The 144,179-nt window shown below is 43.4% G+C and overlaps 2 protein-coding genes across 4 annotated transcripts; both read left to right on the forward strand.

Moving 5' to 3' along the window:
* Positions 1 to 209: 209 nt before the first annotated feature.
* PTGFRN (prostaglandin F2 receptor inhibitor) lies at positions 210 to 86,786 on the forward strand. Of its 2 annotated transcripts, XM_081002827.1 has the most exons (9): positions 210 to 522; positions 30,278 to 30,655; positions 31,268 to 31,687; positions 32,997 to 33,380; positions 41,440 to 41,865; positions 65,248 to 65,667; positions 76,557 to 76,664; positions 82,668 to 82,973; positions 83,742 to 86,786. In XM_081002827.1, exons 1-9 carry the CDS (start codon positions 468 to 470, stop codon positions 83,906 to 83,908), a joined length of 2,664 nt encoding a protein of 887 aa, XP_080858953.1. In that variant the 5' UTR covers positions 210 to 467; the 3' UTR covers positions 83,909 to 86,786. The 2 variants fall into 2 exon arrangements, with proteins under 2 accessions (XP_080858953.1, XP_080858954.1); XM_081002828.1 differs by lacking the exon at positions 65,248 to 65,667 and having other exon boundaries at positions 211 to 522.
* Positions 86,787 to 109,516: 22,730 nt separating this feature from the next.
* Positions 109,517 to 129,169, forward strand: LOC308475528 (immunoglobulin superfamily member 2-like). 2 transcript variants are annotated; one of them, XM_081002552.1, is made up of 9 exons: positions 109,517 to 109,642; positions 111,207 to 111,584; positions 112,364 to 112,780; positions 116,259 to 116,648; positions 118,898 to 119,278; positions 120,043 to 120,459; positions 123,638 to 124,051; positions 126,019 to 126,414; positions 127,936 to 129,169. In XM_081002552.1, exons 1-9 carry the CDS (start codon positions 109,582 to 109,584, stop codon positions 128,211 to 128,213), a joined length of 3,132 nt encoding a protein of 1,043 aa, XP_080858678.1. In that variant the 5' UTR covers positions 109,517 to 109,581; the 3' UTR covers positions 128,214 to 129,169. The 2 variants fall into 2 exon arrangements, with proteins under 2 accessions (XP_080858678.1, XP_080858679.1); XM_081002553.1 differs by lacking the exon at positions 109,517 to 109,642 and adding an exon at positions 110,257 to 110,329.
* Positions 129,170 to 144,179: the final 15,010 nt, after the last annotated feature.

Genomic DNA, 144,179 nt, shown 5'->3' on the forward strand with positions numbered 1-144,179 from the left:
CCTCGGCAGCGCCGTCGGAGGACAAGCAGCCGCTGCCGGCGGGCGGGGAGCGCAGCCGCTTCACCTCCTCCTCCTCCTCCTCCTCCCCTTTAAGGGGGTGGGGGCCGGGCCGGCCTTCCCTCGGCACCTGTGGGAGGGGGAGCGGGGCGGGGGCAGGGAAAGTTTGTCCCTGTGGTTGGCTGCGCGGCCGGGCTGAGGAGGGGGACGGCGGCGGCGGCGGCGACTGAGGCGGGCGGCTCCCTCGCTCCTGCCGGCTCCCAGGGCAAGCCAGCCAGCCAGCGGGGAACAGGCGGGCGAGGGCTGCTCGCTGCTCTGCCTCGCGCTCGGGTTATTGCTTTGTGGCCCCACCCCCTGTTGGAGGCTCCACTTTAGCTGAGGGGCTGCTGGCTCGCTGACCGACTTGGGGGGCTCCGGCTGGCTGGCTCTCGGCGCGCTTCTTGCCCGCCCCCAATTCTGGACGCAGAGGCATGGGGCACCGAGGGGATGACGCGCCCCTTCTGCTGCTGCTCCTGTCGCTATTTGGTGAGTCCTTGAAACCTGGGGAGAGAGAGGGGTGGGTGGGAAAAAGAGGGGTGGAATGTGCGAGTGGGGGTGGGGGGCGAGAGCAAGAGAGGGAGATACTAGACGAAGTGAGGGCGATGTTAGCGCGACTCGGGTGGTGGGGATCCTGACCTGACCTGGCTTTTGGATACGCGGCGTTCCTTATTGGCATGTAGCTGTGTTGCGGGATATGAGCAGTGCCCGGGGTTTTTTGTTTTGGTCTTTGTCTTTTTAAAAATCAAATCATCAAGGGTTGAACTGTAGGGCTGTTGGCTCGAGAGCCATGTTGTGACCCTTTGAAGCCTGGAAAAATATACCCGCGCAAGTTGTTAGTGGAGGAAGGCCCTCTGCCCATGCTTGGAGGTCTCTCCCCACCCCCACCCCCCCGACTGTGCAGGACCCAGCTCTCCAGTGAATAGACCCGGCACACTTTTGGAGTCCCAAGTGATTTCTCTGATTGGCGGAGGCAGCCCTACTCCGTGACCGAAAATGAGACACCCCCGCCCCAGTGCCATATTCCTCTTATGTCCTCAGAAAACATTAATGCAGCTTTAATCTCCACTTTATAAGCGGGTGTTAAAAGACTGGAAACAGATCCACTCTTGTATTCGTCTTCATCTCTCTGTCATAGCAGAGGTAACTAAACTCTGTGTCTAATTCCTTCCTTAATGTAGCGGGAGGTCTAGCTTTCTGTCTAGTCTTCTCATGAATAGGGAATGGTCACCTTTGGGGGGATAGGATGGCTGGCTTTAGCGGCTGCCCTTTAAGGTAGGAGTTCATTAAATCATTGTGAACTTCTCTGTCTAAAGCTTTGGTACTTTTAATGATTTGGGGGAAAGGCGTCTTCTTACATTGTTCATATACGGTGCTTAGATTATACCTTTCGCAGTTTCCGTCAGTATATTTTATTCACTTCATTGATTTTGGAAGCTGCCATGCCAGTGCGTCCAGCAGTTGATTTCACTTCCTAGTTCTTGCTAGGACACCTAGTTTAATGGAAACATGCTTCTGCTGAAATTTGCCCACATAGCTTTGCAGCATAAAAGAACTAGCATTAAAGAGTTTTGCATGCATTGGGTGTGTGTGAGAGAGTGTGTGTGTGTTCTGGTATTCAGAGGTGTTCTGGTGTTCAGAAGTGCTCTGGCGCTAATTTTAGTGTTGTTAATTTGAGTTCTGAATATACCATACTAATTAATGCATGGCACATCTATAATTGCTAAAAGTTTGTAGACTCTCTGGAACAGCTGCCCTGGTGTGTTTTCCGGTGCTAGACTAGGAGTGTTCCATACTTGGCTTTTGGGCTCTAGTGTTTGGAGCACTTCAGAACAACACATTTTAAAATAAGAACCATGTGTGAGAGTGTGAAAAAACCTAGAAAATATAGAATGTAGAGGGATTTTTAAATGAGACTGCTAGTGCATCACAGCTTAAAGAAAAGATATTTCAGAGCTTCTGTAATTAACCTATAAGATATCGGTTATACAACGCAGTAAAGTTTTATAGAAAAGCTTCAGTGTTTAACATGTCAAGATTTACAATAATTTTATTGGCTTAAGCAGAGGGTAATGGGAATTCAGGCCTTGGGGTGCATAATTGAAGAACCATTTCTCTTAAGGATTATTTGTTATCTAAAATCATTTCTTCAGTACTTAGATCTTCATCAAATCAGAAGTTCTTGGTATTTTCATATGCAAAATATTGGATTTATTATAATTTGGACACACCATTTTTCATGTCTCCAGCCCCCTCCTCTGAGATGAAATGAATGGTTTAAATAATTCCTTAACTTAAAATATTTAGTGGACCTGGTGTTCCTGTCCGTTTAGTTCAAAGAAGACAGATCTGCCCTTCATGGCCTAGGGCTGTGTACATGTACTAGTTTTGTGGCAGACCTGCTTGTTGACCCAAGTTTGTCCAAATAAAATAAAAAGTAATGGTGTTGGACCCAATGGTTTGTTGCCTTTTTAGAGAAAAGGGGCCACGTGGATGCATATCTGAGTGCTAAACTTACTTCCTAGCAGTTTATTTCCCTCTCCCCATTTCACTCCCCCAGCTGGCCTCCAATAGTGGAAGTGAGAGGGGCTATGTGAGAATCACAAGGCGGAGGTGGTAGAGGGAAGAGACTACAGGCAGGTAAATTGCAGGTATAGGAAGGTTCATTCTTCCTTAATCTGTGTGTCCCTCTTGATCTGAAGATAAGACTAGTCCTGATGTGAACAGACCTGGGTGTCATCACATATAGTGTGATAATAAAAATGCTACTTCCAACATTCAGTTGTGCATGTGGTACTGCCCAGTAGAGACGTAGGTGGCACTGTGGTCTAAACCTCTGAGCCTCTTGGGCTTGCTGATCAGAAGGCCAGCAGTTCAAATCCACACGACGGGGTGAGTTCCCAGCTTCTGCCAACCTAGCAGTTTGAAAGCACACCAGTGCAAGTAGGTAAATAGGTATCACTGTGGCAGGAAGGTAAACAGCATTTCCGTGCGCTCTGGTTTCCATCACAGTGTTCCTTTGCACCAGAAGCGGTTTAGTCATGCTGGCCACATAACCCGGAAAGCTGTCTGTGGACAAATGCCTACTCCCTCGGCCTGAAAGTGAGATGAGCGCCGCAACCCCACGGTCACCTTTGACTGGACTTAAATGTCCAGGGGTCCTTTGCTCTTTTTTTTTTTTTTTTACCTTTTCACTGCCCACAATGCTGATGGAAGATCACTTGTTTTAAAGTGCCCTTGTGTTAACGTTGGCTACAGAGAGAAGGCTGTAGACAAACATTTTAAAAATTCTTTCTCTCATTTTTGCATGATTGTACAGTGGTAATGAGAGGCAGGTTTGTTGGGAGTTTGATGCTGTCTCCTTCATATGAATGAATAGGGTACAGGCAACCTGCCATTTATGCGCATTCAATTATGTGCACGACCGTGCATGCATGCATTGCACCGAACCTGAAAGTGATGCAAAAAGTCACCAAAATGTCACAAAAAGGGGCAGGGCAGGGGTGGAACAGGGTGTTTGTAGGTTTTTCTTGTGGTGTTTCAAAAATACACAATTTCACTGATGCGTGCAGTGCCTCGGGACACGTGTAAATGGGAGGTTGCCTGTATCAGAAAATGTCAAGCATATTTAGTTAGGCCTTGTGTCTATGAATGTTGAAATTTAGGGAAATAATTTGCTGATACATATATTTGCAGAGGTTTGGTATGGCATGTATAGGGGACATGACCAAAGGTCTTTCCTGCTATCGGGCTAATTACCTACCGTAGTTATATATTTACCAAACCAAGTAAGTGTACAAGGAAATGCGTCGCTATTTCTGCCTTCAACAGAGCGTGCCTTCTAACTATGGTTTCATAGGGAAACAGTTGAGGTACATGTTTTGGGAAGGTGGCTGAACCTGCTGATGGCATGTGGCATTGCATTCTGAGCATGAGTGCTTCAGTCTTTAGTTTACCTTTTAACAGCATGAGAACTGCAGGAAAAAAATTAAATACCCACAAGTAGGTCTGTTTTTTGCCAAACCACGTGGAAAGCCACCTTGCAAGTTCTTATGCAAGTTATGTGTATTTGATCTGTAACCTGAGCAAATGTCAGCCTTTCCAGTCCTAATTAAGATAACTGTTCCATTTAATTAAAAAACTGCTTCTTTCTTTTGGTGGGAAAGGGCTTGAGGGAAAGCAGGTGACTCATGTTGTACCACAGCAAGAACATTCCCAATCAACATTCAAAATCCCCAGGTAATCAATATTTGTCTTCCATGCCTCAGAAGTTCTTGCATTGCTTTTTCTGCCTAATCTCCAGTTCCTGGCTAGCATTAGGGATCTTTCAGAGAGCTTCATTTCATGTCCATTGTTTGCAATGGCTTGCATTTCCAGCTGTTTGATTTCTTTGATGCTACAACAGTTAGTAATTTGAATCAAGGTTTAATTCAAAACCCTGCAGTTAAAGGCTTCCAGTAATTAGTTGCTTGTCTGCTTGTAATCATGAACCTCATGAAACAGTGTTCTTTGCAATGCAATTATGGTAAAAAGTCAAAGCAAGAGAGAGTGTAAAGGGCTTTGCCCATTAGATATGCTATTTCACTGATCAATACTAGAAATGAGTATGCAGAGGAAAGATATGGGAAAGTCCTGATGCTTGAAAGGATTAAAGGGTGAAATTAATATGTGCTGAGTTACCTGTTCTTTTCCAACTGCCAGCAACCTGATATTACATTTTCCTCATTCCTCTGTGGTAAAGAATAATAACAATTGTGCTCTGTCATCCAGCACTTTTAAGAGTAGGGTTTGCCCAACTTGGTATGAAAAGAGAGATCAGTGTGGCCTTGCTTCACTGAGATCAACCACTTTTTACATGCTCTTGCTCTTCTCCTCTGTTCCTAAATTTCAGAAGAATTTAAGGCTCAGCAAAGTGATTGCATCCAGGTGGATGGTGCAGATATTTTTCACACTAATTATTTCCCATTATTGACCATTGCTGTTGTTGGCATCCATCTGTCTCAAGAGGGAATGGAGTATGCCTCCAGGGGTAGAGTCAAACCACTGGGTAAGCACACCGATGTGATCTCCCTGGGGTGCAAGCTTAGGCAGGGTGTATGGAGGTCCTCGGCTACCCAGACAACAGTACCCCCTTTCTTGGCCACTCTGATGTGTGGAGAGCAGAGCAACATGTTTGGCACCAGCTTGGCTTCAGGGGTTGCCAGAAGGAGATGTACAAGGTGCTGTCCAACCACCTTAGGGACTCAGCTCGGGATTTGTGTAGCCTTTTCTTCTCCTGAAATATCTCGCAAGCCAGCAGAAGTTTAGGATAAGAGTTTTCCTTCTCCTAGATAGGCTGTCTTCCCAGGTTGATGAACCCCATCAGCCCCTTACTTCCCTCTATAGCACATGCAGAAACCGCCCTCTTGGCCATTGCACCCATTACTGCTCTTGTCTGCTCAGTCTGCCGGAGCTTGTCTTCACATGCAGGGGAAGTTTCTAACTCGCAGAGGGTTTGAAACCTATCAGCTGCCCATCAGTTAGCCAGCTGAAACCATTTCCTGGGGTGTGGCCACTGTTGCATGCTGACAGCTTCTAGGAGCCCCAGCTGAAAGCTGTGCGCAGCGTGGGGACCCAAGGTGAACAAATTACTTCAGAAGGAGCATGACATATCCCCCACCAGAAGTACTACCCCTCCCCTAACCTCCCATACGCAGGTGAAAGCCATACTTCAGATAAATTGATGTAGTCCCTTCTTGCTGCTTGTAACAACTGTCTGAGCAGAATACACATGGGATTTCTGTTTTGATATTTAAAATATATATATTGAGGCTGCAAATTATAGAATTTATTTATGCACATGAAGCAGATAAAATAGTACTATCTCATTTGAGCAACAAATACACTTTTGAATATACAGTTCACAAGATGAGCTTGAATACTAAGAGTGTAGAGAGAATTGTTGGCGGCTGACTGCTGTCTATGGTGCCACTTTTGGATACTGTTTATTATTCTGAAACATTCAAGAAAAAAATGCCTACAAATTTGTAGAGTGATTAAAGTGTTTTAGACTCCTTTTTCTGGACTGTGTTGTAGATGGTTGGACATGATGGAGGTTTACAAAATTGTGTTGGCAAGATGATGGATAGTGTTCTTTCTCTGTTCTGTAATCTTGGGGTTGCCAGTTGAAGTTGAATTGAAACACTTACCAAAAGTACTTCTATGAGTATTTAACAAAATACGTTTTTCCCATGAGATGCAGCAATGGCTACTAGCTTACATGGCTTTAGAAAATTAAACACATTTATGAAGGATTGGCCTCTTAATGGCTGTTAGCCTTGAGAGAGCCATTACTCTGAGAGGGTGTGTGCTTCTTTGAGTATTAGATGCTGGTGCAAGCAAGAGAAGACAATTATCTCCATTCCCTGTCTGTGAGTTTCTGGAGATATATAGCTCTCCAGTATTGGAGGTAGTGGAATTTTGGTCTCAAAGGAATTTTGGTCTCATCTAGTAAGACAGCTTCTCATGGAAAAGTATTTATTTATTTATTCATTCATTCATAAAATGTACACACTGATTGATTGTAAAAATCAACCACCACCACATCAAAGTGGTTTGCAAAAAGTACTTGGAACTCCCACAGAGGGAAAAAAATTCTTAATTTAGCAGTATATAATTTTCTGTATTTTCTATATCCTTGTTGATATCATCGTTTGTCTTAAACACTATCTTTGCTGAGCCCTTGTGGGTTCAGTTGATTATTGATTTAAATTAAATAAAATGCCAGTGTGACTCCATGCTAATATCTCCAAGGACACAGTGCCCTTAATAGTTTCATATTGCTATAGCGAAAGCAGCTGAGGCAGTTTGTTAAATAAGAAGTTGGGAAAATGCTAATGAATGAGAAATGATGGATATGGATGTGGAGAGCATATCTCTTCTAAAACTATGTATTGGAATAAAGACTAATGCAAAACATAGACAAGTCTAAAGCTAATACAATATTATTTAGTTTCCCAAAATTCATGAAATATGAAATCCAAAGATATTAAACAACTTTTATGTACATCTGGCAAGTGAAGAACTGTTCAAGAATGTGTTGCGAATATAGGGTGCAAAGTGCTAATAATCAAAGGAAAGCAGATACAGGGTATGTGTGTGTGTGGGGGGGGAGAGATATTTGATGGAGAATGTACTAGGTTTAATTATAATCAATGGATTTACTTACACTATTGGTTCACCCAATACTAAATTGAAACTGAATTTTGTCTTCGACCTTCTCACAGTGCCTATGCCGAAAACATCTGAAAATCTAAAGAGGATCACATTTCTCTGATAATACTTGGCTTGCTGCATGAAATTTAGCACCCTTGTGTCTGGGGGGAGAAATGCCACTCTGTGCATTGCCATCATTGTTGTGATCTGGGACTTGAACTAGTCTGACCATGTACTCTCAGTTTTACTCTTCTTGATGCATGTTTTAATATTCATTGTGGACTTGTGGTGCAAAAGGAAATTAACCTGTGCGTTGTCCACCTGATCTGTGTATCGGGTTTCTTTTCTTGTGCTTGTTCATTTGCACAATCTGCAACATTAACTGGCCCTGTACTGTTTCAGTAAAGTGGGATGTTTTAATAATGTGTTTCTCCATGGAAGAATTTTCATAATTTGGAGAAAAAATGAGGAATACAATATAGGAAGGCAAGAGTAAAACTGCTCAGGTTTCTGGGATGGCGTAAGATGGAGGCCACCAAATCTTGGGTGGGCTTTTTGGCACAAGTTATTGCATGAATATAGCTGTTCTTATGTTTTGGCAGCAGATAAAGGGTAGATTTCCCAATACAAATGAAGTTCAGGTTCTGTGAATCATTGAAGCTCAGGTTTGATTTACAGTTTACTGCACTGTTAGACACTTTTATAAAATGAAAATGGTATTGTGAGTGAGTCTAAAGAGATTGTATCGTTCTTTAGAGCTGAGAATGAGGAAATAATTGAGAGCTGCTTGTTTGAACAGGGAATGCTATCTTGGAGGTGTGAATCTGCGCTGAAATGCAGTAAATGGCCAGGATGGGCTGATGGTTCTAATTTTGGGGTTTGCACAGTCAGCTTTCTAGTAGGACTCTGTGATCACAGCACAGTGCTGAGTTTCCACGAACAGAAAATTAATATTTTTTGATGGTTTATCATATTTTAAGAATAAACGTACTGTAAAGGTAGACTTATCTGAGGCAAAGTAAATGGGCTGCAATGGAGTTTGAAAGATGACAAGCCATGTTATTCAGCCACTATTGACACACTTGACAGGCATGTGACTCTAAACATGTCTGACTACTACTTAGTTGGTGTTCAAGGAATAAGCTCTTGTTGAAGCTGAGTATTTGTGGGGATGCTCAAATGGTGTGGTAGGAGAAACTCATCCTATTGCAATCTTGATCCTGCTCTACTAGATGGCAATTTGCCAGATACTGGTTATGCTAGCACACTAACCAAAACAAAGGAGTTAAACTTGGATTGTTATTACTGGGTAGAGGAGTGCCCTTGCAAGGTGCTTGGGGTGCAATGGATGCAAGTCAGCTTTACATGGGAGGTGGGGGGAAGATGCCACCAGAGTCTTTGGCATTAGTGACTTAGCCTTCATGAACAGGAGGAACAATGCCTCTGCTATCTTTCCTGAAGCAGTTCTAGGGTAATATGTGTGTGTGCAATAGGATTCTGCTGCTTCCTCTGTCTTCTAAGCCTCCTTTAGGAGACAGGTTCAAGAGGAGGAGTAACTGATGGATATACAAATGTCTAAAATGCCACTTAACCCCTTTTACTTCCTGAAGGATTTGGGGGGAGCAAGTAGCATGGTCAGGTTTGGGAAAATAGGCTAGCCTCCTCACTTCTTTTCTCTTTGAGACAATGGGAGGTGAACAGTGTGAGGAAGAAGCAGAGAAATGGTAGAGAAGTATTATTTGCCTGCCTGTCAAACTTGAGTTTTTGACTAGATCTTAATACTGAAGTATGCTCATAACTGGGAATGACAATTCTGTGCCACGCAAAGATTTATTGCTATGTGACATTCTTTCCACCCTCTTCCACCCTCTTCTGTTATTCTCTGCTTAGGCCACCTTTAGAAACTTTGGCTGCTGCAGTGAAGCCCAGTAGTGTATGTTCTTTGAGAGCCGTGCTTCAAAGGACCATCTCAATTAAACACCCTTTTTATATATGTCAGCAGTCCCAACTTCTGACCCTCTATGTAAGCATAAACGTAGCGCGAGAGTTGACAGATCCAGGTGGAACAATTCCTGTTATCTCAGTAGTTGGAATTGCTGTTAACTGCGTATCCATAAGGACCCAGATGAACACTCTTCACATGAATACTTGCTGCGGATGGTTGAGACTGCTTGCGTAGAACAAAACTGTCATATGAACTGGTCCCAAAGGAGCGAACATTCTGTCTGAATTGCCATCATATGAGGCACTAACTTGCATATTTAAAATTGGTCTTGGTACTCTATTTATAACAGAAGTGCAAAACCTTTTGTTGTCACTGTCAAGGGCTGCAATATGTCAGGGTGTGCATACCAGCCAGACATGGGTGTGGCAAAAGCCAGTAGTGGTCAAGCCAATCTCTTCTCTTCTCTTTTTTATCTGCCCCCTTTCTGGACTGTATCATTCCTAAAATCAGAGAGATGAAAGTCCCCCCCCCCCAAAAAAAAATATTCCAGGTTTTACTTGCACTTAATATGCAGTATGAAGATATGTTAGACCATCTACAATGTTAGACAATCTACAGTTTTAGAGAATAATTCCTGTATATACTGTAGACATATACAACACTCAAATACAATATGCATTTCTGTGCTACTGTCTTAGTGAGAGGAACATACAGGGCCTTCATTGCTTGTCAGTTGTTGCTTGCTGCCTTCTTCTGACCTTCAATCTAGTTTGGGGGTACTAGGAGCAGTATCCTGTATCTGCTGTCGTTTTGATCTGACTCCTCTCTTGTAGCAGTCTGTTTCATCTCTCCCTTCCTAGATACAGTCAAAACTAACGGTACAATACTTTCCTCAGAAGTAAGTCCCACCTGGTTCAGTGAATGCATGTGGCATTGCCTCTTAAGGCAAGTATGCTTTTGAGGCTGTAATCCTATAGTTCATCTAAACAAAGGTTGTTATTCCTGAGTAAATGTGTATAGGCTTATGCTGTGCATTTAATAAATATGCCCAAATGTACAATTTTATGTGCTAATTGTATTAGAAGTAGAGCATTATTTGTTAAGGCAGTAAATGGGTTTGACTTTGATAAGAAAGTATTGCATAGATGAAAAAAAAAAATCCTGAAATTTCCGTTTCCCACCAAATGAAGGGGAAAATGAGTTTTCCATGTCCTTAAAAATTTCCAGAAACTTTATGTCTCTGCTTGAAACATCTATCAAGCAGCTTCTGTCTCTGGAGGTTGAGTTGGAGATCAGGGAGGGGCGCCAAGAGGGAGAAGTAACCTGTCTGCAGCAAAGCAAAACTTATTGATGCTTCCTACTCTTATATCTGGGGACACGGGTGGCGCTGTGGGTTAAACCACTTGCTGATCAGAAGGTTGGCGGTTCGAATCCCCGCGATGGGGTGAACTCCCGTTGCTTGGTCCCTGCTCCTGCCAACCCAGCAGTTCGAAAGCATGCCAAAAAGTGCAAGTAGATAAATAGGTACCGCTCCGGCGGGAAGGTAAACGGCATTTCCGTGTGCTGCTCTGGTTCGCCAGAAGCGGCTTAGTCATGCTGGCCACATGACCTGGAAGCTGTCTGCGGAGAAACGCTGGCTCCCTTAGCCTATAGAGTGAGATGAGTGCCTCAACCCCAGAGTCAGTCACGACTGGACCTAATGGTCAGGGGTCCCTTTACCTTTACCTTACTCTTATATCTGCTCTTGCTAGAGTCCTGGGAGACTGAGAGAGGTGGCCCTGCTTGCTGTAACTAATGTTCTGGGTGGGGAATGCAAAGCAGAAGGGGGTCTATGTGGTGAAGAGGAAGACAAGAACCCCAAAATGGTGCAAAACACAGAATTAACCACAAAACTATACCTGCAAGCTTACAGTCTAAATGGAAACAGGAAGAAGGGGGTAGGGAAAGCTAATGGAGGAAGAAAAGAACTGTTTTTTTAAACATTTAAACTATTAAGAGTGTCAACAAGTAGATAGTGCTGAGTTTCTGGAGTCTTATTTTGAATTTACAACCTCTGTTTCAAAATCTGAATTGCATTCAAATTTCAAGTCTTGAGTCTGTCTAGAGTGCCTAAAACCATTTTTTCCTCAAATGCAACTTGAAAGGCGATATTACAGTTCGTATCCATGTAACAGTTAGAGGAAAGCTGGTATTCCAGTAATCTGACTTAATGGTAGATTGCAGCAAGTGTTGACAAATGTTGTGTGCTCTCACTTCAGTTTTGCTCATGATAGCTTGCTTTGTAAACTTCTGTAATGGCAGGGACGGGATGGGGCAAGTGCAGACATATCTCACTTGGATACAGCAAAGTATTATGCACAGTGGATGCTTAAGCATTTGGCTGGCATAAGGCCCATTAAGCTCAGTGAGGTGTGAGCTGGCAGAGCTGCTTCAGATAGCACTCTAAGGGCAAAATGGGGAGAGAGCATCAGAGGGATACTGCTGTTGTGCGTGTGTCAAGGACATTGCACTTTTGGTACATGGTTCTAAAGTAGTTCAGCCAAGAAACAAAATTGATGTGTTTTTCTCCCCTTGTACAGTCGTACCTTGGTTATCGAACGGCTTAGTTGCCGAACAAATCGGCTTCCGGACGCCGCAAACCTGGAAGTAAGTGTTCCGGTTTGTGAACGTTTTTCAGAAGCTGAACTTCTGACACGGCTTCCACTTGAGTGCAGGAAGTTCTTGCAGCCAATCGGAAGCTGTGCCTTGGTTCTCGAACGGTTTTAGGAGTTGAACGGACTCCCGGAAGGGATTAAGCTCAAGAACCAAGGTACCACTGTATTATGGAAGAAGGGGTGTTTACAAAGATCTTTTCTTTACCTTATCCATTGTCTCCCCCATATTTCCTCCAACACCATTAGAATATTCAAAGAGCTAAGAGGGGCAGGATTACTACACACCTTTTTATCTCAAGCCAGGCCCAGGTGGCAGATGTAGTACTATTTGCGTGTCGAGGTCCCCAGGGCCACCCCAATAACTCACACATCACACAGAATTTTTTGTTTAAGATTTTTGGCATAATTTTGGCCACAACTTTATTGAAATACAAATTTGTGAGTGGTTGCTTAGGCATTGGTTGCAACTATCTGCCCCCACCATGGGGGACAGACTGACATTCCGCACGATGTGAAAGTCAGAATAGGGGAATACACTTGGGGGTTACGCAGAGCAGGGAACCTGCGCTCACCCCAAATGCAACCAGGAGCTCATTGCTATGGCCCGAGCCCCCTTGACAGAGTGGACAAGCAATAGTTAGCCCCCAATTCCTTTAACGGAATCCCTTGCAGCAGCAGCATTAGAGGGGCAGGCATTCAACCTACCAAGGGCAGGCACTCAACCACTTCCCCTCAACCAACCAAACCATAAACCAATGCCTAACAGCCACCGAGCACTCAAGCTCGCCGCCAACCACTCACAACTGCAGCCCCACCTTCAAACCCACACAACAGAATTTAACCATGTGTCATTTCCCAACGGGGAAAGATGCACACCATCGTCCCTGAAAAGGACGGCCGCCTTGAAGGTGATATCGGGTGCACAATCACAGAACCACCATGAGCAATGACTGCTTTCATTGCCACCTTATTAACACGCTTTCTGGCTCCATCAGTGGCGGCTGGACAGCGACTGCCACGCCAGGTGCGTCTCTGCAGCAACTGGGACCAAAAACTTTCACACCCGGCAAAAACTCTGCCAATTCAGTCAGGTCCTTTTGAACTGTAAAATGTAAATAACAACAGTCCGTGGCAAGCAGATCATTTCCCCCTAACTGCAGCACGATAGCTGTAGGGGGGCCCTCCAACCTCACATGCTTCCGAACAAGGGGAAGCAATTCGGCCGACAGCATTCCACGCCTGGACAGCCAAGACACTTGCGCGTGTTGAGGAAAGCCAAGACTGAGTCCAAGTCCAGACTCCCTTGCTCTGATACCGGCCCAGTAGACGATGCTGTGGCCCACAATGCGAACAGCAGCCACACCTAAGAGAAGACAAGCAAATATAAGTATGGGTGATCAACGATGTCTGTGCACATATCCACAAAATGCATTGGACTTCCAACGGCCCATGTTCTTAATTCTTTCTACAGTCCCCAATGAGCTGCTGTAGTGGCAGCACCATTGCAGAAAGAATGAGAGGCATAACCTGCTGCTTTCAAACTACAAGCTGCAATCGCTTTCCGCATCACCTTAGCAAATTGATGCCTAGCCAACGGGGCACCATCCTCATGAATAAGGAATGGACCCTCCCCCCATGGCATGAGATCCAAATACCTGGAGGTATCCTTAACCGGGCAAGGACCCTTATTCCCAGTGGCAGGCAGCCTAAGAGTGGCACCCCTGCCTAACTGGTCTGTCTTCGAATTCCGGATAAACAGGACCACCTCCGAAGGGGATAGAGTTACATCCTGCAAAAGCAGTCCCCTTGACTCTCTGCCGCGGGTGAACTCCAATACCACCTCACCTACCCTCGGGGCGCCAAAAAAGGATAAAGAAAAGGCGGCTGAAAAAAGCCGTGCTTCATATTTGAACCAGCAAATGCTCCTCAACTTTGAGAGCATGCTGGTCAGCAAATCAAAAGTTATAGGCTTCCTTACCACAGGGGATAGAGTGCCCAGCCCACCCCAGCCTTCCACAGCCTTGCGCACCACAAATTTGGCGCAAGGGTCTTTATTAAAAAAGGCTTTGCAGGAAAAGGAAATGGCCGCCGGTTGGATCCTGAGCGTCCTGGCCCAATTGGAAGAGGTGCACCATCCTATGAAGTTGGAGCCTATTCCAACCGTCCAAGGCCCTGTGCACGACAAACTTTTTTCAAGGGTCTCTGAAAAATTAAGCTTCACTATAACAGACATTGCAGCGGACTGAATTCTGATAGTTTTTACAGCACATCCAGTCTGTAGCAGGTGGGCCAAATCCTGCAGGATCTGCTCTGCGTATGGGGGCAAGTTCCTCTGAAAGGCCAAGAGCTGTCAACTAAACCCTAAGAAATCAGTCCAGGCCTTCTCATAAGAGCTAAAAGCAGAAGGGGAATGGAAGCTGCTACTCCCTGTAATTACTAATTGTTGTCAAAGTGCAACAGGTGGTCCAGAAAAGTCCGGCAATAGCTGAGTGTCTGGAGCCCAGGATCTGAAGCACTCCATCTGAAAATGGGATAGAGTGTCACCAATATCATTAGAGGATCCCGTAATCAGGTGAGCAGCAAGCACAATATTAAACCTTAAGCAGTGCAGCTCAAAAGCGTGAGCGGAGGGGCGGAGACTCTGCTGGAACATGTGGACTGTTCTGCCAACAACCCTAAAGCGAACACCCCTAATTCGGGGGGGGGGGGGACGGGCAATCCGATGCACGGTCGAAAAGAGGAAGCCCTAGCCTCGTGCAAGGAGTTTTAGCATTTCTGGCTGTCAATCAACAAATGGCAACATTAACTTCTTCCCAACAACAAGGGAAGCCCCAATCGCATCAGTGGCCAACGAACAATTAGCCCACCCCCAACTTTGGAGTGTCCTGGTCGCCCCCACCGCAACACGTGCTCTCCATGAAGGAGAACACGCTTTCCCAGATAACGTCAGTTGCTTACTAAGTAAATAACACTATTTGAGTGGGAGGGAATAGGAAGGGGAAGGGAAGAAAATGGGTAGCTCTCAGCTATTTTTTTTTTTCCTTTTTAGGAAGTGGAATATATCAGGAAAGGCAGGAAATTCTGCTTCTTGGTAATAACCAAATGCACAGATGGGTATATGTAACTTCTTGCTACCCCAGGTCCTGGAAAGGCAACCTTCCTCTCTCTCTGTATTTTGCCAATACATTTATTCAGCTAACCAACATCACAAAATGGGGTACAAGCTTTTGCGTTCTCCAGAACTCTGCATAAGGCCAGATGGTTAATGGTCCAAGGGGAAGAGAAAAATTGGCTGGTGTCCAAGTTATCTGAGGCTTGTAAACGTCTTAAAGCGGAGTGTGGGAGGAGGTAGCAGACATTCAAATGAGGCTCTTTAGGTGCTGTGCAGGTTTCACCAAGGGCTTCTGGGAAGGACACATAATGGCAGATTCCCCATCTCTAAATCCTGCATTGCGATGGTTAACTTTGCTTGGCATACCAGCAGTAACAACTATGGCTGGAGTCAAAACAGCTACTTCAGCTCTGGCAAGGAGTTTGGGCTAGTTTAATGGGATTTTTGGCTTGAAACAGCTGACCTCAATTCTAACTGCAAGCTGCTTTTGAATCCCCTCTCAGTTTTGAAAGCAATTTGCCATGCATCATCAGGTGGTTGCAGAGGTTGTGGTTAGGCCACGACTCCAAAGAACCATGCGGGTGATCGGAGGGAATTACAGAATGCTAACTCTGGTGTTGCGTTATATGGGATCTTTTGTTTCATTTGGCTGATGGTGCAGTTTTGCTTCAGAAAACGGTTATGTGAATTAAATATATGGTTGAGTAAATAAAGGGTGGCTTACTGTAGGCATACAGCTCCTCTGTGTCTATATATAGTACTCTTAGAAAGGACTCTCGTTTTTTAAGCTTCAGAAAGAAAGAAGTCTGTCATGGCTTTCAGTGGGAGCTCATGATAAACAATTGCATTTCCTGACTATGATTTGACTTGCAGTTTGAACTCTGTCTGCCATTATTAACTGGAGCGCTTCCCTAGATAGTCTTGGCAGAACTGTGAAACAAGTGGCTTTTATCAGTTCGTTCTGAGTTTTAAAAGGGGGAGTGGGTTCCAGGGAATCGCAACTGACAGAAGCAGCAAAGGTGTGATGCTAATTTTAAATTGTGTGCTGGCTTCCCATAACACACATTTTCTAATGCAACTGGGTTCGAGTGATTAGGAACACTTAGATGACTCCTGGTCTGTGTCATATTTTCTTCCTTCAGTTGAAGTGTAAGCAGTGTTGAGTGTGGGGATCTTGAGTAGAGAAGAGGTGGGGCAGAGGAGGTGAACACCCTCTCCATTGTTGGTCTGCTCCAAATCGATCTCTTCCATACAGCTTTAACTCCATGGAATTCAAAATCACCTTTGAAACGTGGGGTTAAAACTATGTGTGGCATTATGGGGGTGGACTTGGAGCAGATAAAGGGAAAAGGTTAAGGATCTCCATTGCCACTCAAAATCCCAATCTTCAAGGTTGCCTTTCTTTTTTTATAACGTTTGCCCTTAATGTTTACTTTAGCCCATTGGTCAGAGAAAACAGGATGCTCAATTCACCCCTTCCCCAATTTGCTTTTCTTTAAGAAAAGCACAGAAAGAAAAGCAAGTACCAGGGCTTTGCTGTGCATATTTGCTCATAACATGTTTCCCCAAATCATTTGGAAAACAGTGATTTTGCATTTTTGATTGGAAATTGTGTTACTGTTGGAGTGGGGGTTGGCAATTAATCATTGGTACTAAGGTAGCTTCTGTTGGCATGATCCTGTATAAATTCAGTGCCTTTATTTCTCACACGGATGAAGTTTGCATTCAAAATGTTGCAGCTTCTTCCAACAAAGGATGGCCCTTCCTTACGACAGCACAGCAGATCTCCTTGCAGCTGCATAATGAGAATGATACACACCTGGCAACTCTATATGGAAGCACAGGCTATATGGGGTGTAGTACAGAAGCTTTTGTTTGCAGGGTCAGGCCTATAGCTGCTTTCTTGCTCTTAGCTTAGAAGCACTGCTGTTTAGCTCAAGATGACTAGGTGTGTTCACACTGTATAACTGCCAAATGGAGGGGGGGGGAGGAATTATGCACCCCCTGTGTAAATAAATCTGCTGATTTCTATTAGCATTTTAATGTTCTTGTTTTGCTCTTCTGCTTTATTCTTTGTTCATTTTGTTCACTTTTGATGCAGTTTAACGAGCACTGTAGCACCTCCTGGAAGAGATGGGAAAATGAATTAAGCCTGCAGTTTAGTGCTAATCTCTTGATTTGAGTTCTGTTGTTCCACCTAGACATGTAAATGCACTAAGATTTTCTTAGTGGAAAGTAGCATGGTGGGCTCAACTTGAGAGATGAGCTGTAAATGGACCTGGCTGTTGAGAAGTGCAGGCCATCTGTTCTCTGTGAAATAAAACTTGCGTAAAGTTTCAGAGATCAGGCACTTGAGGACTGAGTCAGAAGAAAGTAGTCCCTGTTCACAAAGTGTTTGAAATATTGCTTTGCTTGTATTGTGATAATGGTCTTATTTATTAGTTTTGGGGACATTTATTAGCATAAATGGAAGAGTAGCGATTTTCTGAGAACTGTAATTTAGGGTTGGCATGTGTTACTATAGTTTGCTTAGTAGAGTCTCTTAAGTAAAAGAAGTTTAATTTGATCTCATCCCTCTGTTCCATTTTGTCGAAGACTTATTTGAATAGACTGCTTTATTTAAATGGATTGTAACACAATCTTACAAATGTCTACTCAGAGGTAGGCCTCGCTGAGTTGAATGGGGCTTATTCACAGGTGAATATAATGAATGGATCTCCTTGCATGTTTACACGTGTATGCCTGAACCCATCTTTTACGTGCGTGTTCACGGAAGCACTGTATTACTTTGGGGGATAATAATGTATTTATACCCTGCCCATCTGGCTGGGTTTCCCAGCCACTCTGGGCATCTCCCAAGAGAATATTAAAAACACGATAAAACATCAAACATTAAAAACTTCCCTATACAGGGTTGCCTTCAGATGTCTTCTAAAAGTCAGATAGTTGTTTATTTCCTTGACATCTGATGGGAGGGTGTTCCACAGAGTGGAACATCTGCCTGGATGTTACTTGGAGGTGATTATGTACCGCATACAGTAATAGAAAAGGACTCAATTACTTTTAAAATACTAACGTTGTTTTTCTGGCTTGGTGGGAATTAGCAAATGCCAACAAATGCCAATACAAACATATATAGAATATATATTTACCCAAAATGGTGGACGGTTAATAAAATGGCTTTGTGGCTTGAAGTGTCAGTTCAGGGGGGGGGGGGGAATAGCAAGATGGTCCATTTCTACAAATTGCACAGGCAACCCAAACCCATTTAGCCTTGCCCATAAGCTTGAATGGTTTCTATCACAGAGACTGAGAGAGGTGGGGATATTGTCTTATATGAAATGAGGTAAGCACTAGAAAGCCAAGCAAATTGCAGCGGAAGATACCTAAGTGCGCCAGGAAGAAAAATCTTGAATACAAATGACTGCAGTTTGGGCTGGCATGAGGTTTCAGAGACAGCAAGATTAGGGCAATGAGAAAGAGATAGAAAGGAGATACTAATAATTGCTTGTCCTGATGAAGGGAAGCTGGTACCTTGTCATCCTCATCAGACGATGTCATCACACTCATCACTGCAAACAGATTTATTGTAGTCTGCATGTGACATTATGTCTAGATAACTATCCCAGAAATTCTGACTATAGCCTGTTGTGAGTAGCTTATAAATTCTAGCTTAAATATTTGATAGGTCTTGTGGCAATGATGACCTTTTAAATTCTTTATTCATAAGAATTAAAAATCCTTTCTGGGTGCTTTCACAACTTGAGCATAATGCAAAGCTAAACCTGATTAGTTTTGTAATATTGGGAAGTTCCACAAGATCAGTATCTTACTGGGAAGATCACTACCACCGAACTCAGTGCTTATGTGCATTCTTTCTTAAACATATTTATGCAGTTTTTGTTCTGGAATGCATTCAGGCCTGATTGAGTGCTGATTCTGCCCCCCCCCCCCAAAGTTGGAGTTAATTATCATTGATGTGACTATGTTTTAAGGTTTATTTGTTATCTGCCTTGAGTTCCCGTTGACGAAAAATTTATAGGACATAAATTTTAAAAATGAATAATGCTATCAATAGATGTAACTTCAGAGCTTAAAATATAGACCCTTAGACCCTGAAAAAAGGTCTTTAAATTTGTGCAAGCACAAGTTCAAGACTCTGCATAAGAGAATGAAGGAAGGTTCTTGCCATAAATCAGCCTTGGAGATTAGAAAACCCATGGAGAGCTCTGACTGACAGCATCCCTGACCATTGACCATGCAGGCTGGGGCTGGTGGGAGCTGGAATCCAGTAACGTTAAGAGAGTCCTGTGATGACTGCCCCTGAACTAGAATATTGCTACCTTTAACAAGGAGATATATCAAATGCAGAATAAATGCTTGCAGAATTAGCAGCAAATATCCAGCAAGCAAAAAGATGGAAGAGATGAGGAACCTGTGGCCCTCCAGAGGTTCTTGGGCTCCAACGTTGCTCAGCCTCTGCCAACATGGTTAATGGTCAGAGATGATGGGAGTTATAGTCTAGCAACCTCTGATGGGCACCACGTTGGCTACTGTTGTTCTAGTTCATTTCTCTGCCTCCAGCTAGAGCAGGAACCTGTGCCAACATAAGCAAGGTTCTCCTTGTTAATGTGGCAGTAAAGAACAGGGAACAATAAGGATGCCATATTGGTTGGGTGAAGAGACCTGTTGCTGGCTTACAGATGTGATTGAAGAACACAAGGCACAAACTTCATAAGGCGTATATTTTGTGCTGGTCACCTGGGCACAGTAGTTGGAAGAAGCACTGAATTCTGACTTCATGGTATTTCTTTTGCTTTTATGACAGCTCTTATTGAACACTCTCTTTCCATGACATCTAAGGAAACTAGGGAGGCAAACTGCTGCTTCTTCTACTCAGTGGATTGTTTTCCCCAGAGTAACTTTTTGCTGGCTTTTTATGAAGTGCCTTGCAATGAGCCAATTCAGGGAGTCTGTTTCAGGTCCTTCAGCACCAAGTGGCACTTTTAAAGCACATTTATCTCTAGACGTTGAGAGCAAGCTTGCTGTCCTTGGCAAGGAAGAATCATACACGTGGGATGATTAGAGAAGGGCTCGTCTCTTACTATTTTGCATGTTCGGTTTTGCAAACCAAAGAAGGAGCTAAACATAGTTAACAATAGTTATTGGGAAAGCACACTTTTCTAGAAGGGAACTAGGGAGGCAAACTACTACTGATTCTACACAGTGGATTCCCCCCCACCCAAGTAACTTTTTGCTGGCCCTGCAATGAGCCAATTTGCTATTAGGTCACAGGGAGTCTGTTTCAGGTCCTTCATCACCAAGTGGCACTTTTAAAGCACATTTATCTCTAGATGTTGAGAGCAAGCTTGTTACCCTTGGCAAGGAAGAATCATACACGTGACATGATTAGAGAAGAGCTCTTCTTTCTCTTACTAGTTTTGCATGATCAGTTTTGGAAACCAAAGGAGGAGCTAAACATAGTTACAAGTTATTGGAAGAGCACACTAATTCTAGATATTCTGGTAAATGTTCGTGCATATTAGCCAGTGATATAGCATCTGCAGTCCCATCAACTCACCATAGTATATTTTAGGGGTATGTAGGGGGGCATGGGGACGTGGGTGGCGCTGTGGTCTAAACCACAGAGCCTAGGGCTTGCCGATCAGAAGGTCGGCGGTTCGAATCCCCACGACGGGATGAGCTCCCGTTGCTCGGTCCCTGCTCCTGCCAACCTAGCAGTTCGAAAGCACATCAAAGTGCAAGTAGATAAATAGATACCACTCCAGCAGGAAGGTAAACGGCGTTTCCGTGCACTGCTATGGTTTGCCAGAAGCGGCTTAGTCATGCTGGCCACATGACCCGGAAGCTCCCTCGGCCAGTAAAGTGAGATGAGTGCCCCAGAGTCGTCCGTGACTGGACCTAATGGTCAGGGTTCCCTTTACCTTTACTAGGGGGATATGAGGGGAAAGTCGCATTTGTGCAAGTGGGATGCCACAATCAAACATCACCCATTATGTATTCAAGCCATGCAACAGTCTAGTAAAGTCCCCTGGTAATTATCTCCATATTGCAAGGATGGGTGCTGAGAAAAGCACACTCTTCGCAAGGGCTTTGAACATGTTTGAATAACCAAAACTTATCCTGGTGGTGGAACATGATTAGGGATGGGTAGAGTGGGGAATCTGTTTTTTCTTAATTGAAGTTGTACTTGGATTAGCAGAATCTAGCACTATTAGCATCTGATCACATTTCTGAGGCTTTGCTTAAGATGCAATATGCTTTATTTCAGCCTGATGGAGATAATAGGTTTTAAGCAATTATACCCAGGCTAATTCCTTTGATAAGCACTTTGCATTATCCATTAAAAGAAAAGTCAGTCGACAAGGGACGAGCAATGCATGCGTATCTCAGATGGCTTCTCTTGTTCACCTTTCCCAAATACCATGGGATAGTAATTCTTTAGATCTTCTGGGACATAAAATCCTGCTTGAAGACTGCAGCAAACCTGTATTGTATGCAAGTGACGTTTGGAGCATGGCATTTAACCACTTCTAGGCTGATTATAGCTTAGCCATAAAGATTCCAGTTTGGGCCCTTCTAACGGAGCTTGTACTGCTTTTGCTGCACAGCGCCTAGTAAGATGGCAGATTTCTGTGCTGGACAAGGCAATCTGAACGCCATTGCAAGGAAAGAGTATGACCGTTTTTAAGGATAGACACTGTGCCACATGCTGTAATGGTCTGCCAAAAAGAAGGGATTAAAAATCTAAAGTGGGAGGAATCTGTGGGGTTAGGGCAAGGCATACTTCCTTAAAGTAGGTTTATGCAATTGTATTTCAAATAGCTAGTAGAATTTTGACTCTCTGAAATTCTGTTCTGACTTCCAACCATTCTACATGCTTTTGTCCGACTGCAAGCACAGTATATAGTAAAGGTTGTTATTGGATAAATTCTCTTCATAAATGGTACCGTAGGGATAACCCCACTATATTCAGCAGTTTTATAACTCTAAATAGTAGTGTTCATAAGCTTTTTCTTCTTCTTTCATTTGTGGGGAAGGTTGGTGGGAAATAATTGCTGAGGTTAGTTCTTAACAAGTTTAGAAACAGGATTGCAATGCCACAGAAGAGCTGATGCCACAGAAGAGCTGCCACAGAAGAGCTGATTTGAGTTTATCACATCGCTTTGCATGTGCTTTTGACACACTGGGGTCCACTGTTTCCTCCATGTGCACATGTTAGCATTATGCGTACAAGTGCACATCTAAATTGTGTGTTTTTGGATATTCGTGGCAGTGCAATTTTTGATCGCAACTTACTGAAGAAGGAGCCACCTGCTCTGGTGTTATTAAGAAATGCGTTGTGACAGATAACAAAACAAGTAGTCTAAATAATCATCTAGGAATATGGTACCATGCACAGAAGTACACAGAAAACTGTGCATTGTGACATATCAGAAGGACATGGAAAGCAAATCTCTGGGGAGTATCTAAATGAAGTGCTGGGAACGGTTAGTGGGGTGAAGTTGAAAATTACTGAGAAAAGTAATTTAAGACTGCTATCCTAAACTTATGTGGGAGTAGGGTCAAACGAAACTTGCATCTGAATAAACATATATAGGATCCTACTGAAGGTATTTTTCATTTGGCCCCAAAGAAGCCAGTTGTAGCCATAGCGCCTTTCATATAGAATCATAGAATCTCAGAGTTGGAAAGGATCCAAGGGTTATCTAGTCCAACTTTCAATGCAGGAATCTCAGCTAAAGCACCCACGGCAGATGGCCATCCAACCTCTGTTTAAAAACCTCCAAGGAAGGAGAGTCTACCACTTCTCGTGGAAGTCTGCTCCACTGCCGAACAGCTCTTACTGTCAGAAAGTTTTTTCCGAATTTATTTTCACCATGATGGAAGAGCATAAGACATTGGCTTTTATCATATTTGCAAATGACCTAAAGGATAGATAGCATGGCTAAAAAATTATGAGCACAAGAAAGCAATGTAATCTAGATAATTGGTACAGAGGAGGCTATTATGAAAACATGCTATAACAAAATGAAATGGAGGGTTGTAATTTAAATACTAGATGCATTGTGTTCAGATTCTTGGTTAGTAGCCATCGTTGTATCTTGGAAGCAGTGGGTGGCCAGGTCAGTGCATGCATTTTAAGGTGTATACAGATGTATATAACTTTAGCAGTGAGCCTGCTTTGGAACGATACTTGATGCATCTTGCTCATATATGCACCCTTCCCCCCAACCCCCACATTGCAGACTGTTCTTGCTTTCAGCAGGAGCAGGATTTGCAAAGCACTGATTAGCCAACCCTTGGCATCAGTCATGGAGATGCCTCAAAGCAGTTTTTAATAAGAGTTGGGCTGAGTATTTGGCCTAGACTCTTTCAGAAAGTGTGTGTGTGTGTGTCTGAATGCCACTGCTGAATACTGGCATTATTGGGAGGTAGTTAGCCCATGGGGGCAACCATCATTTCCCCCCAACAATGCCCCTTTGATATAACATTGTTCCTAATCAGACATTCTTGAGGATAGAATGCAGCTGTTGATTGCATTTCTGCCACTGCCTCTGCTTTTCATAAAAGGAGGGTGAACTTGAGGAGCTCCTGCATCACCTTGTATCATTATAGTCAACCTCGCTCCCCCCCATACAGAATTTGCCTCCCATGTCACACAAGCGGCAGAAAACATCTCTCCCCTTTGCAGGCCCTGGGTTTTAAAAAAAAGGTTAAAAGGGGGCTTAAAAAAACCCCAAAGCCCTGCTGAATGAACGCTTGAGCAGATGAACCTACGATGCATTTGGGGGGAAACCACAAAAGTGGATAGTCCACTTGGCTCAGTGACGGGGGAGGTAGATAGGATAGGTAGAAGGCAGTATATGTGTGCTTTTGAGGGAATACAATTGAGGGGAACAGAGCTCACTCAGCAACAGAAAAAATGAACACCCCATAACCTGTATGGAGATTTTTATGCAAACCTTAGAATGTGCGGCTGCTTTAAAATATCCAGAGTTGGGAAGGATAAAAATCACTAATGCAGGGGAAGGCAATATGTGTGGCCCTCAGGCTTATTAAGTGGGTCATGGCAGGGGGGGAATCACTTCGTATTTTATTTTTCATGTTATAGTATAATATGCTTTTAAAACAAACTGGATGCTTATTTATAAAATTGTGTTTGTGCCAGTGTATGTACCACTGTCACTTTAATTGAACCCTTATTCTGAAGAAGTAGCTTTTATAATTAATGTGTGTGCTTTACGTATTGGGGCATTGGTATTCAGGTTCAACAAATTTTGCAATAATGGTTCACATTTTGTTCCGGGGTGTTTTTTTTTAAAGTGGGGGGCATAGGTGACAGGAGGGAAAAGGAAGCAGGGGCGGAGATGTTGTCTTTGACTTAGTCAGACTCTGCAACATAGTATATTGGCTGTGTAATATACCTGAAGTTGTTTTGTTAGTACTGTGGATAAATCTGAGTTAAATCAGACAGAACCCTGAAGGTTTGAATCATTTATAGACAGCAGCTAATTCCTTTTCTTATGCCAGATTCAATTTTCTTAAAACCCTTCAGAAAATTCTTATAAGCAGTGTTCTTTTCCTCCTCTGTTCCTTTTGAAGGCAGAACAACCTTTTGCTTCCCCCTTCTCACCAAGTGCTTCAAGATTCAGTGCTTTAGTTGACATAGAAGAGAGCCTTACTGACCTTTGCAAGGATGGTAGGTTGAACAGAACCTGCTAATCCTAGTATAAATATGCAGGCCTTGTTAGAAATAATTCCTTTGATGTCTCCATTTTGGAATGTTGCTGTTTTGGGGATGAGCAACTACAATCTGCAGCCCAAAGAAAAATGAAACTTCCTGTTTGTTAGAAATGTGAGCATCTTCTGTGAGAACCACGGAACACTGTTTTTCTGTAATAACTTGATTGTTTTTTTTAAAAAAAAACTATTGTCAACCCCAGAATATTTGGATTGTGCCTGGTTATCTGGTTGTGGTAGGGTGTGTGTGTTTTTGTGTGTGTGAATCTTTCTCCTTAGCCTCAACATTGAACATCTCTGCACTAAATGTTGATTTGGTGGAAGCTGTCGGCAAGCAGCTAGATTCTTTACTAGTGAGAACACACTTGACTGAACAGGTTTTATGAGGACAGTGTCAGCTAAAGGATGGCTGATAGGTAAAATCTGGACTTTCCTGTCAGCTTCCCTATAGTTGTTTTAATGCTATAGTTTAATGCTATAGTTGTCTGAGATGCTTGTGTGGCTCAAATTGGAGACTAAAATTATTGATGTGTGGTACTCAGCAAATCCTCCAAAACCCTGTATCTCCTCCCCTGCCTTATTTGTACCCCTTCTACTTTTTTCAAAGTTAAAATGTTCCCCTTTTAGCAGTTTGTATCATTAGATTTCTATTTAATCACATGCAAAGTACTTGGGATTATTACATCACCAAGGTTAAAAATGTTATGGCATATGAACTGTGAAGTTATCTCTGGTTCCCACAGCATTAACCCTGCTGTATTATGCAGATGTACAGTAGAAATAAATGTCCTTGCAAAATGTATTTCTGTGTCTGGCTAGATATGCCCTGAGGAAAGTGCATTACAAGAAATGCTGTGGTGAAGATGATGTAATAATCTGTTTTATTGGTTGGCTGGGCTGTTACAGAAAACTCTCATGGGTTGCGTGCCTGCTTTTAATATTGGCTAATGTTCCTGATGGCCTGCAGAATGGGATCCTGATCATATGTGACTTGAATCGTAGTTGTCAGAGGTAACACTGGAATAATCAGTTCAGTGAAACAGAGGCCATTATCGACAGGAATGGATTGTGCAGCATATGCTTCATAGAATGGAGAGAAATAATTATTGTCACTGTCAAATAATTATTGGCAGCAAGGGGCCATAGCTCACTGGTAAAAACATATGCTTTAATAATAACACGAGATGAACTCTGCTGGACCAGACAAAAGTCCTATCTAGTTCAGCAGTATGTTCCCACATTGGCCAACCAGATGCTTAAGGGAAACCCACAAGCAGCACATGAATACAATAGACCCCTACCACTCATTTTCATAGCAACTGGCTTTCAGGAGCATGCTGCCTCTGATACTGGAGATGATATACAGCCATCATAACTACAGTCCATTGATAGTCTTGTTGCCCATGAACCTGTCTCCTCCCCTTTTAAAGCCATCCATGTTGATCACCATTGCTACATCTTGTGGAAGCAAATCCCATAATTCTAACTGTGTACTTTGTGAAGTATTTGTTTGGTCTGTCCTGAATCTCCCACTGTTCAGTTTCACTGGATGGCACCACACCATTTGTAATTTTATATAGAGACCCTTTCTATGTAGAAGCTCCCAAGTTCAGTCTCTTGCATTTCAATCTATAAGGATACCGGGTAAAAGAAAGAACCTTGGTTCAGGGCCAGGGTGCAGCAGTCTGATGTGAGCTGGGTGCTGGGAACCAGCAGTCATGGGAAGGAAACAGGAGTCTGGGCTGAAGAGCAAATCACGGCCGAAGGGAACAATGAAAATATATAGAAACATGCCAGAGCTTAGGAAGACCTTGGTGACTGAGCAGGGCTTAACTCATGGATAGGGAACCTGCTGTTCTCAGTTGTTCTTAGACTCCATGACCAGTGGCCAGGGATGTGGTCCATAGACATCTGGAGGGCCATCCCATCTCTGGCCCAGGAAGTTCTCTTAGGGCAGGCATCCCCAACCTTCAGCCCTCCAGATGTTTTGGACTACAATTCCCATCATCCCTGACCACTGGTCTTGTTAGCTAGGGATCATGGGAGTTGTAGGCCAAAACATCTGGAGGGCCGCAGGTTGGGGATGCCTTAGAGTCAGGGCCAGCCAAATACATTTTCTCACCTGAGGCAAATAAGGAAATGGCAGACTCCTGGGAATTGTAGGTTGTTTTCTTAAGAATACAGGAAGTGGGACTGAACAGGGTGGGGGTGACCTCCCGTGGGGACCTCTTTCTCTCCCCCATTCTTTCATCTCTCCCTGCCCAACCTGGCCCATCTTGGGGATAATGGGAAAGGAGTGAGGGGGAGAGAAGTGGGGCAGTAGCAGTAGTGGCAGCTCCTAAGGTCTGGCCCAAAATGGCCTGCTGCAGTTGTCTGAGAGGGAGGGGTGGGTAGGACAAGGCGAGAGAATGAAAGGGTTCTGGAAAGGGCTGCTGGTTGGTGACAAGGCTACAAGACGGCTAGAGTTGCTGACAGCTGCCGCTTGGCATGGCAGCATGTTGGGGGGAAACGAAAGACCACTGTCCGCTGCTGAGCTTGCTGTGAGACTGAGCTGGCAGGGCAGGGAGAGGTAACTGCACAGTCAGATCTACTGTTGGAGGAGCGGGCCAGAACCACGGCTGCTCAGTGGAAGTGCTGAGGAGTCAGGAGCCGGTTTAGGCTCCTGCCTCTCGCTAACTGCCACCAATAAAACAGCCAAAGGAGCCACACACTCAAAGAAAGCACAGACACGGAAACTACACACTCAAGGAGAGGAGGGGGGGGGGACGGCAAAAGGGAAAGAAAAGGAAACAGGAGGCAGTGAATAAAGGACTCATGTGCTCACCACAATATTGTGAAGTAATCAGGGAGAGTAAAGTTAATTCGGTCCACTCCAGGTGGTGACAGTAGTTGCTATCTTGTCCATTCATGTGCTGCCATGGGCCTTCCCAGACCCACCCTGCCTTCCTTGAAGGCTGCTGAAATGCTTCCTCAGCTGCCAGCTTGCTTTCCTGGGTGAAGAAAGCTGATGTAATACTGGCTTCCACACCTTTATCCTACGGCTTTCCCCAGCCCTAATTGTCTAGGGAAATTCTGTCTATGTTTAAGGCTGTTGTGGTATTGAGAATTGCTGTTGAGCTGTTGCAGCATTTTGGGGTGCTACTGTGACAGTCCTGCAAGAAACCAAGCACGCACATGACAGTGTGGGATTAGACATCCTTAAAGTGATTTTGTTTGGAGGCTGAAATTGAAGCATCTCTGCAGCTGAAATGGTTATTCCTTTTATGGAAAGTCTTGAGCTGCAAATAAAAGCAGTGCTTGCTTAGCATTCTTAGGAAATGAGAGATCCTACCAAAGCCCATTTGTAGCTCTTGGAGATTTTTGGGCTTCAAAACAAGCCCACTGCAAGGCAGAAGAGGTTTTGGCTTTCCACATGGCTGACTGAAACACTTAGGAATTGTGAGGAGCAGCTAACATATTTAACGAGGCTCAGTGTTCTTCTGTGCAGGGTGAATTGATTCAGACCAAAGTGATTTAAATCAGCAAGATATAAGGCTAATTATCATTGATTTTAAATTGAGTTTCCTGTTGATGCTACTTCATATACTTCCTAAACTGGACCTCAAAACTGGCCACTATGCAGCGTTAATTTACAACTAGAGAATTATTTACACTGTTTCATTCTTAGAACAGCGGCTTAGCATTTTTCACACTGTACACATCTTGTATGTGAAAGATCATGTCGTGGCTGACATTATTATGTCCAGTAATAGTGTTGCCTGAGTAGATATGTGGACATATCTGTGCTTGCTCCAGGGTCTGATCCCTATATTTGTGTCTATTGTAGCTGGTAAGCAGCTGTTTTAGGGTGGGGTGGGGGCTGTCTCTAAGAAAATGCTTCCCTACCACCAAAGGCCTGGGTGAAGAAGATATAATTACCCAGGATAAGCTGTTGATCATTGATACATTGGGGTGATTTAGATGGACAACAAATGGCTCTGTCACCTTCTCTTCCAGGGCTGTCCTGTAATACAGTGGTACCTCTAGTTAGGAACTTAATTTGTTCTGGAGGTCTGTTCTTAACCTGAAACTGTTCTTAACTAGAGGCGTGCTTTCGCTAATGGGGCCTCTTGCTACTGCTGCGTCGCTGGCACACGATTTCCATTCTCACCCTGGGGCAAAGTTCTCAGTTCGAGGTAACTCTTCCAGGTTAGTGGAGTTACCTGAAGCATTTGTAACCTGAGGTGTTTGTAACTCGAGGTACCACTGTAGGTTGTTCCTGAGTTATCAGTCAGGTCGTCTTGTCATGATGTAAATCCCTAACTTGTGAGTCTTTGTCAGTCAGAAACAGATGCAGTTCTGCCATGGGGCATGGCTGCAGACAATGGATTATGTAGGGTATGCTTAGTGCCCTGTATGTCGTCTTGCTTCCTGTCTCTCCAGCAGCAGCTCTAGATGCTTGACACCAGTGAGATGGGAAATAAAGGTTGCATTTCTTTTGTGCCTTCCATTTGGAATATTTGAAACCTCAAAATGTGGGTGTCATTCTTACGATGAAAGCTCAAGGGCTGTAGGGGGCAGAGATCTCTCCCACTCCATGCTGTTGTCTTTTATATATATTTACATGATCATGCATCAAAAACACAAGCATTGTGAAATGATTCAAATTGCAACACTGCTGAAATTCGATAGATGATACTTTTGTGTCTATAGGATTCCAGGATGTTTTGTTTACTATGAATAAAAGAGAAGCAGGAGAAATTCTTTGATTGCTATTTATAGAAGAAAAGCACAAGGCATACTTTGTAATTTGATTCAAAGTTGCAGTTTTGAACTTCCTCTTCTGTTAACATTAAATAATCACTTAAGTCCACAACTTATCACAGCAATGAAAATGTTAATAGCATTAACTGATGAGAGATGTCTAAAACATTAAAATGCTGCAAAGGAAACAAACCCTTGGTGACATGCCTCTTTAACCAAAATGGTTAAAACCTTCAGAATATCCAGACTATCACCAGAATTGGTGTCTCTCTTTTCAGTCATGGACAGGCAGCTCATTTCAAATTACTTCTGTTTCTGAAACAAGACACACCATTTCATCTGCAAACTAGATGAGGTGGTAATTGGACTCTTTTAAATTCTTGACTCAGTTTTGTTAACTCTTCTAAAGTGGAGCTGTACATAGTGCAGATGAAAGGGAGGATCAAGGAAATCATGTTTGTGGAAAGAACAAGAATTCTTAAATTGTGGCTGACAGTATTCACAATCCCAGATGGCATCCAATGACAAGTCGAATATGGATGTAGTGAAGAGGAGCAATGTCCCAAAGGCCACCCATTACATTTCACAACTAAGCAAGGATTTGATCTTGCCTTCCGCCATTTCAGCCCACTGCGCACTCTCCTAATTCACTGACAAACATTTTCACCTTAAACATTCCAATATACCATCAATTAAACGGCAAACCATAGTGTCCTTTTTACTTTCCTGCTTCCCCACGGCTCCCTTTATGTATATGTGTGTGTGTGTATTACTCTCTCTCTCTCTCTCTTGCAATTTTAACTTACACTCCTTTGTCCCCCCCCCCCCCAGGTTCCTGCCACGGGCGTATTGTGAAGGTGCCTGCAGGTCCTCTAGTGCGAGTTGAGAGCACAGAGGTGGTGATTCCATGCAACGTTAGTCAATATGAAGGACCCAGCGAGCAGAACTTTGACTGGGAGTTCTCTAGAATCTCTGCTCCGGACTCTAGATTTGTACAAGTAGTGAGTACTTGGGACCCTTGGTTCACGTCTCAGGAGTATGAAGATCGGGTTGACGGTAAAGAGATCACGTTGAGGCGAAACAGCAACAACTCTGTGGAACTCGTGATTGGAAACATCCGCCCCGCTGACCAAGGGATGTACCGATGCACAACGCCCAGCACAGATTCTGTCGTTCAGGGAAATTACAATGCTGTAGTCGAAGTCAAAGGTACTTCTAAAGGGTGAGGGGTATTTACAATTGGTATTGGGTCTTAGTGTAATTTTGCAAGCGATATGTGAAATGGCTGGAGTAGATGCAATCTAGCCAAATACACTTTTGTCTAACCTGAAGGTAGACAGTGCCCCATGTCCCATTGGTGCCATAGCACTGTCCTGTGTTTGCTTAATTGAAGCAGTGGGTTGGTGACTATCTCAATAGGATCAGTTGAATTTATAAAACAAAGCAAAATGCTCAGAATAGCTCCTGTTATATTCCAGTCTCCCCCACCCTTCTTCGCTGACATTTGTTTCTAAACAAAGCATACTGGAAGGGGAAGTTTCTCTGCTAATAGATTTACTTGAAGAGGTAATTGTGGGTGGAGGTCTTTCTGAAGCTGAATAATTGATTGAGTTAAGGGAGAAAGTGTGGTGTGTGAAAACACTTTTTTGCTCATGTTTTCCAATGTGAGTGATTTGTTTTGGCTCAGCGTGCTCATTATGCTGCATAATTAGTCATCTCTTTCATGACAATCTACCACAGCTTGACTCTGTTTCATCGTTGCTTTATGTAAAGCCATTTATTATAACCCACACGCTTGATAACTTTCTTTTCTCCGAATAGTGATTGCGGATGGCTTAACCGTTGGTAGATCAACAGCCCGCTCCACATCTACTTGGAACTTATCGGAAGGAGATGCGTTTCAGTTGCGCTGCTCAGCGTCCACCAATTCTTCAGAACACACACATCTGCACGTGTCTTGGGAATTCAGAAACGGGTTTGCCTGGCAAGAAATTCTCTCCTTGACGCATGAGGGCAAGTTCCAGCCTGGTTCAGAGTATAACGAGCGCTATATCAGTGGAGATGTGCGTTTAGATGCCATGGCCAATGACATTTACCGCTTGTCTGTGTCCCAAGCTCTTCCAACAGATGAAGGTGCCTATAGGTGTCGAGTGAGTGAATGGGTTAAAGGTGCAGATGCTTCATGGCAGAAGATCCAAGAGAAGGCTGTGGATATAGCAAATGTGGTGGTGCAGCCAACAGGTGAGCATGCAGATTCATGAAATGATGTTGCCTGTATCAGCATCTATGCTGTAACACCATTGTGGCTGTGGGACAGAATGTGCAGGCCACCAACATTTGGTGTAAAGCCATAGTGGCTTCCCCCTTGAGTATCTCAGCACAGTATATAACATAGTAACAGTGTATACTTTCCTCAGTAGATGTGTTAGATACGTTGTGAAGGCACTGCAAATAAGAACTTAGATAGTTGTATTTTCTTTGAATACCTACTGCATAGGTGTGTTTGGAATCTATTTAAAACCTAGGCTTCATAACAGAGGACTCTTTTCTTTTTCAGTAGTTTGTATAGGATATTTGTGTAAAAGGTCTTGTTACCTGGCTTTGGGGATTGCCTAGGGCTAAAGGAGAATTTAAATCTACAGTTGTTTTAAGTTCGCAACTTTCGCCCCAATAGCTTAGCTACTAGACAGTAGTCTTTAAATGACTGTTCCCCTTCCTTTGTTTAAATATACCTGTGTGCAATGCATGTGCTTTGAAGGATCATGCCAGGCTGCAAAATGTATACAGTGGTAATTTTGGAGAAGGAAGAATAAGCAAGTTGGCTTCTTGGCGGCAAAATGAAATTATATGTTTTTGCAAGTATGCTCATACTGGACTTGGAATCCTTTAATCACCACACAGAGAATTTGAAAATGCCACAACAATCATTCAGATGTGGTTCAGTTCTTCATAGCAGTTAGCTTGTAAAATCTGATTTGTACTCCTTTGGGAGTGTGTCTTGGCTTTAGGTGTATTCATTATGAGAAACAACATCTCTGTGATGGTGAGAGACCCCCTTGATCTTCCCTGTGCTTGAAGTCATAATGCCTGTTATGTTGGAGTAGGTAGGCATGTGAGGTGTTTTTTTCCCCCGGGAGGATTAATTGTATGTAGCAAAATGTAGAGCCACTTGGAACACCTTCTGTTGGAACGATGTTATAGCTAGACGTAAATTGTGTGAAGCTGGATTGACAGTGAATTTGATTAGAAAAAATTGTTGTGTCCTTGCATATCCATGCACAAGGCAAAGCTAGCTGGTTTTTTATTCTAAGAAAACTGAAATTGCACAATGATTTGCTTCAGAACATAGAATTAGATAAGTAGTGAAACTTGGAAAAAAAAGTTCACTGCCTGTTTTTCTATAGTTCAGCAATAATATATGTGAGCTTTGCCTGTAAATATGTAGGCCACTAATTAAAGAAGCAGGCAGTAGAAGCCAACAGTTATGCTACCTGCTGTATTAAAGAGTTGAAAATAACACTTTTTTGTCTTGCTTCCCTCCTGCCAAAAGCTTTAGGTGTGTTCATCACCAGAAGCAATGTATCTGTGACAGAGGGGGACTCCCTTGACCTTACCTGCAACTTCACAACAGACAGAAGTGGTATTTTCCAAGCAGAGGTCAGGTGGTACTTCAGTGAATCACCTGATAGCACCATGGCAGAAGCTCAGGTTTTGCTAAGTGCAGACCGTGATTCTGTTGTTAGTGATTCTACCCTCATCAGCCTCAGCCATGTGGATCGGAGTTCTTACCACCTATTGGTACGTGATGTGAGCACTGAAGATTCTGGTTACTACTACTGCCAAGCAACTCTCTGGGTGCCACAGCACAATGGTAGCTGGCACAAGGTAGCAGAGAGGACATCTGTGCCTGTCACTGTGGAGGTGTTGGCATTAGGTGAGTAGCTGGGTGGTGATGCTATAAAGTTGATGGATAATTTTTCTTGTGTAATGATAGGGAACCTGTGACCCTCCAGAGGCGGTGTGCTTTGAACTTGCATCAGTCCCTGCCAGTATGACCCAGTGGCAAAGTGATAATGGCAGCTGTAGTCCCAACAACCTTTGGAGGTCCACAAGTTTTCTATCCGGGGTTTATACCACAATATGGAAGTGAACAGAAAATGGCATTCAATAGGAGTGATCCCTCCTGCCCTGGACTCTGTGTTGGAAGAAAATTATGTAGTTCTTAAAAATGCTAAACCCTTTTAAGACTGACCAGTTCATGCTCAATGGTGGTGTGTCCAACATGGTCTCTTAACTATACCAGCCATCCTGGGCTTTTTTCATGACTGGCCATGGATGCCTTTTTGTGTCTAATGTGTCAGTCCTGAGAAAACATTTTAAAATGAAACGTTTGTTCTAATCAAATGTGGCTCTTTAACTTGACTTAAAAGAACACAAAGATGGAATAGTCTTAATATTTAAAGTGATCCCTGTCTTGGAAGAGAGAGGGGACATTCAAAAGCTTTCAACAAGCCCAAAGGTGGTGTTGGTGGGATATATAAGCTGGAAATCCCCACAGGACCTGCCATGACATAAAACAGACTTATGCGGTGCTGGTTGTTGTTAAGTCTCGGTCTTCTTTAGCAGCCTGCCTGAAAATACATGGGCTGCCATCCTCTGTAGCAATGTAATTTTTCCCATTAGTCATCCAAAGAGAAAATTCAAAATTGTTCAGTTTTTTTAGCTAGAAATGTTACGTACTGTTTTAAGTTCTTCTTTTAAAAAAAACCAAAATAAAATGTGTTTGCTCCAAAGACAAGAGACAGGAAGGGAAACAACTGATAAATAAAAATATAGTCAAATGCACACTTGTTCTGAAGGCCACATCTATAGTTTCTATCAGGAAGATAGTATCGTTTGGCAAAGCTGTATAGTAGAATCTGGCCTCAGGTAGTCCAGCGACTCATCTAGACACCTTCTTGTGCTCTGATTTGTTGTTCTTGAGTGTGGCTTGGACGACTGGACTAATCCCACAGTCACTACTATAATGGTTCTTTCAGACCCGTTGGCAGATCTGCCAGATTTCCTTGGGGAAATCCTAAGAATAATATAGATCACTTTCTATTATTTAATGGACATTATATCATATGGAAAGATTAGGAGGTGAACCAGAAGTTTGTCTAGACAAAAACAGTGTTTTTCACTTTTCCTTACCCCAATATTCTGCTTTGACTTTATGGAGAACTGTGTTTTCACTAACTCTGTTTTCCTGGCTGAACTCTTAAGCTACTGAGATCTGCTTTTTATGCAGATGTTCTAGGAAATGAGCATCCAGGCAGGAGAGATATGGAAAACTGAAACCCTAGCACAAATTTCTAAAGAACCATGTTGTTCTGTAGAGTTTGCCTTGACGTGTCAGCATCTCTTAGAGGATAATTTAAAAAATTAAGTTTCTGGCTTTTGACTTTGCAATTAGGAGCCAGATGATTCTTGACAGCCTTTCAAGCAGTGGGAGCAAGCATTTCTACTTATACTCTGCTGAAATTCAAGCATTGTGCATATACACTTCTGAATGCTATCGTAGCACAATCGGAGAGCTGGTTGATGGTAACCCAGTCCTGACAGCCACAGCATCTCTTGTACTTCAGAGAGCCAAGACAGCTGAAAATCCACTTCTGCAGTATTTGTACAATCCAATTTTAAACATGTTTATCTGCAAGTAAATCTCTTTGGCTGCGTTACCGTTTAATAGCAAGCCCAAGAGTATAAGCTGATAACAAATAATGGTGTAAGCCCGGCTAGTGATGTTGGTTTGTTTGGGCAATGCAGACCACAACCTTGGATTTGGATGAAACTAAGCCAGCTGCCTTTTTATTATTTGTTTCTCTGCTCTCAAGGACTAGAATAGTGAAACAGCCCTTGTGCACTACCTAGCATGGTTTATGAAACTTCAGTTAGTATTTAGCGCTATGTGTAAATGCAGCCATTGAGTTCAATAGGCTGATAGGTTAGTTTAGAATTATAGCCTTAGAGGAAGGAGAATAAGCTGTGCAAGTTTTGAAAGGAAAGGAAAGGAAATCTCAAGATGGCCTAATGATTTCCATCCTGCTTGCTGTAGGCCTAATTATGATAGAGAGCTTATCTCTTATTCTTCTCATCCAACAGACATCCCACCGAATGCAACTAAACAGAGAGGTGCCACTGATTCTGTACACTCAGTGTACTTCTGTTACCATAATAATAATAATAATAATAATAATAATAATAATAATTTATTATTTGTACCCCGCCCATCTGGCTGGGTTTCCCCAGCCACTCTGGGCGGCTTCCATAGAAGCAAAAATACAGTAAAATATCACAGATTAAAAACTTCCCTGAACAGTGCTGCCTTAAGATGTCTTCTAAATGTCAGGTAGTTATTTATCGCTTTGACATCTGATGGGAGGGCGTTCCACAGGGCGGGCGCCACTACCGAGAAGGCCCTCTGCCTGGTTCCCTGTAGCTTTGCTTCTCGCAATGAGGGAACCGCCAGAAGGCCCTCGGCGCTGGACCTCAGCGTCCGGGCAGAACGATGGGGGTGGAGACGCTCCTTCAGGTATACTGGGCCGAGGCCGTTTAGGGCTTTAAAGGTCAACACCAGCACTTTGAATTGTGCTCGGAAACGTACTGGGAGCCAATGTAGGTCTTTCAAGACTGGTGTTATGTGGTCTCGGCGGCCGCCCCCAGTCACCAGTCTAGCTGCTGCATTCTGGATTAGTTGTAGTTTCCGAGTCACCTTCAAAGGTAGCCCCACGTAGAGCGCATTGCAGTAGTCCAAGCGGGAGATAACTAGAGCATGCACCACTCTGGCGAGACAGTCCGTGGGCAGGTAGGGTCTCAGCCTGCGTACCAGGTGGAGTTGGTAGACAGCTGCCCTGGATACAGAATTGACCTGCGCCTCCATGGACAGCTGTGAGTCCAAAATGACACCCAGGCTGCACACCTGGTCCTTCAGGGGCACAGTTACCCCATTCAGGACCAGGGAATCCTCCACACCAGCCCGCCCACTGTCCCCCAAAAACAATACTTCTGTCTTGTCAGGATTCAACTTCAATCCATTAGCCGCCATCCATCCTCCAACCGCCTCCCGGCACTCACACAGGACCTTCACCGCCTTCACTGGTTCTCATTTGAAAGAGAGGTAGAGCTGGGTATCATCTGCATATTGATGGACACCCAGTCCAATTCCCCTGATGATCTCTCCCAGTGGCTTCATATAGATGTTAAAAAGCATGGGGGAGAGGACGGAACCCTGAGGCACCCCACAAGTGAGGGCCATGGGGTCTGAACACTCATCCCCCACCACCACTTTCTGAACACGGCCCAGGAGGAAGGAGAGAAACCACTGTATAACAGTGCCCCCAGCTCCCAGCCCCTCTAGACGGTCCAGAAGGATGTTATGGTCGATTGTATCAAAGGCTGCTGAGAGATCCAGCAGAACCAGGAAACAACTCTCACCTTTGTCCCTAGCTCGCCGGAGATCATCAACCAGCGCGACCAAGGCAGTTTCAGTCCCATGGTGAGGCCTGAATCCCGCTTGGAAGGGATCCAAATGGTCCGCATCCTCCAGGCGTGCCTGGAGTTGTTCAGCAACCACGCGCTCAATCACCTTGCCCAAGAATGGAAGATTTGAGACTGGGCGATAGTTGGCCATACTGGCCGGGTCTAAAGATGGTTTTTTAAGAAGCGGTTTAATGACTGCCTCTTTCAGTGGATCTGGGAATGTTCCCTCACAGAGGGAAGCATTCACCACCCCGCAGAGCCCATCGCCCAGCCCTTCCCGGCTTGCTTTTATTAGCCAGGATGGGCAAGGATCAAGGAGACAGGTGGTTGGTTTCACGCGTCCAAGCAGCCTGTCCACATCCTCGGGGGTAACGGATTGAAATTGATTCCATGCAACTTGACCAGACAGAGCTCTAGCACTCTCCCGCCCCGGCCCTGCTCCCACGGTGGTGTCTAGCTCCTTCCGAATATGAGTGATTTTATCTGCAAAAAACTTTGCAAAATCGTTGCAGGAGATCTTGGGGTCTTTACAAGGCCCCGGTGGTAAAGGTGGTTCCGTTAAATTGCAAACCACCTGAAAGAGTCTCCTGCTATTATTTTCTGCAGATGCAATAGAGGCGGTGAAGAAAGTCTTCTTCGCCGTCGCTATCGCCACTTGGTAGGCTCGACGTTGAGCTCTAACCTGTGTCCGGTCAGATTCGGAGTGAGTTTTCTGCCACTGACGCTCTAGCCGTCTCAGCGATTGTTTCATCGCCCTCAGCTCCGAAGAAAACCGCGGGGCTGTCCGGGCTCCATGCAATCGGAGAGGGCGCTTCAGAGCCAGACAGTCGATAGCCCTGGTTAACTCCGCATTCCAGCGGGCCACCAGGGAATCAGCTGAAAGGCCATCAACATGGGCTAAAGCATCCCCTACCACTCTCTGGAAACCATTTGGATCCATTAAGTGGCGGGGGCGGACCATCCGAATTGGTCTCACCTCCCTGCAGAGGGGAAGGGTCGCGGAGAAGTCCAGTTGCACCAGGAAGTGATCTGACCATGGCACTTCTTTTGTTTCACTTTTACTTAGTGTCAGATCACCCACGTCACTAGAGGTGAACACCAGGTCTAAGGCATGTCCATGACTATGAGTTGGGCCAAACTTATTCAGGGACAGCCCCATGGAGGCCATGCTTTCCACGAAGTCCCGAGCGGCCCCTTGTAAGGTCGTGTCGGCATGGATGTTAAAATCCCCTAGGACAACCAAACTAGGTGTCTCCAGGAGAAAATCCGCCACGACCTGAAGCAGTTCGGACAGGGAATCCTTGGTGCAGCGGGGAGGTCGGTACACCAAAAGGAATCCTGTACTGCCCCTATTGCCCAACTTCCAGAACATGCACTCAGAGAACTGGATCTTCCCAGTAGGACGCCTGGTGCAAGCTAGTGACTTCCTAAAAATCACTGCAACCCCCCCTCCCCACCCACATGACCTGGGTTGCTGTGCGTAAGAGAAACCTGGTGGGCAAGCAGCGGCAAGGACAGGCCCATCTGCTTCCTCCAACCAGGTCTCTGTCACACATGCCAGGTCAAATCCTCCATCCACAATCAAGTCGTGGATGGCAGTGGTTTTATTCATCATTGACCTGGCATTGCACAGCAACACTTTCAGGTCATGTGGGTTTCCCCTGTTGATTCCAGTATCCATCCGGTCAAGGCCAGACCCGGAGGCAGGGATAGTCTTCAAACAACGACTAAACCTGCCTCCTCGGTAATGACATGGTCTGGTCTTAGCGTAACTCTGCCTCCTGCCCATGATCACCGAGATCGGATGTCCCAGTGCTTCCCCCCCTGTGGAACTTGTCCCAGCCATCGTGTTGGCTGGGGAGCCACTCCCAGGCAGCCCTGATCCCACCCCTTAAAAACAAAACACAAACTATACAGAACCAATAAAACAACAACAACAAAAAGGAACAGAACAATTATACTAAAATTAATCCCCAAACCAACTATCCATCCCATCCACCCACCCCCAACAAAGGAAAAAAGGGAAAAAAGGAATAAAAATTTAAATTGCCACCGACTGCTTGAGGACATTTTAAAGCACATTAACCACCTGGAACAGGGAAGCAATGGCAGAACACTTCCCACACTTCCCCAAAAGTTTGTTCCAAATAAGGGCCTGGGCCACGCCCCCTGGGCCAGTTGGAAAAGGCCCTGGAAGGGAGCAGGCCCTGCAGTCCTCACCCAGCCGATGGTCCGAGGCTTCCCCGCAGCAGGAGTCCCTTTATAGCTGGGAGAGAGGGCCTGGGCCACGCCCCCTGGGCCAGTTGGAAAAGGCCCTGGAAGGGAGCAGGCCCTGCAGTCCTCACCCAGCCGATGGTCCGAGGCTTCCCCGCAGCAGGAGTCCCTTTATAGCTGGGAGAGAGGGCCTGGGCCACGCCCCCTGGGCCAGTTGGAAAAGGCCCTGGAAGGGAGCAGGCCCTGCAGTCCTCACCCAGCCGATGGTCCCAATATACCAATATTATCTGGAAAGCATCCATAGCTTTAAAAGCTGCCTTGAATAGGGTGCCTCTTTTCTGCATTGAAAGTATTCGGTTGGTCACTGGGAATTTCTTAGCCTTTGCATCCCAAATTACCGTATTTTTTGCTCTATAAGACTCACTTCTTCCCTCCTAAAAAGTATGGGGAAATGTGTGTGCGTCTTATGGAGCGAATGCAGGCTGCGCAGCTATCCCAGAAGCTAGAACAGCAAGAGGGATTGCTGCTTTCACTGTGCAGTGATCCCTCTTGCTGTTCTGGCTTCTGAGATTCAGAATATTTTTTTTCTTGTTTTCCTCCTCCAAAAACTAGGTGCGTCTTGTGGTCAGGTGCGTCTTATAGAGCGAAAAATACGGTAGTAATTATTTTGATGCAGGTTAAGGGGGAGGAGCAAAATGTTTTTCAAATGATCTTACATTGCCTGCGGGTGGGAAAAGCAGGAGAGGAATTCTCATCTGTAGTACATAAACTGCATCCAAAATTCAACAGCAGCCCCCTCCTACTTGATTGAAGTTTGAGAGCTTGGCAGGGTATTAAGTCGTTGAACTGTCAGCAAGGCTGTTCTTTGACAGCTGACAAGAGTGCAGGAATGAGGCTTATCCAGCAAGCCTTTTATTCCTTCCTGCTAAATCCTCTGTCTGAGAGTCAGTGTGAAGAGACTAGCTGGAGCACTCCTGTCAAAGCCAAAACTTGCCCCAGCCATCCTATTCCCTATAGGTCTTGCAAATGCTGGATATGATTAGCTGACATCCCATTTACCTTCAACTTTCTTCTATTTCCTAATGAGGACATGAAAATGTTGTTGGTGCTTCTGTTTGGAAGCAAGCTGCTCCAGTGAATTATGTGGGCTGGTTCAGATTATCATATACCATTATGCTGAGCCAAGAACAAGCCTTTTGGCCACACATGAGCAGCTCTTTTGCTCCTCCCTTCCCGCTAACAAACCAGGGAGACGTTGATTAACTATTGCTTCCTATATCAGCCAAACCAGGAAATTAATTGTTGTGGAACAAGTAAGGGTATCAATCCAACTTCAAACTAAGTTTTCATATCCTGGCTTGTTCAGAAACTGTTAACCATAGTTTCCTTGTTTGGACAAAATAGTAAACTGTAGCAAAGCAGGGAGCAAGGGAACTGTGTGTGCATCCATAAGCCTCATTCAGATCTTGACATTAAGGTGAGGTAGGATTGGCCAACCCAGCCCTTTTTGTGGCTCATTAACTAGCTTTCCCTCCATGACCTTTATAAATATTGGTAGTGCATTGTATTCCTTCTTTTCTGGGATCCTAAATATGGTTGCTAAGAGCAGAAAGTAGGCCCTTCATAGTTCTTTCAGACTTGTGATTATGAAACTGTCAGAAATTGTATTTTAAAAAAACACAGTAAAGTTAACTTGAAGGGTATATTCAGTTTCTAGCACTGGCATTCAACACCAGGAACAAGTAAATGTGGGATGCTCTCCAATATTGGCTTGCTCTAGTGCCAGCTTTCCTCTGCCAAGGTCGCTGAAGTGGGCAATAAAATGAATGGTAAAGCAGTGTACAGAAACCTGACACGCTCTTGGCATGCCCTTCCAAAATGGGGAGCATGTTCATTAAAATGAAACATTTCCCTGAGAGGCAGACTTTGCAATTGCAATGCAGTGTTCTGTAACCAGAATGTTGTATTATGAAATTCCTACAGTATAGTGTGACTTACTAAATATTGGCTTTAGAATCTGCCTTTTGTTTGACTTGGGGCTGCATGCCATGAAGATACTCCATTTCTGGGAATTACATGGTCCACAGTCACCAGCTAAGTAGTAAATGCCCCATCCTATGCCATGACTTGCAAGATGCCAAAGGAATGTTGCCGTTCTGAAATGATAAATGTGAAAATGTAGCCTGTATTCTGAATTGGTCTTTATTTCATACTTTTGTTTCCTTGTCTGTCTCCCTGCTTTTCAAAATGCTCCACAGAGCCAACTTACCATGTGTTTCTGAATGCGACTAAAACACCTAAGTATGCAGAAGATCCCACAGAATTGGAATGTAGGATCACAGAGGCGCAGAACACTGAAACAAATGTGCGTTTCACTGTCTCATGGTACTACCGATTACCTATGCGCAGTGATGAAGTAGTGAAAGATGAACTTCTTGCCACCATGGATGCAGACTGGACGCTGGTAGTTGGGGACAGAAGCAAACAACGGGCCCAGAATGGGGAAATTATTTTCTCTAAACCAACTGTGGACACCTTCCGCTTACGAATCCAGTGGACCTCTGAAGCAGACAGAGGAGATTATTATTGTGTAATTTCTTCATGGAGCAGGCAACGAAATAACAGCTGGATAAAGATCAAGGATGTGGCTTCTGTGCCTGTAAGCATTTTATGGTCTACACAAGGTAGGAATCTTGTACAGCCTGACTTTAAAAACTTGTGATGCAAATTGTTGGTGACTCAGTGGCTTGCCTTTAGAGACTCCGAGATGGAAAATTTCTAAAGGGTTTTGATAGATGTATATACATCTGCCATTGCCATCTTTGGATGGGAAAGTGGATGAAAGTGGCTAATGATGAGATCAAAGAGCACAGTACCATTTAGGAATGTTCAGCACAATCAACAATAATTCCAAGCTAAGGTTGCTAAGAGTCCTGTGCTAGAAATATTTTAGGGCAGCGTACACAGGGCTTACTAGTGCATCGGGGCTTCCCCGCTTTCCTGTCCCCCAGCTCCAGCTCCCTCCACTCCCCCCCGCATTAACTTGGAGGCATCAGGAGAACACCCAAAACAATGTGTGGAGGGAGAAGAGGGGAAATGATTCCATCCAGCAAGCACTCTGGCAATGTTGAATTCCTTCCACAGAGTGTTATTCAACTAAAATTTCCTCAGAGTGGTCCCACTGAAATGAATGAACATGGCTAGGTTAGGTCAATTAATTTCAGCAAGTCTGCTTTTAGTAAAGCTTAGTTGAATATCACCCACACCATCACAAACTCTTGTCCAAACTCCTTCTGGCAATGTACCAAGAAGCAGCTTGAAATGTATGTGAAGGTGGAGTCCTGAGGAAATAGCAGCCGCAGGGAATTGGTGCAAGGAGTTGTGCAAGAGATTGAAGGTATATCTGGAATTCTTAGAGTTCATCAGATGCAGACTACACAGTCAGGATATTTTTTCACACCCAGGCGACGAGAAAAATTTTAAGAATGATACTACGTTTGTTTTGTTTAGAACGATTTACAGACCATTTAATCACAATTCTCTACTCTTAAGTGGATGTGGGAGGTGGGGACATGGAAGATGGACCACAATGCTGGTTGTCATGGTGGCCTTGGATATCCAGCCCCCTCGGCCTCATGATTAGAGTGAAGGAAATCAAGTAATTGACTTGGATCATTATCAGATTCCTGTTCTTTTAATAGAGTAAACTAACAGCTGTTTTTGGTTAGAGCTTTTATCTGATGGAAAGTTGTGTCTAGACAGCAGCCAACAGTCCTGATTGAGCACTCCTGCACATAACTTAACTTGAGTGTGGGAAACATGCTTTAAAAAGGCAAACTGCCCTTTTCCTTGGAACACCTTGTGTTCATTGCCTGTAGAAAGCTCAAGCAGAAACTTGCATTGTTCCCGAAAGCCCTGTGATCTGGCCCTGTGATATTCAAGAACAGACCAAAGTAGCCTTGAAGTCTGGGCTGTAAAGGGTGGAAGAAACAGAAACAGCATTTCCAAATCCACATGCTTCAGAGCTGTCAGCAGTCACCGTCATGAAGATTTTTCAGAATGTAATTATTTGTCGGCGGCAGCTACAATACTGTGTCATACTCTGCACTAAGGGCTGACTTGAAAGTTCATGTGATCAATGGCTTCAGTTCTTGTTGAATGCCCGGGACAAGTAGCTACTTCTGAACCTGAGTTTTTCTGTCTCCATTTTTACATGCGGGGATCTGCCACAAGGTGTTTGTAAGAATGAAAACACCACGGTGAATCAGAGTTGCTGTGTTCTTTTTCTGTCAACTTGCTTTGAGTATGTGTTTACTGAACCAGTCGAGAAGCAGTTTTGCCATGAGGCTAGATAGTGTACAGTATGCTGCACCAGGTATCCAATTAAAATAAAGCACTGAATCTGGGCTTCAAGTGTTAGATTGAAACAATTCATGCTAGTATTCCTTTTTGAGTGATGGTCTCAGCAATACAAAGGCAAGCCTTCGGTGGTACTTTGGACAGTTCTGTGTGTGGCCCAGGCTGTATTCAGCAGCAGTCATCCCCAGACTAGGTCTTAGAGCTGCAGTTTATCCGAGTTGCTAGCTCTGTCTTTCGTAGGAGCAGCCCCTTCATTTAAACAGACTCTGCTTGCTTTATCATTCACTGACTCTGGCAGAGCAGGCAAGGCTGTGGTTCTTCTAAGGCTTCTGAGCTGGAGTTCTCAGAGGAAGGCAATGCAGCATCCAGCAGCTGGACAGGTACTGACACAATGGGCTCCTCTTTTTCCAAGTGTAAATTTGAGGCTGACCATCTTCCACCCTGAGTTCCTGGTCTCATCCCCTGGAGAAGGATGTCATGATCCCAGTGTCATGGCAGACAGGCTCATTGTAAAAGCCCTGCATTACAAGAAAGGCAAAATAAATAAATAAATACCTCTGTGTTTTCTATTAACAGTGCAAAAAAAGCACATTTTTTGTACAGTTTCCCTTATTCTGCAAATTTCATTAGTTTACATGATTTTATTTTGGTTTCTTTTAATGATGTGGTGCAAGAGGTATGCAGAGCACTGAAGCCCCACTGCCAACCAGGAGGTTGGTTTTTTTTTAAGGCATTTGCAAGCCACTCTATAATAAACATTCTTGGCATTTACAGAATTAAAATAAAATAAATGAAAACTTAAGCTTTGTGCTTAAATTAGTCATACAATGAGTACTATAAAAGTATGGGAGGAGGTAAAAATCAAGACCTTAAAACAAAAGCTAAAAGAGCAAAGAATGAAACCGAAAATCTAAAACAGATTTAAAAGGCCTCAGCAACCTTAAAAGGCCTGGGGGAAAACCTAATCTGGCACCAGAAAATCTGAAGTAGTTTCTGCTGTGCCGTTCATTGGTTGAGGCATGCTTTTCAAGATAGGTATCTGCCTTCTTCCTCTTGCTTGGTAACGAAAAGTTAACTGATAAAGAAGAGACCGAGTCAGCAGGGAAATCCTGGCTTTGTGTCTAAGAGTGTCACATAGTGAATGGACAGCTTGCAGCTCACTGCAAAAGGTTCAGTGCAAAAGGAATAAATTAGTGGATCAGGAGGAAAGATCTGTGGCTCACTTAATTTATGGACATGCGGTGATTATTTTAGTAACTAGATGCTTACTGAAACATCCAAGCTTGGAGCTGAAGTTTCTGGCGCTAACACCACACTGGCAAACTTTTTGAGAGCAAGTGTGCACTTCAGCTGTGAGACGGGACTAGGAGAATGTTCCTTGGCCATGGGCTTCTATCTAATATAGTAATATCTTTCAAAGGATGAAGAACTAAGTACACGTATGCATTGCACAACTCACTATCGTCAGGCAGGAATGCTTAAATTAGCAGCCCAGACTTCCATCGCAAACACTAAAACTCATTCTCTTGGGATATCTTTCTGGGTCATAGAATTAAGTTTTGTTGTGTTTTAAAAGCAGCTTATTGGCTGCCTGATGAACGCCAAGCTGCTCTGCAATTTTTTGCTCCATTGGGCCAAGCAGGTATTGCCCATGGGCAAGCACTTGAGTGTCAACCAACACATTCACCCTGTGCTCTCCACGTACTTGCTGCTGCTCACCAGAGAGCTATGTGAGCAGTGCTGGTCCACTGCAGCATCAGTTGCATACATGGAACTCTCTTAAGGAGCTAGTAGCCCTTTGTGGCTAAAAAGGAGAGGAGAGTCATGCCTACACTGTCATGTTTAGCACTGGGCCATCACTGTTGCTGCCGTCAGGGATAGAATTGGGGCAGAAGTCCTGGGCCCCTCTGGACAGGGGGTTCCCCTAGATGCAGCAGGACTGGCTTGCCACATTTCAAAGCAAGAATTAAAGATGGGTCCCTGTAAGATTGTCTGGAATAATGTCCATTACCATCTAAAGAGCCCCACCTCCACTTTTCATAGACCATTAGGTCTAGAGTCCAAAATTTATCTAATGCATTATAGTCTTGCAGATGCATTTGTGGTGTGTTTTCCAACCTTAAAATAATGTTTGTTTGTTGATTTGTTTTTATTATTTAAGCAATTTATGTACTGCAAAGCTATAATTGTCTCCAAATGGTTTACAAGGCTGGGATGGTTGTGTGGCTGCTGCAGTACAGGAGGAAGGGGATCAGAAGGGAGGCAGCAGCAACAGTGCAGGCAAGCAGAGCGAGGCTGAGAGATCAGTGCCTTGAATGTGTGTCCAAATTCAAAAGCGTTGCATGAAAAATAAGACCTTTGAAAAACAAAATGCCTTTTCGCATACATTTGATGCAGTGCAGTCTTTATCATATATACTGCTGTTCCAAGAGAGCTTGACCTTTTTAAAAATTCTGACCTTTCCTAGATTATGACTCGGATGGCAAATTGCCAACAATATCTGTGATCTAGTCCTTCTGCTTGTGATCTATTCCTCCTTCCTCTTTTATTATAATGAGTGACCTGTTCCCATTTGCTCAGTGGCATTATCTATTTCCAGCATTTGTACCCTGCCTTACTATAATAATCAAGATAACTTACATTGGTCAATAGAAATACACAACAACCCATATGCATCAATAAATTAATATTAAAGTAACAGAAAGCATCACAGTATCAGATAGGATCTTGCTTTAAAGCAGCATCCAGAAAAACATTGTGAAACAGGGCAGTTTCTGCTGCCTCCTGGAAGCTGATCAGCTGTTTCTCAGGAGTTAGGCACCACAGCAGAGAAGGCCCTGTCTTTTATAGGCCCCTGCTATGTTCCTGTTGGCAGAAGAGCAGAGAGCAGGGCATCTGGCTTATAAAGGGTGCATTTGGGAGGCAACTTTGACCTAATATACCTGCAGTGGCTCAGAGAATAGTTTTCCTTCCTTAGTACAATTTATTCTTAGCATATTTGGGACCCAAAATCCTGTGGGAAAATAAGAGAGGGCTTCAGCAAAGACAAAAGCCTCTCTATGTCTTCAGTTCATTGAGGGGAGCTAAGTGTATACCACATCCATACGAAATACCCAAATCTGATTTTAAAAACAGAACTCTGCAAGTAAAATTAGTTTTGGTAGACTGCAAACCATGGTTTCAGGGCAATCTTAGTTAACTCAAGCCCTGATTTGACTAACATCTAAAGCAAAATATAGAACAGGCAGTGTGGGATTGCGGGGGGAGCATGTGGGCCTGCTGTGCGGTACTGCACATGGTTTTCAGATGTGACCTGAAGTTAGTTTGTGTGAAACAAGTCTGCAGATTGGTTTATATACATGCACCAAATGTATGGATTCCTCTGGTGGCTGATAAAAATGTGACATTTTAAAATTTGTGTGACATACTTGGGCTAAGAATGTTTTTCTCCTCCTGGACTGGAATGGAAGCTTTTCTTTGTAAAGTACAGTATCCAAATTGCTTGTCACTCATACGAGGCTTTTTAGCTGCTGTGTGTCTTGAGAGAAATGTAGCATAAACAGTATAATAGCTGCTCAGACTTTAAAATGTAGCCTTGTTTGTGAAAGACAGGTTTATCCCATTTTTGTTAGACTGTGGAAATCTGTTTATACTCTTTTGGATGTGCTTTGAGTGATCTGAAATGTGGTGGCTGCATGTGTGGCATTCTCTCCCCCTGCTTTTTTATTTATTTTAAAGTAAACACGGTTTTCCTTGATATTTTAGCAAGTTCCATTTCTTGCCAGATGTGCAAAACAGTATTTTGACAGTTCATCTTTGTTTCTGATACTGGTTTCTCCCCCTGCCCCCCCCCTTTGCTTTTCAAATCCCCTTTCTTCTTACCAAGTGATGAGTTTGGGTCTCATGTGCATAACTTAATTTTGAGTTGCTCTGTGTAAATCAAATAACATTAAAACTAAACTATGTTAACTGAATTACATAGGTCTGTGCATGTGTTTTTACTAGACTTTGCAGCTCCTTAAAGCACTTGACCTGAAGGTTGTTGATTATGATCTGCAGTGGAATGGCTCTCTGCAGGGACTGAACACTGGTGGTCCTAGCCTCAGGCAGATGATTTGGACATAAAACCAGTCAGAATATGTGGCTTAGCTCCAGATTTGCGATAGTCCTGACCTCCTGTTGACCCAGGTAGGTCATGTTGTATTTGAGGTCCTATGTTCACAACTTCCTCACCGTTGTCTGCCACCATCTCTGTAACACTATCTCATGATTTAGCCTTCGGCATTGCATTCTAGAGTTTGTGGCAATCTGAATTTTGTTAAGATTACGTGCCTCAGGCCCACTGCTGTTCATAGGCTGGAGGTTCTCTGTGTTGGACTTAAGTCTCTGTGGATTACACACAGCTCTTGTTTGTAGGATATCTATTTTTATTACTTATTTTAAATTTTGTTTTATGAGAAGCATTGAGACCTAGGAACGTTTTGCCTATAGTTTTAAACCACGATTTGTGACCATAGGCAAAACTTTCCCAGGCAATGTGAATTGGCCCAATGGCTTGAAGAAGTAGAAATACTTGAACTAGAGATCTGTAGAGTTCACTCTGAACATTCCAGTTTTTGGAAATATTAAGGACGCTATAGGACTCCCTTCACTATGTCTGCAAACCTGAATATCTGGGGAGGAAGATTGGGCAGTGGCAATACAGTGGTACCTCGGGTTAAGAACTTAATTCGTTCTGGAGGTCCGTTCTTAACCTGAAACTGTTCTTAACCTGAAGCACCACTTTAGCTAATGGGGCCTCCCGCTGCTGCCGCACTGCCGCCGCGCAATTTCTGTTCTTATCCTGAAGCAAAGTTCTTAACCCAAGGTACTATTTCTGGGTTAGCAGAGTCTGTAACCTGAAGCGTCTGTAACCTGAAGTGTCTGTAACCCGAGGTACCACTGTAGTGACCTTAAGAAAAGGTCAATGTGCTACACTGGCCAGTCCTAAAATGCGAAAGATGGGCAGAATAAACAGGTAGGAGGCTAAGGGGAAAGGGAATATTAAAACTGAAACACTCCATAACTATTCCACTAGACTCTTATTTTTAACAATATCCACCGACCTTCTCTCTCTCCCCCCCCCCCCACCTTACATTGTACCTGATGTCTGTTCTACTCCTGGATCCTTTAACATACTATTTTCTAAACTTGACTATTTTAATGGCATTCTCTCAATATGTCATGCTGATACAACAATAATTATAGGTAACTTAATCTGAGTCTGTAATATTCCTTGCACTTTCAAGGGATGTTTGTGGGGGATATTGAAGATACTGAGACAATGTACCTAGTGTTAGAAAAGACTTAACAGCCAGCTAGTTAAAATGCAAATCTTGACCAGACATTTTCCTTTTAATCTGAAGATTTGCATCTAGAATAGAAAACTAAATCTGGCATTTATCTGATTGTATGCTGCCAGAGCAGAATTATAACAAATCCATCCCCTTTCAAACATGCTTTCAGTAGTTGTAGGATGTTGAAACATTGCTTGAGAATAATTGCCTGCCCGTGAGGGTCCCTTACATGTTTTCCAATAAATAAATAGCGTGCTGGGTAAGCTTACATATTACCAAAAAGAGGGCACAGATTTGCATAAATTTGCATGTGTTTATATAATATGCAAACTTAGAAATAGTGGGTGGAATTTGACGTCATACTGTTACAAATGTTTCATCAGCAGAAGCATATCAGCTTCCCTCTCCTCTCGCTACTGTTCTCCCAACCACCCACCCAAACCAATTTAGGGAGGCACAGGGGAGGGCAGCAGAGTCCTATTGTGAAGCCTTCTGCTGACAGGGTTTGTAAGGTGAATCTGACCCAATGACTGTAATAGAAATAGAAGTGCAATACATCTCTCACTGTCAAGGGCAAGGCTGGCCCAGTTGACCTGTGTGCCTATTCAGTCTGCCATCCAGGAGCTAACTGATGATGGGCAGCCTCTGCTCTTCCTCCTTATAGTTCTTTCATTTGAAACTGGACTTGGACTGGACAGCCTTTCAACAAGAGGATGACTTCAAAGTAAAGCAAAGCGGGACATAATAGCTACTCTAAGTGAGCATCATATTTGGGACTGACCTATGGTACTTAAAAAACAACAGCACCACACACACAGTGTAAGTATGTGTGTGGCCATGCCACAAAACTAGTAAGGCTCTCTCAGCCTTTAAAAAATTTCCTCTTTTCATTTCGCCACTATACACTTGATAAGAGTGTAGGCACTTGGTGTTTTTGAAGGTTAACTCTACTGTATCTAGAGTACTGTGGATTGCATTAAATGCAAAATACTGTGCTCCACTGACAACTCTAAGATAGATACTCAGTCCTTGTAAGATCGATCACAAACGGAAACTGAGAGCTAAGTGGCAAATCAAGGAGTACTTCTTAAGAACAGGCCTGCCTTTCAGAGACAAGAATCAGTAGCTTTTTACTGACAAGCTTCTCCTATCTCTTATTCATATTTAATATCTCTTGATCATCAAAGGCAAGTTTTTAGAGGCAGAGGAGGAGGAATAGAAATTACGGCTGGGTTCGGAAGGAGTTCAATATACCAGTCAAGCTACTATAAACTACTTCCCTTGTTGCTAATCTGATTTTCTTTTTGAAGCTGAAATTTTATCCTGTAAAGGAGTAGGGAAACTGGTTTGATTTTCAACTTAGAACAGATAAAGGAAGATAGCAAATTATAGAGATCGGTGCCTGAAACTAAAATTTACAATACCATAAACTATTAAATTAAAGAAGCATTAAATTGGTTAAACATCAGTGAGCAAAATCAACATACATCCCCTGCCCACTTCACTTTTAAAATCGCATAGTCATAAATGGACAGTATAAACCGACACTGACACAGGATTCAAGCTTTATGAAAACAAACGTTTACCAAGTCAATCAGTTTTTATAAGTCCCCTTCTACTTCATCAGTTCATTTAAAACAGCAGTGAAGAAGCTGCAGACCACAGACATAATTTGGTCCTCAAGACATCCCAGTTTGTCTCACTAGGTTATTTGACCAAGCCATGTCCATCTGCCCTAGGCCTGACATCATATATGACATATGGAACGTCCAGGGAGCTCTGTGGATCTCTAATTTAAACTTCCTGCCATTGGCCCAATTTACACATCACATTAAAAATAAACTATTCATATATGATGCCAGGTGCAGGTCAGATAAAGATGTATCTGGCCTAAAGGGGCGTTGCCAGGATCACTGATCAGCTGAGTGACAGCATCTTCAAAGCCATGTGCAATTCCCTGTACACAGTGCTTTGTATGGCAAGTAAATTTTTATTCAGAATTTGTACAAAAAAAAAGAAAAAGAAAAAAGAACTAACAAATACAAAAATAAACATTTTAACATAAATTATTCATCCTATTTTCATACTCTACAAAAAGGAAACATACAATCATACAAAAAATAATAATATAACCATTAGGCTCTCCTTAGCCTTTGACTTCCCTTCACCCTTTTGGTAAGTATCAAATAAATCTCGGATTGCGTAATTAGTTTATTAAAGTTTATAGTTATTAGCTGATAAAGTTTTTCTAATACCGCCAGTTCCTCCTATATATCCGTTCCAATATAATTCCAAAATTTACTCCAATTTTTTTGAAATTTCTGGTCGTCTTGGTCTCGTATTCTGCCTGTTAATCTATCTAGCTCGGCATAGTTGATCATTTTGACCTGCCAGTCACTTATGTTAGGAATAGTTTCTATTTTCCAGTTTTGTGCCAGCATAATTCTTGCGGCTGTGGTGGCATAGAGAAATATTTTTTTATCTTCATTTTTTATTTCCTTACCCATTATTCCCAGCAAAAAGGCCTCAGGTCTCTTGGGAAAAGTATATTTAAAAACTTTTTTAAGTTCATTATAAATTGCTTCCCAAAAAACCTTCACCTTGTTGCATTGCCACCACATATGGTAGAGGTCTCCCTCCACTTCACCACATTTCCAGCATGTCTTATTTTCTGATCTATAGATTTTAGCCAATTTTGCCGGCGTAAGATACCATCTATAGAGCATTTTCCAAACATTTTCTCTCAAACTCGTACAGGCCGTAAATTTAATATCTCTATTCCACAATTTCAACCACTTTTCAAACTCGATGTTATAACCGAAGTCAATTGCCCATTTAATCATTGCCTCTTTGACTTCCTCGTCTTTTGTATGCCATTCCAGTAATATGTCGTATAATTTAGACAATGTTTTGTTTTTGCCTTCTATTATTTCTATATTGAATTTTGATTTCTTGTCCTCAAAGCCCATTTTTCTTTTATCTTGTTTTAACATATCATTCACCTGATGATATTGTAGCCAACCGGTGAATTGATCCTTTATTTCCTCATACGGTTTAAGTTTAAGCCCTTGTTCTGATTTTCTTACCAAATCTTCGTAGGTGGCTGTCTTCCCTTCCATGTTGTTTTTTTTTTATTGTTAAGACCTCTACTGGTGAAATCCACCATGGTGTTTTTCTTTCGAGAAGGTTCTTATTTCTTTCCCAGACCTGATATATTGGTCCCCTGAAAATATGGTTTAAGAAAGCCCTATGGACTTTCACCTTCTCGTACCAGAGATATGCGTGCCACCCATACCGATTATTGAAACCTTCTAAATCTAGTAGGTCTCTGTTCTCCAATTTTATCCAATCTTTTAGCCAAAGTAGGCACGCTGCTTCATAATATAGGCTCAGATCTGGGAGAGCAAAACCTCCTCTTTCCTTTTTATCAGTTAGTATTTTCAGTTTAATCCTTGGTCTTTTCCCCTGCCAGATGAATTTCATCAGGGTTCTCTGTACACAGTGCTTTGTAAGTATGGATAGTCAACTGATTGTTTTGGCAAAGTGGCTCACCTGATATTGTGATGTCAGGTGACTGACAATGCTACCCACCTGTCAAAACTTGACCCACAGGAGTTCAAGGGAATAAGTATGTGGCTCATCAGCCAGATTCAATTCCCAGCTTAAAATTAGATGTATAGAGGTAGCCATAAGAACTCATCATTCCTTGGGTATAGCTTTGCTGAAGAAAACCTAATACCAGTTCAGTTCGGCTAAACACTGATAATCTGATCTATGCTAGAGATGCTAATTCAAAATTAATTCAGTTACACAATCTTAGATCTTGTGTATCAAATCTAAATTCCCTAGACAGCAACTCCCCCCCCCCACAAAAAAGAACATAATTTTGGGAGCGAGCAAGGTCTAAAGGGTCAGGAAAATTGGCTTTCTCAAGATCTATCTTTAAGATGTCCTAAGTATCATAACTGAGCCATACACTCAGTACTGTACAAAGCTGGGCTGAACTACTTTGGGACAGTCTCTTCCGTAGTACTCAAAAATCTCCTGGTACCTCAAGCTTGGTGCCACCGCCTACCAGTTTGGGCTGGTTGGAAACTGTATACAACTGACCTTAATATTTGTGGAGTAATTACAAACACTTTAAAGGGAACACTAGGGGGGTTTCTAATATGAGCCAGGCATGCCACTGAATTGTGAAATCAACATCCTTGAAAGAAGGCGTTGGTTCTTAGTTGTTTAAAAATTCTGTCCAAAATCCTAGACTTTTTTTAAAAGGGGAAATTGTTTCTGGCATGTCTTGTCTTTCAGGGAACAAGGGAGATACCAGGAGATGTAGGAGGAGTGTTTCTTGGTTTCCATATAGACTGTCTTGAGTATACTCAAGGTGGGATGGGGGGTGAGGGAGAGGAGAGGGAATTAACTGAACAAACTTGCATCTTATTATAGCAAAAACAATTTACCTAGAAGAGGGGAGGAAATGTGAATAGGGAGTTGGATTGTTGCCCTGTGATTACAGGAAGGCAGGCATTTGTCTGGGCAGTCGAGGGCAGAAGGCCAGGCTACCTCTCTCATTATTAAAGTACTTAACATTAGCCCACGGGAAAACAGAAGGGCAGGATTTGGAAAGGTGTCAAATTCAAATTTACCCAGGGGATATGTGAGCAAATGGATGTGTTTAAAACTAGGTTGTTGGGCTTTCCAAGTTGGAGGCTTTGGTACAGACTTGTAACAATGCATCTTGGGTTCCCTACCCTCTCACACACAACGCAGATCTTTTGTATGTGTGGCTGAGCCTGGGGGTGGTGGAAAGCACCTTCCTGACCATTGGACCTACTATTGGTCCTGTCCACTCAATCTGCTGTCTTTGCGTGCAGCGGAATCCGTAACTTGCTGAGGGTTTGAGACCCTTTGGCTACCCTCCCCTGGTTTAATCAGCCAGTCGAAGCCGTTCCCAAGGTGTGGCCACTGTCACATGCTGACAGTTCCCATGAGCCACAGGTGAGAGTTGAGTTCAGAGTGGGGACCAAAGATGGACAGACTACCCCAGAAGGAGCACGGCGTGTCCCTCACCAGAGGTACTACCCCTCCCCTAACACCCCATACACCCTGTAAGCTTAAGACAAAATGCTATATACAGCAATAGCCCTCTTGTAAATCACTATCTCTGGCCTTGGATCCACTTACCATGTGCCTTACTCTCCAGCCTGCCATTGGTGGTCAGCCAGATGCTGCAGAGAAGTATCTGGAAGACAAATGTGTGAACACGGGGGCTTCCTTTTAATCTGTTTTATCTTGCAGGTGCCAGTATACTTGCTCTCCCAAAAGCCATTTAGTATCCCTGGGGTATTTAAGTACATTTTGAAAGTTATTTGTGTGGAAACCTTGTAATGAGAACCCTGTTTTCTGTCCCACGATTATTCACTTCCTCCTAGAGAGTCTGGATACAGAGAATGCTTCTGCCTCATGAATTCTGCAAAACATGCCCATGTTTTTTTCCTCTCAGGGAGAGGAAAGCAGTGGTATATTAGGGGCATCTGTTAAACTATTTGCAAAGAAGTATACAACCTCAGTGTTCTTGCAGTCATTGGTTTTGAGCACTAGATTAAGACAAGGAAAATGAGAGAGAGGTGGTGATAATGTAACTTGTTCTATCTCCTTGTCTTCAGTCTGAAATTAAATGATCCCTTGCCTTTGTATTTCTGAAATGCAGTACAGAAAAGGACCATGAAAAGATGCTAACAGTGCACTCGTTTTGGAGATCATGGAAGCAATTTATATGAAAAGAAAGCAATTATGCTACGGAGGCTGCTACCCTTAAACTTTGTACTATGCAGCAGTTCTTGTGAAATAAGTGGGGATTTCTGGGGTGGGGGGAGGGCCTTAAAGCTTTATCCAAAACCCAGAGCACTGCAATCTGATACTTGCAATTAGTTCCACCTCCTGAGTCAATATTCAGTGGCCTAAGTGCACCAGCAAAAATGTGCTGCAGTTATTCTACACAATAGCTTAGTTGAGGTGATAAAACATGGAAACACAAACGATTTATTTTCAGTGTACATTATTATTCAGGAATGTGGGGATTAAGGGAAAAAAAACACCAAGTCAATCTTAGACATTTACTTCCTAGTCTCAGGATCATAATTGCAGCACTTAACACCAGCTTCAACTTGATAACATAGGCATGAAATGTGAAATACCACACTTGAAATGCTTTTTATAAAGACAGAATTGGTCTTGAAGTACTGTTCTACTTTTCTGTATAGCAATTGCATAATACTAAGTTGACGAAGTGTTTGCCTAGTTATTCCTTGTTAAAATATTTATGTCCCACGTCTGCCAAGATGGCTAATAACAATCACCTAATAAAAACCATGGTAAAATGTAAAAGAACCTTAAGGGGGTTAAAACAGCTCATCAGCAACTGCATTAAAATAAAATACTATTAAAAGCCAGTGAGAGAATAAAGCATATTTTGTCTGTTTTCTGAACACCATCCATGAGGGTGTTTGGTTAATATACAAGGGGAGGATATTCCAAGGAGAAGATGTCACAGCTGAAAAGGTGATCTCCCCTTTGCAGCCACCATACCTCAATGTTCAAAGGGCATTTGGTTCCGCCCCCTAGTGACGTTGCGTGTGTGACATCAGGACATTGTGTCGGGGCCTCTCAATCATCTTGAGAAGTTGGTGCCTCTGATGAGGAGCCTGCCCCCTTCCCCTTTGTGCAAATTCATAACAATACCAACTGTTGCACCTTGCATTTGGTCTGGTAGCCAGTGTGGATCTCTGAACAGAGGTGTAATATTGTGACAGGGTCTCACTCCTGTCAACAATTGCTCTGCATAATTCTGCACTGACTGCAGATTACAGACCAAGCACAAGGACAGACCCACATAGATTGTATTGTATTGATGCTTAGCATAGTCTTCGTTCTTAGGTGTGATGGTAAGCTGCTTCCTGGGACCCAGGTGATCTAGGAACCAAAGGCCATGTTGGATTCCGAAATGCCACAAAATGAAGTTCAAAGTAGAGACAGGAAAGGAATTTTCTTTAACCTTGCTATAAAAGTTGGGGACATCCCATGCTGCAGCCTCTAAGTAGTGAGACTCTCTACCCACAGAGGTGCACCTGACAGCTTCACTATACAGCTTTCAGCAAATGCTGGAGACAAACCTGTTCACCCTGGCCTTTGACACTTTAGGGGCATATTTTTTAGGACCCACTCTGTTTTTGTGTTCGTAAGCTGTTTTAAATGTTTTTTCATGCTGTATTTAAAATTGTAACCTGCCTTGGGATCTTAGAGTGAAGGGTGGGTAAAAAAATAAAATGATTTTGATGGTAGTAAAGCATGCAGAATATTGCAAGATGTGTCAGAGAGTTTGCTGCTTCATCTCAATGAAGCCTAGAGGAAGGAGGCTCTGGAGTGGTCATGTTCTATCCTAATATGTTTTGTTGTGCATAGATTTGAGATGTAAAATCAAGGCAACTTCATTTACAACCTTCACAATCAACTTGCCTACTGTTGCTTCCTTGCAGAATTTAATTATAATGGTAATGATTTTCAGGAACTACTCTTAATAGTTTTCTCATTATTATACATCATTGTAAATCCACACTATTAGCGCTAAGTACAATCAAATACTCTTCATTTAACTACTAGCACATCTTAACGTTGGTTTATGGAATGTTTCAGCTTTTTGCCTTGCTTGTGCGTAATTGGAAATATAAAATCAACACTGAGCAAGTAAAAGCTGTGTAAACAGCTTGGAGCTTCTGAAGAGTTTAATAGCTTGAACTGCCTCCAGTTGTTGTTTTTTTAAGTCTGTTTTTATTATAAAATGAAAATAGTCAAGGGCAGTTCATAGGGAAAGCACATTAGGAGAATGTATCCTTACTTAAGTGATTAGTCAAAATATTGTCACAAAGAAATGTACTTATGGGAGAGTTTGTTGCAGGCATTCACATTGCAGTTGATTTGTAGTTCTTAAGAAATTAGTAGAAGAGAATTTGGGAAGACACAGGCGCAGGAACCAGAGAGAGAGGAGACCTCTGAAGGCACCAAGAACAGCATGTTTGGGCCCAATCTCTTTTGAGTCATATGAGACATCTTTGGAGAGAATTGACTCTGTCTTCAAAGGACAGCTAAGACCATTAATGAGATAAGATGCAAGTTTGTTTGAGCTGTCCGTTGCAAAGATTGGATGTTACCCCTTAAGAAGAATCTTGCAAATTTAGGCATTTAATGCAGTACTCACATTGCCTTTGAGGCTGCCTCCTGAAGTCAGTGGCAAACTCTTGCTGAAACGAATAAAGGCATAACCATTTACTGCCTCTCTGGCATGCATCTGGTTAGAACGTTGCTTATCCAGTGTGTGATGCATTTTGTGCCTGGAATGAGGGTGCATATCTTGAAGCAACTGCATTTGTTTGGGCAGTGTACTGCACAGTCACAAGTCCTAGATCCTCTGGTGCAGCAAATATTACATGGTGTTCATTGGACCGACTTGCATACTTATAACTTTTCTGAAATGCCTATGTTAAAACTGTGTATGAGACCCTCTCTTGTAATAAGAAATGTAACTGTTCTATTTAATGCAAATAATGCAGTAGTAATTGAGCTTGTAACTGATGACCAACATTACTACTACTAAGCATTTAAGGCAATCTATATAATAGCCACTGGATAATCCTCTTGTAAATGAAGATGATACTTTTAACTAAAAGAACATTCCGCATGCATGCTTATAATACTATACTATGCATACTATAATGTTTGGCTTAAAATTTTCTGTTTGTAACTAGCATCATGTGGCCAATGAACTGTTCTTAGGAAGTTTATAAAACTACTCAGTGATTTGTGGCAACAAGGTGTCATTAGAAAGTATTGCCTGAAGGCAGTACAGTGGTACCTCGGGTAAAGTACTTAATTCGTTCCAGAGGTCCATTCTTAACCTGAAACTGTTCTTAACCTGAGACACCACTTTAGCTAATGGGGCCTCCTGCTGCTGCTGCGCCGCCAGATCATGATTTCTGTTCTCATCCTGAAGCAAAGTTCTTAACCCAAGGTACTATTTCTGGGTTAGTGGAGTCTGTAACCTGAAGCGTATGAACCCAAGGTACCACTGTATTTTCTTCTTTACTTTATTCAACAAATGGAGACATGGAATAGTGCCAGTAAGGGAAGGGTCTGGACAGAATGAGGAATGGAAATTTATTTCCCTTTCTTTGCAGCTTTCCTTATAGATCTCCACTGAGCCTGCTCCTCAAAGATGACTCTCTAAGGGATCAAGTGTAAATCCCCTCAGCTGGGAATTCACAGGTTGAAAGAGTTTGTGGCAGTGATGCTGATCATTCTCAGACATTTATTAGTATTAGACATTTATTGGCTAGATGCAGCATTTAAGGGAATACCAATGGCCAATGTAGGATATGATTGCCTGCTTTCATTCCCAAGTGCTGTGAGGACAGTTCATTGGCTCAGATTAGCATGCAGATGCTTACCTATAAGGCCTTAGGAGGGGAATCAGTTGACTGCTCTCTCTGTTTTGTTAATAAATGATCAGCAAAGCTGTCATCCTGTCCCATCCCCCACGCCCCCCAAATAGCTTCTTTAGTCAGGCTGTGAACCACTGATGTAGAAGTGTTGTGCCTGTTTTTACCTTCTTGCAAATGGCTACAGTCCATGATATCAGTGATGTAGGGGTCAAACTTGCTCTCGCTTGTGACACTTCTGGCAAAAGTATCTGGGTAAGGGACCTGGTTTTTATCTCTCTGTATCCCCGAGTACAGTAGCTTAATTGTCTTATACAAAAGTGATTGGCATCTTATTAATATATTAAACATGGAAGTTGAGGAGAAAATGTGAAAGAGTAGTATGACAACTTTAAATTACGATACCACATGGGATTGCCAGCAGTACATGTGAAAAAGATCCAGGGTTCTTAGTGGACCACAGGCTTAACTGGAGGCAAAAAAGTGATAAAGCAGCAAAAAAGAAAAAAAAAAGAAAAGAGCTAATGCTATTCTCTTGATCTGGAGACTATACTTCTAGAAGTAATAAAGGTACCCCTGCCCATATGGGCCAGTCGTGTCCGACTCTAGGGTTGTGCGCCCATCTCGCTTAAGAGGCCGGGGGCCAGCGCTGTCCGGAGACACTTCCGGGTCACGTGGCCAGCGTGACGAAGCTGCTCTGGCGAGCCAGCACCAGCGCAGCACACGGAAACGCCGTTTACCTTCCCGCTATAAAGTGGTACCTATTTATCTACTTGCACTTAAGGGTGCTTTCGAGCTGCTAGGTGGGCAGGAGCTGGGACCGAAAGACGGGAGCTCACCCCGCCGCGGGGATTCGAACTGCCGACCATGCGATTGGCAAGCCCTAGGCACTGAGGTTTTACCCACAGCGCCACCCGCGTCCCTTCTAGAAGTAATAGTACTGCTCTATTCTAGCTTGGTAAGGCCACATTTGGAGTTTTGACAAATTAGGATGTGTGCAGAGGAGGGTGACCAAGATGATAAAGGGTCTGGAAACCAAGCCTTATGAGGAATCGTTGAGGGAGTTGGGTTGTTTATCCTGGAAAAGAGGAGACTGAGAGCAGATGTGATAGTCATCTTCAAATATCTAAAGGGCTGCCACATGGAGGATGGAGCAAGCTTGTTTTCTCCTGCTCTGGAGGATAGGACCCAAACCAATGGGTTCAAATGACAAGAAAGGGGATTCATACCAAACATTAGGAAGAACTTTCTGACAGTAATAGCTGTTCAGCAGTGGAACAGACTTCCTTGGAGTTGGTAGACTCTCCTTCATTGGAGGTTTTTAAGCAGAGATTGGATGGCTATATATCAGGGATGCTTTATTTGTGATTCCTGTGTTGCATGGGTTGGTCTACATGACCGTCACGGTCCCTTCCAAGTCTACAATTCCAGGATTCTATTATTTATTCATTCCATACACAAAACACACCACTGTTCTTTCCTTGTGCCCTTTTCTAGTTTTCTGCCCCTTTTCATCTGTTCCAGGTTTCATAGCTTGAGGACAATGACGCCACTCAGCAGGGCAGCATAGAGACTTTATGTTCTACATTGCCACATTCCTTGCCCAAGTAAACCACCCCTTTTCCAAGCATAACACTATGTATCTGTGCTAATTATGTTGGGACGGGAGACACTCTTGCATGCTTTCTTGGGGGTAGGTAGTTGAGAGCTTTCCATTCAAGAAAATGATCTTCACCTTTGAGGAATTGAGTCTGCAGCATTAAACTATTTTTAACGTGAGCAATTGAGCAGTTTGGTGCTTAGCAGTTTGCGCACTGTGCTTCCCCCACCTTTTGCTGTTTCCTTTAGATAGCATTGTACTGTGATCTCCTTTGTACAGTGCTGATTGTCATACCTAGTTTTCTCATCTTCTAGGCAGTGTTTACTCATTGTGAAAACTGCTGCTTGAAGGCAAAAGCACTGCAAAATGTAATCACAAACAAGTACCTTGCGGATCTCTTGGGGGAAGACAAAAGTATTATTGTATGTAGTTTTAATTTTGTGAAGTGTGTTGCGAGCTTGGTATATCTTATTTCCCTGTTGCCTTGTAAAAGATTCACCTTGTGTTTAATATTCAGCCAGCATTTTTATTGGAAGAAAATGGATTGTTGTTCAAACAGCCTAAATGCCAAGCTAGTTCAAATCTATAAATAAAAGCCCAGCTTTCATGGTACGTGACCTGTCTCTTTCATACTGAAAAGCTAAAATGTATGTGATGTACCTGTAGAAACATGCAGAGGCCAAATGAGGGAACAGGTTGAGGGAAAACCAGAGTTTGGCACCACCAAATTGCATTTCCTAGTGTAATTCCAAGCTCTTTTCAGATAGCAGCAACAGGCTATACTTTTTTATATAGATTGATCGTCTAGTCACAAAAATATGACTAAAATGCTATATTTCATGAATTGTCAGCTTCCGCCTGCTAAAATAGGATGGTGATGGAAGCAGTAGATTTGATATTCTTATGAAGGGCCCTGCGAGCTGTAGTCCTGATGATTTGCTGTGAAATGATCAGAAAGCCTAGATGTAATGTTTGTTGCTGCTTTTGCATATGACCAGTTTTGGCAAAGTGCCTTTATCTAAACTAAGCTGCCCTACTTTGTAACAAAACTTTTGCAGGATCAGGCAATAAAAATCCCTCCAATGTAGGTATGAATCCATCTTATAAATCTGGATACTGACTTCATTCTTCATAATATATTAAGCCTTTTTTTATCATGCCCAGATTGGTAGATGAGAAGTGTGTAACAATACTTTCAAACATGTTTGCATTTAATACCTTTTTATCGCAGCTCTCCGTGATAACTACTGGTACTGGTAAACCTCTTCTCAGGTTGTATGGTAGGAAATGAGCAGTAAGCTATACAGTTTTTACAGTTCATCTTATTTACATTTGTGCACCTTCAGAATGTGGCTCAGTTCTGCATGATATTAACTTCTGTTTAGTGAAAAATGTTTATTTTGGCACTGTATTCCATGTTACTGCAGGATGTGTCTTAGTAGTATAGAAACAGTATTATTGATTCAAATCGTTTTGTTTATTTAAACTCTCAGGTTACCATGAGAAGTTTTAATACTTACATTAACACACAAAACAAACAAGCATTAATACCTACAAATATAAATAAAGTCCTTTCAAGTTTGGTAATAAGTAGCATAAAGCAAAAGCAAGATGATTCATTAGAACAACGTAAACCGTATAAACAGCCATACATCATCACCAACTTTATCATTGATAAATGCTGATCTTTGATTATTTTCATGGGCCTAAATATAATAATTTATATTATGCTATATTATATTTATAATTTCTGCATTAATGGTCTAACCTGAATCCTACAGTATCAGTCAAGTAGAGCTGGAACTTCTTTCATTTTTCAATACATGGCAATTGATATTTTAGCTGCTGTTGACAGATTTATTGGTTTTTTTGGCATTCAATGCGGCCTTCAAAATGGTTTAGAGGCTAAGCCATCTTATTTGGAATATTGTATATTGTGATTGATTATAATACAGCACTAACTGTCAAAAACTTTTAATTTTATTTCATCTCCAAAATATGTGGCATATAATCTGCATGAGGTTTTCCCAGCAGTTATCCTCAGAGAGATTTATAAATCAGGTTCAGTTTATATGATGTCAGATGCCATTGATGCATGGTTTTATATTTCCCCCCCCTTAAGGTTGGCTGTAATTAACGTTTTACCTATTTTTTTTCTCCTAGCCCTCCCCAAATTTCTTCTTAAATATTCAAATGCAGGTCTGCTAATAATTTCTTGTGGTAGTTCATGGAACTTTTACTTTGCATTCACTGAAAATCTTATATATTTTTCTATTTAATAGTGGTTTTCCCCTCAGATGCCTAGAGCAATTCCTTCACTGCTGTTGGAATTCTTACTGATTCTCTATGTGTGTTTGTGTGCAACTATTTTTAATGCAGCAATAGCAAGCCCTGTAAGAAAAAAATTATACATCTTTGGGACAAAATGAGACATCACATTACATATGTGCTCAAGGATACTAACCTGTTTTTCAAATAAATATATCTTCAAAAAAAATTAAAAAATGCTCAAGCCTCCCAAACAGATATGTCTCTTAATATTTCTCTCTGTCTGTTCATTATACATATGATGTAAATGTCAACAATCCTGTATTCATATGGCCTATGAGACTGAATTACCACCACCATCTCAGACTGCGCACATGATATATCCCAATTCTGCCTTAAGAAGTCCAGTAGCCTTAAAAGAGGGACGTGGGTGGTGCTGTAGTCTAAACCACTGAGCCTCTTGGGCTTGCCAATCGGAAGGTTGGCAGTTTGAATTGGTGCGACGAGTTGAGCTCCTGTTGCTCTGTCCCAGCTTCTGCCAACCTAGCAGTTCAAAAGCACACCAGTACAAGTAGATAAATAGGTACTGCTGTGGCGGGAAGGTAAACAGTGTTTCCGTGCGCTCTGGAACTTGTCACAATCCTCCATGCACCAGTAGCAGCTTAGTCATGCTGGCCACATTACCCAGAAAGCTGTCTGTGGACAAATCCGGCTCCCTCAGCCTGAAAGCGAGATGAGCGCCACACCCATAGTCACCTTTGACTGGACTTAAGCATCCGGGGTCCTTTACCTTTACCTTTAGAACTTAGTCTTAAAAATGGAGGTGAGGCAATACGCAGACAGTGAATAGGTGTCTTTCCAGAACTTGACACTATGCTGAATGGTTGCAAGTAGGTAACTTCTGAGATAAAGTACTTCTGAGATAATGGAACATAACCTGCCTAATCGTGATTGCATATCTGATATTCTTGCAAACAAGTCAAAGATCAAATAGAAGACTTGGGTTTTTTAAAAATAATAATAATAGCAGAAATTATAAAAGTTTGCAGATTTTTTGAAGTATTGTCAATTATTGTGAGATTAATCCGAAAACCAAATGAATGCTGTATCCTGAATTAAGCTTTGTTTCACTCAAATGTCACCTAAATCATCTGCAACAGGAGGTACTGTGGGTGCATCAGGTGATCTTGGAGGAAGCTGGTTTTCTAGATCCATTACAGACAAGTTTTAGGCCCAGCTTCGGCACAGAAACTGCCTCAGTTACCCTGTATAATGACACCTGTCAGGAGAGAAATGCATCCCTGTTAACTCTCCTTAACCTCTCAGTGGTTTTAGATACCATCAGCCATAGTATCCTCCTGGATTGGCTGTCCGAGTTAGTGAGTGGGTAGCACTGCTTTGCAGTGGTTCTGGTCCTACATGGATGGTCGCTTCCAGATGAGGATGCTTAGAGAATGTTCTTCGACCCTATGGAGCCTTCATTGTGGGGTTCCTCAGGCTTCCATTTTTATCCCCCATGCTGTTTAACATGTTGGGTGGAGTCATCTGGAGCTTTGGACTATGCTGTCAGCAATATGCTGATGACACACAGCTCTAATTGCAGGTGTCGCAGTGGATGTGCTGGACTGATGTCTTGCCTCGGTAATAGACTGGATGAAAGCCAATAAACCGAAACTCAATCCAATAAGACCGAGGCACTGTTAGTGGGCAGTTCCTTAGACCAGATGGATGGGAGATGGCTTTCTTTTGATGGGGGGTATATTCTCTCTGAGAGAGCAGGTACGCAGCTTGGAGGTACTTCAGCATCCATTGCTGTTGCTCGAGGCTCAGGTGGCCTCAGTGGCATGGAGTGCCTTCCATCAGCTTTGGGTGGTGGCCCAGCTGTGCCCCTATCTGGACAAGGATAGCATGACTTCTGTCGCCTATGCACTGTTAACCTCTAGGTTATATTCCTGCAACACAATATATTTGGGGCTTCTTCTGAAGATGGTTTGGAAATTTCAGTGGGTGCAGAATTCAGTGGACAGGTCACTTGGGCAAGACGGTTTGAGCATATTACATTGATCCTGGCCTGACTGCACTAGTTGCCAATTAGTTTCCAGGCCCAATTCAAAGTGCTGGCTTTGACCTGTAAAATCTTAAATGACAGAGGTATGCAATATGTCAAGGACCACCTCTCCCCATATGAACTGACCATCATTTGAGGCCCTTCTTCGTGTGCTGCCAGGAGAACAGGCCTTTTCTGTGGCGTCTCCCCATTTGTGGAATGCTCTCCCCAGCGAGGCTCATCTGGCATCTTCATTACATATCTTTAGGCAATAGGCAAAAACTTTATTCTTCTCCCAGACCTTTGTTTAATTAGCCAATGTATGGTTTTTGAACTGTGGTGGGGGATATTGTTTTTGTTTGCTACTATGTTATTTATTTTTGTGGTTTTTAAAAAATATTGTAAACTACTCTGATCTTTGGATGAAGGGCGGTGTAGATAATTAATAAATAGAATAAATAAACAAAATTTGGTAAAGCTATTTTTCCAGACTCTTAAGTTTACCCATGCCCATTTAGGCAACCACTGCGTAGTGTTAAATTGAAACTCTAACTTCTTGTTAAGGCTCAATTAGGACTTCACCCAAACATTAAGATTAAATTCTCAGTATATAATTATTCTGCATGCCTACCTTTCCTTGCTGCTTCTGTTCCTCATGTGTTGTCACAACATTCTGCTAAGTAGCCACTAAGGGCTGTGTCACTTGGGCTGTGGTCTTGTGCATACAGTACTTGCCTGAGAGTAGCCCCATTGAACACAGTGGGAATTATGCTATTAGGTTTGCATATTGTCCTCAGATTCTTTGTGTGTTTGCCTCTAACAGACTATGATGCCCACTCCTCAGTTTTTTTTAACATGAAATGCATTGCTGAATGTTAGATTGCAGCATTAATCCCTTGCTTGCTGTATATGTTTGTCCATCCTTTGCTTGTAGCTTATGTCTGTGCCTCCTTTGCTCTTCTCAGATTATATGCTGACCGTAGAGGCTGTGAAACTGAAGCCATTCTTCATGGCAGGGCACACCTTTGAAATGACATGCAAGGTGTCTTCCCAGAACATCAAGACTCCTCGTTACTCAGTCCTCATTACAGCCGAGAAGCATCTGAATGATCGGTCAACTCCTAATGGGACCACTCGCATAATTTCTCTCAATCAAGATTCAGTGGTCAGACGGGAAGATTGGACAGACCAGGAACGGGTGGATGGTGTGGTCTTGGAAAAGGTTCAGGAGAACGAGTTCCGCTACAGGATGTACCAGACACAGATTTCTGATGCTGGGCTGTATCGCTGTGTGGTGACTGCATGGTCACCAGGGGGTGGAGGCATGTGGCGAGAGGCAGTCAATGGTTTATCCAACCCGATCCAGATAGACTTCCAGACCTCAGGTCAGTGCAAAGCTCAAAATGTTAATCGGTGAGAGAACATGACAATAGTGCCTGTCCCAGAGATTCATTCAGAAAAGCTGTGGTCCGTGGATCAGAATTTCCCCTTTATATTGCTGTATTAAATGCATTTAAGAAATTCATGAAGTTCTCTTCCACAAAGAAATCCTACAGTCATGGTATTGTCAAATAATATTTCTGTAGTCTTCATAGCTGGTTGAAATCCAGGAAATTGGGATGGAAATGCCATGCTTAGGAGCACATCTTTTACTTCTCTCCATATGAATTTGATAAAAGTTACTGGGGCATCCGAGTATTGATCTGTATGTCTGCCAGTTGCCCATTGAGCCTTTAAAAGATGGTCACTTGAAGTCTTAAATTTCTCTGAAGTCAGATGTGCTTGAATGGAGAATCCTCTTTGGGGTAGTCATAGAAGATATCAGACCCCCTTCTCTAGCTTGGTACCCTTCAGGTGTTTCTGCATCACAGCTTCCATTATTTCTGACCATTGCCCCTGTTAGGCGTTCCCAACAATATCTGGAGGGAACAGAAGTAGCTGCGCGTTCAACTATTTCATAAGGTCATTCAGAAGCAAGTAGCTATGGACTTCCAGTACTTGCCATTTTACTTCTCCTGGCTTCTTAACTTGGTTTGTCCCAAACTCTGGAATTGATCATTCATTTAACACCTCTGAACACCAATGTAAGTGGAAATTGTTCTAAAGTTATGGCATCTGACTGCTTCCATAACTACTGGAGCAATAAACAAATCATAAAGTTACAGTACTCCCTCCCTGGAAAGAAAGGCTTAACAAAGTTTGGCTGTAACGGAAAAAATAACACCTAAGAGCGAGAATTGTAGGTGAATATAGAAATAAATTTGGGGGAAACTGATTGCCCAGTACAGTATTACAGTATTGACAAGGAAATAATTACCTCCCGCAAAAGCAAATTCAAACAGGTTTGATTTTTTTATAGAAGAAATCTTGTAATTTTGCGTTAATTTGTGTTTACTTGCAGAGTATTGTAATATTAAGTAATATTTTTGGAGCAGAGTTCTGTTGATTACTGATAATTGTGAAATGATTAAATAAATAACAAAAACGGGAAGAAAATAAATCTGCTTTTGGGCCCATTGCCTACTGGTTGGCACTTGTACACCTACATAGTGCACTCTGTCCAGCTGAGAGAGTCTGAGCATTGCTAGTCAGGACACATGCCTCTTCTTTGTAGTGCCTCACTTGCCAGCTAGAGAGTCAGTGTTGTGTGAAAAGGAGATAATATTGACAATTTTTTCGGGGGGGGGGCAACCATTATACAGTGTTGAGATCAAGCTGTGTGTGTGAAGAGATTTGTTCATCATACCTTCAATGAACTGTTTCTGCTGGGTGGGTTATGTTTCATAAGGTACTGGGAAAGGAGAAAAGGCTACAGCTTTCCAAGCAATAGCAAAATGTCAAACATAACTATAACTTCCTTGCAGCAGACTTCTAGAAAGCAGCCTGCAGATCTGGGACTGATAGGTACCAGTAGTGGTGCATCCTCCCAGCACCAGTGGAAAGGTGCCACTGCTGCCACCACCCCAAGAACCACCAACAATTGTCGGTAGCTGTGGCTTAAATCAGGATTGCAGAAATGAATGTTGTGTTACAGCTTATTCCTTTCTTTGGTACTGTGGCTGGTGTGCTAGTTCCTTTCCGAAGTGTGAAAGCACATGGGTGGCCACACAGTGGGGTGGCACTCAACAGTGCACCATGGTTTGCTGCAGTAGACACCAAAAGTGTGAGCCAAAAGAATGAGCCAAAGGAGCCATACCCAACAGTAGCGCTTCAGTGTTTGAAGATGCTCAGTCATTTCCCTTCACGCTACACACAGCTCTAATAGTATGGCAGTGTTTGGTGAAAACAAAATGTGTGAAGTGGCTCTAACATGTTGCCCATGTTTTATTTTAAAACAAGACCTTCAATCTGAACCATGCCCAACTCAGGCAATACCCTGTGTAACCTTAGAAGTTAATAAAGGGTATAGGGACTACAGTTAAAGGAAATCTCAAAGATTTCCACATAAAAGCTTTTAGTGGTTGTTGCAATAGATGTCTGTGTTCTTATTGATTTTTTGCATGAAGCTGGGAGGACTTATTTGGATCGAAAGACTTTTCAACCACTGGTTTGGCTTACTGCCAGAGCTGTTTGGAGCATCACTTTTGTCTGAATGGTTTCATGTTTCAAGAAAAGCTCTTCAGGATGCGATTGTGCAATTTAGCTGAACTGTAGGAGGTCTCTCTGTCTCTTTTCCCCTGTGTAAATTGGTGTCTGCACTCCAACCCAAGTTATTTATTTATTTTTACCCTAGGAGCCCTGACACGCAGATGTGCTTTAGAAAGGTTTCCATGAACTCTCATAGAAGAATGTGTATCAGATTCTTTCCAGTGGAGAAGCAATGTTAGTTGCAGAAAAACCAAGGGAGTCTTGAGGATCTTAAAAGCCAAACAGATTTATTATGATATCGGTTGCATCTGATGAAGTGGATTTTAGTCCCTGAAAGGTTATGCCCTAGTCCATTTGTTAGTCTTCTAGTTGCCACAAAGCTTCCTTGTTTATCCCGGGGGTAGTAGAATTGCCAGCTTGAGACGGAAAGTTTCCCTACGACTCTCACTCACTGATCATTGTTTTGCTATGGTGCAATGAATGCACGTCTTTTTAAAACACTTGTCTGAAGCAAGGACATCTTCTAACCTGGAGCTCATAAATCAGGACACACAAGATCTCTAATCTATATTCTCCTTCATTCAGTATCAATAGAAGGTTGTTCCCAACTGTGCAACAAAAACCTCTGTTCAATTTACTGTATTAAGTCTCTTAAAACAGGAACTATCACTAATTTGCTCAAAGCTATTTCACAGTCTAAGAGTTCTCATTGCTAGCAAATGATCCTTTATTTTCACCAGCCGAAAATTTTCCATTTTCTATTCACCCAATTGACGTAGTCTTTTAGGTACTCTGAGTTTCCTTTTCTACCTCATATTTACAAACCTGACTCACGCAACTTGGTAAGTCAGACAGTAACTTACCGGGACTGTGTGGTGTTGCGGCTGCTTTGTTCTTCCCTAGTCGTTTTTATTCTCTCACCACTCTACACCAAGGTTTGGATTAGTGTGTTCTCCAAACACATGGGCTCATGGTTCAGCTCTTTCCTCACTAATCATGAGCTGTAGTCATAATCCTATTCTACTTCCCATTCAGCTAATTATATACACACCCCACCTCAAATTGTGTTAAAGGCAAGAGGCACCAAAATATGTTCAAGGCTTGGCATGATGCAGACACCCTATTTTGTCTGCAAGATCCAGGTAAGCAGGTCTGAGCTTGGAGGAAGGTCAGAATACAAATTTAACTGTTAATAGTATATCTGATCCTTCTTTAACATATGGTGCTGCAATTCCTGGAGCTCGTAATGATGTGAGCCAGTGTGGTGGTTTTGGGCACATTTGTACTTTTCTTTTCCCTTTCAGCATATCCTTCTGCTAAGCAGAATGAGGAATTACTTTCAGGTTGGTAGCAAGATCTCTCATTTATTATGATGGATCCATTGTTGTTTCTGGAACATCATGTTGGTCTTAGGACATTCCAGGGCATTCTTGGGCTCTTGTCAACAAGGCTGCCAATTATCTAAGGGGTAGGGTTGGTTTGGGGTTTTTTTGCTTTTGATAGGCTCCCTTCTCCTGAAGCACATGTCCTAAGCTGTTCAGCTGCTCAGCACTACTTTTCTGGGCTTTAGATGTATGAGAGCTGTATGGTTGCAAACTGCGAAAGGAAACCTTTTGCAGGCATGGCTGCATAACCTGGCCAGTGAACTCTTGAGTTCCCTGAAGGCAAGAGATAGCACAAGGCAACACTTCAGCACCAGAGGCATAACGAAAATACGTGAGGGCAAAACCTCAGACGCATCTTGTCTAACTTGCTTTATATCTTTTAATAAAAGAGGTTGGCTTTTCAGTAACAAAGTAGTATGTGCTCTTTCAGGGCTCTAGGTAGTGTGATATCACATTTATCATGTCCCCTAGCAAGAGAAGAACAACATGTTCAATACTAGGGTTGAGAGAACTGCACACATAGGTCCTATCCTGAAATGTTGTACGGGACTTGGATGCCCAGTTTCCATGCTTGGTGGTGCTATTCCATACGCTAGCTGTTAACTATTTTTAGCTTACTCCTGCAGTGAGCAATCCAGCCTCCTTGTACTTTGCTTATGGAGCACTGCACAGCTTCCTAAATTGTGCCTAGACCCTTCTGCAAATTTGCGTTTCATCCCAGCCAGGACACATGTGTTCAGCAGTCTCTATACTTGTCTGCCTACAGCCCAGCACTAATATTCAGCATGTGGCCAATTAGAACTGTGTGTGAGCACGCTGTCGGTGTTTACTCTATGGGGCATGTACCTGGGACTTGCTTGTACAGCATGCAAAATGAGACCATCAAAGTATTTATTTAAACATGTATATCCCACCTTCCAGTTCCACTACAGAATTCTCGGGGCAGCTCTGGCTATATGAAGCCACCATGAGCCAGTCATGAATTTGAGGCCGCCTTTTCCCTTACAGCCGGTACGAGTCACTGCAGTCTGTGGGGCTTGCAGTGGAAGGGGAGAGCCTGTATATGCCCTTCCTTGCGCCCACTGTATTGTAAGAAAGGGCAGCTGTGTCCCTCACTATTCAGTAATGCTGACCCCACAAGCACTGTTAACCCTTACAATTCCCAGGTAGGATGAATCATGGTAGGCCAAAGCAGTTTCTTCCAGAGAGACAGTATACTGTACTTCTCAGCCAAATCCCTCTCAATTTATTAGGAACAAGAGGGCTGGCATCCAAAAAAACACACACCCAAAACACCAAATAAACCCCACCCCATTTATGAATTCTTATTTTCACAACAATTCATTTTGGAACTGTGTTAAAGTGCCCTCCCCTCTTTCACCTTTTCTGTGAGAGAAGACTATAATAATCGGCACTTTTCACTTAAATAATCATAGTAAGGCAGCTAAGGGGAAACTTGATGTAGATTTAGTTTGTGGAGAAAGGGGGTGGAGGTTTGCAAAATTATGAATGGCATGAGGAAAGTAGTTAGAGAGAAATATTGTTATTCTTCTCCTACTCTCTAGAACTTGGGTTCATCCAAAGAAGCGGACTGGCTAGAAATTGAGGACAGCTAAAATTAAGGACAATTTCACACAGTGCTTAGTGAACTCAAGGAGTTTGCTGCTGTAAGTTGTGATGGCCACTAGCTTAGGTGGCTTTAGAAGGGAACTGGATAATCTCATGAAGGAGAATGCTGTGAGTGGCTGCTATGCAACTCTGTGCTCAAAGCAGTGGACTTCTTGAGTCCCAGTTCCTGTGAAGAAGGGGGGGGGGGGCTCTTGCCTTCATCTCCTGCTAGCTGACTTTGCACTGGCATCTGATTGGCCACTGTCAGGACATTGGACTAATGGACCTTTTTGGTCTGATCCAGCAGGGCTATTTTTATGTTCACACAACACAATCCTACTTAGCCTTTTCCTTCTTTTTGAGGCGAAGCAAAAAGAGAGACTGTCGGCATCCCTCCCCTGCACAGGCCCAGGATAGTGCTTTAATAATTCTGGTACGGCTTCTTGTCAATTGGTGGCTGGAGATACAAGCCGCAGCTAAAACACACAACGTTTTGTTTTTGTAATATCTTCTGCTGTGTGGTTAGTGCTAGTCGAAGAATGTACACAGAAAAAACAGTTATGACTAGAGTTATGTGAGAGAAGGGCCTATTAAATGACAAGATGATAGCAGCTTCACAATAATAATGCAAGGTCTGAGGCCAGGGTAGATGTGAGTAATATTTTGGAATAGGAAAGGCTTGTGGATGACATCAGTTTTTCCTATATCTCATACTATGGGCATGCTGTTATATGGTCTGTGTTCAATGTAGCATTGAAAGTCGCATTCTTATGAACCTAGGATGGCCAGACAGCAACTGCGTGCTGCTACTGTCTGTTGGATCAAGTTTTCTGTGTCTCTTTCTGTCCCAGTGGAGGATATATTGTAATAAAATTTGCTTCTTTGGCACTATGTTTCTGTGAAGGTCACAGTTGTTTCACTGGGATCCTTAATGCATATTTAGTTGTATTAGAATGTGATCAACACAGCAGTTATGTGTATATTCCTTCTTCCCACCCCATCCTCTTTTTCAGGGTGGATTGATGTAAATCTAGGCAATTTTAAAAGGGAGGGGGAATCCGATTTAAATCAGGTTTCTCACTGAAATGTCATACTTCATCTCAGTAGGGGTGTGGGTGGCGCTGTGGTCTAAACCACTGAGCCTCTTGGGCTTGCCAATTGGAAGGTTGGCAGTTTGAATCCATGCGATGTGGTGAGCTCCTGATGCTCATCCCAGCTTCTGCCAACCTACCAGTTTGAAAGCATATCCGTGCAAGTAGATAAATAGGTACCACTGTGGCAGGAAGGTAAATGGCATTTATGGCACTCATCACGGTGTTCTGTTGTGCCAGAAGCAGTTTACTCATGCTATCCACATGACCTGGAAAACTGTCTGTGGACAAACGCCAGCTCCCTTGGCCTGAAAAGCAAGATGAGTGCCGTAACCCCATAGTAGTCTTTGACTGAACTTAACCGTCCAAGGGTCCTTTACCTTTTCTTACCTTTTTATCCTACCTCAAATAATGGTGCATGACAGACTAGATAGTCTAACATTTGTTTCAGCAGAACTCCGCCCCCCACCTTTGGGGCAAATCATATTTCCTAAACCCAATGCAAGAGCTGAGAACGTCTCCATAGGAATCTTTTTAGAATTGTCAGCACTTCTGATTGAAAAATTGTTCCCATTTTCATATTACTACATTGTTCATTTTTTTTAAAAAAACCCTCCTTTGTAAATTCAGTGCCATTTAAAAGTAAAACAAACATCATTGAATCATAATATTTAATAAAATGACAAGCAACAGAGAATTAAAGTGCATTTATCAAATGTGTGTCTGCAAACATACATACATCCTGATTATGAACACTTTTTGATAATAAGTAGCACAGAGAAGCCTTTTAATGCTACACCTGGGTAATACCTACACTAGAACAAGTTAAAATGTCACAAAATATTTTTATTAGTATTTATTGAATTTGCATACCATCCTTCAGCTGAAGATCCCAGAGTGGTTCACAACAGAACACACACACACAAATATAGTTCTAATAAGAATATAGTTCTCTAGAATACTTCATCACAGCAGTTTGTTTTCATCCTAATAAAATAATGCAGCTTCCCCAGTGATGATAACATGAGTGAAAACTAAAAGATCTTCTTTGAAGGTTACTAATTATCAATATTATCTCCTGTTTTACATGATGGTGTATTCTTTAAGGTAAAACCTGCACAATATCTAAGTCTTTCATAGGGATTGTGGCTCATGGGCCTGTTGATTCGTATGATGCCCAATTGTTAGGGTTCTCTTTTGGGAACTTGGATGAGGAGAAGAGGTCAATAACTAACACCTGTTAAACCAATTGGGTTGTATGGTAGTTCTTGGGTTATGGTTGCCAGTGTTATCATGGAAAGCTCTGCTGCTATCACTAACGTGCTGCCGGTACTGGGAACAACCTGAGACCAGGAACTGGCATTCCAGGGTTGCCAGACAGAAATATGCCACCTCTGAAAATGGCAACTCTGTCCTTTCTGTAGCAAGCCAGCAGGGTTCTGGATATGGCAGTGGCTCTCCTACGAATCTCCCCTACTGAGTGAGGTGGGATTGCTCTAGCCATGTTCCTTCTGCTTTCTGCAGTCTTCACAAAATTGTGCCTGCTTATGTATAGACCATTCTAAGTGACACTGAATATATGGAATGCCTTCCATCATTTTTTAACGATTGGCAGTAATTTCTAGGGAAGAGCTGTCATGAGGGACATAAATTTGGTTTTCCTCTTATAGGCTGATAAGGCACTAGAAAATGCAGTAATTCCCTCTTAACTTGATACAGGATTAATTTAATGCAACTATTTTTGTCTGAAGTGGAAAGCATGTAGAACAGATTTTTTTTTTATGGCACTCTTCCTATGTAGGAATTTCTTTATCTGTAGAAAAATTCAGCAGTGAGGAAGAAAATGTGCCCATCTTATATTTATATTTGCGAATCATTGGAATGGTCTTGATTATGTGGGTTCACTACATCCTCTGTGTTATTGTAGTACTCATATGTAAATATTTATTTATTTAAAAAATATTTTTGCTATTGTTGGGCATCCTTCTTATCTAAGTAATTAGGGCAAGAGATAAATTCAGTCTCATGCTGTACGATACAAAAATGTAATTTAGAAGAGAAATTTGGTACCATGTTAATTTTGAAGTAATAATTGAGGTAGTAACTGCTTCTAACAGTTGAATTTGGTCACAGTAAAATGTGTCTGTGAGAGCGGTTGTATATCAGGTTTTCCTTTTCAAAAAAGTTATCGTAATAAAAATAAATTCTCTTTGCAATACAGAGGTTTGACTTCTATGGCTGATTCAGCATAGACCAAGAAAAAAATAACATGGTTTGCAAGCTGCTAACATCCTTAACAGAAACTTGCTTTGCTGTTGAATGTGTCCCTTGAGAATACTGGCCTAGCCTGACTGTAAGAGATACAGCAAATATTGGAGTACTGGTTCACTTTGAAAGAGCAGAAATCTCAACAAAGACTAAGGCCATGTTGCAGGAACATATATCTTTTCTCCATCTTTCTTTTTTAGCCAGCCAGGAGCAACCCTGGAGGCTGTGATCTTTAACACCATGGGAGCGGGATATTTCTTAATCTTTTTGTTGATCTTCATAAGATTCTGTTGGAGCCTTTTTGGCCAAAGACTGGAGTAAAAATGCTTTAAATAAACAGAGATATTAACTTTTTTCTTTTTTTTTCTTTTTTGCTCAGCATCTCTCTTCTCCCTCTCTCATAACTGCTTTCTGCTCGTGGAGGTTAAGGGTAGGCTTTAATAGGTATAAGGTCCAAGATGGAGAATAAGACTTCATGGTCATTCCTCCTGAGCTCCCCTAGTTAGTCTCATATTCTGGGCAATGGTCTTTGGTTGTTGCTGCCTTGGCTGGCATGCTGTTTCATTAGGTCAGCTTCCCACAGCACATTACAAACAGTTCCGTTGGGCAAGTAAGCAGAGTGGCCGGCAGGCGAGGCCATGCATTTTAGTAAGCATCAGACTTGTATGTGGGATGGAAAGCCAGCTGGCTTGGCCCCAGCCGGAGTGTCTCCCTTCTCAGCCTTGCCACTGCGGAGATCCATCAATGTCTCCCTTCTCAGCCTTGCCACTGCGGAGATCCATCAGTCATCCTCCTCTGATGTGCGTTTGCGACTCAAGCTTCTGTGCATGCAAGAACACACATTACTCAGCAAAGTAAACACACAACAGATCAGGCTTGAGGCGTGGATACTATACTAAACTACGCATTTATTACACATAAATCAGTACAAAGAAAAACACGGCCTCTCTCCTTGTCGTTCTTCTTGGAGAGGGAGAAAACAAAAGCAGTACAGAATGGATGTTCCGCTCACGGGACTCCAGCAATCTGTGCCGGAATGTAAACAGACATGTGACATGTAACAATCCCACGTATCTGCAGCAAGGGTGGAATGGAATTCCCAACATGTGCATTGTTCTACTCACATGGTGCACACTGGCACCACCAGTTTCAGTGGGGAGAGAGCAGGTGCCGCAGAGCAGGGAGTGAGCTGCAGCAAGGTATTTCGAGCACAGAACTGTGTCTTTCACAGCCTGGCCCCTGCAGTGGAGTATGCCATCCTATTTCCAGTTGTGTATGTATAAAGAGGAAGGGTGTTCTTGCCCTTTGTTTTAGGCAGCAAAATTGGGGTGGACTTAGCACGTGTAAAACTTTCTGTGGCTTGAGTACAGGCAACCTGAAAGATAATGCATCTGCCTGGGTGCTAAGGTCTTCGGATGAGCGCGAGCACATTCGCTTGGTCCCATCAACACCCGAAGCACGGTTGGTGGTAACACAAGAGAGAGCCTGTTCTTTGGCTGCTCCCATATTCTGGCATTCCCTCTGAAGAGAGGTTAGATTGGCTTCCTCTTTGTTAACCTTCCACCGGCAGGCTAAGAGCTTCATATTCAGACAGGCCTTTGAAGATTAAAGTGCAGGCGATGCTGCACTGGAATGCTATCAGGAAGAACTGTATTTTAATGGCTGGTTTAAAATATGTTCCGCTGCATTTTAATTATTGTTTTTAACTAGTTTGCTTTTCTTACTTGGTATTTTATAATGTTTTAAATATTTTAAGCTGCCCTGAAAGGCAGAATATAAATACATCAAATAATCATAATAATGTAGCAAAAATTATGTCCCTGGTACCATCAAAATATGCACGGAATATCATTGGATTTATAGTGCTTTTTAAAATCCTAGTTTTAGTGGTGCCAAGCTCGAAAGCAAGTACAGCTAACAGGTAGCCTTAAGAGCTCTCCTTGTGCTCTCATAAATGTCAGCACTGACAACAGAATGTGTGAAATACTGTTGAATTTTCATTGAATCATAGAATTGGAAGGGAACATGAGGATCATCTAGTCCAACCCCCTGCAATGCAGGGATCTTTCACCCAACGTGGGGCTCGAACCCACTACCCTGAGATTAAGTCTCATACTCTACCGACTGGTGCAAAAGCTAATTCTGATGGTGTTGAGCACATAAAATGTTCTCAGGGGCTGAACACTTCTTGTTTTGCTTCAGTTTTCCTAAGTACATTTTAGAGGCATGAACCTTTGGCCAGATGCAGCTTATGAATATATGTTTATACTAGGTAAGGCTTTCTGTGTGTAATAAATGAGGTCACACATGAGAAATATGTGTTTTTCTTCATAGGTCCTGTTTTCAATGTCTCTGTGGAATCGCATAAAACAACAGTTTATCGAGGAGAGCTGGTGAAATTAGATTGCATCATCTCCATTGCAGGGACAGTACTCAGTCCAGGTATGAATTGAACCTCTTGAATGATAATGGCTTTTCCTTTTTTCCTGTTTATTTTTGAACATTCTCACAACTTAGGATGCGTTATGCTTGCAAGTAGAAGTTGGAATTAAATGATCATTTCCACAATACCATGGAAAATCTTGAAGACTGGCCCCTTTTAACTTACATAACTTGCTAGCTTCACCCTTTATCAAACTTCTTATAATCTGAGTTGGATTATAATTATCAGGTGCTTCTGTAAACTGCAGCTGTGCTTGCGTGAGTCCCACTTTCTTAGTCATACCAGGGAGTTCTGGGTCTGAATTTTCCATGAAAGCATAGATGGAGTTGATGCAGCCCTAGAACTCATGGAATTGAGGAAAGAGATCCACACCTGCCACAATCCTACACTTCGTTATTCACTGTTAACTCACACCCTTTCTGTACGCTATGAGATGCCAGCTGTTTGCCCAGCTGTCAAGACAGAATAAAAACTGTGGACAGAAGTTTTATTGTGCACAACTGGAGATGGTTCCCAGAGGACAGATGATTTTTGGAGCTATCTTTCAGGCCAATTTGTAGTGGCTGCCCATCTAATTTTGAACATGGTTGCTTATTAATTAATAGTTTACCTGAGTACTGTGTCTCAGTTGAGAATGGAACCCTATGATGAATTGCAGGCCTTCAATAACTAATCTCAGCAAAATAGTACACGTGAAAGTGTCCACATAGTAAGGAATCCTAGTCCTTTGTGAGATAATATAAAATTTTACTTTTGTACTCAAAATCCTGCTGTGGTGTTGTTGTTGTTTTCTCCTTTGGAAGAGTTGCATGTTTAATCATCACTGAATACCTCTTGAAAACACACTACATCCAGCACGTTTCAGAATATGCTTATTTGACTGAGCAGCCTGGTTGTTGTTGGTGTTCGGCACACAAATCTGGGCTTATCTATTTTCAGTTAAGCTTTGCAGCTCACCTATACAAATGTAATTCTGATGGGTGTTTATACTTTTTATGCAGTATGTTGAGGACACATCTAGGGCAAACAATTCATTTTTCCTTAATCCTTAGTATTTGTGTTGATGTGTTCAAAGTGCTTACAGGACGTATTTCAAAAACCTTGCTGAGCTGAGAGGCCAAATGCCCTTTTGTCTGTCAGCCTGCTCCTTTCCTTAAAACTTTTTTTTTAAAAAAATCAATTTGTTCAGTAACTTATAAGTGTTGGACCTTTAATTTGTTAACACAATACCATAATTTACTTAATGTCCAGTGAATGGTACTGCCAAAAGTACTCCATTTAACTACTGGTCCAGACAATAAAAGGCAAAAATCTACAATCTGACAGGCAACTTTATATCCTTGTTGCTAATCACTCCCACAATAAGGAAGGGTGAATTGGACTATTTCTGGTCCATATCACTTTTGCATGTGTTCACCCATAAGCCCAGTACATCCTTCTTCCTCGTTAATAACGAAGAATTGTGTTTGTATACATATTTCTAAATGCCTTCTCTCAAAACATACTTTGAAATTTTTATGACCCGAGAACTACAGATCCAGTTTGTATCAGAATTCACGAATGTCAAATTCTTCAAGTATTCCTACCAAACTATTCATGCAATATTCACTTGGCACAGTGCTGCGTTATAGAAATATACCACAAACGTGTCTACTGTTATAAGTCTTCTTCAGCCTTCTGGTTTAAGGTTCCCTGAAGGAACCAGGAGTACAGCTGCCATGTTTGGAGCTGTTTCTATCCAGGCCAAAGGAAAGTGGTTCCTTTCCTTGTCTGTTTGTGTCTCTCATGTCCCATCCCCCCACTCCCTCGGGATTGGTTCTGTCACTAGTCTGTGTGATCACCAACCCCATTCAGTTACATCGGAGTATAGAGAGTTAACAGGTACGGATAGTTTGGCTGTGCTGGATGGAGCCTCACCTGTATTTTCCACCATTCAGCAGTACATACTTCCTGCTGTTACTTCACAACAAAAGTTGGATTACTAGAGCCATAACTCTACAGATATTTCATTAGCACTTGGTTTCTGATAAACAGAATCATTCTTATTTTCATTTTTGCTGTAGTAGACTTAAAGTCCTTGGTAGAGAAGATACACCCTGAAAGCAGGAGTGAGTCGCCTGTGGCTGTTGTGATGTTGTTGGACTCCAGCTCTCCTCACCCTCAGCCGGCATAGCCCATGATGGGGGGCGGGGGATGGAAGTTGTAGTCAAACAACAGCTGGAGGGCCACAGGTTTTTAGGTTAGCTTTTCCATAGGTCCGTGTGCAGAGTTCATATTTTATGGACAAGCATTTGAATAGAAGACTTTAATATGTTGCAACTACAACTTGTAAGCACTACCGTGGGAATTACAAAATCAAGGAAAAGTCTCTATGTCCTTGCTTTCTTTTGTTAAATACAAATGGTCTCAACACTGAGATTCGGCAAGGCTTAAGGAGCTCTATTCTGTCAAGCCAATGTACACAGTGCCAAGCAGATAGGCTGGGAATGGGACTCAGAATCTTGAAGGCTGGTTGACCAAGGGAATTGACAAAAGGTCAGAGAGTTTAGATTTGCATGTCAAATCAAAACGTGCATATAACTGTGTGCTTTACATGTTGATCCACTTCAAAGTTCCTTCCAGGAAGGAAGTGTCCTAGCACTGTAATTTGCCCCATGTGCACAGTTTTAAGGCTTAATTTGTCACAGTTCCAAATGCTATCTTTCTCTATCCCCAAAAATGCCACAAGAGCTTCTCCAAAGTGTGACAAATATTATTCACATCTTAGAATAGTAACTGCCTACAGCCATCTCTCTTTAAAGTCCATTAGTATAAAAATTAAATCCGACCAGGACTTCTGTTAGATTCCACTGCATCTTGCTTCTGACTGATGTTTTTATTCCTGCTTCTGCCACGGTTTCTGCTTTTATTGCTGCTTCTGCAATCCCCAGTATTGTCCCAACTCACAAAATATTCACCAGATTTACTGAAATATTGTCCACATGTATTATAAATTTACAAAGGTTAATGTCAGGGCCGTGAGACATGAAAGCAAAATGAAACTGTGGAAAAGATAGGTAGTAGCTTAAGACATGCTCCTCTTCCTAGGAGTTAAGTCTCTTGGCGTGTTCTAGTGTAATTGGATCAAGTTAGTCAGAAATGTGAAGTCCGGGAATGAGATGGATAGATATGTGGGTAATGAATGGCTTTAGGGATTGAAAGTAAGGTATCTGGGACATTCGCATCCCTCTGGTCAGAGATTCTGATAACCCATCTGGATGAAGATAGATTGTTCCCATCTGTTGGACATCTTAATGTTGGGTCTTGGGCAGTTTCTCGGATTGGCTGTCCACATGACAAACTACAAATATGCAAGGTTTTTTTAATTGGCTTCCCTTCAGCTACAGCGGATGAATGGACTGCACAGATGATGCAGGTTATCCAATAGAAATGATCCTATTAGGGTGCACAGCTTGTGAATAATGCTTGTTTCTGGTACCTTTTTATCTGCAACAGAAGGCAGGATAACATAATTTCCACAAGGGCAATCAATAAACAGCTTATGACAAATGGCAGCACCTAATAACAGCAAAAAATATCTTAATGTGGCAAAAACCAAGCTAGAGACTTCTAGAGTTCTCTAGGCTGCATTTTGTATTTCATGTGGGCAGGGTAACTTTCATGAGTTACAAGATATAGACTGGGAGCCTCCTTCTGGCTCCCAGTCTGTGTCTTAATGCCTCTGTAATCTTTATGCTTTTGATGAAGCTTTGATTTGCATTCCCTACTGTTCCCTGCAGACAAAAGCGTAGTTTTGCAGTCAAATAAACCCAGGATGTACATAATTGCACCCCTCCTCCAATGAAACTTTTGTTGATTTTGGTTTTGTAATTTTGTAATTTTCATTACACTCTTCTAGAGCCTTGTACATCTTCCATGTTGATATTATTGTAACTGGAAGCTGATAGACTATTTTCAACTTCTCTTCTTAGATTGTGGTGTGAGTGTAATTTTAAGATGATTTATTTTATTGCTAGCCACCTTGAGTATTGCACAAAGGAACATGGGATATAAATTTAACAAAGATATAAAAATGTACACGTACTTAAGCCTCATGTGTAAAGCACCTTTCACAAGTCTAGTAAAAATGGATAAGCATCATGCTTCTTTTCAGATGAGGCAACTCCCTTCTGTTATCATGAACGTAATCAGTTGACATCCACTTCATGCAAAGATTGTCATAATGAACTTTGGCTTTGAGGGTACAGCCCAAGCAATATTGTAGCAGGCATAGTTACGGTAAATCTGTTCTTTGTAGTATGTGATGGTTCTTACACTTGCTTTCCAGCTCTCCGAAGACTAGGACTAGAAGACAGTTGCAACGATTAAACTGCATCCTCAGCTACCAGTCTAATGAGGTTAAAAGTGCAGATCTGCTAATGGATTTAGTATAATCTTGCACATTGGAGGGAAGAATGCAGGATATACTGATGGACTCTGACTACCTGTCATCCAGTGTTAGAGGTGGAAGTCAGTGCAAAGGCACTTGAGAGAGATTAGTCTGTTAGTGAAATTGGAGGCCTTTGTTCCTAATGGCACACCACGCAAAGTAGATAGGTAGGTAGGTGATCTGTACTGGGGCAATGCATACAGGGAACAAACCTTGCAGTGTCACAAAAACTTGTTTCTACTGTCTGCAAGGCAACCTGCTTATACTCACATTACCTCAGTTTTAGGGGAATACTGCTGTCTGATTTCGTTTCATAACCCATGATTTGATGTCTTGTTTTGAAGGTTGCAATAGCTTGCCCTTCCACCTTAAACAGGTTGGATATTCCTATGAGCATTACTATACTTTCCTAAAGCAATGCTACATTTTCCTCTTCTCTTCCCATGTCCTCATAAAGAACAGTTCAAGCATATCTTAAAACTACGGTAAATGATGCAAGAATGAACACATACTGGCCTGTAATAAGCAAAACCAGAAATCTCGGATAGGAGCATACACAGCAATCTATCTTGTCATCACATATTAATTGGGGATTATGCTTTAAAACAGCCCTTTTATAACGGGAATATCAGGTTCAGTTTTTGAACTATGCAGTTTACCCAGATGGTGGGTAAAGAGAACTTTGCAGTAATTCAAGCTAGAGAACAGAGACTGGAAAAAGAGGACTGTGGTGATGCCATCAAAACCAGTTTTAGATCATATCTATGTGATATTGCAGTGACTATAGTGGAGTTAAATGCAGTGTAGCTGGAGATTAACAAAGGTTGAAGGGCTGTCTCATGCAGCCCCTCTGAGTTCTTGCTTCCCCATCAGTCTGAAGCAGAATATCAATCTGAAGCAGAATAACTGTGTAGTATTGCCCCAAATGTACTGCTGCAAATGGAGCTTCTTTTGATAATAATCACATTAGCCCAGGGGTAGGCAACCTAAGGTCCGGGGGCTGGATGTGGCCCAATCGCCTTCTCAATCCAGCCCGTGGACGGTCTGGGAATCAGCGTGTTTTTACATGAGTGGAATGTGTCCTTTTATTTAAAATGCATCTCTAGGTTATTTGTGGGGCCTGCCTGGTGTTTTTACATGAGTGGAATGTGTCCTTTTATTTAAAATGCATCTCTAGGTTATTTGTGGGGCCTGCCTGGTGTTTTTACATGAGTAGAATGTGTGCTTTTATTTAAAATGCATCTCTGGGTTATTTGGGGGCATAGGAATTCGTTCTCCACCCAAAAAACAAATAGTCTGGCCCCCCCCATGGTCTGAGGCGCGGTGGACCTGCCCACAGCTGGAAAAGGTTGCTGACCCCTGCATTAGCCCTTCCTTCTGCTCCTGACAAGCTTAGAGTTGAGGCTATTGCTCAGAAGGACCCACAAATTGAAGACCATTCATTGTTGGATGCAATTAAGGCTTTTCAGTTTAGCAAACTTGACTCTGGGAAGGGCAAGAGGAAGCTCTGTACCTACCTGGGACTGTTGTGTTTAGTGATACCTACCCTTTACATTGGTGTTTCCCAATTCAGATGACATGTCCTTCGATGTCTCTTGGTTTGCCATGCACTCGATCGCAATGGACAGAGACCCCGTTTTCCTCGCTTCATTAGATCGGAAAGGGATAGTCACCCAGGCCAAAAGAAATGGAAGCAGTGATGTCAGCTTGGAAAGAATCAGCCCCATGGAATTCCGTCTTAGGATTCATGGCTGTGAAGACCAGGACTTTGGCAACCACTACTGCTTAGTAACCCCCTGGGTACGGTCAACTGCAGGGATCTGGCAACAGGAGATGGAGGTCAAATCCAAGCCAATACTTGTAACTGTGAAAATGGATGGTAAGAGTGCCTCCAATTTGTTTATATATAGCATTATCAGTTGTCATTGAGAAGTAATCAACATACTTTGTCTTTCAGCATAGTGGCAAACAACATAATGCTTTCTACCACTATTGGTTTTTATGACTGCCCATGAGGGTTTTCCCGTTCTTGCATCACTAAGTGGTGATCCAGGGAAAATCAGACAAAACTGCTAGAACGCACTAATATGATAGCTTGCAATTCAATTTCTTGTAGTAGTAGTTGCTCTGTTTTCTATTTGTTTTATTTAACTAGTTTGTATAATTAGTCCTCAGAAATCTGCTGTTTTTCTGTTGAGTGTGAGTTGTTTGAAGCAACATACATTTTACTCTACAGGCAGATGCTCATTCCAAGCCACCATGTTATGCTGGCTTACAGTGTTGTTTCGATTACTGGCCTTCATGGTAATTGGTTGCCTTTTAAATATCGATTGAACTGGACATTTGCTGGTGGCAAGTCTCAGTGTTTGATTCTTTTTCTTAAAATTTAGAATGGAAGGTGGGATGTTTACGTAATCATAGATAACAGTAGCTGACAAATATTTCTTTCAGTACTCTTAACATTTTTAATCTTTATAAATTGACCTGGGACTGCATTGACATCCTTATGAATCTCTGTTACTTTCTCTGTCCAGGTCAGGTGCAAGTAACAAATGGCAAAGGAATACGTTTTCTAACTTGCAAGAAACATTTACTCTCTCTGGATTGTGCATAACATTTCTTCTTCTTCTTCCTCCCTCACCCTCAGTGCTGAATGCTTTCAAATTCCCACTGTTGATTGGCATTGGCCTGTCCACAATCATTGGACTCTTATCTTGTCTGATTGGCTACTGCAGTTCCCGTTGGTGTTGCAAGAAGGAAGTTCAAGAAACCCGACGAGAGAGACGCCGACTTATGTCTATGGAAATGGACTGAGCTTCAAAGTTGAGGTGGATGCACACGATTTTGGGAGGGAGGGGATTTTGGAAGGCCTGAGGCTACTCAGACTTGAGTGTGTCAAGCCAAAATGCCCTGACAACAATTGTCTGACCTTCTCTCCTGGACATAGAACTTCTCCTTTTACCAGTGTTTCACATTTAGAGCACAAGTAGTGTTTGTCAGCATTGAGCTCTTCTTCAAGTGGCACTTTTTGAGGGATAGTTCTTTTCCCCCCACAGGCAAACTGTTCCACAGTGTGCTTCCTGCAGACCTTTAGCTAAGACTCACTATCAAGGCTTGTGTTTAAAACGTTTCCCCTTGTTGTTTAATAGGAAGATGGAATTGGAAGAGCTCAGAGGCAATAAATGTCTTCCTTTATAACTAGCTGATCCCTAGAGAAGAGAGAACAGGTTCCCTTACTCCGGACAGAATCTGGCGAGGAAATCCTCTTGTCTGCTGTTGGTGGGATTGGAATTCATCCAAAACTAAAACTTGGATTGTAGTTTCTGAAGTCTTTTTTTTTTTTTAGTGCTGGTTTAGCAGCCCTGCAAAGGAAGTAGGCAGCAATACAAACCTTTTCTTACAGTGCCCTGCCTCCCACTGTGCTTCATATTGTGCCCACTATTATCATACTGATAAGAGGGGCTTGAGCTTCTGTGCCCTGCATATTCCTAAGAGCCTCAACATGAAGTGCCACCACTTTTTCCACTTCTGCTCACTGTGCTGGTGATTTCTTTTTCATAACGAACATGTCACCTCTAGAAACTGGATGGAGACTGCTAGATGTTCTTAGGTGGATCACAGGTCTACCTAACTCAAGGACCAGAAGGTCTAAAATTGAGGCAGAATCCTCCTTGTTCAAACATTCCTGACTCGGGGCAAGTAGAAAAAAGTCACAGAGAGCAGTGTGCCATGACAGATTAAGGTGCACCATGACAAAGACCCCTGCAGATCGGTGAACAAGGGTCTAGATCTGCCGCTTGTTATTGGGGAACTTACACAATTGGTTTTGCAGCCACCAAGTAGACTTTGGCATTGATCAGTGTCTGCAGTTGTAACTCAGGGTAGGGGTAAGGAGGGAGGGAGGAATATAGTGGATATACGTGGGGGATAGTGCTCCTTTTCTGGATTCCCTTGTGCATGCCGCATAGTGCAGCATATCCTTTGCTGACACACTAGGATAAATGATCATGATGGGGATCTCTGGTGCTAAAGTAGAGGGATCTAGATCTTGTCTTCCACATACCTTTATCCCTTATCCAAGGAGCTGCCCCTGTGACTTAAGGCATCTAAATCTTCCAGCACAGCCAGCATATCTAAGCAATAAGAATTCAGAACAGAGGCATTTTCCAGAAAACTTTAGGCATTAAACATGTGTGACTTGAGTCAAGCCTAAGACTGAATGTCCATTCAAAGAGCAAATTGTCATTCTACTCTATTGTACTTGGAGGTGAAGTTGACCTGCAGAGTAAACTGGTTAATACAAGTTGAATGGCGATTGTCCACATACACAAGGAGGCATGCAGGATGTTATGTGTGTCAACAGCAAATTAGCACATTCATCTGAAGGCACAAATGGTGTTCACAAATCACCAGTTTCAGCCTGCATTGACTCCAGTGTAAGATTGTGCATATTGCTAGGTTTGCAAGCTTTAATTCTGGGGTGTCCAAACTCAGATTCCTGAAAGGTTCCTTGAGAGCTGCAGGAACCCACTGGAAATCAGCAAACTTTAAAGTTGTATGGAGTCAACATGGCTAGAGTCCTCCAGAAGGCTTAGTAAATATGAGAGTTCTGGTTGGCTGACCATGGTAATCTGCCCCTTTGGGGCCTTCTCTGTGGCAAACCGTTTTTGCACTTGACATTTAGAACATTGCCCCAGGTGGCTTATATTTAATCCGACATCCCACCCATCTAGACAAATCCTATGTCTTAATCTTTCATATTGCAAGCTAATGTTTTAGTTGCATTCTCCATATTGTAAGACTTGTTTCTTTCTTTTTTAAAGTGGAGCAGAAGCAGTTGTCTAAAGCACAAATTATCCTTCCATGCATATTGTGTCTTGAGTCTTTCTGTTCTCACATTTTGAGGGATAAACAAAAACATTTAAATGCAATAATTATGAAATGGCTTAGCCCAGGAAAGTTTAATTTTCTTTGAACACTTATTGCACACTTTGCCTCTCCATGGAAAGAAACTCAGGGTTATTTTGGTTCAGGGATTCCCTGCCTTTCATAGCAAGGTTCTCTCAAGTTGTTGCCCAAGCTTCTTAGACCAGAGGGTGGGGAGCTATTTTTCTTCTAAACAAATCTGGCTGATAGGTTCAACTGCTCCTTTTGATTTGGGATTATGCTTTCTCCCTTGTACTTAAGTATACCTTGAAGTAGTACCACTCCAGAGTCTCCTTCCAATTGTGCCAATTTTATATTGTTCCTCTTTTTAAAAAGTAGCTCTTCTGTCTCTCCAGAAAATATTTGTTGCTTCTGTTTTGTGTTAACTCTCTCTGGTATCTCTGTGGAGAAGAAGTTGCATGGGATTCAGTTAGGTGTTCAACAGTATTTGTCAGAGTTGCAGTCATGGAATCAACAGTCAAACATTCTAAGGGCTCCTGTCAATCCTGATTTGTCTCTTTCCATGCTTCTAGCTCACAGTTGGGAATTCAGGACATTTGGAACACGAATTGGGTAACATTTCAAAAGCATCTTTCTTAAAGGACAGGAAATCTTTTTGGTTGATTTTGAAGAAAGGTTTTAGGCACAGCTCTGGAAGCTTTTAAAGAAATGTGTTCAGCATGGCTTTGGAAGATATGAGTTGAACAGTTAAACAATGCTGTGTAATGTGTTTTTTACATTGAAAATAAATTGTCTTTTTATAAAATTGTGTTCTGTGGTCATTGTGTTAAATTACATGTTCCTCTCCTTTTATATGTGGTGTTCCGTGTACTTTGTGGTTTCCACTGCATGGAGTGGTGTATTATCCCATTTTAGTCAAAGGAAAATGAAATAATGTTGTTGCTTGTCTATGCTGTCAAAAGCAGCCCTGATTTTCATTCTTGACCAGTCCCCTATATTGGAATGTCAATATTGCTGCATCCTGCTCTAAAATGATGCACCGAAGATCTCAAAATCACCATTAGTTGATGCTTTACAGTCCGCTCTATATTGACTTGAGATGCCCCTGTAATGTTTTTCTCTCAAAGGGTTTTTTGTTTTGTTTACAGTCTCTTGCTTTACATAATTAGCACATTACCACAATTGTACCATTATCATTATTGAATTTGCCAACAATAACAAATTGTCCCAGAAGTTTGTTGATATGCTTGTTCTTTTACTATACACATTCAAATTCTACTGAGTCCGAAGTTGAATAGTTAGGATAGTTAGGTTGATTTGCTAGGTTCATTGATTTTTTTTGGTACAATGGTACCTCGGGTTAAGTACTTAATTTGTTCTGGAGGTCTGTTCTTAACCTGAAACTGTTCTTAACCTGAAGCACCACTTTAGCTACTGGAGCCTCCCGCTGCTGCCATGCCGCCAGAGCATGATTTCTGTTCTCATCCTGAAGCAAAATTCTTAACCCGAGGTAATATTTCTGGGTTAATGGAGTCTGTAACCTGAAGCGTATGTAACCCGAGGTACCACTGTAGTAATTTTGTTCAGGGAATGGTACTCAGTATATTTTGAGTCTGGGGCAGTGAGCTTCAGCAGGATCTTTCTGCCATATGTAGGCTGCAGTTTTGAAACTGATCAGATGAACTTTATGGGAGGGTTGTCTCCAGCTACTCCACACCTTGCCTTTGCAAGCGGCTACAGGAGATGGACACTGAGCAATATCATGGGAGAGGTGTTTCTGGGACTAAGATGAAACTGCAACTCTCCTTTGCTAATGGATGCTGCTTGTTGCTTAAGTAATGTGGTTTTTTTTTGTTTTTTTGTATGTTACTATATTCACTGTTGTTTTGCTACATTATTACGAAATTGTTGTAAGATGTATTCCTGCTTTCTTTGTCATAAGCCGCTTGGAATATGATTATTATTTTTTTGCAGAAAAGTGGCATACAAATAAAACGAATGAGTGATGTGTTGAATGAGCTGGTAAAGGGCGAAATTGAGTTAGATCTGTGCCTGTGTGGCAATGAAGCTCATTAGCTAAGCCACAGTTAAGTGGGCACATGTTTTGGGACTCTGGTCATGACCTGTTTCCCTTCTTATCCAGAACTGCTTGCAATTTTCTGCTCAAGATGAAGACAAGCGAAGGCATCTCTATATATCTTGACAGTTCAAGCTGCGTATCAAAATCTGCCAAGAGGCCTTGCAGAAATACTCCTCTCAAGCCCTAATTTCCGTACCACTTACTTGCTTTTGTTCTTCTTTGCTTCACTTTGCTTCTTTTTCTGACAGATGAATTAAGTGGAATGGCTGGATGCAGAGGATGGCAGAGCTGCTGTTTTATTAATGATTATGTAGAAGAGGAAACTTGGGCACATAAAGCTTTTCTCATCCCTGAACGGCAAAGTCCTGCTGACAAAATTGCCTCTCTTACACTGGGATGGTCTGGATCTGGGAGGGTTTTTGTGGAATCCCTCGTCATAGTCAAACCCAGGCATAGGCAAACTCTGGCCCTCCAGATGTTTGGGACTACAATTCCCATCATCCCTGACCACTGGTCCTGTTAGCTAGGGATGATGGGAATTGTAGTCCTAAAAATCTGGAGGGCTGGAGTTTTCCTATGCCTGGTCAACCCACATCCTGTAGAGATGTAGACTTGCTTCAGCAATTTCCTTCCTTAGGGGCAGTGGACCTACTGGAATGGTCTTCCCCCAGAGGCTTAAGGAATCTGAAGCCTTCCTGTCTGCTTTTGGAGAGCTTGCATTTGTCATGGGCTGTAGCTCTTGCTGAAGTCCTAGTTGCTGTGGGGGAGGAATGGGGAATTTCCTCCCCCCAACCATAGGGCACCTTGACTTCTGGGCAACCCTCCAGTGGCCAAAGGCCAGTGCTGGTGGCAGGGAGGAGAAGCAAAAGTGGTTGGAGGAGCTAATGTGCATTTTACATTTGAACACCCTTCTCTGTCCTCCCATCTAGGCATGCAAGGACGAGTTCCAGCTGGGCAAAAGCATTCAAGGAGGGTGTGGAGCAGGAGCAGTGAAGTGTGTGGCCTAGAAGGGAGAGTCCTGAGGGCAACTTAAGAGGCTTGGAGGCCGGCGCTTCCTCACCTCTGTTCTAGGGGACTGAAGACCACTTTTGAATGGCACAATTGGGCGCCGTCTGTTGAGCCCACTCACCCTGGTTTACTAGAAAGCGAGGGAAAATGAAAAGTAGGGACGATGGGCAAAATGTAAGTGGCAGGCAGCAAGTTGCGAATCTGATCACACAACTCATAGCTCCGTGGCTGTGAAGAAGCAATACTTTTCCACCACCGCTGTATCTGGAGGGTGCTCTGCTGTGGAGTTTTTACAAGTGGCTTGAGGGTCCGTTCCAACTTGGTGCTCAGAGGCATACTGTGAGATGAGTTGATTTGAGGCCAATTTAGGGTCAATTAATGTTAAGACATTGGTCAGGTGAGCATTGACAGTCCTTCCTTTGAAGCTAAACGTAATCTGTTAAAAAATACTTTTTCACTGTATCTCCTTCATAGACTAGCAGGTTTCACCCCCCACCCAAAAAAAGATTCACATGAGCCATTATCTTAAGGGATGGGCAGACGTTTTGGCAAGGGATGATTAGCTGCATTTGATGAGCACCTCAAACTAGTTATTTCCACACAAAGGAAAAGGTGGTTGTTACTTTGAGATCCATATTTCCTAGGATTCACACTTGAGCAGGCAGCTTTAGAAAATCAAGGATTGTGTGCAAGGTTTATAGCGGGTGTGTAACAATAGATTAAGAAGGGGGAAGGGCTTGCCACATGGAAGTGCTCATCCTGTGTGGTGCTTGGTTCTTGTGCTGAAACTGAATTGACAATCCACATCCTCTGTTTAATCACATTGATGATGCTACAGTGCTCTGAACTACTGTACAAAAGTGTCTTAAAAAATATAGTATAAACACTGACAACTGGGAAACACTGGTCTGTGAGCGCACCAGTTGGAGAACAGCCTTTACCAAAGATATCATGGGCTTTGAAGACACTTGAACTCAGGACGCAAGGGAGAAACGTGCTAAGAGGAAGGCACGCTTGGCAAATCCACACTGTGATGAACTCCCGCCGGGAAACCAATGTCCCCACTGTGGAAGGACGTGTGGATCCAGAATTGGCCTCCACAGTCACTTACGGACTCATTGTTAAAGCCGTGTTTATGGAAGACAATCTTATGGAAGATACAGCTACGAGTGATTGCCAAAGAATTTGTGGGAATTGTAAGCACATTCCTAATGCCCTTTCTGGGGAGAATTCATGGCCAGGGAGGGAACTCTTCCATGTTCCAGAGTCTTAGAAATTAGTTTTGGCACCAATGAAATGATTTATATGCCTAATTCTAAAATTGTGTGGCCACAAAGACTGCAATCAAGATATCTTTGATGGTGAATAGCATAATCCAAGGGACTAAGCCATTCAAAATTTGGAGTGAGTTTTGAGTCCCAATAGTTGAATCTGGATTCTGTCACAGGCCCATAAAAATCCCTATATTTGACAAATAACCTCTGAGGGAATCAGTCCTTGACTCACGGTATCCACTAGATCCTACAGATGGGCATACAAGTGCTTGTTTCATCTGCTTCTCCATAGGAACACTGGGCCGAGTTAGGTGTTTGCTATTTGAGGCTGACCCTCATGTCTCCTCACTATGCCACTACACGTTATTAGACACTTTCAGCATGGTGTTGATTGAAGCTGCTTGTCTACTGAATATAAAGCATTGAGGGGAAACCTTGAAAACATGACCAAGTCTAATTCTATGTCAAATGTTTGCAAGGAAGGAGAGAACAAATGAAGTTTTGTTCTAATAAACGTTTGACTCTTTAAGGCACTTGCAGCTTTTGAGAGGGTCTGAATCGTTCTTCCTGAACGAAGCTTAGCCTTCGTGTGAAGTGAATGAGATGCACTGAACTACGATGCGCAATCTGCCCCGTAGCTGTTACGTTTCCTTGTTCCAGAGTTGTTTTAAATCTCTGTGTTTAGATACAGGTCAGTTTATGCAGCGGAAAGCTTCGGGTTTCTCTTTTCTTTTTACTATTGGTTGATCCATCTACTTCCCTTTCAGAAAGCACAAACGTGAATGAATATAAAAAAGCTCAGACCTGATCAGAGGCATTTTTAGCAAGGGAGGAAAAAAGAACTCCAGGCTTCCAGACAAAGCTGTTCAAAATTTAATGGACCTTGAGAAATAGAGGCAGACGCCTGTGGGTAGTCCCTTCTAAGCAAGTTAAATTTTCAGAGCAGCAGCAGCAGGAAGAGAATCCAGTTTATATTGTGTGGGGGGGGGGGGGCTCTATTAACAATCTGAAACAAAAGAATCACTTAATGCTGATGGGAATGAAGAGAAGCTGCTGAAATCAGGCTAGCAATAGGACTACTTTGTATATGCATATTCATCACTTGATTGCCTGTATCCATTAAGACAGGTGATGTTCACTCTCTTAAGATCATGTGAACAAGCCATTGCCAGTGCTTTTTTTCTGGGGGGACGCAAGGGTACGCATACCCCTAAACATTTTCTGAATCTTTGCACTTTTGTCCATTTACTGTATTTATTTCCCCCGATTTGAACTATAAAATGGTGATTTTCTTGAGTCAAAATGAGAATACCTCTAAACATTTTTTTAAAGAAAAAAAGCACTGGTAATTGCTATATATGCAGCAATCTTTTCTAGGAGTCCAACAGACTCCCTCCAACAGATTCTGCTCTGAAGGCAGCCCTGTTTAGGCAAGTTTTTAATGACTGGTGTTTTAATGTATTTTTAATCTTTTGTTGGAATCTGCCCAGAGTGGATGCGGAAACCCAGCTAGATGGGCAGGGTATAAATAATAAATACATCATCATCACCATCATCATCATCATTATTATTATTTTATTCCAAGTCCTGACTGAAGATAAATATATTGGATTGCAAAATGACTCCAGTCTAACAACAAAAGTTATTTTATTGGTCCCCACAATGTTAACGTGAATTCCTCATTGGGCTCCTCCAAAATCTAGAAATCACTGTCTTCCTGAAATTCTGCTGCTTTGGGGCTGCTGTCGCTGTCTGAAATTTGCCTTGTCAAGTTGTTGTTCTCTGCTGGGTTTTTTTAGATGAATAATAATTGGTGGCTGTGCATACTTTTAAATCCTGCCTTTTTAAGAGTCATTTAATTTCCCCCTTCTAAATCTTCTGCTTCTAGAAATGCTGTAATGGAATCCTAGCTTCTGTCAATCTAATTAGTTTTGAAATGCACGTATCTCCAGAACTTAGAGACCTAAATAAGCAGCTTAATATTAAAATCCAGCTTCTTTCCCTAGCACTTAATACTTTTTATAGCAAAACTGGAATTATTGTTAAACAGGACTCTTATTCCCCGTGCCTCCATGACAAATAGAGCAAAATGACCATAATAGTATGTCATGAAGTTAGAGAGAAGGCGACCAGTTACCTGTGACACCCCTTCAGCTCTGACCATCTGGAAGCTGAACTTTTTAAAGATTATGATTCTTAATAAGATGCTAATGCAGCTGCAAATCCCAATACAGACGAGATTTAAACATGTTATGCAATACTTTCTAATACCATGCTAACGCCTAGTTAGGCAAGTCCAGCAGTGGATAAAAGTGAGGCAGTAATCTTTTTTAGTTTTATTTTTGGCAAATGCTACCATAAAATGAGCAGTCCTTTTGTAATGAAGTTTTTAACAGCAACAACAGCTGATATTGTGCATCCCTCTTGGACGCTCTTTGTTTTTTAAATGGCCAGGAGTTGCTCCATTTCCCTTTTGAAATAACACAGTTTTGTCATCTACAGTTGTGATATATTTGACAAGAAAGAAAATGTGTTCTAATGACTCTGAAATCTAGCAAGATCCAAAGAAGCATGGTTTTTTAGACCCTTATGTACGCATTGATACCTCAGGATGCGAACGGGATCCGTTCCAGAGCCCAGTTCGCATCCTGAATGGAATGTAAGACACGACAGAGTGTCTGTGCATGCACGGGTTGCATTTTGCAGCTTCCGCGCATGCACGTGACATCATTTTGAGTGTCTGCGCATGCGCGAGCGGCAAAACCTGGAAGTAATGTGCTCTGTTACTTCCGGGTTGCCACAGTGCGCAACCCGAAAGCGCTCAACCTGAAGCACATTCAACCCGAGGTATGACTGTACTTGCTAAATATCAGGCAGTTGCAGGCATGGAGTAGACAGGGTGTCACTGAAGGGGCCCTTTCTTTTATCACGGGTGTATTCTGCAAAGTGTTCTTTGCACAGTATTAGTGCAGTAGGGCTGGATTTATTCTGCTTCAGCTTGCTGGAGAAGGTAAAGCGTAACGAAAATGGGACAAAAATAAACCAGAGCACTTGTGGTGCTAAGAAAAAACCCTAATGGACTTCAGCAGGAAGTGACAAGACAGGCAGTTACTGGAAATGAAGCAATGTAACCACCACAAAACCTTTTGCAGGCACAATCATTACTGAAAGCAGGATCGTGTGTGACTGCCCCAAATAGCATCATGCTCGCAAGTAATCATGAATGTGCAATAAAAAGGATGTATGGAGAGGTTCCGAGTTGGGAGAGGGTCTTTCGCTAAGGGCATAGGAAAGCTGATGCATGTTTGGCTGAAAGTAAAAGGCAGATTAATATAAGTTCTTAACTGGAAACAAAATTATTTGAGGGGGAGGGTGAAGTGTCCATGACATCAGAGATATTTCCTTTTGCAGAGACTTGAGAGAGTTACCTTGCATGTAACAAGTGGTAGTACTGATTTTATGTTGTTTATTTATTAAGTTCGTATGCTGCTCTTCATCCAAAGATCATAAGGTGGCTCGCAACAAAAAATCAAAACTGAGAACATAAAATACATAAAAAAAGAAAAACCCTTCCACAAACAGGGAGCCACCACAGAAAAGGCCCTTTCTCATGTTGCCACCACCTGGACCTCTTGTGGATGAGGAACATGAAGATTGAGAGCCTGGCCTGCCGCATTACCAAGCCTGCCATGCCACTTTCCTTGATGACAGCAAGACCTTCTGGGAAGCTATCAGCTTACAAATTTCCTCTCTGCAGTCATCAAAGGCACTGGACAAGAAAGAGGAACATGTTTCCCCCTCTTCAGAAAGACAAGAGTTGGTCCTTGTAGTTGTATATTGTGCACACTTTTGTAATGGCACTTAAACCTGAAACTGTCAATTCCCTTAGTATCCAATGCCTCGCATAGTTTATGCATCCATCCTTATAATGTATTTATCCTCACCTATCATGGTTATCTCTTACTAGCAACAAGACCCATTCAAGGATGACAGGAATATCAATTTCCAGAGTGGTAGTTGTGTTCATATGTTACAGCAAAAACAGAGTCTTATGGCACCTTAAAAGCTTATGCCAAAATAAATTGTTGTGGGTCACAGGCTGCTTCATCAGACACAAGGTGTGTAATCCTGAGTTAGGTATACGTATACACATGGTTAGAAGTAGGAGAGATTGTTAAATAGTGAGGTCAGGGGAAAATTAATTACAGAAAGGAGAAATTATGAATGGTTTCTATTAATACCATAATTATCAAACACTTTTTGTTAACTTAGGCATCCTGGCATTGGTAAGCAAATTAACGCTTGTAGTATGATTATTATTTTTAAGGAACCTTTGATCCCTATTCAAGCCACAGGTGATAGAATGGAATCCCTTGTTGAATTGCTGTTTCATGTTGCTGCTGGCCTGTTGGAAGTTGCTTTGTTCAAGAATTCACTCATTCATTCATTTTATTTGTATGCCATTTTTCCATACAAAAAGTCATGCTCAAAGCGACTTGCAACAAAGGAAACAGGAATAATTTTCAAACTCTACGAGAACAACTTCATCATAACATAGCAAAACAATAGCAAATATAACAACATACAAAAAAAACCACATTTCAATACTATAAATATAACAAGATTACTTAAACAACACGCAACGTTCAATAGCAAAAATAACAAGGGAGCTTCACAGTTTCACCATTGTCCTAGAAACACCCCTCCCATAAAGAACGACCACTTTATAGTTCTAGAACAGGGATGGAGAACCAATTTGGCTCCACCGGCCAGATCTTTACCTGGCCCTATCTCCACATGCCAATGTAGGCAGGTGGCTGGGTCAACCCACCTGTCAGTTATGACATCAGATGATTGGCGAGTGGTTTGTCCCACCCACCTGTCCAAATCTCTTTATCAGCAGCTCTCAAGCACTTGGGGCTTTGCCGGCTCTTTGGGAAGTGCCAAGCATAGGGCTGGCAAAGCACTTTGCATAGCTGTTCCCGCTTGATAGCCACATGGCTGTCAGACACTTAGGAACCACAGCTGGATCACTGCAATACAGCAAACAGGTGCTGGGCCTACTTTCCCTTTCAAATGCACGATTGGGAGTGTACTTTAAGGCTCCCAATTGTGAGCTCGCAGCTGTGTCTCTGCCTGCCCTGCACCTGATGCCACATATGGGCATGATTTTGGAGGAATGGCCTTGCAGGCCAAATTTGAACCCTTGGCAGGCCATGTTGGGCCCACAGGCTGGAGCTATCTAGGATTTCAGGCAGGGGTCTCTTCCAATCCTACCCAGAGATGTCTGAGACTGAACCTGGGACCTTGTGCATGCAAAGTGGATGCGCCATCTCTGAGCTTCAGTCCTTCACCAAAGAAAGACTGAATTGACAACTTATGTATGAGGAATTGGGGGGGGGGGGGAGCACCACATTGTCCTTTACCTATGGCAGCAAAATTTCTTGGGATTGTTCAGCAATAAAGTATTGACACCGAGAGAGTTTTTTGTGCTTTTATTTCTGCTGAAGTACTTTTATTTTCACTTCCATTCACAGAAGGAATGTCAGCAAATAAGAGCACCAAAGGTATGTTCTACAGCATCGTTGATTGCTTTGTTTAATAAATGTCCCAAACTGATTTATAGCTTCGGTTGTTAATGCAAGATGAACACAGGCTTCCTCAGCTTAGCTGAGCTGAGCCTATGGTCAGACCCATGTTAGAGAGGTAAATTAAAAAAAAAAGGCCTTGAAGGGTTTTTCTGAGTGCTTGGAATAGATTATATATCAACACAGACGGTAGCTCTTTGACAAACAGTGCCTAAGCCATTTTCATGCTATGGAAAGAAACAACACGTGAGTAAGCAGCAGTGTTTCAAGGCTGGGACTAGACAGATCCCACCTCCACATCTCATGGCAGCGGCATAAACATGGAGTAAGTGAAATGCAGGAGCATACTGCGGAAACTTGTAAGTGAGAAGCAAACCTACAATTACCGTACAGTCATACCACTTGTTACATTTCATAGAATCATAGAATCATAGAGTTGGAAGAGACCACAAGGGCCATCGAGTCCAACCCCCTGCCAAGCAGGAAACACCATCAGAGCACTCCTGACATATGGTTGTCAAGCCTCTGCTTAAAGACCTCCAAAGAAGGAGACTCCACCACACCCCTTGGCAGCAAATTCCACTGTCGAACAGCTCTTACTGTCAGGAAGTTCTTCCTAATGTTTAGGTGGAATCTTCTTTCTTGTAGTTTGGATCCATTGCTCCGTGTCTGCTTCTCTGGAGCAGCAGAAAACAACCTTTCTCCCTCCTCTATGTGACATCCTTTTATATATTTGAAAATGGCTATCATATCACCCCTTAACCTCCTCTTCTCCAGGCTAAACATGCCCAGCTCCCTTAGCCGTTCCTCATAAGGCATCGTTTCCAGGCCTTTAACCATTTTGGTTGCCCTCCTCTGGACACGTTCCAGTTTGTCAGTGTCCTTCTTGAACTATGGTGCCCAGAACTGGACATAGTACTCCAGGTGAGGTCTGACCAGAGCAGAATACAGTGCCACTATTACTTCCCTTGATCTAGATGCTATACTCCTATTGATGCAGCCCAGAATTGCATTGGCTTTTTTAGCTGCCGCGTCACACTGTTGGCTCATGTCAAGTTTGTGGTCAACCAAGACTCCTAGATCCTTTTCATTTGCTTCAGGTTAAATCTTTTCAGGTTGCGTCCCGTGATGACCCGGAAGTACCGGAAAGGGTTATTTCCGGGTTTCGTCACTTGCGCATGCGCAGTTGCTCAAAATGACATCACGCGCATGCACAGAAGTGGCTAATCGCGACCCATGCACGCACAGACGTGGGTTGTGTTCTGCTCATGTTGCGAACGGGGCTCCGGAACAGATCCCGTTCGCAACCAGAGGTACCACTGTATTTAAAACACTATGCAATGTTGTTGTTGCTTTTAAAAAATCAACCAATAATAAGACTAAACGGTCAGCAATAAAGTCAAGAGCATTTTAGCTTAGTGTTGAAATGCCATCAAGGAGGAAGTCGATTGGATCTTCCCTAATGAAGGAGTTCCATAGCATAGAAGCTGCTCTATCTTTTCCCTGTTCCCACCTCTAGGGCCATACAGACCCAGCCTACATATGAGGTGAGGTGAAGTCACCACTTCCAGCAGCAGGATCCACAGGGGGCAGCAGCCACAGCTTCTCTTCCAGTTGCCGCCACTTACGACTGCCCCCAAGGCAGACAGAGAGACCAGCGAGCAAAGTCTTGCAAATGCCTCCCTTTTGCTAAAAACCCATCCCAGGGAAAGGGAGACATTCCTGTCCAGCATTGCTTCCTGGTTTTGCAATCCCCAAATGCAATGAGCATTTATCAATTTCATTCCTTTGTGGGTTTAAACAATGATGCTTACATACAGGGAAGTGTGACTGCAACCTTCATTTTCATTTACTGCCTTGCATTGGTCTTCTGCTTCCTCCTTCATGTCCGGCTCATGAGTCCCCTTCGCTTGTAAACAAACCTCCTGCATTTCAGTGGAGTTACTTTCAAGTGCAACATGTGTTTCTCACCCAGATGTGCAGTGTTCACAGCTCCCTGTGCCAGTTGCTGGCTGTCCCCCCCACCCCCAAAGAAAACCATAGTTTTGGGTGTTTTGCACAGGGAGGGGAAAGCCATCTCTGTACAGGCTGCCACTGCTGTCTTAAGGACAGAAAACTAAGGTTGGGAGGGTGACTGTGGTCAGCATCACCTTTCCCCTTCCTGAACTTTATATTGAATGAGAGAAGCACCCTATACAACAGCAATGCAGTTTATGCTGTGGCCTTTGCTATAAGAAATTGGCATGAATCTTCCGTGTGTGTATTCTGGGGCACAATTTTCTAATTCACCTCAGGTGCCAAAATCCCTCAGGCTGGCCCTAAGGGCAGACCAGATGCAGAGGCTTTCCAAATGCTCTAAGGCAGGACCAGTGCTTTTTTTCTCGGGGATGCAGGGGGACGCATACCCCTGAACATTTTGTGAATCTAAGTTTGACCTCATTGAGAGGCAGTATTTCAATATGAGTAGGAAAATGAGAGTACCCCTAAACATTTTTTAATAGAAAAAAGCACTGGGCAGACCATATGGGAAGGGCCCTGGGACCAATGGATGAGGAGGTTCAAAGATACTAATTGGACCACGATAACCATTAAGTCAGATGCTCAGAAGGCATGTTAAAGGCCTATAACTGCATGCGCTGAGCCATGTGCGTGAGTCTTTGCCACACAATTGGCTCGCTCCCTCCCTCATGGCAAAAAAGCCATTTCCTGAAGTGGGCCATCTAACACACCCACATACACACACACCCCTAAGTCTTGAAAAGGTGGGGTGGTAAATATTATAAAAGGGCAGAACATCACAGTCTTTCTTAAATCTAACTCCAGTGAGGACCGATCCATTAAGGTGCATGAAGCAGTTCCCCACAAACCTCAGCTGCCCGCACCTGTCTGCCTGCTCACCACCAGGCACTGCCTGTCAAATTCCTCCTCTTCAGTCTCAGTGTTGCCTTTGTAAAACTTGGCAGGGAGGAAGATGGAGACAGACAAGAATTAGTTGGTTCTGCTTGTCATTGGCTCTGGCGCCCCCTACTGTTGAGCTCCCAGCTTTCTGCCCTACTGGTCTCAAAGGTCACCATTGCCTAACTCTGAACAAATGTGGGATTGATTTTAAAGGACTAACTGCGGGTGACCCATGTAAAGAGCCCCCAAATGAGGTTGTAAATGTTCTGAGATAATTTTAAACTGATGCACTGCTCAGGAAATCTGGGAGCAGGATCCTGCTCCTCGGGTGCAAGCCGCTTTTAGAGAACCCACCAGGACACGACTGAGCAATCTTTTCATACAGTCATACAGAATTTTCACACCGATGAGCCAGTTATTTTTACTGGAAGTTTGTAGGGAACAACGCTTTATATAATCAGTCATGCATTAAGAAGACTATACCAGACTTCGAAGTGTTCCCTTTTCACAACTGTAACGCTAAAGAATGGGAGCTGCCCTCGAGAAACGCACAGTTAGCTATTGTACCCCTAGAGGGCGCTAAAGTAATGCTTGAAATCTATCGCTAGTCATGCTGGGGGGAGAAACTTGGGAAACAAGAGCTCAAATAATCAATATTGGCACACATCAAATAATAGCCTTGGGAGCCTATGTAATTTTGTGCAGTACTCTTTCTAGGACTGCTTAATTTCTATTCTATACGTGTTATGTACTGAGTTGAATAGGATCCAAACTGTAGCAGTCTGATTGGTCCTAGAACAATAGGATCCAAAAGGCAGCAGTCTGATTGGTCCTAGAACAATAGGATTCAGAATGCAGCAGTCTGATTGGTCCTAGAACAATGCAGCAGTATGATTGGTTGGCAGGAACCACCCAATCCTGCTCCAGATAGAAGTGAATCCACAACCTGATTGGCTTACAGTAGAATTCCAGAATTAGCCAATCATGTGCAGCCCATTGTGTAAATAATGTATATAAAGCAGATACTGTGAGGGGACATTTATTCATTCCTCCTCACCACTATGAGCTGAATAAAGAGCATGAAATCACTTTGCGACTCTGAGTATATTTCACTGGCGACGAAGGTGGGATCCCGCTGAGCTGACTGCCACACACAGCACCGCAGCACCGCCAACTGCCGCACCGCTGCCTCGCACCGTGTATCCAGGCTTCAGCTCCGGGGCACAAGGAACTCAGAATGGCAGCCAACAGCAGCTTCTCGCCATTCAACCCAGCATCTGGAGACTGGGAAGCGTACGCCTCCCGTTTCACCTTCCTCCTAGAAGCCAAAGGGGTCACCGACGAAGAAGACGCCAAGAAGAGGGCGATATTCTTCAGCGTCTGCGGAGAGGAGACGTTTGAAATCGCCCGGGCTCTCCTTGCGCCTGAAGACGTCGCTACTGTTCCATACAAAACAATAATGGAACAGCTGAAGGGGCACTTTTCGCCGCAGCCCTCAGTGGTGGCTCGTCGAAATGCCTTCTACGCAAAGCGGCAAGCCCCTGGGGAAACCATAACTGGGTTTGTGACCTCTCTCCGCCAAGCCGCCCGGTTCTGCAACTTCTCAGAGCTGGAGAACATGCTTCGTGACCGCCTCGTCGGTGGCCTGAAGGATGAGAAGCTGCAACGGCGCCTCTACGCTAAGAAGGACCTAACGTTCCAGGTCGCTCTGGAGGAGGCCCTGGCAACAGAAGCTGCCGAGAGGTCGACCCAAGAGGCACGGCCGAGCCTGCCATCCCAACCGAGGGTCCACCATGAAGACCTCACCGACGACTCAGGATCCGACAGGGAGGAGGTGCACCGAGTACAGCAGCGCACTCAAGCAGCGCACAGACCACAGCTGCCTCGACGAGAAGGAGGGAACTGCGCAAGCTGCGGGGAGAGTCACGAGAGGAGGACCTGCCGTTTCCGCAACGCAGAGTGCAGGCAGTGCAGAAAATCGGGACACATCGCCCGGGTGTGTCGGGCTCGGCCCACCCGACACCAGGCATCAGATGACCAATCCAAGAGCCCCAGGTCCCGGGGCCCAACGCACCAAGGCAACTCGACGGAGCTCACGGACTTCCAGGTATACCAGTTGCCCCACCCCAACGTAGAGAAAATTTATGTAGAGGTACAGATAGAGGGGGCCCCATGCCGCATGGAGCTTGACACGGGTTCAACTCTATCCATAATCTCGGCAAGGACCTTAAGGAAACTGTGTCCCACTGGGGGTCCCAAACTCAGGCCGGCCCCATTCACCCTCCGGGACTTCCAGAAACGTAAGGTCCCCACAATGGGGGTGGGGACCTTCAGGGTGCAATACCGAGGGCGGACGCGGCAACTGGACTTGCTTGTGGTCAAGGGCCCCTACATTAGCTTACTGGGATTGGCATGGTTTGGACCACTGGGGCTAGCTGTCACCGGGGTGAACCACACTAGCTTACAAGTGGACGTGGACGCCATATGCAAGGAATTTCCAGGGGTTTTCGATGGGAAATTGGGACAGTATACGGGCCCCCCCATTGCGCTACAGCTTGACCCCGCAGTACGACCGGTCAGGCTCAAGGCCCGCCGGGTCCCGTTCGCCTTGAAACCCCGTATAGACGAGGAATTGGACCGACTCGTAGAGCAAGGAGTGCTGGAGCCGGTGCCTAATGCTCCCTGGGAAACCCCAATCGTCACACCCGTCAAGCCTAATGGTTCGGTCCGCATCTGCGCAGACTACAAATGTACCATAAACAAGGCCCTCACGGCCCACGCATACCCAGTGCCAGTGGTCAGCCATGTCCTGGCCACCCTGGCTGGGTCGAAAATTTTTGGCAAGCTGGACTTGGCCCAAGCATATCAACAGCTGCCAGTAGATGAGGCCACAGCAGAGGCACAGACGATTGTGACGCACAGAGGAGCGTTCAGGGTAAAGCGGCTGCAATTCGGTGTCAGCGTGGCACCAGGCATATTCCAGAATATAATGGACTCTCTCCTTAAAGGGATTCCTGGCGTCACCCCCTTCTTCGATGATGTGTTGATTGCCGGCCCCACACCAGAGGAGTTTGAGGACCGCCTCCGCACCGTTCTGCACCGTTTCCAGACGGCGGGTCTCAAGGTGAAGCGGGAAAAATGTCTACTAGGAGTGCCTCAGGTGGACTTTCTGGGATTTATGGTGGACGCAGAAGGGGTCCACCCGACTGGGGACAAGGTACGGGCCATTTGTGATGCCCCAGCGCCCAAGAGCAAGACTGAACTTCAGGCCTTCTTGGGACTATTGAACTTTTACCATTCCTTCCTTCCCCACAAGGCGGCGGTAGCGGAGCCCCTACACAGACTCCTGGACAAGCGGGCCCCTTGGGTGTGGGGCCAGCGCCAGGAGGCCGCATTCCAGGCAGTCAAGGACTTGCTTGTCTCAAACTCGGTCTTGGCACACTTCGACGAGAGGCTGCCGGTGGTGCTAGCATGCGACGCCTCACCCTATGGCATTGGAGCTGTCCTGGGGCACCAACTCCCGGATGGAAGAGAGGTACCGGTGGCGTACTTTTCCCAGACACTCAACACAACCGAGCGGAACTACTCGCAAATCGACAAGGAGGGTCTGGCAATCGTAAAGGGAGTAAAAAAATTCCATGATTTCTTGTACGGGCGGCCCTTCACCGTGGTGACTGACCACAAGCCGTTGCTTGGCTTGTTTGCCCCCGAAAAGCAGACCCCCCAAGTGCTGTCTCCTCGCGTCCTCAGGTGGTCAATTTTCCTTGCCAGCTACCAGTATGCACTGATTCACCGACCTGGGAAGGCGATGGGCCATGCGGACGCCCTCAGCAGGCTACCACTACCGGAAACAGGCCCTGACCCAGCACCTGCACAAGAGGTTATGAGCCTGGAGCTGCTTCCCGACCGCCCCATTCAGGCACAAGAAGTTGCACACCATTCCAAGAAAGATAGGGTCATCTCCCGGGTCCTGGACTGGGTGTGGAGGGGATGGCCCAGCAGCAGCCCCGGGCCAGAATTCGCCGGCTACACAACCCGCAAACATGAACTGTCGGCCCACAAGGGGTGCCTGTTATGGGGAAGCAGAGTCGTTGTTCCCCAGCCCCTCTGCAAAAGGGTCCTCACAGCCCTACACGAGACACATCCAGGGGTAGTAAGAATGAAGGCCCTTGCCAGGAGTTATGTGTGGTGGCCGGGGATCGATGGAGAGATAGAGGCCTGGGTCAAACACTGCCAGGCCTGCCAAGAATCCCGCCCAGATCCCCCAAGGGCCCCAGTCCAGTCCTGGGAGTCCGCCCGAGCACCATGGTCACGCCTGCATGTGGATTTCGCTGGCCCCTTTCAGGGGAAAACATTCTTCATAGTGGTGGACTCCTACACCAAATGGCTGGAAGTCGCACTGGTACCGTCCACTTCCACGTCCGCAGCCATCCGGGTACTACGCAGGCTGTTTGCAACCCACGGGCTCCCTGACACTCTCGTCTCAGACAACGGGACTGCATTTACGTCAGGAGAATTCCAAACCTTCACAGCGCAGAACGCCATCCGCCACATCCGTTCGGCGCCGTTCCACCCTGCCACCAATGGCCAAGCAGAACGCATGGTGCGGACCACCAAGGACACCCTTCGCCGCATGACGCAAGGGGACTGGGAGTACCGCCTTGCCACATTCCTTCTAGCACAGCACAGCACCCCCAGCTCAACGACTGGCCGGAGCCCCGCTGAACTACTAATGGGTCGGCGCCTTGCAATCAGATTGGACCGCCTTCACCCCGATAGAGCTCAGGATGAGGTAGTGGTGGGGGAAGGCAGGAACCCCCGGACCTTCGAGGCCCAGGACCCAGTGTACGCAAAGAATTTTGGGGCAGGCCCAGCATGGGTACCCGCCACAATCACCAGGGTCACTGGCCCCGTGTCGTACGAGGTGCTAACGGATGGGGGGCAATGCTGGCGCCGCCACTGCGACCAGATACGGCGACGATTCCCGGGAGAAAACCAGGAGGAGGACAGGTCAGAGGAGTCCCAAGGGAACAGCGGGGCAGTGAGGCCCATAGAGCAGGAGGGGCCAGCAGGAGAGGCAGAATCAGTAAATACAGAGAGGACCCGTGAGGCCGAAAGGACACCGGAACCAGAACCACGACTGAGCGAGCCGGTTGCACCAGACCAAACAGCCGCATCACAGCCAGCATCCTTGGAACACGAGCCAGAACCCGGAGCCCGGACCAGGGAACACCCCAGGCCACAACGCACACGTAGGCCGCCGGCATACCTTGAGGACTATGAATGCGACCTCCCGGGCAGGACTGGAACTTAGAGGGGAGGGGTGTTATGTACTGAGTTGAATAGGATCCAAACTGTAGCAGTCTGATTGGTCCTAGAACAATAGGATCCAAAAGGCAGCAGTCTGATTGGTCCTAGAACAATAGGATTCAGAATGCAGCAGTCTGATTGGTCCTAGAACAATGCAGCAGTATGATTGGTTGGCAGGAACCACCCAATCCTGCTCCAGATAGAAGTGAATCCACAACCTGATTGGCTTACAGTAGAATTCCAGAATTAGCCAATCATGTGCAGCCCATTGTGTAAATAATGTATATAAAGCAGATACTGTGAGGGGACATTTATTCATTCCTCCTCACCACTATGAGCTGAATAAAGAGCATGAAATCACTTTGCGACTCTGAGTATATTTCAATACGTCTCATTTGTTCTCTTATTTCCTGCTAGTGTACCCAGATGCAAACACACACACACACACACACACACACACACACACACACCCCCAGGGCTCCCGTTCGCTTTAATAGTGTTTTGGAAGGAGAAATCCAGCAGCTTTTTCTTACTCCTCCAAGACAAGCACCTTCCAGGATTCCTTTATGTAACCAAGAGGTACAGGTTCCAAGTCCTTTTCCTCATCTGATCTCCCAGTTTCTCCTGTCCTGTTAACGGGGATACTGATGTAAATATGCAATATCGGGTTTTGTAAAGAATAAGATTCTCTTCTGTTCAGCTGCTTGGTCTTGCAAGCGCTGCTGAATATTTGCATGCATCTGCTTATGGGCTGGCTACTTTAGGAAATCTGAAGTGTGTATATAATGTGCAGTAATTTTAGCAGGAAAAAAACTCATAAGGATCAAGGAGTAATATAAGAATTAGGGGGAGGAAAGATTTGTGTCATGGTCAAAGAGATTTTTTTTAGAAAGTCTATCGCTGCACTTAACCTTAACCCTAACTCTGTCCCATTCCTGCTTGAAATTTATTATTAATCTGGAGGACTTAAAACTGAATTCAGCACAAAGGTGGAAAGTATTTTTTTAACCCCACAGTAGATAAGAAGAGCATACAAAGAGGCTGCTGGATCAGGCCAATGGTCTATCTAATTCCAGCAAACTGTTCTCACAGTGGTCAGTGGTCAGAGCAGTCCCAGAAAAGAGCACAGAAAATAAAGTGATGGCAGAAATTTGGAATGCCTGACAATGAAGCTTTAAAAATGACTGTAAACATCGTGAAACTCATAATAGCATTCCAGGAAACCAGGGGATGTAAATAATATGATGCTGGATTTCTATAATCATCAGCAAAGTAAACCATCATTTGTGGATGTCCCTAAAGCACCAAACAAATTTATGATTCTGTCATGCAAGATTATTAGTTCTAGGTTCCCCCACCCACGGCCAATGCAGAATTCCATTCTGCATTCCTACAGTTAAAGATCCAAAGCAAAGCCATCTGTTAATATTATCTGACAGACAGTGGGTCAAAAATCCATCACTAGGGCTGGAAGTGTTAACTGCTAAAGATGTTTTAGCTGTGGGGCAGAGTTACATCCTAATTTGCTTCTGCTTTTGTCCTGGAGTAGCTAAGGAGTGTCAGAGTGCAGCCAGGATATAAAATTGGGGTGGATGGTATGTTTGTTACTACCTGCATATCGTAGACCCCATTTTTATGCATAAGCAGTGCTTTTTCTGTGGGGACACAGGGGTACCCATACCCCTAAACATTTTGTGAATCTTTGTACTTTTGTCCATTTACTGTATTTATTTTCCCCGGTTTGAACTATAAAATGGTGATTTTCTTGAGTCAAAATGAGAGTATCTCTAAACATTTTTAAAGAAAAAACCACTGTGAATAAGGAAGTTGGAAAATCACCCAAGAGATATATACCACAGGCTAGCTAGAGCAGGTAAGAGTCATTAGGTTAATGAGCCTCCTTGTGAATACACATGCATATTTATGGTGCTGAAGAAGAAGAAGATAGTAATCAAATATATCTTTCCAAAAAAAGCTTTGCTGTGAAACCAGGGTATTGTTTGCACATGCATTGTACTGGACAGGACAGGATAGGATAGGATAACTTGCAGCCCACAGTCCCATCAACCCTCACCAGCATAGCCAATGGCTATTGGGAAATGAAGTCCAGTCACAACTGGAGGGCCACAGGTTCCTCATGCTTGGTGTACAATATTGTGGGTTTTCTCCTTCAAATGCAAAGATCTTGACATTTGATGGGAGGGCGTTCCACAGGCAGGGTGCCATTGCTAAGTAGGCCTTCTGCCTGGTTCTGTTCTTGCAGTGAGGAAATCGCCAGAAGGCCCTCGGAGCTGGACCTCAGTGTCTGGGCTGAGCGATGGGAGTGGAAATGCTCCTTCAGGCATACAGGGCCAAGGCCGTCTGAGGAGAGGACCAAGAATGTTACTCCGAGCTTCATGGAGGAAGGGTGGGATAGAATGTCACAGATCAACAAACATGCGAACAGCAGTCTCTTCCACCCCATCTGCATTTCAGATTTCAAGTAAACTACCATTTTTTAAAAGTAGCTAGTATCTGTCTTGTTTCTTTAAGTGAATCATTTTTTCTTTCTTTTTGACTTGAAGTGAAATCCAGAGAACGTGGATTGGTTTACAATCTGTATTCCAGTTTCAAGTTACTTAAATGACACAGATGCAAGAGAGTTATTTAAATAAGTACTGATTTCAAGTGGTAGTTTTGAAACCCTGTGTGGAATTATCCAGGCAAAGGAAACCAGCCTTTCATGGGGCGATCACCTTACTCTAACACAATGCTCCTTTCATAAATTCAAACAAAAGCTAGTGCACTTTAATCAGTGGGTGGGTTAGGCTAGAGAGGGAGGTGTAATAGTCCCCAAATCCAAACATTCTGTCCTGTGCCATTCATTGCTTTCAGTATGAGCTAATAAGTGTGACCAGGAGAAGTAATTAAGAGGGACAGGAAACTGAGAAAGAGAGGCGGAGACTGAAGTATTCTGTATTTGCCTATTAAACTAATGAGAATGTAGTGTTAGACTCCCAGGGAATCCATAATTGCCATTCCAACCCTGCAACGACAGCTTAAAAATTCAGTTGTCGCTATATCCATCACAACCTACCATCCTTGCCTACAAACCTCTTGTGAACATGGGGAGTTGGAACTCAATTTTGCCTGTGGGGCTAGCTTTCTTCATATATATGGGTTAGTACAAACTAGTGCCGGGGAGCTTTCTGGTTCTACACTGCAGTGCTCCTGTTCCTTCAGCAAAGGAATCCCAAAAGCTTATCAAGTGAGAAACCAGTTGAGGAGTTTATAAGGCACAGCCATAAAAGTTAATTGAATCAAAATCCTATTTCTGGAGCACAGACTCTAATGAGGTAATAGATACTGCAGGGCAGGCTCTCAATCCTTCCATTAAGACTCCTTGTGTTAAAGGAATCTATAGGGGGAAAAGAAGGGTTGTTTTCTATACAAGAGGCAGAGAAAGAAAATGGGCAGCTTCCTAAAAATCTCTCATTGGCCCCTAGAAGCCAGTCTGTGCCAAGACCAAAACCAGATGGTTGTGGTATGTCATGAAAGTGGCTCTGCATTCAACCAGTGTGTAAACACCAAGGTGGTCTGTATGCATTTTTGTGTTGAAATGAGAGCAGTCTTCAAATGCGAAGTACATAGGGCTGCACTGGGGAAAATTAGATTCATTTATATAATTATCATTGCAAGAAGTGTGCGTCTCCCACCTGGAGTCCTTTTAGTATTATTTGCAACTGCTAAGGTGGTGTCCAGATTAGCTGTGGTGTGGTAGCACATCTAGGCTAAAAAATAAATTGGTCACAGTCCTTGAACTTCCCTGTCATAGGAACAGGAATGTTGGAAGTTTTTATTTATTATTGTTGTTATTCTTGTACTAATATTGTTGCTGTTTTATTTTCTGGGTATTAATGCTGCTGTTCTTATTACAATGAATTTGTGATTTTTAAAATATTGTATGGCTGTTTTATTTATACTGTTGCTAGGCAGGCCCAGCCTCCAAATAAGAGGAGGGGCAGGATAGCGAATATTTAGGGGAGCTGTACACCTTGAAGTTACACACCAGTCACCCAAGCATGCCCCATAGCTATAAAATGCTTAGGTTGGGGACTGGAAGCCCTCAAGTACTGGATAACATAATAGAGAAAGTTGGGTGTGTGGAGAGCTACCTTTCCCTTTTTCTTGAGACTCCCCACTCCCCCACAAATTCCAAACAGTCCTGTAAGACTCATTGTCTGTTTTGGAGGAGCTGATCTGGGAAGGCAGCACCATGGAGAGCTCCTAGTGAGCAACTTGCTCCAAGGAAAGTTGGAAATGAATTGAGGCCTTTCAAACCTCTGCATCCAGTCCACCTCTGCCAGACGCCACCCACTTTTGGAGAACTGAAATCTCTTAAAATGCCACCCCCCTGGACTGAAGGCAGGTATGTCTCCTGTGTTCCATGGCTTCCTGTCTGGTGTGTTCCCTGGACCATTCAGCTGGTGAGACACATTGTCCAAGTTGTTGCTGGACAATGAGGTCACGACACTCCTAGGCTAGCTGGAGCCTGGGACAAGAACACTTTTCCTGGAGGCTGAGAATGCACTGAATTTTTCAATGGTGAGTCTCACTGGTACCCCAATAATCAAATGCCAGAGACATACAAGAGGCGATGGACATCACATTCACCCCCAACTCGGAAGCTTCCAGAGGCATTTAGCTAACCACTGATACAAACAAAACTTTGGATGAATTTCTATTTTCATATGAAGTTGAAAATGCAAGCAATAATAAGGAAGAAGGTCACCAATTACAAAAAGAGCAAATTAAATTCACCGGTCCATAGGCCTTAGTATGTAAGTATGCAATTTTAAGAATCGGTGCCCACTTTGCTTGTTTCCTTCTCCTCTCGTCTTTTTCACAATCTGAAAGTCTTTTTTTTTTAATGATCTGTGACTCATTCTGAGAGGTTTTCATCATCATTATTATTGAAGAGCACAGTAAAACCACAATCAATAAATAAATATGGGGGGGAGGGAGTTACAGTAAAATAGCCTTAATAAACACTCCCTAACAGTTGAGAGAGTTTGGTTGTCTAATGATGCAATCCTATACTCACTTACCTGTGAGCAGGTCCTGTTCAACACAGTAGGTTTTATTTCTGAGTAGACACACATAGATCACACATTTTCTTTAAAAATAACTTTTACCATCCCCAGAAAGGATGCCTAGTGGTCAGGAATGGTGAGAGTTGTTGTCCCTGAAAGGTAACCAGTTCTTCCTCCCTGCTCTAAGTTAATGTGTGTGGCTTCTTCTGTGCGTTTCTGAGAAACATTGCATCTTCAGTCTGTCTTCTGTGAAAAGACAGGAAGCCACAACAGCATTGTGACAGACAACTTCCCCACCATTACTGAGGCAAGGTTAGTTGCTGGAGCTCAACTAGAGAAGAGAATTCTAATCTCCGAAGAGGAAGAAAGTATGTTCTTTCTACTAATAGGACCTATCCGGTGCTTGGCAGCTGTGCTCCTCCTGCTCTCTGGTGAGTTTCATGTGATGCGTTTAGCCTTCATAGGAATATAACAGAGACAGGGAAACCTGTGACCCTACAGATGCATTGGACTCCAAGCCTCATCATCCATGAACATTGATCATGCTGCCTAGGGCTGTTGGGAGTTGGAGTCCAACGATATCTGGAATGCCACAAGATCCCTGCCATTGGAATACAAGAAATGCCTCAACAACAACAACAACAAGGACTTTATTTGTGTAGCCAACAGGCCATAGCATCAGAGGACAAACACCGACAAAAATACATTACAAATTGGAATACATTGGAATACAAGAAATGCCTCAACTATGTTGACCTCCTGCGGTGTTCTGGTTGGCTACTGAAGTTTTGGATGCTTACGAAGTAGGGCATGAATATGATGTTCCTTCATGGAACAGAAGAAGGACCTGGTGGATCAAGCCAGTGGCTCACCTAGTCTAGCATTGTGTTTTCACAGTGGCCAACCAGATGCCTGTATTTGTTGCCATGATGGCTATGCCTGCAGGAAACCCATAAGTAGGACCTGAGCACAAGAGCACTGTTCCCCTCCTGGGGTTTCCAGAAGCTGGTGTTCAGAATAATTACTGTCTCCAACCGTAGGGGCAGAGCATAGCCATCAAGGGAACAAATAGCCTTGTCCTCCTTGAATTTGGATGATCCTCTTTTAAAGCCATCCAAGTTGGTGGCCATCACTGCCTCCTGGGGGAGCAAGCTCTATAGTTTAACAATATATTGCATGAAGTATTTTCTTTTATCTGTCCTGAATCTTCCAAAGTTCAGCTTCAGTGGATGTCCACAAGTTCTAGTATTATGGGGGGGGGACGGGACTTTTCTCTACAATGGTACCTCGGGTTACAGACGCTTCAGGTTACAGACTCCACTAACCCAGAAATAGTACCTTGGGTTAAGAACTTTGCTTCAGGATGAGAACAGAAATCGCTTGGCAGCGGCGGGAGGCCCCATTAGCTAAAGTGGTACCTCAGGTTAAGAACAGTTTCAGGTTAAGAACAGACCTCCAGAATGAATTAAGTTCTTAACCCAAGGTACCACTGTATTCACTTTCTCCATTTTATGTATCAGAAGCTTTAACAGCCCTGATCTAAAGTTATCAGCTCTCATAATAATTATATACAGACAAAAGTAGCAATTTTTAAGTAAGCTAATTTTAGATTTAGAAAAAAAATATTTTAGTAATCCTACAGCTGGTTGCTTGTAGCTAACATCAAATGTTATAGATTCAGTTTAATTGGTTGGGCAAGAAAGTTTGAAACCTGAATATAGATGCTTGTGTATCTAGAATATATATGTAGAGCACCTCTTTAAAAAGAAAAAGGGGGAAATGAAGAAATAAAAGCACTGCATTATTTTTCATTTAACTTTTGCTCAAGCCTGTAGTATTTGTGAATTTTGATGTAAGGCTGCTGAACATCAGAGTTTTGCCATTTTTGCATTTTAGCCATTACTTTTGTCTTATTGCACTTTGTTCAGAATGCCAGCTTTACTTGATTATATTTTGATAAACAAACTCTGCTGCCATGTTATGGTTTGCATGCAGATCTCTGTGCAGGAGAAAGGATAGTATCCATTCAGAAAGGACTTCTGTATCGAGCAAGAGGCTACCACATCACCATCTGGTGTAATGTCAGTGGTTACCAGGGACCAATGGAGCAGAATTTCGAATGGTCCATTCATCGGCCATCGGACCCAAATAGAAAGCTGCAAATTATCAGCACGGATGACGCCTCCTTTCCTTATGCTGTCTACTCTCAGCGCGTTGGAAGTAGGGAGATCTACATAGAAAGGATCCGAGGAGATTCTGTTCTGCTACACATCACAGAGCTCAAAGACATGGATACCGGCGAGTATGAGTGTTACACACCCAGCACAGATGCTGGTTACCTTGGGAATTATGGTGCCAAAACGAACCTTTTCGGTATGATATGACTATTTACTGACCACTTAGCAGTTACCTTCAACAGTCTTTGGCCCACAAAACCGATTGTGCAGCCCACCAGACAGTTCTTATGGCTTGTCAGGTGTTTAACTGCACGGCTAGATTTTGCCATTCCACGGAGGCAGCAAAAGCAGAAACTGTTCAAAAGGGCTGCCATACATGGCTGCTTGGCTCGGCTCCAATTGGAGATTGAAAGTTTGTTCAGGCTTGTGTTAGACAGTAAATGTGGATGTTTTTGAATTCAGCTGGAGAATGAGCTCCACTCTGCAACAGCTGCTAAGTAAGAGGCACTGGAATGGAGATGCGAGACAGCTCATGTGCTTTGCTGAACTGTTCTGCCTATGACTTCTGAGGCTCCATTAGTTTCCTTGGAAGGTGTGACCAAGAGTTAGGGAATCTTTATTTATAAAATCCTGTTCTTCCTTCAAGGAGCCGGGGTGGCATACATGAACCCCTAATGACTCACAACAATCCTGTGTTGAGGCAGTTTAGTCTTGAGAGTGACTTAATCCAAGATCACCTAGTACACTACATGCTTGGGTGGGGCTCTCCCTGCTCCAAGTCCAGCACTGGTAAGGTATAAACATTCCTTAGAACCACTGATTAGTTCCTCCTAAAAAATAATCACTTCAGGGGGCTCAATGGATGCTAGTCAGTCGCTTCTAGTCCAACCTCTTCTAAAAGAAGTGTGTGGCTCTGTATGCATCTGTGAACATCCTTCCATCTGTGTTTTCTTGTATTTCTTCATTTCATTTTAGTAATTCCAGACCTGCTCGCTGCCACCATGAGGCCACAGGCTCTCACTCAAGATCAAGGGGATTCATTAGAACTCATTTGCGAAGTGTCAACAGCTACAGTCCAACACACCCACCTCTCGGTTGGTTGGTACCTTCTTCCAGAAGGAGGCAATGGACAAGCCCAGAGGATCCTTTCCCTGTCCAGAGATTTTGTCTTACTACCAGGATCCTCTTACAATCAGAGGTTTTCCTCAGGAGATATCAGGCTAGACAAAATTGGGAGCAGAGAATATAAGCTCTCCATTGTCAGCGTACAACCCTCAGACCAGGGGGAAGTGTACTGTGAGGCAGTGGAGTGGATTCAAGATCCCGATGAAACTTGGAAAGATATTGCCCGGAAACAGACAGACAAAACATCACTGACCATCAGAAGCCTGGGTAAGAGTTGTATTTTCTACCCGTCATATATCCTGCCATTCCTGAAAGAGGCAATGAGCTACTTGATAGCCAGTGGGAGAGTAATTGTCTATGTATTTTTCCAGCAAATGCACACAATTAACTTGATTCACCATTTTACTCCAAGCCTTCTATACAGCTCTGACAGGCTTCGCATCCCAAAAACAAATATTTGATTCCATACAACAATTGGGGAAAGAAATTCAAAAATGCAAGAGAGGCCATTTTCCATTATTGAAAATGTAAGCAAGATTAGAACAGTACTCCTTCACCATTTTGTAAAAGTTGCTTAGGAATCTTTATCGCTTGGAATGCAAACTTTGTAACTAATTCAGTTATGTGAGATGGTGTTATCTGTGAGAAGGAAGGCTGTATATTTTACTCTAAAGACCTTCCTGGGAAGGGCACAATAAAATAAAATTTAATTTGCAGCTGATGATCTCCTTGGAGCCAGCTGGAACATCAAAAAGTAGCATTATGTATAAACAACTCTGGCTTTTTCATTTACCAGTTTGTCAGTGCTTCTTTATATAATCAGCCATTCTGGATTGCTGTTGTTGTTTTTTAAAGTTTTTAAAGTGCTGCTCTAAGCTACTGTATTAAAGCTATGGAAGAATGAAAGAGAAAAGCACTCCATCTACGCAAAGAGAAAAGAGACTGTCTGCTCTGTCAGATCCAGGTGTGGCTCGTCCTATTAACATCCTGGAGTGTGGGGAGGAATCAAGGACCATACATCATGCAGACATAAACCATGAGACTGGCTAAATAATACATGGTGCTTAACGCAAATACTACTGATGATGATGATGATAAAGTGGTAGTTTAGGTTTATTTTTTTCCACTCTTTCAGTTGCTACAGCTGTGCTGCTGTTGAAATGTGATCCTCCTACACTAGGGAATTGAAAGCTAGCTGGCTGATTCTGTTCTGCTTCTTTTCGCTTTCGGTTGCGGCTAGTTCTTCTTTGCCTCAGCACCGACAGCTTCCGTGGATCACGAAAATCATGTAGCGTTTCGAGCAAGAGGGCGGCAGGAGACCCAGCTCGCTTCCTAGTCCAGCCATTGCCAAGGCAGATTGTGGTTTCTTCTGCAGCACGGCTGTGTATTGTAGGGATCGGGGAGGGAAGTATTGATGTAACAGGGAGCAGGACAAGGTTCGAATGCTGGAATAGAGGCCTGCTCACCCCTTGTGCTAATCAGAGGATTTAGCACCAAATCCTGCACCTTGGTACATACCTAGCACCAGTGCATTAGGCAAATGGATTCTATAATTGCCTCTTTCCACGTAACATTTATTGAAATTCTATATCCTCTTCCCCTCCGCCAGCTCCCCATTTGTCGAATTACAATCTGTTGAGCTCTGCTGTGGGATTAGTGCTGCAAGAACATGGAGAAAGGGATGGGCTGCCTTCCCACATCCTCATTCACCCCAGGGGAGCTGCAACCTAAATTGAAGAGCACACAGCACACACCCTGTCTCAACAAGAGCGATGCTTTTTTAACCCACTTCCAGGCTGAAACACGTTATGCCACGTTGTTGGCATAAGATATTCAGCAAATATTTGTGAATGGCAAACGTTTGTTCGGGATTTCTGCTCTGAATTATTTATGTGCCTGCATTCAATGCCTTGGATAATTTATGCGCAGTAAGCAATTAGACCAGCGGCTCAAGCTATGATTAGCTGCAGTGCTTTGGCCTTTGGATGCATGGAGCGAGAGCTCTGAAATTGCACTGATATTAGGGAATGCACAGCACAGGGGCACAGGAGATGTAAGAAGTTTCCTTGCACTGAATCAGGTCACTGGTCAATATTGTCTAGGCCAACCTTTGCCAACCTGGTGCCCCCTGATGTTGTTGGACTACAACTCTCATCAGCCCCAGCCAACACATGCTGACTGGGGCTAATGGGAGTTGTAGTCCAGCAACATTGGAGAGTCACATTTTCAGGAAGCAGGACTCACAGCCAAGATGGTCTTTGAATGTCGGTATTCCTAGGAAGAAGGCAGAGTATGGGGTGGGAAAGTTGCCAAAACTGCCCTGGTTTTGTGGCTGTAGCATTAAGAACGGAAGCTGATTTTTGCACATCATCATCATCATCATCATCATCATAATAAATTTTATTTATATCCCGCCCTCCCCAGCCGAAGCCGGGCTCAGGGCGGCTAACAACAATAAAACAGTACAAAAGTACAACACTCTAAAATCATTCATTATAAAATTAATTAATTCAAGCCACTGGCAACCATTGGGCCTGAGCTCCGCGAAGATTGCCGAGGGAGGGAGTCAGGCTGTGTCCTGGCCAAAGGCCTGGTGGAACAGCTCTGTCTTGCAGGCCCTGCGGAAAGATGTCAAGTCCCTCAGGGCCCTGGTCTCGTGTGACAGAGTGTTCCACCAGATCGGAGCCACGGCCGAAAAAGCCCTGGCTCTAGTTGAGGCCAGCCTAACTTCTCTGTGGCCTGGGACCTTCAAGATGTTTTTATTTGAAGACCGTAAGTTTCTCTGTAGGGCATACCAGGAGAGGCGGTCCCGTAGGTACAAGGGTCCTAGGCCGTATAGGGCTTTAAAGGTTAAAACCAGCACCTTAAACCTGATCCTGTACTCCACCGGGAGCCAGTGCAGCTGGTATAGCACCGGGTGAATGTGATCTCGCAGTGAAGACCCCGTAAGGAGTCTCGCTGCAGCATTCTGCACCCGCTGGAGTTTCTGGGTCAGTCTCAAGGGCAGCCCCACGTAGAGCGAGTTACAATAATCCAGTCTGGAGGTGACCGTCGCGTGGATCACAGTGGCTAGGTCAGGGCGAGAGAGGTAAGGAGCCAACTGCTTAGCTTGGCGGAGATGGAAAAATGCCGCCTTTGTTGTAGCTGCAATCTGCGCCTCCATGGAAAGGGAGGTGTCGAAGATTACACCCAAACTCTTAACGGACGGTGCTGGCACTAATTGCGCCCCCGCAAGAGATGGGAGTTGCCCCCCAAATCCCATATCGTCCCACATCACATTTTAGCCCCCTTCAGCCTCCTGCTTTCATGCTGGAAATCATAGAATTGTAGAGTTGTAAGGGACCCCTGCAATGCAGGAACCACAACTAAAGCATCCAAGACAGATGGCCATCCAGCCTCTGCTTAAAATCCTTCAAGGAAGGAGAGTCCATAACCTCCCGAGGGAGACTTTCTCACAGTCAAACAGCTCTTACTGTCTGAAAGTTATTCCTGATGTTTAGTCAGAATTTCCTTTGTTGTAACTTGAAGCCATTGGTTTGGACCCTACCCTCTGAAGCTGGAGAAAAGAGCTTGGTCCATCCTCCATGTAGATATTTGAAGATGGCGATCATGCTGGAGGAAGATGCCCATGAAAATATGTCACACATCAAGTATGGTATACTCCTGCTTATTGCACTAAAGCTACCACCTGAAAGGCAAAATTGAATCTGGACTTAACTATCTCTGCTGCTTTATATTTTCACAGATCAAAATTTTGATGTTGACATCGCTGTTGCTAAGAGGTCTCTCCTGGAAGGGGAAGCCTTGCAGATCAACTGCTCTGTGAAAGCCCAGAATACGCAAAACAGATGGTTCCGGGTGGTTTGGCGCCATCACAGTATGGTGATGGCTAGTCTCGATCATTATGGCACCTTGTCTTTTCGAAATGACAATGAGGAAAGGTATATTGTGGGAAACCTCCTAGTGAAGAAGCAGAGCAATGCTAAGTACATCCTCAGAATCAACAAGGTGGAACTGAAGGACAAAGGCACCTATAGCTGTTTCGTTTCTGAAGTTGGGCAGACTCCCACTGGCTCCTTTGCTATCGCACAACAAAAGTCTTCATCGGCCATTGATACAGATGTGAAGCCTAGAGGTCAGTCATGCCAAACGCTTTTCCGCCAAACAAAATATGAGAATAGCCCCTGGGCTGGGGTTCACTGATGCCCTTTGCTAGCAGACTCTAAACCAAAACTCACAGGTATATTAGATCATTCTGTAGCATAGGGCAGTCCAGTGCTTCTCTTCTAAAAATAAGGCTCCAATAACCTTGAGTACCCCCAGAAAAAAGCACTGGGGCAATACAACATTAAAAGAAGTCATTCAGAACTGACCAGAGACTCCAAATTTTGCAATCAAGCATCAGTCTCCAAAATCCTATGGGAGAGGTAAATTGTGCAACTACAACAATTTAAGGCTTAAGATGGTGAACACTGAGTGTGTCCTTTTCTATATACCATCTTTCCATTGTGGGCTACAGTTAGAAAATAGGAAGTGGTTTGAGAGCAGTATCTCTTCCTCTGTGGTGAAAGCCATTTCCTGACATTACCTTTAGACAAACACATTTGACAGCTTTTGAAACACTACAAATTCCTGCTTATCAGGGATAGTTGGATGTACAAGTGCACTAGTATCCCACTTTCAAAAATGATTTCATATTTTTTTTGGGGGGGGGAGACCGCTGCCTGTATCCAGCCTTAGTTTGCAAAGTGGGAATAGACTGGTGACATCATCACCACTCCAGACTGTCTCTCAAGTTTTTCTTCATTAGTTAAGGATTCCATTCTAATGCTTTCACTATTTCCCCATTTTTCTCCCTATGTACCTCTTTGTTCCATGATTTCCTGTCCTATTTCTGTGGGCCTTTTTACAAAGCTATGCAGCTTCAAGTGTGCTCCTTAAAAAAAATATCTGGCAAACTGCTGTTGAAAATTTGCATGAGGCAACTATACAGGAATGTCTGTGGTCCAGGAATAGATGAAAGTTTCATTCAGGATAAAGCTCCCATTCCCTTCAGTCTCATGAACACCCCTGCCTTCAAGTTAGATTTATGTAGTATACCATAGCTTATTTCAGTGTTCAGGGGCATATACGCTTTTGTTCCTTTTTTAAAGTTTTATGATGGAGGAATTGGGAAAGAGTAACAAACATGAGCATACTAGTTTTCTAACCCTTCTGGTCTGATCATGAAGTCTTCCTTCCCATCACTGAAAACTCTACATCTCCATAGTTCTACAATTCAGTGATAAAGAACATTTTTTAAATTGTGAAGTTCCTTCTTTGACGAGTAGCATTTGCATTTGACAAATGAAAATGGATACCAAGGGATGTCTAGATTCCTCTTCTTCTTGTCTCATTAAATTCTGCCTACTGTTCCTATAATACTATTATTTGATTGATTATTTAATTTTGCTATTCCATGTCTCCAACAATATCAGGGTAGCATACATGATTCTGTTTCCTCCTCCTTTCTATTCACAACAGGCCTGTAAAGTAAGCTAGGTGGAGAGTGACTCAAGGTCACCCAGTGGGAATTTGAACTCTAATCTCTCCACCAATCCAACCACTCCATCAGCTTCAGCTGTGCCCCTACCTGGGTAGGGATAGTCTAGCTATTGTTGTCTATGCACTTTTAATTTTAAGTCATCTGTTTCAGACTTCCTTCACAAAATGAGGAGAAGACCAGTCCTGCAACACTTTGTTATGGTTATATTACTGCCAAAGAGCAAGGGCATAGATTGTAGGAGACAGTAGAGTTCTCAGCCACGGTGATCTGGTAAAACCAATGAATTTGGTGATCTCGGTGTTACGGAAAACAACAAGTCAGGAACCAAAAAGCCACCTAGTGAGAGAGGGCGAGTCACTTAGTCTCTTCACGCCTTACATTTTGTCCTATGGAGAAATGAGCTCAGTGTGAAAAGATCTTAACACATGATGCTGTATAAGAACATAGTATGAGTCGTCTGGATCACACCAGTGGCCCATCTAGTCCAGCATCCTGTTCTCACAGTGACCTTTGAGAGGCCTTAAAGCAGGACCTGAGCACAACAGCACACTCTCCACTAGTGATTCCCAACAACTGGCATTTAGAAGAAAACTGTCTCCATCAGTGGCGATAAAGATATGGATGATCTCTATATAGAAAAGAGGACATGTATCAGACGGCAAACGTAGAGGACATGTGTCAATGAAACTTTCCCAATAACCAGTTAGAATGCTCAGTAGAAAACTAAGTTGATCTTCTATGAAACAGTGTCAAAATGCAAACCTATTCTGTGTCTTCTTCCCTCTTTCCCTTTGATTCAGATTTATCCATCTATATAACCCGTTGTGTTTTGTTCACAGAAAGCCACTTGCAGCTGTTTGTGTGGGTCAATAAGAAACAAATAATGGAAGGAGAAACTTTGGTCTTCAACTGTAATGTGAGTATAGCTGCAAATTCGCTATCTGTGAACTGGTGGCATATCCAGAGGGACAGAGATCCTCCACTGCTCATAGCCAGCCTGGAACAAAATGGCAGACTAAAGATAGGTGCTTCTTACTTGGAGCGCAGTGCTCATGGTGAGCTCAGGTTAGAGAAGAGGGACCCTTCCACGTTTACCTTGACCATCTACAACACTTTAGCCCCACAGGATACAGGGCTGTATCGCTGTGAAGTGACAGAGTGGTCTGGGAGCAGGAGCTGGAAACACACACAGGAAATCTCAACAAGAGTTGAACCACTGGGTAAGTTCATCCTATATCCTTTCCCTTTCACATACTTCTAGCTATCCTGTCTAATTATCCAAGCTAAATGTTATACGCAACAACTCTTTAAGCACACATATATGTCTTTGGGAAGAGACCGAACCAGTCCCAGGTTCAATCAGAGCATCTGTTTCAAAGGCTCAGGTAGCAGGTGGTATCACAGGCCTCTGCCTGAGACCCCAAAGAACCACTCCCAGAGTGGACAGGACTGGATTAGATGAACTGACCCAAGCCCTAGTACAAGACAGTGGTCTGACTTCCTAACACTGTGCTGCAGAGATGTATAAAGTACTCCTGAAACATCATTCCTCCTTCTGTGAACAGTCTATAACTGAGCTGGGTTATTTCTTGCTAAGCCCAAGGCAATGCTTTTGTGATTTTGACTCAGTTGGCTTGGAAGCAATCCAGGTCAGCAAACATCTATTCAACAGAATGGGTGTGATATGATAGAGAATATAATATTTTATGACATCTGTCCTTACCTCAGCAGTGAGACTTTCTAGACAAGTAGTGAGTAGTGATCACTCACTGTAGCACAAGATGTTAGGGAAAATACTGTCTCTCTTTAAGTAACTGAGACTCTGATGGCAACTGCTGTATGTTGGCTACTACAGGTGTAATGTCCAAAATAGTCAGGTGACCAAGACTTTCCTACAAATAGAAATTTGATGGCATTTGGGAGAGAGATTGACAAGGTATCTCTGGTGTTGATGTAATGTCCTCAATTTTCTCTGGCTTAACAGGGCAGAATTTGAAAGCTATACTGAGTAGCAGAGTTCCAAATGTAAAACTGCAGGAAGACCTTGTACTGTTCTGCAAGGTGGCTGGTAATGATGTCATCACCAACAATGTGCCAATTTCCATCACCTGGCTATTCCAGCCTCACTTGAAGCTGAGTGGCTATCAGCAAGTGGTCAAAGCCACCGCAAAAGGCACCATTGAATGGGGATTGGCGTTTATGCAATTTGAGAAGAAAACCAAGATTACAAAAGCCTCTTCTTTATCCCAACTCCTTATCCACAGTGTCACATGGCAAGAGAGAGGGATGTATAAGTGTGAAGTTGAAATCTGGAGAAACTCACAGGATGCCAGAAACTTGTCTGCAATAGCAGCTTCTGTGCTATCCTCTAATCCTGTGGAGATCAAGGTCACCCAACCAGGTAGGTGTTTAGAAACCATTGTCAGCCTAACCTTTTCCTTTTGCTACAGTATTAATCACTGTCTTCTAGGAAGCGTCTCTCTTAAGTCTTCGTGATTGACTCAAATCACAGTCCAATATGTTGAATGCAATAGATTTTATTTTGCCCCATAGTGTTGACTGTCTTTTCCCAAACATATCCAAGACTGCCCTACTTTGTGACATTTGTATTAAATTTTTCTATTTTATTTAAATGTCCTACCAGCTTTATGAATGGATAATTCCTAAAATCCCTCCAATGATGTATAAGGGAGCACTGATAAAACAAATACCCTTGGTTGTATCAAGAGCTCAGAGTAGACCCATTGAAGCTAATGAACCGAAGTTAGCCACGTTCATTTTTATTTATTTATTTATTCATTTTCACTCTGAGTAGCACAAGTATTGTATACAAGCCACTATTCCCATCTCAGTGATTTGGTTACTTCTGTTCTTAAATTTGCTAAATGTGTTTATTGTTTTTAAAATTTTATAGATTACTTTGAGTTGTTTTTAAATGCATTTTATTTTAAATTGTCACCTATCAGTGATGGTTCTGCCACCATGGGCTCCTTTAGAAAGAAGGACAGAATATACATTTAATAAAATAAAATAAAATAAAATAAAATAAAATAAAGCCCCTTTTGTGAAAGCACCCCCCCTTTCTTCTGTTTGCCAAGAATAGGCAATAAGTTAAGATGCTAGAGGAAGCTGATAACTTCTTACCATACGTCTGACCAATGCTGTGGAAAGGGGAGACATTTTGAAATGACTCATACTGGGGGTTTTGCACCCACAGTGGGTAGACAATAGTTTTTGCAGAAATGCACCCGTTGACAGTCTGCGCATATAATGGGAAGCAGCTGCTGGGTTCTTTTGCATACTTCACTTGCCACCGCAGAGAGAAGAGATTGCACTGTCAGCAGCTGGGTTCAAAGCAAGAGAAGGAACTTGGAGATTGTGCTCAGTTAATTAAATTGAAGTGGGTTCTGATTTCTCCTTTCAAGTCATCTCTCTTTAGCAAGGCCACTGTGGGTGACAAGAAACTTAAAAGAAAGAGCCTGGCTATCCTTAGCAAGATCTGATTTGGGGGGGAAACTGTAGCAGGTTTTTGTAATCGGCATCTTCGGATGAAAATCAAGTACAGAGCTCTGGGATCTAATGAGAATATTGGAAGCGGGAAAGGATGCCCTTATTACAGCCTTTTCCAAGAGTCCTTTCTCTTGGAAGCGATTCAGACGCTATCCGTGATACTTCCTTGAGAGAAGCCAACAACCCGTGCAATCCTTTCCACAATCCCTTGTGGGTTTTCCTTTTGCTATAGTCTACAACTTCTTCATTGCTGATGAGGCACAATGTGAAAACCATTAAGATGCTATTTCCACTTGCTGGAAAGGTTAACAAGCCAAATCATAGAATTGTAGAGTTGGGCTCCAAGGGTCATCTAGTCCAACCCCCTGCAATGCCAGAATCACAACTACAGTGGTGCCTCGCAAGACGAAATTAATCCATTCCGCGAGTGTCTTCGTCTAGCGGTTTTTTCGTCTTGCGAAACAACCCTATTAGCGCCTTAACGGATTAGCGCTATTAGCGGTTTAGCGGCTATTAAAGGCTTAAAGGCTTAGCGGATTAGCTGCTAAAAGGCTATTAAAGGCTTAGCAGCTTAGATAAAGGGGGGGAAAAGTGAAAAAAAAATCTCAAGACTCGCAAGACATTTTCGTCTTGCGAAGCAAGCCCATAGGGGAATTCGTCCTGCGAAGCAACTCCAAAACGGAAAACCCTTTCGTCTAGCGGTTTTTCCGTCTTGCGAGGCATTCGTCTTGTGGGGCACCACTGTAAAGCATCCATGACAGATGGCCATTCAATCTCTGCTTAAAAGCAGCCAAGGAAGAATAGTTCACAACCTCCTGAGGGAGACCATTCCACTATCGATCAGCTCTTACTGTCAAAAAGTTCTTCCTAATATTTAATTGGATTCTCATTTCTTGTTGTTTGAATCCATTGGTTCAGGTCCTACTCTCTGGAGCAGCAGAAAGCTTGTTCCATGAATTATTGTATTTTAATCTTTTGTTGGAAGCCGCCAAGAGTGGCTGGGGAAACCCAACCAGATGGGCGGGGTATAAATAATAAATCATCATCATCATCATCTTCCGTGTGGAAGCCCTTGAGATATTTGAAGATGGCTCTCATTTCACCTCTCACTCTCCTCTTTTCCAGGCTAAACATACCCAACTCCCTCAAGCACGTCTCATAAGGCTTAGCAGCACCCAACAAACCTTCTCTGATCATTTCACTTAGGCAGCCGTAAATCCTTTTGCAGGAATGTGACGGGCAAGATTAGGATTAAAATGAAAGGCAGGGCACGTAAGGAAGGAGGAGTAAGGAGATGGACAGACAGCTGCTCTGAATGAGAGAAGATCGTAAAATGGATAATAATGAAGATGGTGCTCAGATATTTTCCAGATCTCTGAACATCTTCCTTTCCATCCAGTCAGAACTCTCCCACTTATGTCACAGATAGTTTTAAAATCACAACAGAGCAAAAACTAAAGTGGAGGCAGAGTTACATTCAGGAGGAATTTGCAACAATTTACGATATGCGTATAATTCCTTTTATGATTTGACTTTTTTGGGTGAGCCTGGCCCACATTATATAATCATTGCTAAAGGTTTAAGGATGGGGGCATTACTTTCTTTCTAGTACCTCTGAATAAAGTGCTGATTTCTAAAGCTTTTTGTGGAGCAAATATGCGTGTTAAAAGAGGTTCTAAAATGTAAAGAGAAGTGCAGCAAATTAAAATGTGCTGGAATCCTGAAACCCAGATGGGAACTCACTCTATTTTTATTTTTTTTAAGGATATGAATGAATCATGGTCTTCATAAGAGCTTGAACAAAATTGTTTGGCCTGTGTTCTGCAAAATTTATATTAGAATAGATTGTTTTTTGTAATATATTCAGTTAATTTAAATACTATTTCACATTTCAATATACATCTTAAATGGTTTAGAACAAAAAAAAATCAGCATAAAAATACAATATAATTCTACATTCTAAAGTAAGCAAAATTGCTATGATTACTTATTATATTGTTATTATTCCACATTTTAATAATGGTGTCAATATTAGCAAGTAACTACTATTTCTTTGCCTTTGATTCTAGAAAGCAATCTAAGACTCAACATGGATGTAAAGTCTTTGGAAATCACTAGCAATGAAGATGTAAGAATTGATTGCAGAATCAGGTCATGGACCAATGAGAATTCTGAGTTAGGAGTTGCCTGGTACTTTCTCCCATTTTCTCCCACGAATTCAGTTCCACAGCTGATTATAAGAATGAATTACACTAACATATTGGAATATGGGGAGGCGTTCAGTTCTCTGCATCAGAAATCCAGGTTTCATAACAAGAGGGTCTCCAACCACCTGTACCAGCTGCTTATTCTGTCAGGGGGTTATGTTGCCCATGGCAAATATTACTGCGTAGTAGATGAGTGGATCTGGTTAACAGATGGGGGCTGGTACAAACTTGGAACGATGGAATCTGGAAAAACCACGCTAAATTTCAAGTTTTCAGGTAACCGACTTTATTTATTCATGGATCTTTTAGATGAGGGTAGCCAACATGGTGCATTTGGGATGTTTTGGCACTGAAATGACAAGAGATTCTGCCATTCTCTCTCCCCGCCCTCAGTGGTTCAGCTGAGCTGGGCACCATTGCAGAAATAGGAGGACTGGCACAAAACACTGGGCTGCCTGAGAAGATTAGACCACTCATCACTGTGCTTATCTCTGCCTACTCCTGGCTTAGCTCTTTGGTGGCATGCTGGGGACGTCAGTGCCACTGTCTGAGGGGGGCACAGGGAATAAGGTCACAATGGAGAGTGTCTGCCCATGAAAGCAGCAGATGCATTTTAAACTGGCTTTAAACATTTACTTTAACCCAGGCTTCCTCAACCTCGGCCCTCCAGATGTTTTTGGCCTACAATTCCCATGATCCCTAGCTAGCAGGACCAGTGGTCAGGGATGATGGGAATTGTAGTCTCCAAACATCTGGAGAGCCGAGGTTGAGGAAGCCTGCTTCAACCATTTAATCAACTCTGCTTGTCTCTGTACTGGTATCCCAAGCTACAAAATCATTTTTATTGCTTTTGAGTCTTATATTGGCACGTTACTGCCTTTAAAACTTGATTCTTTTATAAATTAACATCACCATCACAAGAGTCATGCGGATATTGCTGGCTCTCCGGAGCAGAGACACTAACATTGGTTCATTATTGGTCTGTTTCAAATCCCACAAATAAGCAATGCACTACTATCACCAATGCAATTGTGTTTGTGTGTACACAATTGCCTCCAGTAAAGATCCCCAAAGTCAATACTCTTAATTCCCCTAAGTTAGTGCATTCACCTTTGTTCTACCTTTTGCATTAACATTACATGCCCCAGGCGTTGTTGTTGTTAGATACAAACAGCAGGCTGAGATGCCTGCTTGCAAGTAGGTCTCCGCCTGCTGTTTGAAATGATGGATCTCCCAGGTATATGGCCTAATAATTTGTTGTTATAAACAGCCACTCCAAAATTTGAGCAGACTTACTCATGAGTACAACCAAATCTTTGTCTAGACATTGTATGGGAGTTATGAACCCTTTAAGAAGGTGATGACTTACCCCTCAATATCTCTGACTCCAGCAAGACACACAGGGCCCCTTCCAGACTGGTGTTTGATTGTGTGTGTATTCTGCAACATCTTTGTGATGTAATACCAGTGCATTGGCAGTGGATTCATTCTGCTTTGGTTTGTTCTGCAATGTTCTCCCCCATGCTACCACATTATTGCTGTTGGAGGGGTTATAGCGCAACAAAAGCAGGATAAAAACAAACCAGAACATTAGTAATATTTTTTTTTAAATTGTGGGATTTCAGCAGGAAGCTACAGGATCTCCACTAGCTGGAAGTGAAGCTCCAAAACTTTTGCAGGTGCAAACAGTATTGAAAGTGGAATTGCATTAGACCATCCGGAACCATCTGAACAATTGGGCAGACTGAGGTTGCTGAGGTTCTTGAGGCGCCAGCCCCACGGGCATCCTGCCTGCCCTGCCAGCTGGGCAGAAGTGGCGTTGGTATCGGCCGAAATCATGTGAGATCTTGTGGAGTGTAGAATTTTGACTAGATCTCACCCAAAATTGGTGCTGATGCTGATGCTGCTTCTCCACCAGTGACTGAGCCGGCAGCATAGGCAGAGAAGCGGCACTGGTGGCAGCAGGTCTGGCGGCAGTGGTAGGGTAGGGCAGCACTTCTTGTTTTGCCTCGCTGCTCCTGAGACTGCCCCGAGAGCATCATGTGTGCAAATCATCATGAATGCACACACAAAAAGCTGTCTGGAGGGGCCCACAAAGTGTAGCTTGGACCAGCTATTTCTGGTATGTCCCGGGACAATTCCTAGGATTGGGGAATGCATAGTGCCAATCGAAGTGATTAAAGGTGTGACGTAATATCCCAAATAACATTTTCTTTTTCTTTCTTATTTTGGTTCTCCCCCAGAAAATAAGCCACTCGTTGAAAGAATGAACTACAGCATCACTGTCACGGAAAATGAGGACGTGCCCTTGAACTGTACCCTGCAGAGGCCATTCCAGCCCACCTCCCACTTCTCCATCAGTTGGTTCAGAGTGTCAGAACAGTCCAGTATGGAAACCCTGGTGCATATGAAAGGCAATGGCATCATTGACTACGGTAATGGCACAATGTCAAGGAGACTGCACCCCCATTGCCCTTCTGCGGGTGATTTTCTTCTGATCCTGCAGAATGTGGAGAAGGATGATGCTGGGCTGTTCTTCTGCCGGGTGGAAGAGTTCAAGGCTGTCGACTGCAGTGCTGAAGGAGCAAAACATGAATGGGGTGAATCGGGATTCAGCAAGCTAGTTGTACTCCCTTCAGGTAATGCTGATCTGACTCCTGGGTGCATGTCAGTGCTGAACTCCCAGCCTTATCCCTGGTTTAAAGGCGATCCTTACCCTCTTTAGACAGTTCAGATTGGGGAAAGTAAACACATAAGAGGAAGCATTTGGGCACACTAGCTCCACCCCCTTCACATTTATTCCATTCACTTTCCATCTTGTGGAATCAAAAAGAGTCATCAAACACTGGGGACGAAGAAGGAACAGGAGGGCTTAATTATGGAGTTGGGATGTGGCAAGGCAATAGGAAGAAGGGTAGTAGTAATGGGTTATTCTGTAAGAACATTAGAAGAACCTGCTGGATGAGGCCAATGGTCCATCTAGTCCAGCATCCTTTTCTCACAGTGACCAATCAGGTGTCTAAGGGAAGCCAGACAGCAGAATCTGAGCACAACAGTACTCTCTTCTTTTAAGCCAAATTTCAGTGGCAGGTAGAGATCCTAGGGTGTCAGGAAAGGCCTCTGCAGGGACTTTAGTAACTGCTGGTGCCCCTTGGTGACCCCTTTTGATTGATAAACATAGTAGGTAGATAAGCCTTACACATTCGGAGCACAGAAAGCAGGCAGAAGGTTTGTTTTGCTACTGTTATAAAGTGAGACCAAAAGACCAAGCAATCAATAAGTGGAAGCTCCAATGAGTGTTGGAGCAACCAACTTCCCGCTATCATACACTGAGAATGACTAGATGTAGAAAAATGAACAGTGTAAATAAATACCAAAAGAGAGGCAATACTTTTCTGTAGCCGCTTCCAGTCTCTGCTGAGTCCTCTTATAACAGTCCCATGGTGTCAAATTGGCTAATAAATTCCAGTTCATGATTTTTAGTGCAGTATGGTAACTTTAAGTTCTGCCCAATAATGTCTTAGGAGACTGAAATGCTATCCTAGTGATTTGTGTCTCCGTTTATGCGATCTCACGCAGATTTTTACCTGGCCTACGAAAATGGGAGAAGCACATTGCCTGCAATTGATGGCAAATTCTAAAACAGTGCTAAAATGGCAGTGCAGACACATTCCAAGAATGAAAGGTGACAATCCATGCCGTGTATTATGCACGTGATCTAAATATAACTACAGTGGTACCTCTGGTTAATAACTTAATTCGTTCTAGAGGTCCGTTCTTAACCTGAAACTGTTCTTAGCCTGAGGTACCACTTTAGCTAATGGGGCCTCCCGCTGCTGCCGCACCACTGCCACGCGATTTCTGTACCTCACCTGAGGTACTATTTCTGGGTTAGCAGAGTCTGTAACCTGAAGCGTCTGTAACCTGCAGCGTCTGTAACCCGAGGTACCACTGTACTTGGTCACAGACATTTCACTTTTGCATATCTGTTAGAATGGGTGATAATGAAGATTCTGAAAATTTTTTTTTTTAAAGATGTATTCAACATATATTAAAATGCATGGTTTTTAAAAGATGTATTCAAACTTTCTGCAGCCTACATAGATGAAGGAAATTCAAGAATGAACAACTATGTTTTCACCCTGTTTCCCTCCCTGCAGTGTCAACCAGTTCCACCCAGATCTGTTCTTCTCCGCCACTGTTCCGTTTCCTTGTATTCTACCCTCTGGTCCTGTTTGCTATCCTGGTGGCTGCCTTCCTCGTCTGGCACTTCAAAAAGAAATGTGCTCAGAAGAACAAACTGAGTCTGTGGGAAGAGAAGACATCTGTTGAAGCTGCTGAGATGGTGGCACCATCCCATTCCAAGCTCAGTTCTGAAAGCCACAAAGACATAATGGAGGAAGAAACCAATCGTCTCAAGGGTAACGAAGAGGAGTGACCATTTGTTGAAGAGTGAACAGAGGCATTTTGTGCTGCATTGAATTCTGATGACTTTGGGGGAGACTTCTCTTTAGCACTCAATCAGAGCAAATGGCAATTTGGGTTCTCCCAAGACAGACAGATGTCAACAACTGATGTTGGAGGCTATCTCCATTCTCGCTGTTGGTTTGACTTACAGCTCCCTCCCCTCTTTTTCTCTTCTTCTTCTTCCTATACTTTTTGACTCTGTGGATCTTCACAAACAGGTACAATATTTAGCAGCAGGAAGTTTTATTCAACAATCTAGAACTTGCCTCTAGATAGTGTGAAGTGAACTCTGTTCCCTTCTCAGGCAGCACACGGGAATGAATTCCTGGCTCAGTGCTTCTTTTAAATGGATTTGTTACTCGTGGGGCACGAACTCAACATGGTACTTTTTTAACCATGCAGAGAGGCACTTTTAACCTTTCATAAAAAGACATAATAAAGCAATAATGCCATGGATGTATTTCAGCATTAAATTTAAAGACGGTTAGCACTTAAATTCCCGCTGCCTTTCTCCCATTCTAATTCTATTCTCTGCTGACCCTGCACAGTTTTATGAAGCTCAGATTTAAGGTGATTCACTGTGGGTTTTTAAACAAGACTCAAGACAGCAGAGACACACAAATATCCCCTCTTAATCTCTTTCATGGACACACTGAGACATATTCCAGAAGAACTGAACATTTAGAATACACACTTTATCAGAATTTTGTAGCAGTTTGAGAGTCGGACTAGGACCTGGGACACCGTGACTCAAATTCCCACTTGGTCATGATGAAGCTCACTGGGTGACCCAGGCCAGTTGACTGCTTCTCAGCCTAACCTACCTCACAGGGTTGTTGTGGAAATTACATGAGGGAGGGGGAGAACAATGTATACCATTTTGAGCTCCTTGGAGAAAAAGGTGGGATAAAAATGCAATTATTTTTTTTAATTGCCAACTATATAGAAGGTAACACAATGTTGAGACTAGTCCCAAGGGTGATCAACGAATCAATGCATGCAAAAAAATTTGCAAAGGAACAGGGGATGCTGTTACCGGGTGGCCCTAAGAATCTGTTGCCCCAGGTTTCCAGCCCCTTCTCCTTGTTTTTTCTTTTCTTTTTAAACTTAATATTTATATTATTTTGCTTACAGGACTGCTGAGCATTTTCAAGGCACAGTGTTGCTGAGACCCCAAGCACCCATTATCTTAATTTGATCAGAGACCTAAATTCCCTTCTCTCTATAAATTACCACGTTCAAATTGTATGCAAGTCTGTGTCATAGGCCTGCGCCCTTTTAAACACCTAGTGGCATCCCCAAGAGCAGCCAGCTCCAGAAGAACTATAGATCAAGTCACAATGCGCATTACACGGTCAAGGAATTAAGTACCTAGAAAACACATGTGCGCACATGCATATATAAAGGTACTTGGAATGCAGATTTCGATGAGAGCTGAGGCTTTTTAGCCTAGTGGCATCAAGCTTTTGGATCAGTGATCCTACTGAAATCAGACGTGCACCTACAATGCTGATACTTCATCTCCTGCTGAAATCATTTGTTTCACCAAGTGTTTTTAGAGAATTAATTTGATTTGTGTTGGTCATTTGTTCTGTGTTTTATGATTCAGTAATTATATGGTGTTTTAATCAATTTTATTGTACATTGCTATGGAAAAGAAAAACTGAAAGAGTGTGTGTGTGTGTGTGTGTGTGTGAGAGAGAGAGAGAGAGAGAGAGAGAGAGAGAGAGAGAGAGAGAGATGGATGCCCACCATGCTCCTTCCAGTTTATTGTATCTTGGAGGAGAACATCAGTAGCAGGCAGGAACCCTGACCAGGAGTACTATTGTCAGGAGGTCCTCCAAGATTTTGCACTATCCAGAGTTCCCCAAACTTGGGTCTCCAGCTGTTTTTGGACTACGATTCCCATCATCTCTTACCACTAGCCCTGTTAGCTAGGGACGATGGGAGTTGTACTTCAAAAACAGCTGGGGACCCAAGTTTGGGAAACTCTGGCTAGACTCTGGTCAACCCTGGACTAAATGGATGACTGAGTGGGAGATTCAGATGGCCTCCCATCAAAGGGCATTCCTGCCAGGTCAGTGGCATGACAGAGCAGCCAAAAAGGGGCTGATAAGAGTATGGGGTTGGATGTGTTTTTTTTGCTTTGTTTCTTTGCTGTGCATTTGTGCAGATAAAAAGAAGAAAGGGAAAGACAGAGAGAGCCTTAGTCTCTGGGGCTGTCAATCCGGTATGAAAATTCACAGTCAGGGGGAAAGCATTCCCTTATTTTACTCAAAAAAAAAAAAAAAAAAAAAAAAGCACATGAAAACGAACTGGTAATAACAAGAGAAGGATGGGAAAACACCCAAAGGGGGTGGGGGTCGCAGCAAGGCTGCTTTGTTCCCCCTCTGATGGGGCTTTAATACCAGCGTGTGGAGCACTGTCCAATTTGGAAGAGAAGGACCATGACCAATCGGTGTTAAATGTGGCAATAATGTGTCATGCGGCGGCCACAGGATAAAAGGCAGCGACAGCCTGAACTGTAACAGATTTCATTCTCTTGCTAATGAGTGAGACGGCACAGTGGCAATGAAATCGAAGGGAAATGCCATGAGATTCTAATTTCTCTTCCCGCTGTTGCTGCCTCTTCTTTGATCTAAAGCGAGTGCCTGTTTTAAATTGCAAACGGATACAAGGAAGATACCATCCAGCCAGTGGCTTACGGGCTTAATGAAGTGGGGCATACGCTTGAGTCAGATAATATTCTGAGAGGCAGGAATTCAGAAGCAGGATTACGGAAGGACTCGGGGAATAAGGTGTGCGTTTTGACACAGAGGCAAAGGCGAGGACTGAGAAGGGTAGTTCTTATCGGAGGCCACGCTTGCAAGGTGATGACCAGGGATGCAAGGGAAAGGGTGGTTTCCGGAGGTCCTATTTCTTAAACAGTAATCCTGATTTGATTGCAGGGACACAAGACGATTGACTGTTTAAGGAGCATTCATCCTAATTTGTTTGTGGTGAGGTTGGGTGAAAGTGCTGGCCTGGATAATCCAGGGAATTCCCCATCAGTTTCATTACCAAACAACAAGCAACAAGCAAACAAACAAACAAAACCCGATCTTTTGAGGAAGCCGCTGTGCAAGACACGCCCCACCCCATCAGCTAGAATTGGGGCAACCCGATTTCCCACCCCAAATTTACAACCATCTGGAAGCACCTTGTTCACTGGGAGAAACATCTCATGTGAAGATGAAGGGGAGCGATGTACAGTGGTACCTCGGGTTACATACGCTTCAGGTTACAGACTCCACTAACACAGAAATAGTACCTCGGGTTAAGAACTTTGCTTCAGGATGAGAACAGAAATTTTGTTCCGGCGGCGCAGCAGCAGCGGGAGGCCCCATTAGCTAAAGTGGTGCTTCAGGTTAAGAACAGTTTCAGGTTAAGAATGGACCTCCGGAACGAATTAAGTACTTAACCCGAGGTACCACTGTATATACTCTTATCTGCAACCTGAGATGCTTTTGGGGTGAGGAGAAGTTCTGCCCACTGATACTTCTGGAGGGGTTAGATGTGCTGATGCTCAGCCCCTGACAGGGGGCACTATTTTGGGGTAGGATTCAATCATATCCTGATACATTCAGGCTATGCAATTGAAGCTGCTTTGGAGCTCTTGTGAAACAAACCCACCGGCCCCAAATATCAGACTTTTTTGGAATAAGGAAGTGACTTGGATGCTCTAATGGGGATCAGGAAGGAATTTCCGAACTTGTAGTAGGAACTGGGGAGAATCTGCAATGGAAGTGGGAACCCCAGCCCTTCCAGGGCACAGAGGTTCTCTCTTGCCAATGATTCTCTGACCTTTTTAAAGCTGGGGTTCCAGAACTTGAAAGTAAACCTAGCTGAGGTACAAATGGATCCTAGAGGACATTGACTGATGAGAATTAGAAAGCACAGGCTGGGCAGGTTCAATACATTTTGCTACCTGAGGCAAAGAACAAGACAGCTCTGGGCTGGCAGCTGACTCTTACTTCACCACTGCTATGACAGGGCACACCATCACACACAAGGGCAACTCATTAGTCTAAGGGATCTAGGACAGACATACAGAGCCGTGCAATCAGCTGGTTGTTGGGACTTGCTCAGCTCTCTGGGTGGCACTATGCAGTTTTCAGGTGATCTACAGAGTGATGTACAGTGGTGCCCCACAAGACGAATGCCTCACAAGACGGAAAACCCACTAGACGAAAGGGTTTTCCGTTTTTGAGTTGCTTCGCAGGACGAATTTCCCTATGGGCTTGCTTCGCCAGACGAAAATGTCTTGCGAGTCTTGAGATTTTCCCCCCGCTCCCCCCCCTTTTTCTAAGCCGCTAAGCCGCTAATAGCCTTTTAGCAGCTAAGCCGCTAAGCCACTAAGCCTTTAATAGCCGCTAAACCGCTAATAGCGCTAATCCGCTAATCCGCTAATAGGGTTGCTTCGCAAGACGAAAAAACCGCTAGACGAAGACACTCGCGGAACGGATTAATTTCGTCTTGCGAGGCACCACTGTAAATGCCAACAATCAGCTGATTGTCAGGGGTTGCATAGCTCTGTGCATGGTGCTTTGCAAGCCCAAACCAGCTGACTATAACCTTGACAGGTAGGTGGTTCTGCTCACCTCCCAACTTGAGCCATGGGAGAGATGAGGATCCAACCTGCTGACCAGATTTGGTTCCTCATTCCTTGTCTAAACTGATTGGCAGAAGGCAAGAGTCTCTCCCAGCTCTACCTGATGAAGCTGGGGATTGTCTACTGATCTTTGTCTTTGGGTTGGCAATTGGAGGCCAGTTGGTGCTTTTCAGGGTTGCCAAGCTTGGCCATGAGGCCTCCAATTTCTAATTCTTAGGTTAGAACTTCCTACTGTACAGAGTGTCAAACATTATTTATTTTTTTTGGTGGGGGAGGAGTCCCTCTTAGCACAGCAAATTATATCAACATATTTAAGGATATCCATAAAGCTCATTGAAGTAAATGCAGACGTAAGCGCAGGTTTAAAATTAACCAAGTATTCACACTTCATTTTTTAAAAAAAGAAGAAAAGACCTACATTTGCCTGAGTTACTTGATCACTGGCCGACTTGCTCCTTGGATCATGGCAATGATAATTTCTCCTTTGCAACAAATGCATTAGGCTAGGATATTTCAATCAGAGAGCACCAAACGGTAATAGACTCTTCTCATTAATGGCCAGTGTAGTTGCTGGGAATACTCAGATGGCTGGGTAGTTTATTGTTGTGTTAATTAACTCTTACTCTATTTACATGCAGATTTAAATTTACATGGGGTATTTATTTTGCAGATGAATGCAGTGGTGATTATCAGATAATTAACTGGAGAATTGATAGCGTTAAGAGGAGACAAGGTTCCATCCTAAAGGGTCCCTCTTGCTTCCATCTCTTTATGGCCCACCAACATTTTAAAGATGGAATCAGTTCTTAATATCAAGCCTCCTAATTGCTTTTACTAGGTCTCTGCGCCTGTAAATAATTGCTTTTCTTGGATCTGCTTATGTCTGTTTTATGTTGGATTTATTTATTTTTTATGATTCTCTCTTGGACTGTTTCTACTCGGCTGAAATATTTGCATGGATTATTAGGTTGGAGTCAGAGTTGTTTACCTCTTTGAGTTGTTGTATCAGGGCTGGAGGGTCAAGTCATTTTGCTTTAAATAGCTGTACTTATGAAGCAAAATGTCAGAATCATAGAGCTGGGAGAAGGCAAATGGATCACCCTTGGATGCATCTGCACAAGGCGCTAAGGAGAAAAGCGCAAGCGCACCTATTCAACACATCTGACATCCTGACAGACAATGGCCTCTAGGTCATTCATGATGGGTGAAGATATTAGTATGGCTTTTAGTGGCTACCCTGGATGGATACAACTGAATGTTGGCCAAGCAATGGGGGGCACACACTGGCCAATTTTATGCAACGGCAGACAAGGGGGTAAAACTGTTCCTAACTGATACCACTTCAGACCACATAGGAGGAGCCACATGGGTAAAATTCCCAGAAAGTGGGGTCATCGCATGTGTGAAACTGACATTTGCGGAGTAAGAGATGCTAGAACTCATTTCAATGATACCTGGTAAGCAAAAGGAGCATGTGACATGGAAGAGTGTTCAACGATCATCCTCAACAATGTGCGCACACACTTCAGTCAAAAGTGGATACAATCCAGGAACAGTTTTATCACCTCACCCCTGCTGTTTGCCTGAACTAGACCTCAGACGCTCTGTTTTCTAAATGGTGTGTGGTAAAATTCTAATCATCACATCAGCAGAAACTGTACATGTGGGTGGATTTCTGAAGTAAGAAGCTGATATTTGGTGCAATCATATGTATTCACCCAAGGTCTGGACATGAAAGACACACTCTTGGCAGAGAACTCCTATATTTCTAGGGATTTTTCCCCACACCTTCCACATTATTGCTAACGAATTGGATTTAGGATGCATTTTCATGAGAGATTCCTGTACTCCAGATTCCACCCCTTCCTGAAAAACAGGATCTCCTTTTTGAACCTGGTGCCTCTCAGGAAACCTTGAATGAAAAGAACCCACATCTTGGAGAACACTTTAGACCAGAATTTGACAACATATTTACACTCCCACCACAAATGGAAAGGAGAGACCCACTCTCCACACCCACATAAAGGAGATAAGGTAGGATTGATGTGATGAGGCTTTTCTGTCTGGCATCCAGTGTGCCAACTAATTCAGTGCCAGCCATTTCTGAAAGGACTTTCAAATAGCCCCACACTGCTCTTTTGCCCTCCAGTTTTCAACTGGCCTATGGGGGCCTGTGGCTCCCCACCACAACTCGAACCATTAACTTGGAATTCTTGGGAAGGGGGTGCTTTATGGTGTGTATGCAGCCTAACATTCATACCTGTTGCTCTGCCCATTCAGGCCACTAGCCACCTCAACTATTGCCTGTGGCTCTGGCATATGAGGCCCAAAAGCTTGGGGGGAAAGTGGGAATTTTTCCCTTTGAGGAGGGCTACCAGCTGCCATGCAGCCCTGATGAAAAAGTAGCTCTCTGCCCCTTCCTTATCATGCTGCCACAGCCATCCTTCTAGGCTAGCCTTTGCCAGTCTGATGCCTTCCCAGGTGTTTGGAACCAGAACTCCCATCGCCCCAGAAAGCTGCCCTAGGCCATCATAATTTGAAACTTACTGAGGATAAATAGGAGATAACCATGTCAGCAACGTGGCTGTGGGGAAACTATCCAAATTCATTGTGTTGTCCTAAGAAGCCCCATGTCGGCATAATCTTATTTAAAGATTATTCCTCTTCCAAACTTCTCCTTTATCTCTCCTGTGTTCCAGGTGTCACATCTGTTGCCTAGGCATGCTGGCTGCTGAAATGTGCATAATTTGTAATGCTTACAAAACAGCCAAACATCAGGCAAGGCTTCTCCTCTTCTCCAAATCATAGCCCAGTCTGGGTACTTGTATCCTCTAAGGCAGGGGTCGCCAACCTAAGGCCTTCAGAGGTCGTTTGACTGGCCCCATGAGCCGCCTCCAAACTGAGCTGCCTGCTCACACACTGCACTAAACCGGCGCAGCACAGCGCAGCGACTCACTTCCGCAGCGCTGAAAATTGCATCTACACAGATGCAGATGCTGAAAATCGCATCTGCGCATGTGAAGACACTGAAAATTGTGGGGGCGCATGTGATCCGGCCCACGGAGGGATCTCTGCGGGACTGATCTGGCCCAGGCAAGATAAACCTTGCTGACCCCTGCACTAAGGGCACATCCACACCACAGACTGAAGCTGGTTTAACAATCATTCCCTCTTCCCAGAGAACTCTGGGAACTGTAGTTCTGTGAGGGGGAATAGGAGTCTCCTGAGAATTCACTGCACTCTTAACAAACTGCAGAATCCCAGGGTTCTTTGAGGAAACCATGACTATCAAAAGTGGTATAGAATTGATATAAATGTCTAGTGCAGATGAGGCTTTAGGTCAGTATCTCTAAACTGGGGAGATGCTTGTAATCTCTTACTGCAGAGCTTCACAATTCTAGCAGTGGCTCCTTCTGTCTAAAATCCTAGAGCAATCATATGTTTTGTGGCCTCTCAGTGTTAAAAGGCAGCTTGTGTGCTGGAGGAAGTGACATGCTTTAAAATGAAGATTTTGACTCATGCTGCTAGACTCCCCTGAAAGAACATATTTACTCTCTGCTGCACTAGAATCATTCGCTCGGTGTAACATGCGCATCCCGCTGTTTTCATCTGTCAAACACTGGGAGCTTTGCCATTTGATCATTCTGGATGTCTTCCAGGCCATAGAGATAAATAAGGTCATATTTTTCATCTTCCATGGTAAAAACCTTTATCGGTTTGCTTGCATCCTGGCAGGTCAGATTGTTAGAGAGGTTTTTGAGAGGGCATGGGGACTACCTTATTCTGAGCTTCATCGTCTGCTAGATACCCTACTGTTCTCTCTTGCATTTTATATTTGCATTTTTAAACCAAGGATGGGGAATCACTTCTTGTTTCACTTGTACTATGATTCACATCAGACCAGCCAGTGGCCAGAGAAGATGGACAGTGGAGTCCAATAACCTGTGGAGGACGCTGCAGTGGCTACACCTACCCTAAAAAAATTCACAAAAGTGGCAATGGCACTTCTCCAATCTTATTTGCTTCAGGGACAAGGACATCTCCCAAAGAGGCCCACATCAATTTTAAAAATACTGAAAAAGGAACCTTTCCCTCAGTCTTACTAACTATGAAAGCGGTATGATGGGAAAGCTTAAAGAAGGGAAATCAGTTCCTAAAGTTCAGAACAAAGGTCGCATCCATACCATATATTTAAAGAACATAAAAGGTAAAGGTAAAGTGACCCCTGACCATTAGGTCCAGTTGTGACTGATTCTGGGGTTGCAGCAGCTTTATTGGCCGAGGGAATCAGTGTACAGCTGCAGGGTCATGTGGCCAGCATGACTAAGCCACTTCTGGCAAACCAGAGCAGTGCACGGAAATGCCGTTTACCTTCCCGCCGGAGCGGTACCTATTTATCTACTTGCACTTTGACGTGCTTTCGAACTGCTAGGTTGGCAGGAGCAGGGACCGAGCAACGGGAGCTCACCCCATCGCAGGGATTCGAACCGCCTACCTTCTGATCGGCAAGCCCTAGGCTCAGTGGTTTAGACCACAGCGCCACCCGCGTCCCTCTAGTTTGGCATTGCTTCCCCCAAATTCTCCTGGTAACTAGCTTTTTTAAAGGGTCCTGAAGCTCTGTGAAGGGTAAACTGGGAAGCTATTAAAGTGCTAGAAATATGCTTGAAATATATGTGTGGTTGTGATCCAAGTGGTGAGCAAACATTTGCATCCAATGGGCCAGGGTAGAAAGAGAGGGAGAGACCCTCAATCTGAGTAGCTAGAGAGGCATCCTGGTACTAGGCTCAACAAAAGAAAACCGTCCTTGAAGCTTGAAGTGCAGACATCTTTCCTTTGTTCAAGCTTGGAAGGCTTCTACTACCAACGGCATAACAATGTCTCTCTGCTCCCTCCTGCATGTGCATGCATATATATATATATATATATATATATATATATATATATATGGCTTTTCCACCAACAGAAGTCCAGAGTCTCCCTCCCTCCTCCCCTCTTTTATTTTCTAATCCCCCAAAGGGTCCTGCAAGATTGCCAGCTTCAGGAAGCTTAAGAAATTCATGAGGAGAGAAATGTTTTGCATGGTTTCTTTAATCAATTTATCCATCCCTTCCTGCAGGATTGCCTTTGGGTCTTGATGTCAGAAAGTGCACACTTCATTTCCATGCTGTAGTAGGAAGGACATGAGAAATTCTTGGCTGAGCAACAGTGAGAGCCAGACATGACATTGCACCTTGGTGCATGCAGCTTCTGCCTGATGGTTTTCAAAAATGATAATTAGAAGCAGTCTTGGGGATGGGGAGCCACTTGAAGGGGGAAATGGAGGGCAGGGAAAGGATGATGCGTTGTGTTCCCCCATCATCTTCGTTCCTCAAGATAGCCTTTAAGCCTTCTTTGTTTCAAAGGGCATAGATAATGGCTGCGTTCTTCCTATACATTTAAAGCCAACAATTTTGCCTAAAGAATGCTGGGAACTGTAGCATACCCCTCACGGTGTTACAATGACTACTGACCCTGATGGAGATGTTCTGCCTTCACTGCAGGCTTCTGTTCAGCAGTTGCTGGAAGCCACAGGAAGGGATAGTGGTCTTGCGCTTGGATCTTGCTTGCTTGGATCCTGTTTCCCACAGGCATCTGGTTGGCCACTGTGAGAATAGGATGCTGGACTACATGAACCACTGACCTGGTCCAGCAGGAGCTATCGCAATATTTACCAGAAGATTCTGGACTCTGTGTGATTTACCTCTGATTTAAACCAGCACTGTGCTAGGCTGTATGGATATTTCTCTAGCTTTGAAGGAATCAGTCTGGATAATATCCGTGGGTTCCTTCCAGCCTGTGATCCTTTATCTGTGACATTAGAATCTACAAGAGGATACCTATCAAGCCCCTGATCCTTTGCAAATGCAATGGCCTTATCCACTCAGCTAATTACGGTACCCGTCACTAGCACTTAAAGAGCGAGCTCTGCTGGTGTAGAGACAAACGGGTGGGCTTCTCCTATCTCAACTAGCTGGAGCCAAAGTCATCTCAGGATGGAGAACAATAGGCTGTGTGCAAGAGGGAGAGAGTTCTGGCTGATGCTGGAAGCTGGAGGCACAGAAGTTTACCTTGCTCTGTGCTGGACCCAAAGCTATGGCTTGGACATCTCCCTGGGATCCTAATGGGGTGTGTTAATGTTGTGAGCACCTCCATCCCATGCTGTGTTTGTTTGTTTGTTTGTTTGTTTGTGCATGTGTATTCATATACCCTAAGGACACCACAGTCTCTATTTACCTGCATTTCAAGGAAACCAAACCCTGGGTATTCCCTGGGACCCTGGACTTTCTCATTGCTTGGAGATTGAGATGCATGCAAGAATGCTATCTATGGAAGGGCCAGTTTTCCTAGACCCCTGTGTCAACAGTTCACCATTGGGTGGGGATCAGGTTTTGTTTCAACAATCAAGGATGAGACAGTTGTGCATTCCCTCCCCCCCCCCCCACCTCAGTGATCTTTCATTTCGTAGACATTTTGTAGTTAACCAAGAAGCCTTGGTTGTGCTGGATGCAAAAGACCCAATATTTGCGTGAGGATTTTACACCTTCAGACTTCATTGATCTCTTCTTCTTCTTCTTAGACATTTCCCCCTTCTAATTATATTCCACCCCCTCAAATGATCCGGAGGTGTGACATCTATTTCTGCCTGAATGTGTTGCTAAGAAAATAAGTACTACAGAATAAGATTTAAATGGGTTGTTAAATGCTGGAGGCGGGAGGAGATGTGTGGCAAAGAATGCAGACTTGACTGAGATAGAACGGCTTGTCCTATGAAGAACTAGGACAGATTGTCTAGGAATCCCAGCTTAAATGGAATGAAATTCTGGGAGGTAGATAGTCCTGCTTCCAGGCAATTTAAAAGGGAGAGGAGGAAGAGGAGGAGGAGGAGGCAGCCTGTTCCTGACTGATAGGCAATATGGGATATGGTATGTAGAATATGCACTTTTCCTGATGAGGTCATGGAAGGATAGACTTGCATTTTTAAGCTCCTGTCTTGGAAGAGAGACCGGCCCTCTCTAAAGGAGGTGGAGAGAGAAGATGTTGTGTCCCTGGCCTCCACATGTTGTTTATTTGTTTATTTCAGTTTAACAAAACAATAAGGATAACAATAAACCAGTTTAAAGCATATATAACATCCAAAAATACTTAAAAAACCAACGATAAGCTAAAAACAGATTAAAACACTTGTCGACATTCCACACAACTGGGTAGGCTTGTTTACAACATGATCATGAAACCATTCATCGCTCTGAGATCTACATAAACTTAAGCCACCAATAAAGATCTGCAGGCATACCCTCCAACATTCCTCAGATGAAAATAGAGACATTTCTTAGGGCGGATTTACACTCACGGTTTGTGACGTTAAGGAAAGGTTAAGGAAAGGTTGTCATAATGCAGAGGGAAACATTACATTCTGCTTGTAATGTTCATAATGTGTTTTTGGAACTGTGACACCAGAGGGCTCTGTAGAGCAACCAGGAACCCTTCCAAATCTACAATTTTATGATTCTATGGGCACGCGGTGCTGGGAATTGTAGCTCTGTGAGGGGTAAACTAGGGTTCCCAGGATTCTCTAGGGGAAGCCTTGGCTATTAAAGTGAGACAAAACTGCTTTAAATGTCTGGTGCGGATGTGATCTAAGTGACTCATTCCAGTAGTGCCAGGATTTATGCTTGTACAAGAGAGCTTTCCCTGTCCTCCCCCTGCGTGGCTCCTAAATATGTTCTAGGGTTTTCCCCACCCTTCAGAGCAGATTTAGGGGTTGTGGGGAGCATGTGGGGCAAATGGGAGAAGATCTGTTCCACAAACATAAATCCTTGCTCTTATGGAATGAGGGCCCAATATTTTAGTCCTGGGTCCCATTTAAAAAGCAGGACGTATTTATGCAATATAACATCTAAGCTGTGGGCCATAGCCAAAATAACAGCAAGAGGGTGCTTTAAAAAAATTACATTTATTTTTCAAATTGTAATAAACCCATTAGGACTGAGCATAAATGTTAGATAGAGCTGAAGCATAAGTATGGTGAATTTACCTTTACATAATCTTATGTATAGCCAAGGAAATGTGACAGAACATAAAAAATCCAACACTCAGGAATGACTTATTGATATAAAATGTATAAAAATATTGGACATTATGGAGCAGTGTGTGTGTGGTGAAACAGACAGAGCTGTGGGGGGGGGGGAGGCCTTTCAAAGCTTCAAAAGTAATGTGGAGCATTCCCTTGGGACGAGAAATGTCCTTGGTATGGATTTGTGAGAGAAAATGATAGTGTATTCAAGTACGGTCTTGTGTTCTCACAGGTCAATAATCTGCATTTAACCAAGTCCCTCAGTGTATCAGAGGCCATAACACTTGTAAGGCAGCTGCTACACGCTGAAATAATAATCAAAGAAGCAGAGAGAGCCGAGCTGATTATCGAGTGTGTTAATGCGAGAGTCGGGACTTCGGGATATTGATCTTGTGTGCTTTGGCTGCTCACTGAAAATTCCTCTGCAGTCTGCTTTTGAAATTTATAAACATAATAATTACCGAAAATGGACACTTTCCAAGCAGGATTTTGATCTCTCTCCCTCTCTCCCTCCCTCCCATTTTCTCTCTCTCTCATTGCACCTCTCTTCAGCTAGAGGCAACCAGTCCTTGAACGAGTCATAAGCACAGCAGTTCTCTGTTCCTGTCTCCTAAATCAAAACTGTTGAGAGCCAGTGTGGTGTAGTGGTTAAGAGCGGTAGACTCGTAATCTGGGGAACCGGGTTCGCGTCTCCGCTCCTCCACATGCAGCTGCTGGGCTAGTCACACTTCTCTGAAGTCTCTCAGCCCCACTCACCTCACAGAGTGTTTGTTGTGGGGGAGGAAGGGAAAGGAGAATGTTAGCCGCTTGGAGACTTCTTAAGGGGAGTGATAAAGCGGGATATCAAATCCAAACTCTTCTTCTTCTCTGGTTGCAGAATGAGACTGACACTTCCAAGTGCTCCAAGCACCTAGAGGTACACCTGACAAGCCTGCTCACAGCAGCCCCCAAGAGGCATCCAGTGCTTTGCATGGGTTTTGGCACCCAGTTGCAAACAGCATTTGCAGTGGTGTGCCAAAAGCTGGATCCTATGTATGGCGGTGGATGTGCAGAGCCAGTTTGCTCTCAAGCTGGGAGAAGGCAAACAAGCTTTTCAATTAGCCAGTGCCCCCAGTGAGTGCCAAATAAATCCTTGCTCCCTCTCACACCTCAAACCTTGATTTTTATCCCCACTCTTCCTAACATAATTTTATAACCTGTCATGGTCTTCCCGTGATAACTGCAATCTCATATCCTTGGGTTTTTACCAGAAATTACCCAAGACTAACAGGGTTTTTATCCGAGAAACAAGGAAAACAAATTCCCAGCAGGGTCAGGCTACATATTACTTTAAATAAATGATTGACAAAATGCACTTTACAAAATGGACTTTACACAGGGTGTGGGATGTGGCAAGTGTTCTCATTACCAGAGAGTACCACATGCTTAAGCCAAGGATTTGGGAATGTGTGGTCCTTCTAGACTACAGCTCCCATCATCCTGCCGTGGGTGATGCTGACTGAGGTTGATGGCAGCTGGAGTGGCTACAGTTGTGGTCCTCATGTCTGGTTTAGGTCTTCTCTCCCCATCTTGTTAAAAATATATATTCTCCCCCAGCCCCCACAAAAGCTATTAGCAGGGTGTGGGAACTTTCTCTCTCTCACTCTATCTCTCTCTCTCTCTGTGTGTGTATCTGTTATACAATATAAAGTACTCATGTTTACATCCTTCCCTTCTTCTCTTTCATGGTTCATTTTACATATCATAAATTCCTGCATATATATTTTTTAAAAAGCTATACCATTCAGTATTCCCTTATTGCATCCATCAAAACTTGTTTACACTGTTGAATTTATCTTAATGCTGCCAGTGTTTTCAGCTGTACACAATTATTTCCCATATAGTCAATAAATGTTTTTCAATCTTCTTGTTCTTGTTATTATATATGTTAAGTCTGCAAGCTGTGCATATCCTGTCAACTTCAGTTGCCATTTTTCTTTGGTTGGGACCTCGCTCGTTCTCCATATTTGGGCTAACGAAACACGGGCCGCAGTAGTGGCATACATAAATAACCTTTTTTGACACCTGGGAATTTCAGTCTGAATGATCCCCAGCAGGAAGGACTCTGGGTGGTTGTTTTTTTGGGGAGGGAGTACTTTTAATCATTTTTTTCAATTCATTATGGATCATTTCCCAATACTTTTTTACCCATTTGCAAGTCCAGCAGTGTGCGGGAACTCTCATTTCCACCAACTCAAAGCCTGGTGAGGTGAAATTCATAGGGTATGAATGAAATTAAGAATATACAATGAGCCCTGCTGGATCAGGCCAATGGTCCATCTAGTTCAGCGTCCTGTTCTCACAGTGGCCAGTCAGATGCCTGTGGGAAGCCTGTAAGTGGGAAGCCTGTAACTCCCTTCTTGTAGTTTCCAGCTACTGGCATTCAGAAGCATTGCTGTCTCTGACAGAGGTGGATTGAGGAGAGTTCAGCCAATTCACCCACCCTGGGCACCGAGCTGAGAGGGTGTTGCAGGAGCCCTCACAACAAGGTCTTAGAACAGAAGGTGGGAGGGGCAAATTTTGGTGTTGCACAGAATGCCACTGAAATTTGAAAGCTCAAGTCTGTCAGTGATCAACCTCTGATCATGGAGACAGAGCATTGACACCCTGACCACGAAGTGATACGATTGTGAAAACACACTCGTCCTTTCACCTACAGTTTTAAGTAGCATGGATGGACACCATGCTACTTAAAGCATGGACACCATGCTACTTAAAGCGTCCTAAGATTTGGACCCATAGATTGGCTGGTGGGTTGTTGTTGTTGTTAATTAGCCAGGGTATCTCAGATTTAGCTAGGATGTGACTTTCTGCAACAACCTGCTGTTTGTTTGTGAGCCACTTTTCCAATTCACTGGAGGCCGTCTTCTTCATGCTGGTTTCCTACTTGCTCTGGTGGTGTCATCGTCCCCCAAATGAAGCTGAATTGCAGAAATCGTGCTGTGAGAAAGAAAAACCTGCATCGTATCATGCTGAAATGTTGCCCCACTGAGCTGAAGCACCTTGGGAGAGAGCTGAGCTAAGTCTATCACCTTGGGGGAGAGGCAGCTGAGGGCACCTTCTTGACCTTTGTAGCTGGGGCAGCGTTATGAGACAACTGGGCCAAACGTCATGAGGGGCGAGGATACCGAACA

This window comes from Podarcis pityusensis, assembly GCF_964106645.2.
Source record: "Podarcis pityusensis genome assembly, chromosome: 4".
In the NCBI taxonomy this organism is placed as follows: domain Eukaryota; kingdom Metazoa; phylum Chordata; class Lepidosauria; order Squamata; family Lacertidae; genus Podarcis; species Podarcis pityusensis.

Excerpts from the sequence above, each read along its gene's own strand:
- PTGFRN (XM_081002827.1), top strand. The coding sequence starts at position 468 with ATGGGGCACCGAGGGGATGACGCGCCCCTTCTGCTGCTGCTCCTGTCG. Across the intron at positions 65,668-76,556 it reads GATAGACTTCCAGACCTCAG|GTCCTGTTTTCAATGTCTCT; the intron begins GTCAGTGCAAAG and ends TTTTCTTCATAG. Across the intron at positions 82,974-83,741 it reads TGTAACTGTGAAAATGGATG|TGCTGAATGCTTTCAAATTC; the intron begins GTAAGAGTGCCT and ends CCTCACCCTCAG.
- LOC308475528 (XM_081002552.1), top strand. The coding sequence starts at position 109,582 with ATGTTCTTTCTACTAATAGGACCTATCCGGTGCTTGGCAGCTGTGCTC. Across the intron at positions 109,643-111,206 it reads TGTGCTCCTCCTGCTCTCTG|ATCTCTGTGCAGGAGAAAGG; the intron begins GTGAGTTTCATG and ends GTTTGCATGCAG. Across the intron at positions 119,279-120,042 it reads AACAAGAGTTGAACCACTGG|GGCAGAATTTGAAAGCTATA; the intron begins GTAAGTTCATCC and ends CTGGCTTAACAG.